The sequence below is a fragment of the Myotis daubentonii genome, chromosome 1, assembly GCF_963259705.1.
Source record: "Myotis daubentonii chromosome 1, mMyoDau2.1, whole genome shotgun sequence".
NCBI classification, from domain to species: domain Eukaryota; kingdom Metazoa; phylum Chordata; class Mammalia; order Chiroptera; family Vespertilionidae; genus Myotis; species Myotis daubentonii.
Genome location: NC_081840.1, coordinates 144,566,081 through 144,710,259, shown reverse-complemented (window position 1 = coordinate 144,710,259; position 144,179 = coordinate 144,566,081). Strand labels below are relative to the sequence as shown.

At 39.6% G+C, this 144,179-nt stretch overlaps 1 protein-coding gene and 1 long non-coding RNA gene across 2 annotated transcripts; one reads left to right on the top strand and one right to left on the bottom strand.

Moving 5' to 3' along the window:
- Positions 1-37,634: 37,634 nt before the first annotated feature.
- On the bottom strand, positions 37,635-61,554 carry LOC132214368 (uncharacterized). Its single transcript, XR_009448269.1, has 3 exons — positions 61,472-61,554; positions 42,245-42,315; positions 37,635-38,407 (listed from the first exon to the last, which is right to left on the bottom strand). It is a non-coding gene; the product is annotated as an uncharacterized LOC132214368 (long non-coding RNA).
- On the top strand, positions 57,381-85,609 carry CXXC4 (CXXC finger protein 4). Its single transcript, XM_059661518.1, has 4 exons — positions 57,381-57,741; positions 57,863-57,937; positions 60,443-61,788; positions 81,456-85,609. Exons 3-4 carry the CDS (start codon positions 60,700-60,702, stop codon positions 81,498-81,500), a joined length of 1,134 nt encoding a protein of 377 aa, XP_059517501.1. The 5' UTR covers positions 57,381-57,741; positions 57,863-57,937; positions 60,443-60,699; the 3' UTR covers positions 81,501-85,609.
- Positions 85,610-144,179: the final 58,570 nt, after the last annotated feature.

Sequence of the window (144,179 nt, the reverse complement as noted above, 5' to 3'; positions counted from 1 at the left end):
CCACATGTTATATACACCTGTTTCCTGTGTCTAGTAGAGTGCCTACATACCTAGTAACTATTTGCTAAATGAATAAAGGAAAGAAGTAAGTGGTAAAAATGAATAAAAATCAACATAAGAAGAAATATTTTTATTCTCCATAAGCTTAACATAGGCTGTTGAAATAGATCAGCTGTAATCAACTGATACAGTATGGATGAGGGACTTTCTCACACAAAAATAAACCTTGAAACATTTTATGTATAGCAAGTAATGTATTCTTTTTTTATGAAGACAGAAACTTTTCAGGATATAAAAGTTTCTTATCCTGAAAATTACAATATCTTTCCTTGAAGCAGGGGATCCCTCGGGGGTGAGTACGTCAGAGCCCCAATGCGCTAGGGCGTCTGCATGCACGACTCCAGAGACCAGGTTCATTGACACAAATCCGTTTCATTGAGGAACCACAGGGGTATATATAGCATGAGGGGACCAATCAGAGGGAGACACGTTGCTATAGGCAACCAATGGCTGAAAGGCTGGGGTACTGTGCAGGTGGCTCTAGGAGTTCATTCAGGCGGGCGTTGCTACTTCCTGGTGTGCCGAGGAAGCATGTCATGGTGGAGTGTGCTCACACCATTGCATCAGCCGCAGCGCTGAGACATACTTCCCGAGCTCTACGTACATTTCCTTTCTCTCTTTCTTTTACCCTCTTTTATGTCTCCTTTCTCTCTTCCTTCCAGGAATGAAAAATTTACTATATGCCAGAAACTTCTTTAGGACATGGTCTTAAAGGGTCTATTAAATTTTATTTATAGTTACCCAACTCTCTTTCTCTTGTAATAGTATAAATGAGATTTTGAAGTGTAAAGATGAGAACACCAAAATATTTTTCCACATAGACTTCCATAAAAAATAACTGGCCTCTATTATTATAAATCCTTATTTTCTTGACTCATTTGTGATTCTCTGAGTGATGTTCCTAAAGATTATACTGGCTTTTTAAATTTCTTTATAACTTACCAAAAAAACCTTATTTTCACAAAGGGAATTATTTGCAATCCAATAAAAATAAACTATTTAAAAATAAGTGGTTCCACTTATTAAGCAAAGATTTAATTCATAAAACTAAAAATTGTAATCTGTCAACTATCATCACACTAGATTAGAAAATGTTATAAATTATCTTGTGGTCTATTTATTTTGTGGTCAATGCATGCAAATACTATGTTGTTGCCATTAATCCAATTTTGAATTTTATCACAGGCTAAAAGATTTTGCAGAAAGAAAAACAAACTTGAGGGTTGTCCATTCATCAAAAAGACTATGTACCACTAGAGGCCTGGTGCACAAAATTCATGCATGGGTAGGGTCCCTCAGACTGGCCAGCGATCAAGGCCAATCAGTGGGGTGACCAGTGGAGCAATCGGGGGGTCCCCACTGACACCTGCGTTGGCTGGCCTGGCTGTGCTTGCTTGCCAGCCCCACATCCCGCCACTGCTGCCACCGCAACCGCCACTGCCATCAGTTGCCTCCTTCCATGGAGCAACATGTGGGGTGATCTGGGGGTCCCTGCTGGGACCTGCCTTGGCCAGCCTGGCACCACCCGTTTGCTGGCCCCACCCCTCGCTGCTGGTTGCCTTCCTCTGTGGGGGGCCCCTCTGGCACCTGCCTTGGCTGGCCTGGGGCCTGCAGGCTATGGGAAGATCCTGAGTTAAGCATCTGCCCCCTGGTGGTCAGTGCATGTCATAGCGATCGGTCATTCCACTGTTCAGTTGACTTGCATATTAGACTTTTATTTTTTTTTATTTTTTTTAAATATATTTTTATATTTTACAGAGAGGAAGGGAGAGAGATAGAGAGTCAGAAACATCGATGAGAGAGAAACATCGATCAGCCGCCTGCTGCACATCCCCCACTGGGGATGTGCCCGCAACCCAGGTACATGCCCTTGACCGGAATCGAACCTGGGACCTTTCAGTCTGCAGGCCGACGCTCTATCCACTGAGCTAAACCGATTTCGGCATAGACTTTTATTATACTAGATGTCCAGTGTACAAAAATTTGTGCACTCGAGGGGTCCCTCAGCCCGGCCTCTGCCCTCTCACAGTCTGGGACTCCTTGGGGGATGACCACCTGCTGGCATAGGCCCGCTCCCCGGAGGATAGGGCCTAAGCTGGCAGTCAGACATCCCTCTGACAGCACGGGAGCCCTTGGGGGATGTCCACTTGCCAGCGGGGAGCAGGCCTAAGCTGCAGTTGGACATCCATAGAGCTGCTAAGGAGGCAGGAGAGGCTCCCACCACCACCACTGTACTGGCAGCCATCAGCCTGGCTTGTGGCTGAGCAGAGCTTCCCTTGCGGGGGCTCACTGACCACCATGGGGCAGCTCCTGCATTGAGCGCCTGTCCCCTGGTGGTCAGTGTGTGTCACAGTGATCAGTCATTCCCAGTCATTCTGCTATTTGGGTCAATTTTCATACTACCCTTTTATTATATAGGATAGAGGCCTGGGGCACAGGTGGGGGCTGGCTGGTTTTCCCTGAAGGGTGTCCCAGATCAGGGTGGGGGTCCTGCTGTGGTGCCTGGCCAGCCTGGGTGAGGGGCTTGCCGGGGTCCAACCCCAGCGGGTCCAGGGGTCCCCAAAGGTGTGGACGGAGTCGGCGAAGAAGGAATGACACGGAGACTTCTCCAGCCAGGTTCTGTCTGAGATCTCCAGCCAGGTTCGGTCTTCAGGTTCTAGTCAGGTTCTCTTGCCATATTTCTGTAGTTAGGTTCAGTCCAGGATCCCTTGCCATGTTCTCCCGCTAGGCTCTGTCTCTAGGCTCCGAGGCCAGTCCCTCTCCAGGATCCTCCGGCATGCTCTCTCCAGCAAAGTTCTTCTGTCTCTAGGCTCCGTGTAGATTCTGTCTTCTTGATTCTGTTCTAAGTTCTGAGTGTTTCTGTCTTGTTACAATTGTATTTATACCAGTTGATTCAATCCTATCAATCTCTATTACAAAGGTTAGGGCGTTTCTTATCTCCATTCCAGGGAGAAAAGATTATGTAGTTTAAGCATGATTGTTCGTAGTTAAAGGGATTAATTACCCGCCTGGCACTTAGTTGAGGGGTTTTATTCCCTCCCTAACTTCAGGGGAAAATCCCTACCTGGGGATTCAACCTTTCTCGGAGAGGTGACTTTGGTTAAAACACAGTGCCAAGAAGGTGAGCAAACATATTAAGAACCGTATGCCATATATGCCAGGTCCCTTGAAACAGCAAGGATGGACCGGCTCCCGGCAAATTCCCCCTTTTTTATTTTTTAAAAGCAAGCATTAAAAAGAAAAACCTGAAACGCTCTCTTGTATCCATTTTAAGAGTAGGATTGGCGCTTTCTGCTATTACCTGAGTCCTGATCTATCACCCCAGGGAGAGCTTGCCAATCCTGCACTTTCCCGGGGTGGAAAGGCTGCAGTGGGGTAAAGGATAAGGCTCCTTGGGCCTACCTTCTCCCATGCCTCTACATTTACCTTTCCGGCACCTTTCCTTCCTCAGAAAAGCATGGACGTATTTCTTGTATAAAATGTTCTGTCTGACTGGGAGTAACCTTAATTCCTCTGCTAACAAGCATATATGTTAAAAGATCAATACGGAGTCTTTTTTCTTTAGACTCAGTATGGCACATCTTCTTAATCTAAAGATCAATACAGAGTCTTCTTTCTTTGGACTCAGTATGGCACATCTTCTCAATCTAAGTTCTGTACTATCCACCTTCTTACCCTACTTATCTTCTATAGGGGGGTCTGTAGCACCCTGGTGGAGTCCTATCCGTCCCGAGTGTGGGGTTCTCAATGGGGGGGGGGGAGCTTACCTAAGGGAATCCTGTTCCAGGGGTTCCCAAAGGTGTGGACGGAGTCGGCGAAGACTATCCACCCTCTTCCTACGGTGGAGTCCTATCCGTCCCGAGTGCGGGGCGCTTACCTAGGGGTCCCTGTTCGGGCGCCAGATGCCGGGGTCCAACCCCAGCAGGTCCAGGGGTCCCCAAAGGTGTGGACGGAGTCGGCGAAGAAGGAATGACACGGAGACAGCGTTCAGTTGATCAGCAGCCTAGCCAGGATCTCCAGCCAAGTTCTGGTCTTGATCTCCAGAGAGGCTCTGCTTCGGATCTCCAGCGAGGTTCTGTAGCCATGTTCCCTCGCTAGGTTCTCCAGCCAGGTTCTGTCCAGGCTCTCCAGTCAGGTTCAGTGTCCAGGTTCCAGTCAGGTTCTCCTGCCAATCTCTGTAGTCAGGTTCAGTCCAGGATCCCTTGCCATGTTCTCTCGCCAGGCTCCGCCTCCAGGCTCCGAGGCCAGTCCCTGTCCAGGATCCTCCGGCATGCTCTCTCCAGCGAAGTTCTTCTGTCTCTAGGCTCCGTGTAGATTCTGTCTTCTTGATTCTGTTCTAAGTTCTGAGTGTTTCTGTCTTGTTACAACTGTATTTATACCAGTTGATTCAATCCTATCAATCTCTATTACAAAGGTTAGGGCGTTTCTTATCTCCATTCCAGGGAGAAAAGATTATGTAGTTTAAGCATGATTGTTCGTAGTTAAAGGGATTAATTACCCGCCTGGCACTTAGTTGAGGGGTTTTATTCCCTCCCTAACTTCAGGGGAAAATCCCTACCTGGGGATTCAACCTTTCTCGGAGAGGTGACCTTGGTTAAAACACAGCGCCAAGAAGGTGAGCAAACATATTAAGAACCGTATGCCATATATGCCAGGTCCCTTGAAACAGCAAGGATGGACCGGCTCCCGGCAAATTCCCCCTTTTTTATTTTTTAAAAGCAAGCATTAAAAAGAAAAACCTGAAATGCTCTCTTATATCCATTTTAAGAGTAGGATTGGCGCTTTCCGCTATTACCTGAGTCCTGATCTATCATCCCAGGGAGAGCTTGCCAATCCTGTACTTTCCCAGGGTAGAAAGGCTGCAGTGTGGTTAAGGCTCCTTGGGCCTACCTTCTCCCATGCCATTACATTTACCTTTCCTTCCTCAGAAAAGCATGGACGTATTTCTTGTATAAAATGTTCTGTCTGACTGGGAGTAACCTTAATTCCTCTGCTAACAAGCATATATGTTAAAAGATCAATACGGAGTCTTTTTTCTTTAGACTCAGTATGGCACATCTTCTTAATCTAAAGATCAATACAGAGTCTTCTTTCTTTGGACTCAGTATGGCACATCTTCTCAATCTAAGAATCAATACAGAGTCTTCTTTCTTTGGACTCAGTATGGCACATCTTCTCAATCTAAGTTCTGTACTATCCACCTTCTTACCCTACTTATCCTCTATAGGGGGGTCTGTAGCACCCTGGTGGAGTCCTATCCGTCCCGAGTGTGGGGTTCTCAATGGGGGGGGGGGAGCTTACCTAAGGGAATCCTGTTCCAGGGGTTCCCAAAGGTGTGGACGGAGTCGGTGAAGACTATCCACCCTCTTCCTACGGTGGAGTCCTATCCGTCCCAAGTGCGGGGCGCTTACCTAGGGGTCCCTGTTCGGGCGCCATATGCCGGGGTCCAACCCCAGCGGGTCCAGGGGTCCCCAAAGGTGTGGACGGAGTCGGCGAAGAAGGAATGACACGGAGACTTCTCCAGCCAGGTTCTGTCTGAGATCTCCAGCCAGGTTCGGTCTTCAGGTTCTAGTCAGGTTCTCTTGCCATATTTCTGTAGTCAGGTTCAGTCCAGGATCCCTTGCCATGTTCTCCCGCTAGGCTCTGTCTCTAGGCTCCGAGGCCAGTCCCTCTCCAGGATCCTCCGGCATGCTCTCTCCAGCAAAGTTCTTCTGTCTCTAGGCTCCGTGTAGATTCTGTCTTCTTGATTCTGTTCTAAGTTCTGAGTGTTTCTGTCTTGTTACAATTGTATTTATACCAGTTGATTCAATCCTATCAATCTCTATTACAAAGGTTAGGGCATTTCTTATCTCCATTCCAGGGAGAAAAGATTATGTAGTTTAAGCATGATTGTTCGTAGTTAAAGGGATTAATTACCCGCCTGGCACTTAGTTGAGGGGTTTTATTCCCTCCCTAACTTCAGGGGAAAATCCCTACCTGGGGATTCAACCTTTCTCGGAGAGGTGACTTTGGTTAAAACACATAGTGCCAAGAAGGTGAGCAAACATATTAAGAACCGTATGCCATATATGCCAGGTCCCTTGAAACAGCAAGGATGGACCGGCTCCCGGCAGGGGCTTATGGGTGTTTGCAGTTGGTCACAACCCCTTCAGGGTGGGGGTCCCCACTGGGATGCCTGGCCAGCCTGGGTGAGGGGCTGATGGCTGTTTGCATTCTGGTAAAGCACCCCCAAGTGGGGACCCTCACCCCATGGAGGTTTGGCCAGCCTGGGTGAGGGGCTGATTGCTGTTTTCAGGCTGGCCACACTCCCTTTAGTGTGGAGGGTCTCCATTGGGGTGCCTGGCCAGCCTGGGTGAGGGGCTGAGGGCCATTTTCAGGCTGGCCACACACCCCCAGCAATGGAAGCTCCCAGCCTCTCCTTTTTTTTTTCTTTTTTTTTAAATTCTGGGATTTCTTTACCTTCTATAATTGAAACTTTGTAGCCTTGAGAGGAGCAGGGAGCCAGCCAGAGTGGGTGGGAGGGAAGCTTGGCTTCCTCCATCACCAGGGGCAACCCAAGACTCCAGCTCCGTGGCCATGGCTGACTGAAAGCAGGTACCTGGGGGTTATTTACCTTCTATAATTGAAACTTTGTTGCTTTGAGTGGAGCTCAGAGCTGCTGCAGCAGGCAGGAAGCTTGGCTTCCTCCATCGCCAGGGCAACCAAGCCTCCTGCTTGCTCCAGCTCCATGGCTGCCTGCTGTCATCTTGGTTGGGTTAATTTGCATATAGTCACTCTGATTGGCTGGTGGGCATGGCTTAAGGCATAGCAAAGGTACGGTCAATTTGCATGTTTGTCTTTTATTAGTGTAGATAGGATTCTCACGAAACATAAAATATTGACATGGTAAAAGAAAGGGAAGGTCATATATCCCAATAAATCTAAGGTGAATATGTGATTCAGTATTTATTTTATGGTCAGAAATTATCTCTAAGTACTAAACATATTTCAAATGATTGTTGGTGAAAATTCTCCAAGGGTATCTTGCCTTTCTGCACATCTTGGGAGAGAGGTACCAACTGCCTTTTGTTCTAGACTGCATTTTAAGGCTTTTTTTTTTTTTTAGCAAACACTATTGGGAGATAGAGACAGTGTCATTCTTCAGAGTAGAGGGCAGACATACCTGCCCATTATAAAGAATTCAAGATCTTGAAGTTCAGAGCTCTATAATAAAACCTAGCAGGTGTGAAATTGTCACCTAGCCCCTTTAGCATTACTCTGTGAGAAATGGACCTTGGGGAACCAGCAGGAGAAAATGCTACTCCTCCTGCTAATGCTACTGCTGTGAGTAATTAAGTCTTTTTATCTCTGATCAGGAACCTCAGGAATCTGGGACAGTATTCATTAAAATATGGCAAACTAGCTTATTAGTCGAAGAGTAGGGTAGAATCTCAGATCCTTCAAAGTCCTGACAGAGACATTAGGAAAAGAGTGCAAGTAAAGTACCCTGAGAGTAAAGACACCCTTCAGACTACTAATCATAATATGTACCTTACAGTAGTCAAAGAGCCTGTGTATCCACTATCATGTAATACAAAAATTACATATTTGTTACAATATAATGTTCCTATTTTTAATAATTAAAAAGTTCTAAAATGTGTATATATATTATATATATATATATATATATATATATATATATATATATATATATATATTCTAATTTTTAGCAAAGCTAAAAAAATAAATATACAAATATGTTGAAAGCATAATTTAGGGGGTTATATTAAAATACTAGAGGCCCAATGCATGAAAATTCATGCAAGAGTAGGCCTTCCTTCCCCCAGCTGCCGGCACCAGCTTCCCTCCAGCACCCAGGACCTGGGCTTCCCTCCTCCGGCCACCCACAGGCACACGGACCAGGGCTGTCTTCCCTCCTGGCTTTGTTGGGAAGGATGTCCGGAACGATGTCCGGAAGACATCCAGTCTAATAAGTATATTACCCCCCTTTTTTTTTTGTTTTGGTATAGCAAAGGTGGAAATTTATTAAAGAACAAGTACAGACTCCCGCATAAGGAGGGGGAAGTGTCCCCTAGTATATTACCCTTTTATTATTATTGACTAGAGGCCCAGTGCATGACATTCATGCACTGGGGGAGGGGAGCCCTCAGCCCAGCCTGCACCCTCTTGCAGTCCAGGACCCCTCAGGGGATGTCCGCCTGCCTGCCATGGAGGCAGGAGAGGCTGCTGCCACTGTTGCTGTGCTTGCCAGCCATGAGCCCAGCTTCTGGCTGAGCAGACCTCCCTATGGGAGCGCACTGATCACTAGGGGGCAGCTCTTGCATTGAGCATCTTCCCCCTGGTGGTCAGTGCATGTCATAGTGACTGGTCATCCAATGTTCATATTGGGGTTTTATTATATAGGATAATATTTAAAACATATTGTATTAAAAAGATGAAGGACCTACCCCATATCAGTGGACAATTCAAAACAACATGTGAGTTATTATTTAGAATATTATAGCACTTTCAAAAAGAAGTGATACCAAATTACCTAATGAAATAGAGTATGTTAGCCTACTCTCTTTCAATTAACACCTCTTCCCTTTATTTCCTAGGTCATTGTTCATTTCTCACACTAATTGTTTGTTTTTCTTCTTCCATACTTATCAATACATGCTCAAGTGTTGTTGTTTTTTTCCTTAAGGAAAAAAATATGTGGGTGTTTTTTGTTTTTGGAAATTTTATATTTTAAATGGGTCTTCTGAAGAAATAATAATAATAAAAAAATCCTTAAAGGCCTGTTTAATGAAACCAGGATGGTGGAATTCCAGGTGGATAAAATAAAACTTTTCAGCATATATTGGGACTGACACCAATCCTTACTTCAGTCTACAGAGGATGTTCCTCTGTCTGTTGGGTTCATAATGTCATAAATTATGTAAAATATTAACATAGGTATAAACATCAGTGTGTGGAATCAGAAGACCCAGTTACAAACCTTACTCCAAGACTTGGTAATTGTTTAAACCGGCACAGTAACTGAATTGTTCAGAGCTTCATTTTCCTGATTTCATAAAATAGGGAAACATAACCCAACTCCCCTCTCACAGTTGTGATGAGGATTAAATTACATGATATGCTTGAATAGTCTTATAAATCATTGTTAGTTGCATATATATTATCACTGAAAACATAAAATTGAGCAAATAACTCAGGGAAGAATTGAATGATGTGTATATCTTAATACTTGCCAAGTCTCTATCTAATCTAATAAAAGAGAAGCATGCAAATTCACCACACCTCTGCTATACCCCAAGCCATGCCCACTGGCCAATCAGAGCGACTATATGCAAATTAACCCAAACAAGATGGTGGCTGGCAGCCACAGAGCTGGAGCAAGCAGGAGGCTTGGTTGCCCTGGCGATGGAGGAAGCCAAGCTTCCTGCCTGCCCTGGCCAGCAGTGGCTTCTGCTCAAGGCAACAAAGTTTCAATTATAGAAGATAAATAAATTCCAGATACTTGCTTCCATCCAGCCTCCACTGGGAGCTTGGGTGGCTGGGGGCTGTGGCTAGCCTGCAAACAGCCATCAGCTCCTCACCCAGGATGACCACACCCTCATGGGGTGAGGGTCCCCACTGGGGGGCTTGGCCAGCCTGAAAACAGCCATCAGCCCCTCACCTAGACTGGCCAGGCACCCCAGCAGGACCCCCCACCCTGAAGGGGATGTGGCCAGCCTGAAAATAGCCCTCAGCCCCTCACCCAGGTTGGCCAGGCACCCCAGCGGGACCCCCACCCTGATCCAGGACACCCTTCAGGGCAAACCAGACGGCCCCCACCCATGCACCAGGCCTCTATCCTATATAATGAAAGGGTAATATGCAAATTGACCCTAACAGCAGAACAACTGGGAATGACTGGTCATTATGACACACACTGAACACCAGGGGGCAGTCGCTCAATGCAGGAGCTGTCCCCTGGTGGTCAGTGCGCTCCCACAGCGGGGCTCTGCTCAGTCACAAGACAGGCTGACGGCTGCCAGTATAGCGGTGGAGGTGGGAGCCTCTCCCACCTCCTCAGCAGCGCTAAGGATGTCCAACTGCAGCTTAGGCCTGCTCCCCGCTGGCAAGTGGACATCCCCCAAGGGCTCCCGGGCTGCCAGAAGGATGTCTGACTGCCAGCTTAGGCCCAATCCCCCATGGAGCAGGCCTAAGCCAGCAGGTGGTCATCCCCCTAGGGGTCCCAGACTGCGAGGGGGCACAGGCAGGGCAGAGGGACCCCCCTAGTGCACAAATTTTTGTGCACCAGGCCTGTAGTAAGTTTATATCTCTACATAAGTCAGAATGTTCATCAGCATCACAATTTAATACTACTATTATTTGATATTCAGTCAGTTCTGCACTAACAGCATATTGAAAATCCTTGTTTTATGACTTAAGAGAAAGATGCTAATGTCTGATTTCTCTTTATTGCTGGCCCTTGATGAAGTTGCTACAAGTTCCTAGACATAGCCTAAGTAAAATTGTTTAAGTATGTGGATGGAGACAAATCCTTATAAACAAACACACAGGGGAAAAGAAGTCACCTGTGAAAAATAAAACATGGTGGGTGAATAGTTCTGCTTCACAATTCTGAATATCAGAACCTAAATCTGAAATATTTGATTTTCGAAGAAGGAGAAGAAGAAGAAGAAGGAGGAGGAGGAGGAGGAGGAGGAGGAGGAGGAGGAGGAGGAGGAGGAGAAGAAGAAGAAGAAGAAGAAGAAGAAGAAGAAGAAGAAGAAGAAGAAGAAGAAGGAGAAGGAGAAGGAGAAGGAGAAGGAGAAGGAGAAGGAGAAGGAGAAGGAGAAGGAGAAGGAGAAGGAGAAGGAGAAGGAGAAGGAGAAGGAGAAGGAGAAGGAGAAGGAGAAGGAGAAGGAGAAGGAGAAGGAGAAGGAGAAGGAGAAGGAGAAGAGAAGAAAGGGAGAGAGAGAGAGAGAGAGGTGAGAGAGAAACATCTCTTGGTTGCCTCATGTAAGCACCCCAACAGAGGTTGGAACCCTCAAATCTAGGTATAAGCCCTGACTGGGAATCAAACCCGCAACCTTTTGGTATACAGGTGACAATCCAACAACATGAGCCTCCTGGCCAGGGCAACACATTTTTAAATATGTAAGTGCTTGGAAAAAGCACCTTCTTAGCTTTACTAAAAAAAAAAAATAAAAAAGGAAATGTTAGTTACAACAATAAAAGTGAATAAATTCAACTCTACAGTTAAAAATCTAAAATTCTTTATTTTGAGTTAAAAAGATATTTATATACAGAAGCAAGTTAAATGTCAAGAAGAGAGAAGGCAGAATGCTTGAATAAACCAGTACAAATCTATATACTTTAACGTTATCCAGCTATAAAAATCACATTTTCAAAAATATTTAATAAAACTGGCTGGAAAATTATAAAATAATACTTAATGAAAAAAGTAGAAAACTGAAGTAAATATGGGTATTATTTAATTTCTGTTACATATATTAGATGTAAAGAAGGCAGGGAAAATATCAGGGTGATGGCAGTAGTAATCGCTAGGTGCTATGATTATACATGATTGTAAATTCTATGTTACTTTCCAGGTAATGTTTAATACCTAGTATTCTATAATGGCCATTTTTTTTTGCTCTTATAACCACAAATTAAAGAAACACGGGAGAGTTATTGACAAATCCTGCAAAAAAATAAGCATATGAAGAGTGGAACTACAAAGGGATTGAAAAAAAAAAAAAAAACAGATGGAAGAGGAATTGCCAAGAAAGGAATTGATTTGAAGATGAATGAAGCAATTTCAAATGCCATGGTGAGATAAAATAAAATGAGGATGAAAAGCATCTATTGGGAAAGTCTAAGTGAAAGAAGCATAGGTGGACTTTTCAAGAGGAATCAGGCTTTTGCCAGGGTTGTTTGCCACAGTCTTGGCTGCTGTAGTTTGAAAAGTGAATGAACGAAAAAAAGCATAGTCTTTTTGTTGTTGTTGTTGGAACTTGGCTTTGAAAAGGAGAAAAATTGGCTTTGGGCTAGAGGGTTATATAAAGGTTTTTGTTTTTATTCTAAGACTAGGGGCCCGGTGCACGAAATTCGTGCACTGGGTGTGTGTGTGTGTGTGTGTGTGTGTGTGTGTGTGTGTGTGTGTGTGAGAGAGAGAGAGAGAGAGAGGAGTGTCCCTCAGCCCAGCCAGCCCCCTCTCACATACTGGGAGCCCTCAGGCGTTGACCCCCATCACCCTCCAATCGCAGGATCGGCCCCTTGCCTGGGCAGGGGACCCTCATTTCCCCCCATCACTGGTTCTGCCCCCAGCCCAGGCCTGATGCCTCGGCCAGAGGCGTAGACCCCCATCACCCTCCGATCGCCTGATCGGCCTCTTGCCTAGGCCTGACGCCTCTGCCAGAGGTGTCAGGCTTGGACAGGGGACCCCCATCTCCCCCCCATCACTGACTCTGGCCCCTGCCCAGGCCTGAGGCCTCTGGCCCAGGAATCATGCCTAAGCAGGGGACCCCCATCTCCCTCTGATCGCTGGCTCCACCCCCCGCCCAAGCCTGACGCCTCTGACCCAGGCTTCAGGCCTGGGCAAGGGGACCATCATATCCCCCCAATCCCCGGCTCCGCCCCCCACCCAGGCCTGATGCCTAGGCCAGAGGAGTTGACCCTCATCACCCTCCAATCACCAATCACCGGATCGGCCCCTTGACCAGGCCTGAGGCCTCTGGCAGAGGTGTCAGGCCTGGGCAGGGGACCCCCAGCTCCCCGTGTTGCAGGCTCCGCCCCTGCCCAGGCCTAACGCCTCTGGCTGAGGTGTCCGGCTCGGGCAGCGGGGACCCGCAGCTGCAGCGGCCCTGCGATCGTGGGCTTCGCTTTAGGCCCAGGTAAGGGACCCCTAGCTCCCGGGACTGCCAGCTTCGACCGTGCCCAGCTCCCATCGCTGGCTCCACCCCTACTTCCTGCTATCACTGGCCAGGGCAGCAAAGGCACCTGATTCTCTGATCATGGCTGGGGGGCAGGGCCAAGGCGGCCCCAGGGCCGCCTTGGCCCTGCCCCCCAGTTCTTAGCTCCCCCCTGGGTTTCCGATCACTGTCAGTGGCAGGGGGCTTCTTCCTGCTTTCCCTTTCGCCTCCCTGCATTGTGCCTACATATGCAAATTAACCGCCATCTTGTTGGCAGTTAACTGCCAATCTTAGTTGGCAGTTAATTTGCATATAGCCCTGATTAGCCAATGAAAAGGGTATCATCGTACGCCAATTACCATTTTTCTCTTTTATTAGATAGGATATGAAAAAGTTAGACAAGTATTAAATGATATCATCTTGGTGTTTAAAAGCAAAGGATTTGGGCCATAGCCAGTTTAGCTCAGTGGATAGAGTGTCGGCCTGCAGACTGAAGGGTCTTGGGTTCGATTCCGGTCAAGGGCATGTACCTTGGTTGCGGGCACATCCCCAGTGGTGGGTGTGCAGTGCAGGAGGCAGCTGATCGATGTTTCTCTCTCATCGATCTTTCTAGCTCTCTACCCCTCTTCCTTCCTCTCTGTAAAAAAATCAATAAAATATATTTTTTTAAACAAAAAAAAGCAAAGGATTTGGAATCAGATGAACCAGATTTGAATTTGGGGAACATACACTAGATGCTATCCAATGTTATTAGGAGAAATTTTTTTCAGAGGATTGTCTCAGTCAGCTACCTTCGGAGAAATGTTAAAAACTGGCTCTTTTGTGGAATATAATGAACAACAAACATAAACTGATGAACAAAAACAGATTCAGAAACAGAGAAGCATTGATCAGACCATCAAACCTCAGAGGGAAGGTAGGGGAGGGTGAGGGTAAGGGGGAGAGACCAACCAAAGGACTTGTATGCATGCATATAAGCCTAACCAATGGACAGACACCAGGGAGATGAGGGCATGAGTGGGGTGGTGTGGGGGCAGTGGGGAGATAAGAACACATACGTAATACCTTAATCAATAAAGAAAAAAAAGATAATAAAAAAAACCTGGCTCTATCCTACTTGCACGTTTTAAGAAAAAATCAAACTCTACATATAGGTCTAAGGCTTTAATTAGTTCTTCAATGTCTTTTTGGAATAAATTACATTTATGATACATCATTTATAATTAACCATTGTAAATTCTTTAAAGTAGAGTTAAAATTGAAAGCCTTTAGGGAACAAAAGCTTCCTCAAACTCTTACCAATTGTTTCTGTCCACATATAATTCAACTACAATTTATAATTTAAATTTTTAAAATTTTTTAGTTTAAAGTATTGCATATGCCTCCTCCCCCCCCATTCAAAACTTTTCAAAGCATTCAATTTAATTTCCATGAAAACAAATTGTTTTTTAAAAAGTGTCTTTCACATATACTTAAATGGCTTACATAATCTTTATTTAAATTTAAAATGACAAGTGACACTAAAAAATAACTTTGGAGGGCAAACTCAACAGACTCTTGGTAGATTAAATCTGCAACTCAATTGGCGGGAACAGGAGTGCTTGATGCTACAGGAGGGTGTCTGACCAGCTGAGAGCACTGGGTGTTGTTTTAAGGAAGATTAGAATGTTGGTTATCAGTGCTTTGGGTAAGTGCAGTTGGGATAACAGTTTGCTGTACAGAAACTAAAGTGAACAAATAATGGAGCAAAGTCCTGATCCTAAAAAAAAAAAATCTATGTATTGATGTGTATGTGATCAGAACGTATCCTTCTTATCAGAAGTTCAGTAGTGCCCTAGCCAGCGTGGCTCAGTTGGTTGGAGCATTGTCCCAGATACCGAAAGGTTGTGGATTCAACATCCCCAGTTGGGACACATTTGGAAAGCAACCAATTGATGATGTTCTCTCTCACATCGATGTTTCTCTCTCCCTCTCTCTAAAATCAATAAGTATATCCTCAAGTGAGGATTAAAATAAAGAGTCCAGTAGTAAACTAATAAGATTAAAAGTAATTTTAAATCATATACCTTAGTGATATATTATGTGAAACTTTCCAAAGTATAAAATGATCTAAACAAAAAAACACTAGAACCACATTAACCATATATTGAAATATTATTTTCAATAAATATCTATTTCACAAGAAATTAAATTTTGAATGCATTCTTTGGCTGGAAGTTGAAGGGATATCATTTGGCAGCAGTCTTTAAAGAGATAAATTGAGAAGTGTGGTCTTTGGCGATTTTTATTTTTGAAAAATTGTTGCAGAAATTTAATTTTTTTGCTATTTTTAATTCTCATCGTAAATTTCCATGAAGCAAAATGGACAGTAGATCAAATTATATAACTCTCTACTGTGAGAGAAATCAATAGCATTTTGTTAAAATTGGTCCATTAGTGTGCTTTCTTGCTATGTGAGTAGGCAAAGAAGGGAGATGTACATCCCAGGATTCCTGTGAACACCTCACAGGACTGACTGCTGAGGCATGTACACAAAGCAGGTCTCTGAGCCAAGACTAAGAGGTCCAGGACCAGAATAATTTCCAACACAAGTGGTAGGCCAGAGGGGAAACTAAGCCATCATTGGGGAATGAAGAGAAGCAATAGAGAGAGAGTGCAACTGAAGTATTGGTTGCCAAACTGGGAATCTAGAGCAGGCAGCAGATTGCTGAGACAAGAGAGGGAGAGAGAGAGAGAGAGAGAGAGAGAGAGAGAGAGAGAGAGAGATGGAGGTAGGGAGCTCTCAAGGGCCAGTTTTCAGTCTTATGAATGTTGAGTTTCATTACTATATTTCTATTTTTTGTGGTCTGTATTTTCTTCTTTCTTTCTTTCTTTCTTTCTTTCTTTCTTTCTTTCTTTCTTTCTTTCTTTCTTTCTTTCTTTCTTTCTTTCTTTCTTTCTTTCTTTCTTTCCTTTTAAATCCTCACCTGAGGATATTTTTTCCATTGATTTTCAGAGAGAATGGAAGAGTGAGGGAAAGACAGAGAGAAATATTGATGTGAGAGAAACACATCAATTGGTTGCCTCCTACACGTGCCCTGACCAGTCCCAGGATGGGGAAGATCTTGCAACCGAGGTACTTGCCCTTGATTGGAATCAAACCCAGGACCCTTCGGTCCCCAGGCCTATGTTCTATCCACTGAGACAAACCGGCTAGGGTGGTCTGTATTTTCTTTTTCTGGGCTCATCCAACTGGGTCTGAAGATGGAGTTCAAGCTTCTTGTTGCTTTCAGGCAAAACTCACTTTCCTTTTCCTGATGTAGCATGTGTTAGCACATCATATTCTCTCTCTCTCTCTCTCTCTCTCTCTCTCTCTCTCTCTCTCTCTCTCTTTCTCTCTCGAAAGCAGACTGCTACATACAGTGCCTCATTTAGATGTGTCTGGAATCTTGACTAACCTACTTGTCCCACAAATGGACCTTGAGAAGTTCTATCAGGAGAGCACAGCTACTCGTATACCCTTGACCGAAGAAAGGTCCTCTCTTCTACCAGGGAAGGTCATCAGCCTCTTCCACTGAGATGCAGCTTCCACAGGGACCCACATGGAGTGGTGAGGGAGGAAGGAGACACCCACCTACCAGCCAGATCAGCTGAATCAACCTCGACGATCAATGGGGTGACAGGTGTCGCAGCCAGATGGCTCTTACATCCCGCACATCATTTTATACCCCTCCTTTTTACTGTTATTTGAGATTCCTCAGGGCATTTATCCTCAGCTTTCAGCAGTTTATCTCTTAGCTTGTTATTTTTTCTATCCAATGATATGGTCTTCCTACTTTAGAACATTTTAATATTTTAGTAAGGATGAGATTAGGGTGAGGCAAGTACCAAAATTAAGAAGACATTCATTCTCAGGGTCATGCCATTTTCTTGTTAAAACCAGTTAACTTCAACTCATTGATAACCTCAGTGTCCTATCTTTCAACCCAAATTTTCTAGTATCTCTATTCCAATAATTTTTCAAAACACATCAATTGACTGTTTCTACTAACTTAATTGTCACCTATGCCCTTAATCTCTTAACTCTCTTCGCTACCCTCTTTAATTCCATGCATCAGCATCAGCATCACTCCCTTCTACATACATCCTCAACTCCCTTCCATTTTCTGACTTTCTTGCACTTGAAGAAAAACCACAAACCCAAGCCCTGGCCAGGTAGCTCAGTTGGTTGGAGCTTCATTCAGATAAGCCAAGGTTTCTGGTTTGATCTCACCTCAGGGCACATACAGGAAGGAACCATGATTGCCTGGGTAGATGGAACAACAAACTGGATGTTTCTCTCTCTCTCTCTCTCCCCCCTCCCACCTCCTCCCTCTCCCCCCTCACCAATAAAATAAAATAAAATAATTCATTAAAAAAACAGAGACCCAATTACATTCAACCCCCTGCCTATTTTACACTTGCACCCATGTAGCTAATCATAGTTGGAGAAAAGCATACAATCATGCTGAATACTTTGTGTTAATGATTACTAAGCTGGAGTAGGATCTCCAGGATGTTAGGAAATCATAGTGTACTATCCCAGTTTCTTTACACTGTCGCCCTCCTACATGACAATTTCCTACATTCTTCCGTCTCCTCAAACACTCAGCCCATCTTTTCCCGCCTAATACTACTTGTTGATTTTGCTTCCTACCACATTGAGAACATTAAACATTGAGAGGGAAAAATATATTATGTGTCATATAATGTATTTTTAATGCCATAATGATTTTTAGTTTTACAGAGGTAAATCTTTTTTTAAATTAAGCTACTGAAACCTATAAAAATATAAGTGCATATGTTTCGACTATGGGTCCAGGAGGTGATGACTTTATAAAATCAAAATTTCTACATTTAAAACAATGGGGGGTTGGAGACCTGACTAAAAACCGTGAAGAGATTGAGGAGTTCAGGCTGGTAGTTACAAAATAGTCATAGGGATGTAAAGTACAACACAGGGAACATAGTCAGTGATATTGTAATAACTAAGTATGGTGCCTGCTGGGTAATGGAAATACAGGGAGGGACACTCTGTAAAGTACACGATTATTTAACTGCTATGCTGTATACCTGAAACTAATACTAAATAATATTGAATATAAACTGTAATTGAAAAAAAAAGCATTGGAGAAAAATCAGAAAAAAAAACACAGAGAATAAATCACATAAACATTTAAAATTTTAAATGGCATAAAATATTACAAATACACTTTAAAAACACCCAGGGTAAATATCATTTATCATGAGTAAAGCTGCAAGAAATTAATGTCCTCACTCTGTAATCATAAAATAAACTGAACAGCCCTAGCTGGTTTGGATAACTGAACAGCCCTATCTGGTTTGGCTCGGTGGAAAGAGCGTCGGCCTATGGACTGCAGGGTTCTAGTTTTGAATTTGGTCCTATAGGCTCCTCCCTGGCCCAGACCCTGGTCAGGGCTTGTACAGGAGGCAACCAATCTATGTGTTTCTTGCACATTGATATTTCTCTCTGTCTTTCCCTCTCTCTTCCACTCTCCGTAAAAATCAATGGAAAAAATATCAGGTGAGGATTAAATGAAATAACAATGCACAAAAAACAAAAATATTTATAAACAGAAAAAATGTTAAATTCTATTAATTTAAGAAATAAAGATTTATACATTAGAACCTTCTTTCAAATTATCAAAGTAAAATAATAGTAAATTTAAAATTTAAAGAATACTTACATTAAATTTAATAATACATATTAAACTTTTTTTTAATATGTTTTATTGATTTTTTACAGAGAAGAAGGGAGAGAGATAGAGAGTTAGAAACATCGATGAGAGGGAAACATCGATCAGCTGCCTCCTGCACATCTCCTACTGGGGATATGCCCGCAACCCAGGTACATGCCCTTGACCAGAATCGAACCTGGGACCTTTCAGTCCGCAGGCCGACGTGCTATCCACTGAGCCAAACCGGTTTCGGCTACATATTAAACTTTTACTAGATTAAATACAATTGAATTTAGAATAATAATAATTTTTAAACTAAGGCTGTAGTGAACTAGAAATTCATTTTTCTCCCAATGCAATTTGAAAATATATGCTAAATTTTAAAGAAGCATTCCTATCTTTTTGAAATAATAATTTAATATCTGGGATTCATTTGGATTTCAAAAGAAAGTAGCGGTTCAAAAAGTATATATATATGTATATGTGTATAACATGTATATGTATGTGTGTATAGATATGTATAATACTTTTAGAATAATAATTTTTCTAAAACCAAATTTTACAAAAGTAGAAGGGGAAAAAAAGACAAATTTTGTGTATCCATAGCATGGAGAATCATGCAACCATTAAACATGCTATTTTTATATAGATGATTTAATAACATGATAAATTACTTATGTAATGATTATTTTTAAAAAGAATATAAACTTATGAGTATTTCTTCAATTCAGAACAAAATGTGTAGAGAAAAAGGAAGAAATATAGCAAAATGTATAAAACAGTTATATCTGAATAGTATCACAGGATTTTGATTTTTTAAAAAGTGTTTATGTATTTTTAAAAGTTTCTTTAATGAGAATATTTCACTTTTAATCAGAAAAAGATTCTACCTTTTTAAATAAGGAAAATAACATAAATATATTTAGCAGAACATCATGAGCAAATTACTATATGTAGGGCATGTCCTATAAAGAGTTGAGTAACATTATATATAATTTTTTTTCAGTTTTCACAATTCTGTTGACCTAGGTTTATTAAATATATTCCAGACTGTCCCTGTGTTATTTCTCTTTCCTCCTAATTTACTTTACTTCTATTTCTAGACCCAGTCCCATCTTCCCTTCTTCCCTTTTCATAGGTACACCCTCATCTCTGGGAAGTGTTCCTTTACAATAACATTTACACAGATCACAAAAACATCAGACTTTAATTACAGTTCAATTTTGCTTTTCCTTAAACCAGAGCATAACTTCTGAGATTTTGAGGCAGGGAAGAATTAGTTTGGGGGAATTTCTATATTAACACTGCATTTGTATGTTAACATGAAATATGTAATAATCAAGAATTTAAAGATCATTGAGGAAAAGTGGTAACAGGATCTTTGTTACTGTTTCTGTTGTTGTTATATATGAATCTCTGACTCTCTGATAAACACTCACCTTCATATGTCTAACAAGTTGCAATCATTAATTACATGAATATGATCTATCACTGATATTAGTGTCCTGTATATATGAACAGAAATACCAATTTCTGAATTCATGTCATGGCCAATGAAACCCCAGTTTCCTGGATATGTAGAACTTAATCATCAGAAACATAAATAGCTTTACTATATTTTCCTCAAATTTTATATTTGTTGCCAGGCTAGCATGGCTCAGCAGTTGAGTGTCAACCTATGAATGAGGAGGTCAGGGTTCAATTCCTGGTCAGGGCACATGCAGGAGGCAACCGATCAATATTTCTCTCTCATCATTGATGTTTCTATTTCTCTCTCCCTCTCTTTTCCTCTCTGAAATCAATAAAAATACATTTTAACAAAACTTTGCATTTGTTTTATTCCTTTTCCAGTCCCATATACTTATATGCATTCTATATGCTAATCTTTGAGATAGTTCTGCATAACAAAACAGCAACATCAATGGGTCTACACTTTATTGAGTTTAACCAACAGAAGAATATACTAACAACAATATGCTGGTTGTCATAAAAATTCTGCCAACATGGAATATAGCTAATAGTTCAACAATTCTAAATGTGTGCATATATAATAATTAATGCACTTTTTATACCAGTTATTAATTAGGAAGCAACCCTACAACCTTAGTGAAATCATCAAAAGTTCACCAGTACTTTTTAAATAAAATATAAGCAACAATAGTTCCTATCATCCAATTATAGATTTTAAAAGCTAACTTGTATTTTACTAAAGTAGCTTCCCCTTATCTGTGACTGCACTTTCTGCAGCTTCAGTTACCCATAGTCAGCTGCGATCTGAAAGTATTAAATAGAAAAATTCCAGAAGTAAACAATTTATAAGTTATAAAATGCATAAGCAGAGTGATGAAATGGCACACTTTCCCAGTCCATCCCACCCAGGACGTCAGTCATCATTTTTGTCCATGATGTCCACACTGTATATGCTCCCCTCCCATTAGTCAATTAGTAGCCATCTGTCAGTTTTGCGGTGCTGGTGTCCACGTAACCCTTATAGTAGCCTATTGATACATCACGATATCTACGTCGTTCATTCACCTCACTTGATCTCATCACGGAGGCATTGTATCATCTCACAGCATCAGAGAAAGGAGGGGGAGTACAGTACCAGAAGGTATTTTGAAAGAGTCTACATTTATGTAGCTTTCCTTACAGTGTATTGTTATTATTGTTCTATTTTATTATTAGTTATTGTTGTTAATCTCTTCCTGTGCCTAATTTGCAAATTACATTTTATTATACATGTGTATGTATAAGATACATACACATTTAGAATGAGAATAAACATAGCATATATAGGTGCAGTACTATTCAAGCATCCACTGGGGGTCCTGGAACATATCCCCCACAAATAAGGGCGGGGCTACTGTGCTTTAACTGTGCTTTCTCTCATTTATCATTTCAAACAACCTATCCTGAATTGGCAGTCTCACTCTGACAACAACTCTTCGATCATCCATGATGTGGGAACAGGGCAGAAGCAGAAGCAGAGGAAACATAGAAAGAGATGCACAATTTATGACACAAGAAGGAGCCTAGAGATAAGGCAGCAAAAGAGGCTTCTAGGAGCCTTTTTAAAAACAATCCCTTGTACCAGGTGTTACACGAGAAAACCAAGATCAGAGGCTGTAGAAGAAGATTATTATCGGTAGATAGGGTTCAACATATTATTCTTCCCACCCTAGCACATTTTTCATATTCCACAGCATTTTTTTTCTATGCATTTTTAAAGACATCATTCTGCTTCTGAGACCATGACTTCTCTCTCCCGACCATCAGGAGGTAGTGCTGGAAATAAATGTTGAGGCAGGGATGGTGACCAGACTCAACCATGTTCCTGGTCTGATTATTAGATAAGTATACCCCATGGTTCATTAGATTTTAGAAGATTCTGCCTCAGCATTGGCTGCATAAACAATAGTACCTAGGTGTGTTAACTCTTGTCAAATTCTTTCTGAAAAAAGATGGAAAATATTTTCCATTTAGGATACTCTATCCAAGTAACATTTGATGCTCAAAGTTGTTTGGCAATGGGCTTCTCATGAGGTATAAGAATCTTGCCTGGTCCTCCTTAGAACATTAGGAAAAAATTCTTTCCAGATGGCAGGAGTTGTAAGTGAAATCCACAAAATTAATAATTTTTTCTGTCATCAGGTTTTCTAATATGGCTGAGTAAGCTAGAGGAGATACAAGACAATTTTTTGTTAAGAAGAACTTCCCGAATTTCGACTGACATCCATAGTGGCTTTAAAATAATCTTTGGTGTTTCCGGCCAGCATGGCTCAGTGATTGAGTGTTGACTTATGAATCAGGAGGTCATGGTTTGATTCCCGGTCAGGGCTCATGTCCGGGTTGCTCCATCCCCAGTGTGGGGCATGCAGGAGGCAGCCGATCGATGATGATTCTCTTGTCATTGATGTTTCTATCTCTCCCTCTCCCTTCCTCTCTGAAATCAATAAAAATATATTACGAAATAGTCTTTGGTGTGATCTTACAGTTGATCTGAACCATGTTCCTATAGCTAATTATTTACAGTAAAATTGCAGACGTGGGTAAATTACATGGCCTGAAAACTATAGAGACAACAGAATGAGATATTTTGAGATGAGGTCAAGACTATGTTGATAAAATAAAAACATTGCCGTTGTCAGAATAGCCTACCCATATTGTTGTTATGAAATATACATCATAGGATCTGCTCTCACATGCTATTTATGCAATAAAGCTGGCCTTTAGATTAGGGTTGCTATTCAAACAGAAGTACCTTGATAGGAGGATTGTTAAAAAATAGAGATCACTAGAGGTCCAAGGTCCAGGATATTTGGCCTTGTTAGCTATAGTGGTGGTGGGGGAGGGGAGGGCAATTTTTAAAATCATTTTCTTCTGTGGTACCCAGAGTTCCTTTTAACAGCCCTTCCCTGTTTTTCCTTATTCCCCTCCCCAGCTCTGTCCTGTAATGGGTATTGTCTTCTTGATAGGTTCATCCCAAAGCTCACCTCCACCCTTTCCTCTTTATCTTAGTCCTCAAACCATCAATCTTCGATTCCTACTAAATCTCTGCCTTGTCTTGCAAATTCACTGAACACTTTTGCCTTCCATTTTCAGGCTATGTTTTATAGAATACATTTCTTTTCCCCAAATGAAGGACCAAAGTAGCTTCATAGTGATAGGAAAAAAGCACTGGTGTGAAAAGATGGATCAGCTCCGTTGCACTGCTACACTGAGAGGTAAGAGCTTTGTTAGGAGCTTTGAGCGCACTAGTAGTATGGAAAACAAAGGTAATGAATGAGAGTGTGAATAAGAACTCTGGACTGGTTCAAAATTTATATCCATCTATGTATCTATACATCTATATCAATTTTGAACCAGTTCAGAGTGTCTTCTTACTCTCTTACTCCCTAATTTATTTTCTATATCACTAGACAGCTATACATACAGATACACATATATTATAGATGTAGATATAGATTAGAGATAGAGATAGGAATAGAGATAGAGATAGCGGTATACTCTACTATCTACTATACTGGGTTGAATATTTAAGAATCAAAATTAGTTCAATAAGTGAAAACTGCCTAGTTTGTTTTATGATGTGCAAATGATAAAAATTTTCCAAAATATAAATTCTTCTACTGGGATTCCTCCACCACAAAAAAGTTTTTACATTTCAATAAGCGCTTTACACATTCGTTTTCATACCATTCATTTGAGTTTTGTCACCATTGTGCGGAATTGTGGGAGTATTTCAATTGAAGTCAATTTGGAAAAATCTGAGCACTTTGGTGATTAGTACCAGAGATAGACATTCATCTCAGTGTGCACTTGCCAGAAATGATTTTTTTCTTAGTTCAGACTCAGATTAATCTAAGGAACATAAAGTTGGCGAAGTAATTCAATTTATTTGGACTCAAAATCATTCTTCTTGTCTATTAGAGTGTTTGCTTATTTTTAACTTAAAACTAACACATGTCTATAATAATATTTAATAAATCTAGAATAACAGTTACCTATAATTTAGGAATGATAAAAGAAGAGCATCCTTTTAAAACAGTAAGATCTGATGCCAAAATCATATTGTTTCAGTGTTTCCTACAGCATGAAAGATGAGTGTGCATGAGCACGGCCTCCAAAAAGTAGCAGGATAAAAACATCACCTCTAAAACAGGTTAGATAAAAATGAGGTCATTTCACACAAAGTCCAGAATGATTAAAAACTCACTACTAGCACCTTTTGACCCCACACTCAGCATCGTGGTCTGGCCTGTGAACCGTGAGCATCAGGCCATGGTGAGAAATGTCAAAGATTTGCTGGAAGCACAGCTTTCTGAGAGATGTCTGAGACTCAAGCACGGAATCCTTGCTCCACTAGAGAGCACTAATGACCAAACTCTTGTTACTGAAGCTTTGGCAGAGACAATTTACTTTTTATAAATCTGAATATACTTTAACCATTACAACTAACTTCCCTAGAGAAGCAGTTCTAATATGGTGAATATAATAACTTTAAGCATCTTTTAATAGAGAAGAGCTTGTGTGCTCTGTTTCATGATAGTATCTGACAAATATATACATATGTAGAAGTAGATTACAAAATCATTCATATTACTCCTCTTTCTTTTTATTTTTAAACTAGAGGCCTGATGCACAAAATTCATGCAAGAGTAGGCCTTCCTTCCCCTGGCTCTGGCACCAGTGGGTATCATAGCATTGCCCTGGATGGTCATCTGGATGGTTGTCCAGAAGGTTGTCTGGATGGTCACTCTGCTATTCAGCCATCCAGTCTAATTAGCGTATTATGCTTTTATTATTATAGATTCTAACATAGCACTATAGGACTTCAAATTTTCAAATAATGTCAACACCAGCAAAGAAAAAGTGATGAATATGACTGTGTGGAATATAGTGTCATTTCACTGCCCAAAATGCTGATATGATATCATGCCAGAGTTATGTTATGCTTTCTCTTTTACCAAAAACCAACTGTGTGTTCCCTGAGGTTCACGTTCAATCTTAAAGAACTCTCCTAGTTTTTAGATACAAATAAAATCCAGAAAGCAATACTTAAATCATTATGTCATTATCTATATCTACACTAATAACAGACAAAGATGCTAATTGACCATACCTTCGCTACATCCACCATCCAATCAGAAGAGTATGCAAATTAACCCAAAAAAGATGGCCGTTAAATTTGCATACTGCAGGTGGGGGGGGGGCGGCAGTGCCAGAGCCACCTGTGGGATCTGGGCCGCAGATCGGGGACAGGGGAGGCGGGGCAGGCAGTGCCAGACACCACCCAGGGAGACAGAGCCAGTGATCACTCCAGTCAGAAGCCTGAGGCCTGGGTAGGGGTGGAGCCAGCAATTGCCTGGGGCTGGGGATCCCCTACCCAGGCCTCACACCCTGCCAGAAGCCTGAGGCCTGGGAAGGGGCAGAGCCTGCGATTGGAGTGGGCTGGGGGTCCCTTGCCCAGGCCTAAGGCCCCGGCCAGAGGCCTGAGGCCTGGGTAGGTGATCGGAGCAGGCTGGGGGTCCCCTGCCCAGGTCTAATGCCTGGCCAGAGGCCTGAGGCCTGAGGCCTGGGTAGGTGATCGGAGAAGGCTGGGGGTCCCCTGCCCAGGCCTAATGCCCGGCCAGAGGCCTGAGGCCTAGGCAGGGGCAGAGCCTGCGATTGCATGAGGCTGAGGGTCCCCTGCCCAGGCCTAATGCCCCACCTAAGGCCTTAGGACTGGGAAGGGGCTGAGCCGAGGATCAGTGTGAACTACAGAGGAAACACCTTTTCTGACCAGTCATTGGCTAAGCTCCCTGTATGCCACTGGTAGTATTCTTAGTAACTTGGGTAATAAGAATCCAAAAAGTTGATGTAGGGTTTTTCCACCTCACTCCTGGAGAAAAAAATGAAGGTCTGCTGCTGGAGGGGCTAAGAAATATATCCTGCCCTAGCCAGTTTGGCTCAGTAGATAATGCCTCGGCCTGCCTACCACAGGATCTGGGTTCAATTTTGACCAAGGGCAGGTACCTAGGTTGCAGGCTCTTCCCTGGCTGGGGCCCAGGTCAGGGCTCATGCAGGAGACAATCAAGCAAAGTTTTCCTCTCACTTTGATGTTTCTCTCTGTCTTTCCCTTTCTCTTGCACATTCTCTAAAAATCAATGGAAACATATCCTCAGGTGAGGATAAAAAACAAATAAAGAAAGAAATGTCATATTCTATGAAAGACACATCTTGAAAATGCCTAAAGAAAGATGTCATTTTTTCATGGTGAAGGGACTGGAGTCCATGTTGATGAAAACACCTTGGTGGCTGCAGTGACTGGCAGTGGCTGCAGCAGCAAGGTGATGAGGCTGGTGCCTTCCCCTGATCAGCCTGGTCACCTCCCACAAAGGGAGGCCAGACTGTGGCTTAAGCCCACTCCCCAAGGGGAGCAGGGAGCAGGCCTAAGCCATCAGTAGGACATCCCCTGAGGGCTCCCAGTATGTGAGAGGGGGCAGGTTGGGCTGAGGGACCACCCCCCCCAGGGCATGAATTTCGTGCACTGGGCCCCTAGTCTACACTAATAAAAGACAAACAAGCAAATTGACCGTACCTTCACTATGCCTTAAGCCATGCCCATCAGCCAATCAGAGCGACTATATGCAAATTAACTCAACCAAGATGGCAGCCAGCAGCCATGGAGCTGGAGCAAGCAGGAGGCTTGGTTGCCCCAATGATGGAGGAAGCCAAGCTTCCCGCTTGCCACGGCCTGGCTCTGAACTCCACTCAAAGCAACAAAGTTTCAATTATAGAAGCTAAATAAACCCCAGATGCCTGCTTTCAGCTGGCCCTGGCCACGGAGCTGGAGAGAGCAGGAGGCTTTCCTCCTGCCCGCCCTGGCTGGCTCTGAGCTCCTCTCAAGGCTACAAAGTTTCAATTATAGAGGTAAATAAATCCCAGAATAAAAAGAAAAAAAGAAAAAAAGGAGAGGCTGGGAGCTTCCATCGCTGGGGGCCTTGGCCAGCCTGAAAACGGCCCTCAGCCCCTCACCCAGACTGGCCAGGCACCCCAGTTGGGACCCCCACTGTGAAGGGGGTGTGACCAACCTACAAACAACCATCAGCCCCTCATCCAGATTGGCCAGGCACCCAAGCGGGACCCCCACCCTGATCCAGGACACCCTTCAGGGCAAACCAGACGGCCCCCACCCATGCACCAGGCCTCTATCCTATATAATAAAAGGGTAATATGCAAACTGACCCTAACAGCAGAACGACTGGGAATGATTGGTCACTATGACACACACTGACCACTAGGGGGCAGTCGCTCAATGCAGGAGCTGCCCCCTGGTGGTCAGTGCGCTCCACAGGGGTAGCTCTGCTCATCCACAAGCCAGGCTGATGGCTCCCAGTACAGCGGTGGTGGTGGGAGCCTCTCCCACCTCTTCAGGAGCGCTAAGGATGTCCAACTGAAGCTTAGGCCTGCTCCCCGCTGGCAAGTGGACATCCCCCGAGGGCTGCTGAGCTGCCAGAGAGATGTCTGACTGCCAGCTTGGGCCCGATCCCCCAGGGAGCAGGCCTATGCCCGCAGGTGGACATCTTCTGAGGAGTCTCAGACTGTAAGAGGGCATAGGCTGGACTGAGGGACCCCTCCCGAGCGTGCACTGGGCCTCTAGCATACATATAAAAGGCTAATTGTCTTTCCGTGCGTCTGGTAGCTATAACACACACTGACCACTAGGGGGCAGATGCTCAATGCAGGAGCTGCCATGACATGCACTGGCCATTTAAAAATAAATGGCACTGCCCTAGCCAGTTTGGCTCAGCAGATAGAACATCGGCCTGCAGACTGAAAGGTCCCTGTTCAATTCCAGTCAAGGGCACATGCCAAGGTTGCAGGCTCAATTTGCAGTAGGGTCATGCAGGAGGCAGCAGATCAATGATTTTCTCTATCGATGATGTTTCTATCTCTCTCTCCCACTCCCTTCCTCTCTATCAATAAAAATATATTTTTTAAAATAAAAAATAAATAAATGACACCACAGACCTGGCCCCCACAAACCAACACTCAGCTTCCCCCAAGTGGGACATAGGCCCCGCCACCACCCCAGAGCATCACCCCACCAAATCACAACCAATGCTGCCAAGACCCCATGGTGCAAAATGCTGCCAACAATCCAGCCCGGCCCAGAAACAGTCACTATGAGTGATGGGTAATGACATCACGCAGCAACACCCCGCTTCCTCTCCCTAACAACTAGCCTTCTTGGAGTTTCTTCAGCCCAGGAACCTGACTTGCTTTATAGCCAGGCGCAAACATTTCACACTTTAACCAAATGTCTGTGAAGCGTTTTCCCACCCCTCATCTCATTTGATCCTCACAGAAGTCCTGGAGTAGGTAAATAGGAGACTCGGTAGAATCCTATTTTCTTTTCATTAGCCAGAAAATGGAGATTTAGAAAGTTTAGAAACTTGACCAGACTGAAAAGAAGTAAGAAATGGTGGACCTTGAAAATGACTTCAGGTTTTTTTCACTGCGCAGAATATAGTCAAACACTGCTGCAGTTAAATATGTTACCCTTTGTTCTCCCTGCATTATCTACAGTAATAATATGCTTTGTGTTGATATTTACTGCTGTATTGATGACAATTACCTGAAAGAGAAGTTGGGGTGTTTCACTGGGCTGGAAAAAGCTTAGCTAAATCAGGAAGCAGGTCTAATTAAGCAAGTTTATTCTATATATATATAAGGCTAAGTTGACTCATGCACGCGCAATACATATGATGCTCTCGCTGGTGCCAATTGCATGCATGTGTTTTGATCTGTCATTGTCGATCGTGAATTTGATTGACACTTCTATTTTAGAGAAAGGGTGAAGAGCGACATTAAAGTATTCTAATTAATTTTCTTTCAATGTGCATGAATCCATGCACCAGGACACTAGTAGAACTATAACACCATTGGGTAGACATGATGCTGGTGGGTATGAAATACATACCATTTCTGTAACTAAAATAAAATAGCTATTTAAATTTTTTAACTAAAATAAATTTTTAAACTTTATTTGCATTTATTTCATGCTGAATTTATTCCCAGAACAGAAATGTTTGTTTATTTAGTTTCTTGGGGGATATCTTCCTCTGTGCAGCCTCTTCTTGTGACTTGGAATAATTTGTTTTTCTATAAGATCATCTTAATGTGGCAGAGCAAGCTCATGTATGCGTTGAATTGCTTGTACATTCTGTGAGTAGACAGACTATCTTGGGGGCTTTATTCACATGAATGTGCTCAATCTATATCTAAACCGTTAAGTTCAGCATTATTTTGCATTCTTAAGCATATGTAGCAAAAATTCAGCATTTTGGGGGGGCCATGGAACCTGTGTCCAATTCCACTGTTTGGTCTGGGCACACCTATCAACTTAGCCATTGGAACAATGGAATGGCTATAAAGTGACATCTTTCAGATGCACAGTGGTTTTTGGATATACGTGTCCTCTATGGCCGGGCAGTTTCGCCAGTGATCTTAGAGTAAACACAAAGATTTGAACCTCTTGAGGTGCATGATTTTGTGGGGTTGTCCGGTCAAGTGAATAGCAGACCATTTTCAGAGATCATCTGGAGCTGTTTACAGGAAGAGCAAAATAAAATATTTTTGAAAAATATATTTTTATTTTGTCATGGAAAACTGAGAAACAGTGTTTAGTTGAGAAGTTTTTTAAAGATAGTGGTTTGATTGCCAGCTTCTTCAGAGTCAAAATCCACAAAAAATAATTAGGAATTAAAACTTCTTATAGATCAAATGAGGTTTTGATATAGACTTTCTTAGATTCAGTTATAAGCATACTGACTCAGGATCTCTATATCATGGTCTCTCTCCCTCTCTTCCATGTCTCACACATATTTCATAGTTGGCTCCACACTTCCTCCTCAAATCTGTTCTCTCTCCTGTTTCCCATTCCATTGAAGTACATCAATCCATTCATCTAAAAAACTGTGTAGTCATTCTCATCCAATTGGCCAAGTCCTCGTGATTCTGTTTCTTAAACCGCTCAAAATTCTGTCCTCTCATTTTTAACCTTTCTCTGATACTTTTACTTAGGCTCTCGTTTCTCTCACTTGGATTTAGATAGCATTAGTTTATCTCTCTGCTTCCAGTCTCTTTCTTTCGATTCACTCTCCCTATTAGCATAAGTCTTTTCTCTCTCCACTGTCTAAATGATATATCACTCCCTACTTAAATACTCAAATACTCGCATGGCTCCTTGTTGCCTGTGAGAGTACTCTTTATATTTTAATGCTACAATACGTTATAATAAGTGCCAGAGTTGACATACACAAGATATATCCATGTTACAAAGGCGGGTAAGATCAACACTAACCTGTTATAATGCAAAATCTCCTGTGACTGCCCTCTGCTAATGGAGGGATCTGCCAAAGGAGTGGATGCTTAATACAGTTAAAGCATAGGCTTGGGAGTCAAACAACCATACATTCAAATTTCTGACCTCTAAGTCCAGTTTTTCACCTGTATAATTGGGATAATCATGCCTATAGTACAGAATTTCTGTGATGGTTCATTGAGACAATTGATTTAATGCCCTGACAATGCTTAATGCATAGTAGGTATCCATATATATTAGTACTTGTCCCTGTAGAGATATGAAGAAATACAAGAGAATGCCTTAGCATGAAAAGTTACTTCAAACAGATAGGACACACAAAATGGTTGCCCAAGTGAAATAGTATGACCCATTTGAGGAACTCCAAGTAACTAAGAGGTATGAAAGGCAGAAGAAGTGGAAGATGAGAATTAAGAAGAAAGTAATGGACATATTTACTTGAGTACTTACTGGGTGCAGGAGGAAAGGGGAGAAGAAATTGAAATTATAAAAGTCTAGAAATATGGGGGATTGGAAATGAAATAGTTGATGGACAGTCTAGTATATTTATTCCCAAGTTTATTAGCCATATAAGTTTTGAGTTTTATGACTCAGTTTTAAGTTGTATGCTTAGTTTTTTAAATGTGATTCTGATAATTTTCTTTTGAATTTGTCTGAGTTTTTTCTCATATGAAGATAACTATGCTTTAGTATGCTCCTACTAAATCTTTTTTCCACTATTCTCTTGTTCAGAAATTTTTAGAATATTTTATTTTATTTATATGATACTAGAGGCCCGGTGCACAAAAATTTGTGCACTCGGCGGGGGGGGGGGGGTGTCCCTCCGCCCGGCCTGTGCCCTCTCGCAGTCTGGAACCCCTTGGGAGATAACGACCTGCTGGCTTAGGCCTGCTCCCGGGTGGCAGAAAGCAGGCCCAATCCCTAGGTGCAGCCCCACGTTGGGCTCAGAGCAGGGTCAATTGGGGAGTTGGGGCGCCGGCCCCTGTCATGCACAGAGCAGGGCGGATTGGGAGGTTGCGATGCCACCCTCAGTCACGCTCAGGGTAGGGCTGATTGGGGGGTTGGGGCACCGCCCCCTGTCACTCTCAAGGCAGAGTCGATGGGGAGGTTGTGGCGCCACCCCCTGTCACGCACAGAGCAGGGCCAATCAGGGGGTTGGGGCACTGCCCCCTGTCATGCACAGAGCAGGGCCCATCAGGGGGTTGAGGAGCTCCCCCTGTCACTCACAGAGTAGGGCCGATAGGGGAGTTGGCATACCGTCCCCTGTCACACACAGAGCAGGGCCGATCAGGGGGTTGGGGCACCACCACTGTCAAACTCAGGGCAGGACCGATGGGGAGGTTATGGCTCTACCCCATCACACACAGAGCAGGGCCCATGGCGGGGGGGTGTTGGGGCGCCGCCCTCTATCACCCACAGAACAGGGCCAATCAGGGGGTTGGGGCGCCTTCCCCTGTCACGAACAGAGCAGGGCGGATAGGGAGGTTGTGGCCCCACCCCCTGTCACACACAGAGCTGCAGGGCGATCAGGGGGTTTGGGCGCTACCCCCTGTCATGCTGATCCCGGTGCTGGGAGGCATATTACCCTTTTACTATATAGAATAGAGGCCTGGTGCATGGGTGGGGCCGGCTGATTTGCCCTGAAAGGTGTCCCGGATCAGGGTGGGGATCCCCACTGGGGTGCCTGGCCAGTCTGGGTGAGGGGCTGAGGGCTGTTTTCAGGCTGGGACTGAAGCTCCCAACTGCTCCTTTTTTTCTTTTTTATTCTGGGCCAGCTTTAGCTCTGAGGCTCCAGCTCTTAGGCCTCCGCTCCTGAAAGCAGGTATCTGGTTTGTTTCAGTTCTCGAAACTCTGTATCAACTCCAGCTCTGAGATCCCAGCCGGCTGAAAGCTGGTTTCTGGAATTTTGTTTAGCATCTGTATTTGTTACAGTGTTTGAAACTGCAGGCAGGCTCAGAGGCCTGCAGTGGCAGGCGGGGAACATTGGAGTCCTCCATCACTGAAGCAAGCAAGCCTCATGTTAGTTTCAAGCTGCCTGGCTGCCGGCCGCCATCTTGGCTGACAGTTAATTTGCATATTGCCCTGATTAGCCAATGGGAAGGGTAGCGGTCGTACGCCAATTAGCATGTTTCCCTTTTATTAGTGTAGATAGAGAATATTTTATTGTTTTTAGGTGGTTAAATCTATCAGCTTCTTCCTTAGTTTTATTTTCCATGTTTTTATTGGACCTTCTAAAGAAAGTTCAGAAAAAAAAAATTTTTTTAGCACTATAGAATTTTAGAGCTAGAAGTCAGCATTTTTAAATGATGAATTTCATGGAGGATGATGAGGTTTCAAGAGGTTAGAAAACTAACAAAGCAAGGGTACAGCCTAGTGTAGAGGGTAGGTCTGTGTAAGTCCAGACAACTTATGATACTAACTGATGGTCCCAATCCCATCTTTTTTGATAATATCTATATTCAAAGCTGGGAGCCTCTTAAATTTCACTTATGGGTCTTATGGCATAGAGATGATGAGAGCAGAAAGATGCCTTTGCATCTATGGATAATCTAGAGGAGTAGGCTGTTTGGCACGGTGCCCCTCACTCACTCCTGCTAGACTGCAATTCCTATCTATGACACATTCCCTTGTTACTTTCTGTGTCTCTACAAAAGTGTCTCGTGGATTCTTTTTAAATTGAGCCTCAAAATGGAACAAAAATATTAGACTTTTTGTTTAAACATGGGAAGAATTCAAATATCAATAAAAGTTTAAAGTATAACAATAGAAGTGGAGTTATCTGCTGTGAACCTGATTTTAATATCTTTGGCTATATTAATGAAATTCTATGCAGATTATACCTTTGGAGAACAACTTCCCTATATCATAGTATTTTCTTTCAGTTCATAGGTCAAAGAGGGAGGGGGGAAAGGAAAGATAATTTTTGAGAATTTTTAGCATGTTAGAAACTAGCACGTACAGGTTAGAACATGGTGCTAGTGAGCCAGGCACTTTTATCTATTTATGTGAATTTCAAAATAAGAATAGCCCCTCAAAATCTTTCCTTGATAAAAATTATTCAGCTATTAAGTAAAATTTCTTATTAACTAGTCAGTTTGCAATAAGATCTTAAGTAGAACTATTATATAAGATGTTATAAAGAAAAAAAATTTACTCTATTTTAAACACACACATAAAAGGGGGGATCATTTTAATGTTCCTCAGTTGTTAAACTCCACAAATCCACCCAACATTAGTCAGAAAAATTATATTACAACTGTTAACCCAGGCAGGGGGAACTTTGCCCACAGGATGATGTGAATGTCTAAAGCTTTGTCCCACCAACAAGAGCACAGTTCTGCTGTTGGCATAGGTAGCTAGATCTTAATAAAAGAGAAGGGAGCAACTGGCTAGGCTTAATTAGGTCAGAAGCGACAGCTTCACACAGGGTAGGAGATGGCCATATTGCAGGCCAAGGGGATTAACAACCTTCCCATCCCCCTCCCCCACCTAGGGAAGATGAATCTTCCCAGGGAGCATCGGCCCTCTGGTTCCAGGATTATAAGGGAAGGAAGGGGGATTCCTCTACTGGGCACATGCCCAGTGGAAGCCAAGATAGTGCAGGGGAAGGTCCTGCTGGGATATGCACAGTAGGAGCCAAGATGAGGACCATAAAGGGGAGGTGTCTAATCTGTGAAGAAGACCAGATTGGTTAGGGTGAGGCCCAGCACAAGCCCACAAAGGGTTGGGGAAGAGATTGCTCAGTTTGAAAGCTCTAAATAATATAATCAAAGTTTAACAAAAACTCTCTCTTGGTAACAAGCATTGCCCATTGATTCACTTGTTCTTGCTCCATAGCAGCCATGTGGGCCTAGCATGGCTCATGCGCAGCTCCAAGCCTGCACCTGGATATGGCGGCACAGCACTGGCAAGAGAGCAGCGGAGAATGGAGACTAAGTCAGCTGGACAGGGACAGACTGAACTGGACTAAGCTTTGGCATGGACTGAACCAATGGCACAGAATTTCTGGGCCCTGGCTCCTCTTCTGGGCTTGGTGTAGACACAGCTGGACTTCTTCCACAGTGGGACAGACGGAGATGATGCACTGGGAAGCTGGGAGCAGTCTTTTTCTACTTCAATAAATCTTGCCACCGCACCTCATCCTCCCATGTGGGTCCCCGATTTTCTTTAGACTCAGTGAAAGAAACCCATTTCCACCAGCAACACTGCTGTTTACATTGAGATAATGATTATTCATGTCTTAGCCATCAGTATCTATAATATCTTGAAGATGCCCAATATCATTATCATCTACGTTTTCATTAAAATTCGCCTTGGAGAATTTTTTTTTCTGTTGGTAACGTTGACTGTCTTAGTCACTGCTACTTTGCATAATGGGTTGTGTATGTCTATCTATATATTTGTATACACGTGTATATCCCTGTGTATTTAAAAGCCTTTTATCTAGGTGGGCTTCGTTCCCTAAGTCTAAGAAGTTTATTTCCTTAGTTGTGTATATTTTCTTGAAAACAAGAGTCTTCAGCTGATGAGGTGTATATCTTAGAAGCCTATCTGCTAGACTTGTTAATTTTTAAAAAGTTTTTCCATAGCAAGGGCCTATTTGACTTTCTATCCCTGATATTGACTAGACCAGCTTGAATACTATACATTGTATTGATGTAGCAAGGTTAGAAGTGATGGGTGCAGAAGTAACTGCTATGTTATAGATTGAGTCCTACTAGGTAACATGCAAAACAGTTAGGTTATGACTAGCTTGTCAGCATATCTATATCTGTTATTGCATTTCTCAGTTCAAGTATCAGTGACATTATTTATAAACCAATTCTTTTTTAAAATATGTTTCTATTGATTTAAGAGAGATGAAGGGACAGGGAAAGAGAGATAGAAACATTGATGAGAGAGAAACATCGATTGGCTGACTCCTGCATGCCCCCTACTGGGGATCGGATCTGCAACCCTGGCATGTGCCCTGACCATAATCGAACCTGGCGATCTCCTGTGCATGGGTTGACACTGAACCAGCTGAGCTACACCAGCCAGGCTGTAAACTAATTATTAATTGAATTTCAGGAATCCCCACAGGATGTTTACATCCTTGGTTACTACCAATAATATGCAAGTTAATACCCTTCAGTCATTTTGTTGTTGTTGTTAATCTTCACCCAAGGATATTTTCCCCCCTATTGATTTTTAGAGAGAGTGGAAGGGAGGGAAAGAAACAGAGAGAGACAAACATCGATGTGTGCGAGAGAAACATCGATGTGAGAGAGTCACATTGATTGGTTGCCTACCACATTCCCCGATCAGAGCCAGGGATGGGGCTTGCAACCCAGGTACATGCTCTCTACTGGAATCAGACCCATGACCCTTCAGTCTGCAGGCTGACACTCTTATCTACTGAACCTAACTGGCTAGAGCCCCCTCAGTTGTTTTGATGATTCAAAATGTCCCTACATATTTTCAGATGCTTTAAATGGGGACAAATAATACCCCAAATTGTAAACCATTAAAAGACACTTCATAAAGATATTATAGATACAAGTAATAAACTTTTTAAAAATAAATACTTTTCTTATCATTAGATCTTATAATTGGTCATCCTAAAACGTTACTTTGCTATACTACTTAAAGGGTAATAATATATTTTGTATTCTGTAATGTTTCATAAAACACTATGTCAAAATGGGGTTTGGGCCTTTTCTCAGGGCTGGCTCTATCTTGGGTTCTCTCTCTGTTGCCACAAACTGGGTAAAGATTTAGAGAGAATTTCCCTGAAAGAAAATCCTTTGCCCCTCTTGTGTTTTCTCTTGAAGACTCTCTGCTTCATACACTCTATCCACTGCTCTCCAATTTATGGATTCAATACCTATTCTCCAACAGGTAAGGCACTCTGGGTTGAGTTGAAGAGATGAAGATCATAAACAATGTTTTCATACACCTGGATTAGTAGAGTTGCTAGACAGGATGGAAGAAATAATCCAAGAAGAAAACTAGGAGGTGAGAGGGAATAAACACCATGAGTAAAATATCAACAGAGACTATGTCACGAAGTAGGGGAGAAAAGAAAATTTGAACTACTGGTGCTAGACAACAGAGTTGTGCATTTCCTATAAATAAATCAGAGTGGTCTGGGGAGGGCAGCATCTTGTTCTTTGTAGAGCATCTACGAGGGCTCACAGACACACCCAGCTGAGAAAATCCGTTCCAGTGACGGGGAACAGAGTGGAAATGACAATGGTGGATGCCGTGCTGAGGCTGCTGCAATGGCTCTAGTTTAGATATCACGTGGCTCCTGGATCCTGTGGTGTTTTGTTTGTTTGTTTGTTTTCCAGTTTTGAAACTAAAAGGCTGACTCAATTTTAAAGTCCATAAATTTCTTCTATCCGCATGTGCTTTTTTCAAGTGGGCAATGAACTATATTTACTCTTATGACTTGGGAAATACAGTGAATCTGAAATTTTCTAAGGAGGCAAATGCATCTAATCAAATGTCACGAGGCCACACAAGACAGTGTTCTTCAATTTCATTAAGTAGAAATGATGGTGGATTCCTTCAAAAGAAATAGCTTTTTATAAAATAAGTATAGCATTTACACACACACACACACACACACACACACACACACACACACTCACACACATCTCTGCATGGAAATCCAAGAATATGATGAAAATAATTATAATGATTTATAGACCATCTTCTCTATGCCATACACTTTGCCAGACAATGAACCTATAAAATCTTAAGTTCTGTAAAGATTACAGATCACTAAAAGCCAGTAAGATAGGTACATTTTATAAATGAGGAGTTTGAGTAACTTGGATATTGGACATTCAATATTTGTATAGCCAGGATTCCTACCTGGTCTATGATTTCAAAATTTATAGCTTTTAATACTTTTTTTTTCAGTGCATGTGGATTAGATTAAGATAGGAGTAAAGATGGCATTGTTACTTTTATGATAGTGATTTATCCCATGTAAGAAAAAATATTGATAGTACTTGATTTCATTAAATTAAGAAAATAAAAAATGACCAAGAAATTATGGATGACTCTGATTCTATAGATATCAACTATAAATTCCTTGATTGTTGACCTGAATTGATACTGGAACTCTCAGAAAGTAGATGAAGACAAAAGTGGACTATTGTGGACTCATTAAAGAAATAAAGGAGAATTGATTGGTGAAAAAAATAGAAACATTGCAAGTAATCTTGTAATTTTGAGTTTAAATTGGTTTGTGACAGGAACATTTATTTCAGAACTTTCTGTATGGTTAAAAATAAATTTTGGAAACTACTAGAATGTTCCCTCATATGGACAGTTGAACAAATTGTAGCTCATGAAAACCATGGAAAATTACATAGTCATTTAAAAGAAAGCATTAGATCTATGTCAATTGTCTGGGACAGAGTCCATGATTATAGTGAGGAGGAAAAGCAAGATGCAGAGATGAATACATAATATGATCCATTACCCAGGTCAGATTGTACAGAATCTGACATGGAGTTTAGACTTAGATATTTATTAGTGAGTGTTTTATAATCAACAACTTGGGAAGGAAGGGGGGACAGCAAGATTGGGCAGAGGGTGAATAAGGTGTGAAAAGACCCAGTGAGGAGGTCTAGAACCAGAATGGGCCATCAGGATGTCCCTGTATTGGGACAAAATGTCCAATAAGCCATATTCTGACCTCTATCAGTCACTTGATGTGGGCTGTACAGGAAGTGGGATGACCTTGGATGAGCTAGCTCTCTGCAGCTGAGGCAATCTCTGAACAAACCCAGCATTGAAAGCATCTACTGACAGCACTCCCAACTTCTGGTTTCTTCATTGAAGGAGAATCTGGGTGGTACTTCTATCCATCACAATACCTGAAACAAATTATGCCCAAACTCAAAAGGTGCAAACATATTTGTAAATGATTATATGTGCATGGAGAATAGTAGAATATAAACATTGGTTGTGGGAAAAGCAATTGAGCTGTGGGGAGTGCAGGTAATAAAAATAAAATAAAAAGTAAAAATATGAATAACAAAAAAGAAAATATAATATTTTATTTAGGTAAAATAAAAAAATATGTTTAAAATGTGCTTAGATCAAAGTATTACAGGATGGCCATCTAATAGTATTTATCTGGTTGTAACATTACCTTTCCATTGTGCTTCTTTATGCTATTTGAGTAAAAACAAATTATCTAGAAAATTTGAGAAATTATAAAGCTACTTAAAAATTAATAGCAAATTATGTGATGCTAGATATACTTAAAATTAGGCCTCAAGTTTTCAGAAAGTAGATTTCAAAAAGTTTAGGTCACATAGCAAGATACTCTAAAATTGATGGATTTAGTGGATTTGGAGTTTCAAAACCAGTCATAATCTTCAAAAGTAAAGTTAATAACTTAATTTCTTATGCAACATACATTTATTCAAATATTTATTTCTTTTTTAATCACCCAAGTATATATTTTTATTTATTTGAGAGAGAGAGACAGAGAGAGAGACAGAGAGAGAGAGAGAGAGAGAGAGAGAGAGAGAGAGAGAGAGACATTGATGTGTGAGAGAAACACGATCAATTGGTTGCCTCTTGTATGTGCCCCAACTGGGGATGGAACTGCAACCTAGATATGTGCCCTGACCGGGAATGGAATCTGCCACCTTTTGGTGTACAAGACAATTCTCCAACCAATGGAGCCACACAGCCAGGGCTATTCACATATTCCTTTGAGTGCTTCCAGTGAGCCAAGATCTGTTCTCAAATGTTGGGTTCCATATGAAAAGATGTCTGGCCTTGTGGATCTCACATCTTATAGGAAGAAAGAGAAAATAAACATGAAGAACAATAGGTGACTAAATTCTATGGCAAGTTAAAGTTGTTGAAGGTCAGTTTCCAGGGAAACAGGCTGTCATACTGTACGATTAGCATTCAGGAGTGTTTGCTCTTGTGAAGAACAGCTCAAGGGGTGGGGTGGACATTGGTAGAGGTGTGCAGGGGAAGTTGGGGAAAATAGGCACACAAGTAGACCAGAGTTGGCAACCATAGCTTAGAGGTGAAGGGACACTCACTGTGGCTCCTGTTGGAAGCATTCTCCCACTGGAAACATGTCCACTAGGTTAGTAGAATCTGTAGTTGAGGTATCTTGCTTATATTAACCTGAGATCCTATGAGTCCCATGCTGTCAGTGAGCCCAGTTATTAATAGTATCTTCTTCTGTCATCCCTGGCCTCTAGAGGACAGCCTCCATTGAACATGTCCTTAATGTCCATGCTCCTCTGACCAGCATGTTCCTTATTCCTTTGGTAAGTAGAATTTTTCTCTCATGGATCATAGGGGTCTGGCAGGGCTTCTGACCTACTTAATGTATCCACTCAGGCATGTCCACTTCTGTGAGCTTTCTGATTCCTCTACAACTCTAAGTGCAACAGTTCAGCACTTCCCCCTCACAGTGTGATCCATCACTCTCTCTAAGCTTCTGGGAACTATCCCAGCACCTTGCTTGCCCCCCCCCCCCCCGGGGGACTTTGCATGGATTTTTAAAGCCTATAACCTGGGACAATGCTATCGCAACAATGAACTCTCATTCATCCAGCATCCTCAGAACACCAGCCCATGTGTACTCTCCTGGATCCAGCCAATGTATATATTGGCAAGCTTTTCTTTAGATTACAATCCCTTTTCCACTCTAGCAGACTCAGCACTTCAGAGGGTTGGGTTGTAACTGAGACCTACTTATTGGCTTAGTAATGGGGTGAAGGGAGGGAGGAAAGTGGGGAGATATCCTGAGAAGAGTGTATTTGGTCTTGTAGGGAAGACACCTCGACCTAAGCTAGGCTAGCTGGATAATTAACAAGGAAGAGTGTGTTACTTTGACAGTCTCAAAGGGTTCGGGAGTATCTGGAGATTCAACATTTGGAAATTCTGCAACCCAAATATCCACATCCCGACCTTGGTGTAGCAGACTTTCAGGAGCAGAGGATTTCACTTTCTAAAGAACTCTACTCCTCTTTAATTAAATACTAAATCTTCACCTTTTGCTCTACAGTGGCCACAGGAGGCCCTCTGAGTTTCATACTTTACTTATATCGTGACTAATCACCCTTAGACTTTCCATGCCTCCAAGGTATCAATGCTCCTCAGAAATAGCCATCAAATTCCAAAGCCCTTAAAATGAGTTACTATTTCTGAAATTCTCAAACTTGTGAGAAGTTTTACCATCCAGTGGATTTCTTTTAATGGCTATCTGTTCTCAGTTTTGCTTCATTGAACATTTTAACAATTTCACCACAACCAGATGCCTGGACCTAACAATGTTTCATCTACCGTCACTGAGAAAATTTTTATTGCCATCTGGCTGGCAGGTGATCCGGCTCCAAACATCTCATCTTAGACTGCTTCCTAGAATCAATTCCAGTACAATTGTCATGGGACAAATTTTATGAGACTCTCATATTTATGTATAGAGGAATATTGGGTAGAGGTCCCAGGAACAAGAACTGTGAGTGATGAAAGAGGAAGAATTGGGCAGACGGAGAACTTGAACTGTGATGTAATTACTGCAAGGCACTCAGTTGATCCATAGGGAGTTCAGGAGTTTAGCTGGCCCTTCACAGTTGTCTCAACTTGAGCCATGGGGGACAGACCGTTCAGTAGGCCTCTTGAATTGACTAGGTGTTGTATGTGGGCTACACTCTCAGAAGAGACATCACCCTGAGTAAAGTTTCCCTTTTAATTGAGGTCAGTTGTTGGAGAGAAATTCAGCTTACGATCATAGTCACCAGGCCAAAAGAAAAAAGGGACTCCCTGAGGGGGTGAGGGTAAAATTTAGACAGTGCAGCATCTATAATAATAAAAGTGTAATGTGCTAATTAGATCGGACACCGTTTGGACGATCTTCCTGACAAAGCTGGGGCTGCCAGGGAAGCCCATCCCCAGTGCCAGAGGGGAGCCAGTGCCGGCAGCTGGGGGAAGGAAGGCCTGCTTTTGCACGAATTTCGTGCATCGGGCCTCTAGCATTTTAATAAAAAGATTGATGGATGTTATAGGGGAAAACAGAGAAATTATGTGAAGAAGATTAAAGTGCCTAAATTAATAACAAAAAGATAAGTGTAAAATACCAAAATACATGGAGATTAGACAACACACTTGTAAATAACAAATCAGTCAAAGAAGAAATTTCAAGAAAAAATGAAAATCATTCTGAACTAAATAAAAAGTAAAATGTAATTTGTCAACATGTGTAGTGTTCAGTGAAAGTAGTGCTTAGAGGGAAATTTATAGCATTAAATGCATATGTAAGAAAAGAAGAAATGTCTAAAATTTATAACCTAAGTTTCCACCTTAGAAAATGGATAATGTAAAGCAACTTAAACCCAAAGTAAATAGAAGAAAATAAATAATAAGAATTAGTATGAAATTCAAATAAATTGTAAACAAGTCAATAGACAATATAAAAAAAAAAAAAGTTTTTTTTAGAATGGTCAATAAAATGGATAAGGCTCTAGCCAGACTAACAACAACAACAAAAAAAGACACAAATTACTAATATTAGAAATGAAAGAAGAACATTATTACAGAGCCTATGGATATTGAAAGGATAATAAAAGAATACTATGAACAACTCTGCTTATCTTAAAATGTTTTTCACAAAGCAAAAACAGCATTCTTTGTAAGACTTTTAATTATATCATCTTCATTAATTTTACCACACTTACCATGCCAATCATTCACTCTTCATCAATCCAAGAACACATTTCCTCTCTTCTCCTCAGCAACTAAAAATCCACTGCAAAGGTATAAATTTATTCCATTTATGTTGAAGTATCAATATTGCTATCCACCACTTTAGCCTTCTCTAGCTTATTTAATTAAATTCATGTCAACACATATTCATTATTTAAAGTATTCCATATAGTCTGTTAAATCCTGGACTGCCCTCCTTATTTTCCTGAGTGAACATTTCAAATATTTACCACTGATTTTATATACTACATTTGCCCTCACTTTTACCAAATGATCCTCACCTCCTGCCTCAATGAAATAAAAGAAATAGTCAGAATTGAAATCTCTTTTTAATTCCAACTACACTATTTCAGAATTTGCCATTATATGCCTCCATTTCATCTCTTTACTTTTACTTATTATTCTTCCCTCTTCGCTCTTTTTTTTTTTTTATCAAGAGAAGATTGTTTTTATTCATTTCCAAGGCTAGTTCTATCATTTGGACTTCTGGTTTAATTCTTAAATTTCCATTGTTAACTTTATAATTATTCTTATTTATATATTCTATTTTGCTCACATTTATTCATGCATTTTTTTATGAATTTACTACTATATACCCTGCATTTAAATAGCTTTGAACAAAAGTGCCCTGATTCTTGTATAGCTTACCTTCTGTAAAGAGGAACAACTTTTAAAATATGTTCTTTATATACTGCTGGGTGTGAGAAATCCTATCAGGGAAAATTAAGCAGTGCATTAGTCAGAATTCTCTAGAGAAACAGATCAATAGGACAGGCACATATAGAAATAAGGAAGTGACTCATGCCATTATGGATGCTGAGAAGCCCCAAAATCTGCCACCTGCAAGCTGGAGACCCAGGAGAGCTGGTGGTGTACTGCCAGCCTCAGTCTGAAGGCCTGAGTACCAGAAAAATCCATGGTGTAAGAACCAGTCTAAGTCTGAAGGTTGATGTTCCAATTTGAAAACAATCATGAAGAGAGACTCGGTTCTCCCTTCCTCTGTCTTCTTGCTCTATTTGGGACCTCATCAGATTGGACAACGCTCACCCACTGAGGAGGCCAATCTGTTTTTACTCAGTGTAAAGATTCAAATGCTAATCTCATTCAGAAACACCCTCACAGACACAACCAGGGATGATCTTTAGCCACACGTCTGGGCACTCTGGCCCAGTCAGGCTGACACAAAAGTAAACATCCCAGTAGGAAAGGGAAATAGGCTTGCCAGTTGGTAAGGCAACATTTTAAAAAGTGGACAGGTAAGTCCTCACTGAGAACGACCTCTTGGTTTGAGTAAAAACTTGAAGGAAGGAAGTGAATAATACACGTGGATGTGGGGGAGGAAAGAGCAAGCCAGGCAGAGGGAACAGCACTGCCTAATCCTGAGGCAGAGCAAGCCTTAACTATTCCAGGAATAGCAAGGAGACTGGAGTGGCTGGGCATGGAGGAAATTACGTAGAAAGGTGAAAGGGAGCCAGATTACGTTGGCCTTTTCAGCCACGATAGATATTGGGCTTTCACACTGAGGGAAGCAGGGAACCACTGGGATTATCACACAGTGACATGAAAAACCTGATGTTTGTTTTAACAAGGTCACTGTAGCTACAGTGCTAATAGCCTGTAGGAGAGAAGGGGGAAGGAGGGGGTCAGTCATGAGGGACTGGAGGTGAGAGATGCTGGTGGTATCAACCAGAGTATTAGCAGCTGAGGTGGTAAAAAGCAGTCCTATTCTTGCTATGTTTTTATTGTAGAGCAAACAGGAATTACTAATAAATTAGATGTGGATTGTGAGATAAAAAAGAGTAAAGAATGACACTATAATTCCTAATCTGTGTAACTGGAGTTGTAGTTGCCATGAACTCAGGGTCAGTTTCAGTGGTGTTAGGAAGAGAGGTGTTCAATCTCGGATAATTTATGTAAAGTTTTCAAATATTTAGATGTAAAAGTCCTGATTGAAGTTTTGCATACTGGAGTCTTACGTATATAGATGCAATTTAAAGCCAGGAGATTGGATGAGTTTAGGAAGGGAGTGAGTATAGACAGATAAGTAAAAGAATTCTGAAGTCTAAACCTTAGGTCACATCAGTGGTTAGCAGGGCAGGTGGTAAATCAGGAGAGTGGTTTCCTAAAACGCATGTGAAGAGAATGTCAAATGCTGCAGATGGGTCAAATGAGGGGAAGACTGAAATTGATCTTTGGACATAACAAGGTACAAGTCATTGGAAATCTTGACAAGAACCTGATTGGAGTTAGTTCAATAAATAAAGGGGGGAGGGGAATGTGACATTGCATATACACTGTTCTTTCAAGAAATTTTGCTGTCAATGGAGTGGATGAGCTCTAGATAGAGGGGAGGAATGAGCTGAAATCGCAGAATCAAGAAAAGACGGTGGAGTAAGCAAGGAGCTTAAGTTGAATTTGCCAAAGATTAAAGAGAACTCCGAAGTCCTTTAGATAGATGATTTCAGAACAGAAGCAGATAACGCAGTGTGATGACATCAATATTAAAGCAGGGAAGGGGAGTGTTTGGGAGCACGAACTAATCTCTACGTGGCAGTGAAGAACAAGGATGAAGCTTTCCTATCATGGACAGGTGAGAGAGCTACAGGGCATTCAGTGCCTCTAAAGGAGCCACATTTCAGCAAGAAGCAAGAAGACAAAGGGAATTTTCAGAGCAGTTGCTGAGGACCTAAGGGCTTTGCTACTGATAAACAGTTTCAGGAACCAGGGAGATAGACACTGAAAGATAGATGTGCAGAGCTGTATGTACATGAGAGCATGGAATATGAGCTATGCCCTGGGAACCCAGGGATTCTGGTTGCAACCTCCGACAGTAGTGATGAAGTACATAAAGAGATGAGTCTTGACAATCTTGATGACCCTGGTGAGGAGGTGAGTGTTAGGAATTATGCAAAGATTAGAATCTATGGACCTCTCTACATCATCTTGATGGAGGTGTGGAGATCACAAAGGCGATGGTCTTAACTGAATAATTATCCACAATAACCATAAATCCTTTAACCTCTTTCTGAATGGCAGAGAATCCTTATTGCCATATGTGTTGGCTCCATTTGAGGGAAGCTCAAATATATAACAGACACCTCTAGTTTCTGAGTATTTTTTCAAATATCTATAATAATAAAAGTGTAATATACTAATTAGACCAGATAGCTGAACCCTTCCAGACGTCATTCCAGGATGAAGCTGTGGAGGTGGGGGTGTGGGCAGCGGTGGTTAGGGGTGATCAGGCAGGCAGGCGAGTGGTTAGGGGTGATCAAGCAGGCAGGTAAGAGGTTAGGGGTGATCAGGCAGGCAGGCAGAGTGGTTAGGGGCGATCAGGCAGGCAAGCAAGTGGTTAGGGGTGATCAGGCAGGTATGCAAATGGTTAGGGGCGATCAGGCAGGCAAGCGAGTGGTTAGGGGCGACCAGGCAGGCAGAGTGGTTAGGGACGATCAGGCAGGTATGCAAATGGCTAGGGGCGATCAGGCAGGCAGGTGAGCAGTTAGGGGTGATCAGGCAGGCAGGTGAGAGGTTAGGGGCATCAGGCAGGAAGTCAGAGTGGTTAGGAGCGATCAGGCAGGCAGGCAGGCAGGTGAGAGGTTAGGGGCGATCAGGCAGGCAGGTGAGTGGTTAGGGGCTATCAGGCAGGCCTGTGGGATCAGGCCTAAACCAGCAGTCGGACATCCACCAAGGTGTCCCGAATTGCAAGAGGGTGCAGGCCAGGCTGAGGGCCCCCCACCCCTGTGCACAAATTTCATGCACTGGGCCTCTAGTAAATAATAGTTTTCTATAAAATAAATAATAAAAATAACTTCAATTTTGGCATATGAATGAGCAGAATCTAATTGTGGGGTTGCACTCAGAGCAGTAATAGTAAAGGGAGTCTCCCATCTCTTCCTAAACCTATTAGTGGTGAAAATAAAACTACTCTGAATACAACCCTAAGATTGTCCCAAGCAGCGTCTTTGAGGCCTTTCTGAAACTTACAGCATTACTATTTCTGTAGAAAACTCAGCAGTTTAGGAATACTCTTTCTTTCAGGATTTCATGTCACTATCTCCTTTTCTGGTGGCTCTTTCTGACATACCTTCCTTGTCTTCTGAAGCTCATCTGTCCCCTAAGTAAAATGTAGGCATAACTAAAATTTTCTATTTGGTCTCCTTCCTCTTCCATTTTTCAGTAAAGATTTGAGACCTAAAAATGCTCTTAAGGTACAAAATCTCCTCCCTCCAAATCATCTCTAAGGTAAGTCAAAGGCACCTTTAAAAGAAAAAAACAAACAAACAAAAAACACCTGATAGTAAACATCCTGTGCTCAGAACATTTACTGCCTTTTTACTACTGAGCAAGACATTTTCCTCAACATAACGTTAAAGGTTACATGCATTTTGACTCAGTTCTTCTTCATGGGTCTCATTTCCCATCATTTTTTCTCTTCTTGGAGGTCCTCTATTGTAGCCACATTTAACACCCCATGGGGTCTGCTATACACTTCACTTGTGTTCCCTCAGCTTCTGCGTACACTAATTTCTTTTCACTCAATATTAATTCTGCTCTTCTCCATTTGTTAGTCTTTCTAGTACAGAGCGGACTTCTTTTGTGAGGTCTTTCTGAGGAGCATTCCAACCCTCTCACATGTCTAGTCCTTCCTGTTTTCTATCAGTACACTCTATTTACACTTCCAATATAGAAGTTTACAGAATCTGTGTTTTGTTACACTTTACCTATTCATATAAATTCTTGTTCAAAGAGAAGTGAGATAATTGTATTTAGATCTCCCCCCCCCCCTCTCTTGTTTTCTCCTTATCTGAGTACTCTTCAGATTATTAGTTTATCCAGGGCAGTTTGTCATTCCCTCAGTACTTCACACTGTGCTGTGCAGTAACTGGTATTTAGGAAACGTTTATTCATTTAAAATATTACAGGGAATAATCAGCCTGGAAAAGAAGAGTGCATGGCCACAGATGAATAGGAGATGGCAGTAGAATGTGAGTTCCACAAGGGTAAGGATTTTAAACTATTTTGTCTTTTGGGGGTGCTGTAAAAATTCATTGAATGAAAAATACTAACATAGGAAATTTCACACATATTCCAGCACTTAACCTTGAGCAATAGACAGGTGTTGTATGAAGGGTGGAGTTTGTCACATCCCAATTCAAATGCATTTTTGAGAAACGGTGGCTATTTTCTCACAGTCAACCTTTAAAAAATCTGAACAGATATAAAGGAGAAAAATGTTTACCCAAGTAAAATGTTACAAAAAATTAGTCATTCTTCCTTTTACCAAAAGTTTTGATTTAAGGAATGCTTATACTCCTTAATTCCATTCCATTTTTAAAATCAATCACTTTTGTACTGAATATTTTTAAATGAATATGACACTTTGCATGAATTCCATAAATAAACAAAACGTGCACAGCTTTGTTTATGTTAGGAACCTTCTGCTAAGTGTAGCTTCTATTTATTTACTTTAAAATTATGCCAGATTTCTGCAAATTTGAGTCAGTTTGAGGGTCAATTGAAATTTTAAAGACTGGCTATTTACTTTGCTTCTGATACTTTGCAAATACGTTAAAGTAATAGTTTTAAGGGCCAACAGAAGGTCTGAGGAAATTATTCATGATGGATTTAATTATGGAAATAGAGGTGCCATATTATAAAATTTTTTACCATTTCTTGTAATTTAATTTGGCTTAACTTCCTCATTCTCTTTGCTTTCTTTTCATAGCCACAGTTTTTAGTTCCATCCCATGTATCTCCAGCTTAGATATTTCTTGATTTGTGTATCACAGCACAGAAGTTCTTAGATTACTAACTAAGAGGATTCATTAAAGAAAGGTTGATAAATCAAAACTTTGCCCAGAAAGTCATATTACTATAAACAAGCTATACTTAAAGATATTCCTAACAGATTATAAATCACTAATTCATTCATGATAAAGCGCTGGCATCCATAAACTGGCTTCCTTTTATCATGCATAATCTGGCAAAATCCATGAGATTTCGGGCTGGTTAGCTTTTCTGAGAGAGGAGAAATGAGGTAATGAAGTTATACATAAGGACAACAGACACTGATGCTAGTCTGACCAACATCCATCCGACCCCACTACCTCCTCTTTCTCTTTCTCAATCAAACTATGATTATGTTCAGATATTTCTCATCTTCCACCCTGTCATGTGCTTCAGGATGATCTCATCTGTAGCTCCAGGAACAGCAGAAACTTATAAGACCAAGTCAATCTCATTCTCTTTGAGAGTGGTGGGTTTCGGTGTGGCATGTGACCTAATTTTGGCTAATGAGGTCTCAGTGGAAGTGAGCCTCAGTGCTTGTGGGAGATTTTATGACTCTAAAGATAAAGACACAAAACGACAGCCCTTTTTTCTTCTTGAATGCGTTTTATGCCTGGATGTGATGACTGGAACAGTAACTTCGAGAGAAACCTGCCTGAGGGGAGAGCCAAAAATGATGGGGGTAAGTGAGAGGAGAGATGGGAAGAACCTGCACCACACTTGACATACTGAACCACAGATTGCTCCCTGCCTGGAGCCTACCCGAACTGGGACTCATCATTTAAGCCAGCTTCAGTAACTTTCTCTTACATGTAGTCAGTACAAATCTCATGTTCTTCCTTCTCCCTACAGTTGAAGAATAAAGTTATATTATGTTTTGCATAAGGAACACATATACATATCTGGATTTCTTTGGTAAATCAATTAGTGGTCAGTAAAATATCTAGATATTAGCTCTCGTTGGACATAGTTCAAATTTTGGACTTTTGGTAAAAAAAAAAAAAAAGGTGTAAACCAATTAGTGCTGTCACTGGGTAACAAAATTGTTTCTTTTTTTACTAATATAAGGTAGCCAAAATTACATGAATAGAATGGCTTTAAAAATAGAAATGCTGGAAAGGCTATCAAATCATCATGTATTTTGAAAGAGCCAAGTTACAAATAGGCAAAAACAACGGCTCTTTCAAGCAAGGCTACCATTATAAAATTTTAGCAGTTAACAGAAAAAGACTAGTGTGTGAACAATGGCTCCTTCTTTCAAAGAGCAGGTGTCCCCAAAGAAAGAAATATAATATTATTATAATTATCCAATATACATTACTCTTTCAGTCATTTTGTTCATTTTCAACTAAAAGTAGTCTGTTTCAGCTGTACTGAGTTAGCACAATTAAAATCCTCATATTATTTACACCTTATTTGAAAAGTAGTTTGTATTGTAATGTGTTTTAATAAAAAAAAAAGGGTCTACAAGAAAAGGGTAAAGATAAAATTGAAAATGATTTTTAAGCTTAATCTAGATATAGTCTAAAGGGATATCATTCCAGAGATGGGATGCTAATTTCTTAATTCTAATTAAGGTGGCTGTGACATTCAGTGCTCTAATTAATTGACTTATCGTTGGTTGGAATACCAACCAGGCCATTTCTGGTCCCTAGAATGCTTTGTGCAAATTAGACCCAACAGAACATGTCTTGGCAAGCAGAGCAATGGGCTGGATTCCAGCCCCTACTTGTCCATTTGGCCAGGCATTGTTGTGCAGTGAAGAGCTAACACAAATGTACTCAGAGGCCCTGAGTTGCAAATTGCAATGCTTAGGTGGATAAAGGTAAGATAATAGGGAGCGCTAGGAATGCTGGCAAATGAAAGACCTCCATTGCTAATGTAGCTCTAGCTACTATATCCAGGAGGGAAGATAGTGAGTTAAATCTCCCAATTTTTGAAAGAGGTTAGAAGTCAAATGCACTATGTTTAATACCATGGACCCAGACAAAAGATGTTTGAGGCCCAATGTCAAATGTGGACTGCAGTTTGTTGACTCGGACTTAAAGAGAAATGCAAAGCCACAGCTGCTTGCTTGCATACTGAAGTTAATCCTGATCTTGTTGAATTCAGGAATGCTTGAGACCCTGGGGGTGATGGTGAAACTGAGAGAGGTGAGGTAGAGGTCATATTTTTCATCCAAGGTGAGTCTCAAGAAGGAAATCCATAGATACAGACATGGAAGGAAGTGAAAAAAGCAATACATGTGATATTAACTCTGGAGAAGAAAGGAGTGTGTAAAACTAAGTACCATGTGGGGAGGAGGGAGTTTTGATTTTCAGGTAGTTTGCCTTTTATAGTACTGTTCTACTAAATAGCTCCAACACTTTGCTAACATTAATTAAACCTCGCAAACCCTGTGAGGTAGGTAATTACTATAATTAAACTGATATTCCAGATCAGTAAAATGAGACTTAAAATGCCCAAGGTCATAGTGAGATTGTGTGGCCCAGTTTGGCCGACAATCTACATGTTCTTACTCCCTTAGAAAAGGCTTTTCTAGCTCTCTTCCAATCAGGATAAATAAACTTGATCATTGAGAAAAACTACAAAATTGATTAAGGAAGCTTAAAATAAAATAAAAAACACTAAATGAATAATCCCTATTCCAAAAACATATATAATATGCAGATTCAATTAATTGCATTTATTTAAAATATTTTTATTTAAATTGCTGTTTTAGGTAAATGCACCGGTAAATCAAGAAATCAAAGCACGTAAAGCATTCTCCATATTACACAACAGCATAGAAAAGACTGACATTGGTTTGGAAAAAGAACACAACAGACAGACAGAAGGAACTCTTCTTGTTGCTATAACTACGGCATAACAAAGGTCAGCACGGGGAGGAAAAAAAAAAGCAAAAACTCTCCCTAGATTGAACGTTAACAACTCAGGGATATTATCCTCAATTCTTCCTCTTAACAAAGAAAGATAATAATCCTTTATTTTTAAAAGGGTTAATTGAAGATAAACAATGGAAACATGCCTTTTAAAAAATCATGCACAAAGTGGGTTTGATTTGGAATAGAATATTGTGTGAGTTAATACCAGAAACTCATGCTTTCTTAAAGGCAGAGATCCAGATGACATTGGAAGTCAAATCTCAAGTTCAGAAGAAAAATCACAGACATTTTATAAAAACTTTCTTTATTGTATTTTAAAATAATGAATTCAAAATGATGATTTCAATGAGCATTTTTAATAGAAAATAGTTTAAATTTAAAGTTTTACAGAGCTTAAAATGAATGACTTTTATAAGCCTAGATTTATGTCTTTAAAGGGGGGATTTTAGAAATAACTGCATTGTTAAGTTCTTGGAGATGTGTTGTTTCTTTGTTTTGAATAATTGGGCAAATTTCTGTCTGGTAATTTGAAGACCCAGAAGCATATTTACAAAATGTCCAGTTTCCGCTTACAAGTTAATTTTAACTGAAGTCCACCTCTCTCCTTTGAGCTAAGGAAAACTTTAGTTAGCTGAGTTATTGGTGTTGAGGTTTTGACTGCAAATAAGGAGAGGGATTGCAAGAGGGGACTCCGTTACTTGCTTTCCAGTGTTCAGTCAATCCCATCAGATAAGACTTTGTGCAGAGAGAATGGCTGAAAGCAGAAGGGTCCGAAGCTGGCACATTCTGGGCTGCGATCCGGTAATGGTTGTGACACTGGGTACTTATGGACAGAGCTGCAAGAAGTGTTTTCTGGTCAGCTCATAATTGCCAATGTTTCACAAAGTTTCCAAACTCCATATTACTGCATCACTTATCTCTCTTAAGAGAGACACTTTCAGGGAAGCACACAGGTAGCTCCACGCCTAAGGCATATTTTCCTGGGATAAAGGTCAATGACTGATGCCCTCATACTGCCATGCAGAGGAAATGAAAGACCCTAAAGAGCAACTTGGGGTTTAAATGGCAAATATGTGTTTAGATCTGTTAGTGCCTGGAAGCTATTTGCTATGACTTGGTGTTTTATACCAAAATTGATGCATTATTTCCTCCATGAGGAAATACTTTGAAAAAAGCCAGAATGTTATTGCTTGAGCTTTCTAATAATCCAATGAACAAAGCATACCAAGTATATATGGTAATATGCAAGGAAGCCCATAGTTCATCAAAGCCTAACTAAGTTCGGGACCCTGTGGAAGAAGTGTTCTTCTGGAGCCTTACCTTTCTTACTTTCTTCCATTGTTACTTCCCTGTATGGGTTTCTGTGTATGGAGATAATTGCCAGGGAATACCACAGATATAATTTTATAGAAATGAGAATTTATATAATGAGGAGAAATGCCATGAAGCAATAAGAGTGGGCCTTGACCAAATTAGGTCTTGTGAAGAACAATTCTAAAATTAATACCCAAGATAGTATTTGGTACTTATCTGTCTAGTGTCCAAAGTGTATGTAAAAACAAGGGAATATGTATACTTGATGAATATAGTTAATTTGAATATGGTGCTAATGAGGCCCAGGTAATGGGTTTAACCCTGTGAACCCATTCATTATCATTATCCTCAATAGTCGCAGATTTTATACTTAGCAGTGGCTAGCCATTCCATAAATACATCTTGTTAGTCATTTGAAAAACAAGGTGAGAGACTGTAGATAGCTTAAGACAAATTTATTATTGCTGGGGGAAAAAAACTCAAAGCACATGACCTGATGTTGGCAGGTTAAGAGTGGCAGCTTCGAATATGAAGGTCAGCATTATAATAATGATGTATCAATATTTAATTAAAAGTGGAAGAAAATAACAGGTGTGCAGAATATTGATTTTAAGAACTAATTTCATCAAATTCCTCCTAAGTCACCAAGGGAACTCTGAAAGTGTTTTTTTTTTTTAAATGCTCAGTTAAAGAATTTGAAAATATTATTTCATTATAACATAATAATTCATTATAAGCAAGAGTTTTATGTAAATAACAGTACCTTCATCTTAGCTTATGGTTATTATTAAAAATACATTTCTCATCTGGTTATGGTAAGATGAATGATGTTTTCTGGAAGAAGTGGACCTGCTGAAATAGAGAATTCTTTCAAGGTATAATAGGAGATGAGATTCAAAAGATGCGGCCAATTGGAGAAGGGCTCTGAATGCCCTTTTATGAATTTTGCATTTTTATCTTACAAACAAAGAGAAACTTACTTCCACATGTTATGTATTGTGTGCTGCAGTCTTGGGAACCTGTCATGTGCTAGGCAATGTATGGGGAAGGACACAGCTGAATAAAACACAATCCCTGATGTCAAGGATCTCACATTCTGGTAAAGAAGACAGATAAATAAAAATCCCGGGAAGCTACAGTTAAAGAAGAGTTAAAAAAATTACTCCCTATTTGTCTTAGTGGCATATTCCTTCTATGAATGGTTTGCTTATTATATTTTTACCAGTGTGAATTACTGTGGAAAGAGGCAGTCTTCGGACTATAAACATGATATAATATCACATATGTAATTTTATAGAAATGAGGTGGTTTCTAGGATGCTAGGTGAGAGGGCTCCACAAACCTTTCCTAACCTGTATGTTTTTCTTAAAAAAAAAAAAATGTGACTAATAGGGAATACCTTATTGGTGGGGAAGGGACAGTTAAAGATAACCTCTGCTAATGCCTAAGATTTATCTCTAAGTCCACTTATTTTAGACTTATGGTATTTTCTCTGCTTCTGTTATTTCTGCCGTCTTTATTCTTTAGCAAATTCTTGTTTGAATATTCTAACCGTAGCTTGGCTCTCCTATAGGTATTTAAGAAAGCATAATTTGTTCATCGTTGCCAAACTTTCCCCAAAGTCATTAAGACTGCTATTAGTGGTAATCTCTAAGGGTGGTAATCAGCAAACATGCACCCATGGGAAGAGGAATCTCCAGGTAGGTTCCGGGCTGTGTGGTCTACTTAACCTCTTCAGCAGGTTCTTCTTCTTCCACTATTACTCTGTGGGGGGCGGTGCCAGCTGTTCTCCAAAATGATTCCTCTACTCCACAGGCATAGAGTTTCAACTAGGAAGTGTCTGCCCAGCGATCTCTGCAACTAGCTGTGGCACATGACTCTTTTTGACAATTGCATGTGAGCTGCCGGGCTGTGGGTCACTTCAAGACCATGCTCTTTAGGAAGGGATCTTGCCTCCTTCTTGCCCTTCTGCTTCCCAGATGGAGTTGATAAGCACTCCCTTGGGGATAATAAAGTCCCAAGATGGAAGGAAACTAGATCCATGAATCACTGGTAGAGAATAGCCACCCTTTGATCTGAAATTCCCACCCTGGGTTGTTACATGGAAAAAATATACTTCTCTAGCTTTTGCAGTGATACTTTTTCCAATCTATTTGTAACAATAAGTAAGCTACCTTTTTACAGAATCTAGGATACTGACAATGATATTGATCGTGGCCATTATGGAAAGCAGCAGTGCATTAAAAACAGCACCACACAATATTTCTGCAAAGTATGGGATACTTTTTCAGGCGCTACTCCATTTGGAATTTTTTATTCCCACATGAAGATATCAATGAAGCTCCTGTACTGCTATTTCAGATCTCAAAACACATAAATGAGGGGAACAGCGCAAACCACTTCCAGGCATTAGAAGCTGTAGCAGGCATTTTGCAGAGGGAACAAACCTTAACTTTTAGTACTTTATAGAACTGTGGATTCTGAAGGAGAGTTGGTGGAGGACTAAGTGTTCTCAGCAATTGTTATAAAAACCTTGACACTCAACCTGGAGAAGACAACATAGGCCATGGAGTAATGTGAGACATAGCAGATATGCAAGTGGCAAAATTAGTATTAAAATTAAAAAGAAAGGTATGAGGCAGACTAGAAAATTGATGTTTCCCTTTATCACACTGGCTAAGGATCAATTCCTCAGAGGCAAGGCAATGGATGTTATAGCAGAGCTATGATGTATTGTTTATATAATATGTTCTCTATGTTCAATTAATATATTAATGAGGGGGTCTGTGATCATAATTAAAAGTATGGCTCTAGGATGCTGAGAGGTTTTTTGATTAATTAATTATTGATAGTGAGACTAGGGTAGAGGTTATAAGCATAAGGCTTTGGAGATACATGGGATTGAGTACAAATTTTAGCCTTATTACATACTAACTTTATGACCCAATCTAGGTTATCTAATTTTTATGGGTCTCAATTTTCCATAATTTTCCATCTAATTTCTATAGGCCTATTGTTTCCAATGAAAATTGTAACTACCTCATAGGGTTATTGCAAAGATACAATAAAACATCAGATTACTCAGTACAGTGTCTGACACATATGGATTACGAATAGTTGTTCTAATTATTAAGTCTAAATGTTCTGTAGTATTTCCTTTATAAGCTGGAAAATACAATTCTTTGGAATTAAGACCTTATTTTCTCTCATTTGTTTAAGGTTTCATTTTGAAAGTAAGCTTGAAACATTCTGAAAAAGGCAAGCAAATATGGCATGAGAAAGCATGATGTCTTTATTTGCTTCAAACACTGTTTTATTTATAAACTTCAAAACTTCTACCATTGGACTGACATTTTATTTTCAAAAGATGTTTAAGACTCTATCATCTTCCTCGTATGTTTTCACTCATTAAAAATTGCTTATATTTTGCTGGCAAATTTTCTGTGATGCTTAGCTCAAAAAAATTTCAAATGGGAAATTTATTTCCTTGCTTTTACAAGGCATTAACAAAGTATAAAAAGTTATTAATGAACTTAATTACGAAGCACCAGTTATTTTTGTCTATAAATGCCAAATATGCGGTTTGATTGATTTTATAACCAAACTTATTCTATGTTTAAAAAGTGACAACACATGCATCTTAATCATTGAGCCACAAACAATATGTCCCCTATTACCATAGTGGCCCACTCTTGAAATAGCACCTGCATTGCTGCACACCACAGTTCTGAACATCTTATCAATAATCAATCCTCTATAGTTGGCAGAATCTTGACATGGTCAAGGTCAACCTTTGGATAATTCAAATACAAAATGGTATAAAATGTCTTTTCAGCATTTTGTTATTATACAAGAAACAACTTATTATGAAATTTGCTTTCTTCTCTGAAACTATACTACTGCATTATTTTAGAATATAGAGCTTTAATTTTAATACAAAACTTTTACTCTGCTTTATAATGCCATTTCTAACAATCTGAACTTTTTCCTTTCCTACGTCTGTAGCTTATCATTAGCTAAAAAACGTATCATTAACATTTGATATTATCAAAATGTATGAAAAATTCATATTTTTATATCTTACTGCATAAGGATTTCCACAAGAAGCATGCTTTATTTCAATAGCAGAATAGCATGCATCCAGAATATCTTTTTCTTTAAGTCGGCAGTGAAGAAGTTAATGCATAGCTGCATTTATGAGTTTTATTTATAGTTGACCTGTGGTAAAAAGATTTATCTTTCAATTAATAAACTACGTTTCTCAAGTGTCAAGAAGTCATACTAGTATAAAGTAGATTAATGTAGAAGTAGTTTTTGTTTAAGTAAAGTTTGGAATTTTAAAAAAGGGGCAGTAAGTTAAAAATCATATTTAATCATATGGAATAGCAAAAGAAGAGGGCTGGAAGGGAGAGTGGAAAGGGGTGGGAGGGGGGAGAGAGAGGGGAGGGAGGGAGAGAGAGAGAGAGAGAGAGAGAGAGAGAGAGAGAGAGAGAGAGGCGGTGTGGAAAGGGAGAGAGAAGAAAGATTGAGATTGATTTTGAGACGGTCAAGCATCACATCACCATTTTTTTTTTTCTGGATTCTGGTACAATAATATTCAAAAAAGACCTTCTAGAACACCGGTCCGTTTTCCCTTACTTTAAAATCCTGAATGATACTCTTTTGTAAAAGTCTTCTGGGTGCACCAGAAAATTACTTAAAAGCCACGGGCTAAGGTGCTAAGAGCATTCTTCAAACACGACCTCCCCTCTGTTTCTCGCACCTCTCCACCCCCCGCAGCCAGCAAAGCCCGGCAAGTTTATTTACACACACACCCCCGCACCCGCACCCGCACACACGCTCCCCACGCCCGAGGGGGCGGGAGCGCCCTCCCCCATCCCCTCCGCACAATTATCTCCGACAGCAAAGGAAAATAATCAACAGCCCTGTGTGCTGGCGGCGGGGCCCGAGCCGGCGCGGAGGGAGGGCGGGCGGCGGGAGCGGCGGGCGAGCCAGGAAACGTGGCGGGGCGGCCGCGGAGAGGATTTGTGCGGGGAGCGCGGCCGCGTGCGCTCTTGTTCCCCGTGTAATTCGCAGCCAATCATCGGGGGGTGTCCGCGTCCCCGCGCCTCCTCACCTCCGCGCCCAGCGCCCCCGCCCCTGCCCCCGCCTCCTCTCCGCGCTCCCCTCCCCCAGCAACCACACAGGCACACGCACACACACACAAACAGAGAGAGAAGGGGGGGCAGGGTGAGAGAGAGAGAGGAGAGAGAGAGAGCGAGGAGAGACTCCCCGGCTCCCTCCCTCCCTCGCACACAGCGACTGGAGACGGACGGAGAGCAACGCGCTGGGAGAGACCACCGAGAACAGCCCCGCGCTCTCACACATACACGCACACTCCGCTCTTTCCTCTCCCCCCACCTCCTCCTCCTTCCACCCCCACCACTAACACCATCTCCTCCTCCTGCTCTCTGCAACAAGAAAAAAAAAAAAGCCATTTACAGGTATTTTTTTTTTTGATCCGCATATTTATTTATCCCCCCTCCCCAACAGTTTGTTTACAAGTATTAAAGTTGTAATTGGGAGCTGCCAAGACACATCTGGATTTGTGTTTCTTTGTGTTAGGGGTGATGTGCAACTAATTAAAGGCAGACTGGCAGCGTCTGCAAATTCTAAGGCTCCCCAAATAAAAAGAGACTGGTAAGTGATTGTTCTTTCTCTTTCTCTGGCTTTTTTTTTTTTTTTTTTCCCTCTCTCTCTCTCCTCTCTCTCTTAAATGTGTGCTGTCCGTTGGGATTGTAAAAGTAGATTATTAATGCTGGACTCCAGCTATAAAAGGCGTCGCTGTATTAATTTATTAATTAATCTGCACCCGCCCCTCCTCCTGAATGTTAAATATGACCTTTGATCTCTATGTCTCTGCTAGACCAGACCTACAATATTAGACATGTACAGTCACATTGTTTGAAGGCAAAACAGGCTCATGAAGTGTGGATGTCTAATGTAGCTTTGGAATAGGACTAGAGTTATCTGTGTGTTTTATTTTGCTTTTTTAAAGAAAATCCAAACAATAGCTGCGGTTTAGGTACCTTGTTCATGCTCCAGCGAGGCATTGATTAAACAATAATGACCTGGATCCTGGGCACAGTCCTTTTCTACAGTTTCTGGTGGCATTAAACCTTGAGGGAGGAAGGGGGAGGTGATGGCAATAAGAAAAGCAAGGGAAGCTTCTGTTTGGAAACACCACTCTAATACTCTGGAAAATAAAGGCTATTAAATTATGTCTTTATGTGGAACAAGGTCGAAAAGACTAAAAGGTTGAAAATTTTCCCTCCACTCAATGCGATGCTATCTAATGCATGGTTGGCATAACTAGTTTTTACTGAGTAGCAGTTATTATGGTCTTGGAGTTATAATGTGATTCGCAGGAACTGAAGCTATATGCATATTCTTGCTGTGTCTTCCCCCACCCCCTTCCAGGCATCAAGAATATTTAGCCAGGAGCATTTTGGGGTACCCTTTGTATTGCCATGAGAGCTCTGAAGGGAACAATTTTTCCTAATGCGAAACCACAGAGGTGGTTCCTGAGTGATTAGGGACTTGCTGTGATTGAAAGATGCCTGCTATCTTCTAATCCAGCCTGGGGTGAGGTTCCTTATCTTGATTTACTTTGCCTAATAGGGATTTGTTTACATAAACCCCTCTTTTTAGGGCACCTCATCAGCAGGTCTTGAAGTTTTTGCACTTGGAGTTTGGGCAGAAATGGTTCATTAATCTAATTATAAGCATAATTACTATAATTGATATGCATTTTGAACTGAATGTATGAGCCTGAGACTACTGGGCCCCATTTAGAATTCCCTAAACTCCACATTCTAGACCAATATGTGGGCTTCAAAAGATGTCACAAAAAGATATTCTGGCCTAAAAAAATTATAATCTGGAAACAAAGAAACTGTATTTTTAGGTTAATATACACTTTTTGTCTTTGCTTTTCTTCTTAAAAGGCTGTGGTGTACCTCTCCCTTTGGAATAAACAACTAAAATACCTCTTCCTAAAGCAAAATAATGGTTTGTAAGCAAAGAGATGAATGCAAATATCCAGTTAACATTAAACTTTCCCCTTAAAAGGAGCAAAAGAAAAACATAATTTTGATGGTTATTTCTTCAGGTAAACAACACCTTAAGAGACACCCCTCTTCCCCAATTTACTTAATGTAAAAACCAGTGACTGTGAGAGATTTAAAAACATTTTTTTTTTAAGTCCCATGCTTTCTTCTTGGGAAGAGATAGGAACCTCCATTAGGAATTATTGGAAATATTCTTATGGAGGCTGCAGGCACTTGGTAAAAACCTGTGACATTATTTGTGTTACTTAAAAAAAAAAATTTTTTTAATCGAGTCCATCTTTCTTTTCTTTCTTTGAAACAAGTAGAACACCACCCTCTTACCCCCACCAAGCCCCACCACCAAATGGCTTGTACAATTGAGACCTGTCCTTGGTCCTTTGAATTAAGACCCTAACAGAGCCAGCTGTGCTGGGATTCAAACTAATGACCGCAGACACAGAAGGACACTGTGGCAGCTGGTAGTGCTTTCCCCCCTGCCTCTTTAGTTCAGATTGTATGTGGGCAGCCTCCTAGCTCTCAGTTGTATTGTGTTTGCTTACAGTTTATACTCGGCTGTATTGTAGACTTTCTCCGTACTTCATTTGCTAATTTCCTGTTCGTTTTCCTCGTAGAGCCATTGCTGTTTTCTACTTTACAGCATTTGCATGCCCAGGCAGCACTTGTTCACACATTTCATAATGTTTAAATGCCCTCTGCTTCTAGGTAGTATCGCCCTCCCACCCCTGATTTGCATGTCTTTAGCACTCCAATTGCCCTTTTCCCTCGGCATTTGTCACCCCCGTCTCTCCCCTTTCCTTGGGTATCTAGGCTATTAATACATTTTCTCAGGAGGGTTATAAGAATAGCGGGGAGGAGCTGTGGTGTGCTGGAGGGAGGGAGGGAGAGAGGGAGAGAGCGCGGTTGGGAAGCGGGGGTGGGGGGGTGGGGGGGTCATGTCTTGATGATTGTTATGCAAACGACCTGACGGAGAATGTGGGAGCTTTCGGTGTCTGTGGCGGAATAGTGAGGGAGGCTGTTTATTTATTTTTAATCTTTTTCCTCGTGCAGCTCGTTGGAATGACTTTCTTTATTTTAGTTGTAACAGTTGGAGGATAATGCAAAGGAAGACGCTGCCTGGGAATTCACCGTCTGTGGAAATGCGCCCCAGAGAGGAATAAAGCAGTCCTCACCTTGCTCTCCCCACCCGGACCCGCCTTCCCCTCCCGCCTCGACCCCCACCCCGACACCACCATCACCCCCTTCCCTCCCCCTCACCTCTCCCCCTTTCCCACCCCGGTGTCGGACCAGGCGGTCCCCACTTCCACCCTGCACCCCTTCTTCCCCCCCTGCACCATGAACACCAATGTCTGCGTGGAGCCCGGGCCGAGCCCGGAGGCCCCGGGCTTGCCCAAGGAGAGCCACCTGCCCGAGGGGGCCCTGAACAGCCTTGTGGATTACAACTCGGAGATGGAGCGCTACCGCTCCTTCGCCACCTCCTTCTACAAGACCAACGGGGGCGCCTTCCCGCAGGCGGCCAAGATCGCGCGCATCACCACCCCCATCTTCCCCAGCAGCGCCGCCGCCGCCGCGGCCGCCGCGCGCATCGGCATGTCCCCCTGGAACTGCGACAACGCGGCCACCGCCGCCGCCGCCACCGCCATGCTCTGGGGCAGCGGCGGGGGCGGGGGCGGCGGCGGGGGCGGGGGCGGCGGGGGCGGCGGCGGGGGAGGCGGGGGCGGCAGGAAATCCTCCTCCGCCGCCGCCTCCTCCTCCGCCTCCTCCTCGGCGATCCTCCCCGCCGGCGGCGGCGGCGGCGGTGGTGGCGGCGGCGGCGGCGGCGGCGGCGGCGGAGGCGGCGGCGGCGGCGGCGGCGGCGGCAGCAGGACCAGCATGCACCACCGAAACGACTCCCAGAGGCTGGGGAAAGCTGGCTGCCCGCCAGAGCCGTCGTTGCAAATGGCAAATACTAATTTCCTCTCCACCTTATCCCCCGAACACTGCAGACCTTTGGCGGGGGAATGCATGAACAAGCTCAAATGCGGCGCTGCTGAAGCAGAGATAATGAATCTCCCCGAGCGCGTGGGGACTTTTTCCGCTATCCCGGCTTTAGGGGGCATCTCATTACCTCCAGGGGTCATCGTCATGACAGCCCTTCACTCCCCCGCAGCAGCCTCAGCAGCCGTCACAGACAGTGCGTTTCAAATTGCCAATCTGGCAGACTGCCCGCAGAATCACTCCTCCTCCTCCTCGTCCTCCTCGGGGGGAGCTGGCGGAGCCAACCCGGCCAAGAAGAAGAGGAAAAGGTGTGGGGTCTGCGTGCCCTGCAAGAGGCTCATCAACTGTGGCGTCTGCAGCAGTTGCAGGAACCGCAAAACGGGACACCAGATCTGCAAATTTAGAAAATGTGAAGAGCTAAAGAAAAAACCTGGCACTTCGCTAGAGGTCAGAGGAGATGATTTCTTGTTTCCCAGTCTACCCCCCTCTCTCCTTTCTCCCCTCTCCTCTCCCCTTCAGGGCTTCTTGTCTGGCTTCAAGATGCAGTACCCCTTTCCCGAAGCTTCATTCAGGCTGTGAGATGCCATTGTAGGTGGTGTGCGGAGGGCACAGCGTCTCCCACCGCCTCCCCAGCTGCACTTCCTGTGGAACCGCCCTCCAGATGGGAAGGGCGTCCCTCCTTTTTATCTCTGGGGGAAACCTAATGTAATTGGTTTGAAAAATCAGAAGTTTCACATTCAGGATGGTAAAACATTTTCCTTGGTGGTTAAAATGCCCCCTCCCCTTCTAATTATTTTTGAAAGCATCTCAGCCCAAAGGATTGGACACATCACATTCCATATACTTTTATTGGCTAAGAGAGGCTTACTAGTGGCCCAATTATAACAGTGAGGACCCAGTTTGTGGCACACAAGCCTATGTGCCCATTGAAACACACACACACACACACACACACACACACACACACACACGCGCGCGCGCACAGGAATCATGGAAGCTGAAATACTTGGATTCTAAAGGGGATTTTCTACCAGCTTCCAGAATAGTTTTTTTCTTCAACATGTTTCCCATTTTATTTTCTGCAGATCTAGTATTTTTTTTTTTTTTGAGAAATCAGAAATAGTATGGAAAGCTGAATGCCACCTGCAGTTTTTAAAGAGATGTTAATTTAGAATAAAGGAACACAATTAGTTCATTAATACAAGTGATCCTAATTTTATTTAAGAATTGTTTTACATAGTTTCAGAAAGAACTCAGTTACCAAAAGATACATGCTTTGGGCTCTGCATTGGACAAAGTAACCATTTTGTGGTCACAGAATTGTTCTATACACAAGCACAGTTTTGGTTGATACCTTATGTGGTCTATAACAGTTTCCTTTTCCTATATGTCCTTACAAGAGACAATGAACTGATGATCACTAAAAATGTTAAATTAGACTTTTAATTATGTTAAATACAAAGATTGATGTGTTTGGTGGAAACATATCAATGGTAACTTGACCAAACAAAAAGAGCAGAAATGGAAAACCACAGGTAAATGGTTTTGGTAGTGTTTTTAGCAAAGAAATGTGGGCAAATAATCATAATTGGATTCTTGATAAATTTCACAGAGTAGATGGCTAGATGATCATATGAATATGAGACCACAGGTGGTAGATTTAGCATTTGGGAGTATTCTGTGGGCTGGTTTGTAGGGTGACAGTGGCTCTCACAAGTTATCATCAGAAGGGCACCTACATGTTCTTTTAAAAAATTGTGAACACTGCTTAAAGGAGTTTTATCCACAAAGGACTGGTCTTTAAGAGAATAAAAGATAAAATTTGGAGATCTTTGTTGCAGTTTGAGCACAAATAAGGTACAGATTTTTCAACAAAATTTATTAATATAAAGTAAAGCAAAAAAATACTTTGGGATTCCAAAAATAATCAGTATATATTGATAGCATTATTGATTGTGATCGGTTCCATCAAAATGTTGTATATATTCCTCTTTATATGAGTACTCATCTCTTTGTTGAAAGTTTGACTTTACTCCAGAGCAGTTTATTACATGTTATTTGGCAACTCTGCTAGCAAAGATAATTACAATGATTAAAATGCAGCTCCATGTCTTTTCTTAGGCCGCAAAAATTAGTTTTTAGCTTTTTAGTTCTCTTTTCTAGATCAATTTATTGTAACTTCTCTAGGTTTCCAAGGCCCATGGGAAATGAAAATTCAGTTCGTCCTGAAATTTCCTGTGAATACCTGGTTGATAACTATGACCTGCCTTTTATTTTTCCTTTTGAATTGTGATAGTGTCTAGAATTATAGATTTGGTGTTGCTAGTAGGCCTTGTCTTTAGCTAGACCCTACATGGTGCTGCCTACATACCGATTTAGGGTATGTAATTCATAGGACCAATGAATAATTCTGGTTCAATTAGTAAATAACCACTCTGAAGGAGCTTAATGTGAGTTCCAGTAGGTTTTCTGTACTAGTTTCTATGCTGATGTATCCGTCTAAACACATTTCATAAATTTCCTTTTGATAGTTTTCCCACAATCTTGTGATACCTTAGGCATTTCAAACACATATTATTCGATAGTATTGCTTTTTCTTATTTTTTAAAATCCAAGTGCTTAAAAGTTCTGTTGCTCTTCAGAAGGTGGGGTGCGAGTGGGAGGGGAAACACATTTCTCTCTTTGTAGAACTCTGAAGAAGTTCTCCTAACTATATACTACTCCTCCCACCAGAGGATGGGTCATGGCTCAAGGCTAAGATTATTAATGAAATGTTCTTTGTCAAAAAGAAAGAAAAAGAAGTTGTGAGGTTTTGGGTGTGTTTGTTTACTTGACTAAGATTCTATCTAGGTCATTAATAAAAAGCAATGGTGGCATGAGTGCCTTAAACACATGTGTAACCACAGAGTTAGGGTTCGAGGAAACCAGCTGGCCACATGTCAGAGCGGCAGGGCTCACATGGCTGAACCAAAGCTGCAGCAGTGGTTGTGGGTTGGTCCAGAGTCCTCCGACTGGCCTGCTTCCCTCTTTCATTTGCGCCCTGTAAGTTCTCATCGTCTGTGGAGATGGTTCAGAGATTGGATAGACACCCTAGCTGAGAATGGTGATTTGGGCATTTATTATGGATGCTACCTGTGGATTTCAGGAGTAAGTTCAGTAGTTACTATTTGTTGGCTTTAAATTACGGACTCCAATAAATATGTGGATCTAATCATTACTTATATTCTTATTTATCCCTTCAAACCTCCTGTGCAATTCTTATATTTGACTTACTCTCATCCCAAAGACTGGAGACCTACTCAGATTTTCTGGGTGAGTAAACTGAAATGAAGATACACTCACATGGTTGTTTTAGGACTCTTGCCCACATTTTTTCAAGCCTCCTACCTAGCATTCTTTTCAAAACTGCTTTATTTATTTCCACATTTTCTGCCTAGTCTCATGTTAAGAGCATCCTAATGCCTCAGAAATAGGCCTATTAAATCACCCCCTTAATATATTTCATATGGTAACAATTTTTCTATGATATTGTGCACTATATATTTGCACATAACACCATTCATTTAGTCAGCTACTATATTTAAAAATCATCCATCATTAATTATTTAAAGCAGTTATTACAAATGCTGTATCCCCCTTATGTGACAAAACGTGTTAAAAACTTGGATCCTAAATGATCCATAGTCCCAGATACTTTAAGAAACGTGATTTTATATTATGATAAGTTGCATAATAGCACTTTGTGTCATACAAGGGTAATCTTTCAGTTTTTGTATTCACAGCAGTTCTGTTTCTGACACTAACTTTTTAAAAATATCCCAACCTGATATGTATAGCTCAAGGGATAAAGTTGTCCCATGGGCAGCCCCAGCCTCCTAGGCCCTGAACATTGTTCAGGTGACATGATTGATCTCTGCGGGACAGCATTAGAGACCACACAGATCTGGTTTCTCTCCCATTAGCTGATTTATGGAATTACATTAGTAAGCAGGGCCTCAGGAGATTTCCCTGCCCCCACTCCTGCCTCTGCTGTGAGTTACACACACATTCACTACCCAGGCTTCCTTCTGTTGGTGGAGGGACTTGAAAGGGACACATTAGAATGAAGAGACTGGGGAACTGGACAGTCAGAAAAAAGGACAATCCCATTCTCCTTCTTTTTTCTCTTTAAAATGTATCTGCTGAATGTACAGGCCAACAATAACTTTCCATAAGTTAGGTTGAACTTCTAAGGGGTTTGGTGGAAAACATCCAGATATCGCCCCCAACTTGATAACTGAGAGTGTTTTTTTTTGTGTGTGTGTGTGGGGGGGGTAGGACACATTTCGTATGTAGGCTATGTTTTAAGAGCCCCAACCACATAAATGGCAATTGGAAAATTCTGGACCAAGCATTGTCTGCAGTTTGAACAGGAAGATGGCACTTACCTCCTGGAGAAATTCATCTGATGATCATAGTAAAAGAAGTGTGTCACTCACACTCAGAGTCTGTGTAGTTAAATAATAAAAGAGTTGGTAATTGAGCAGGCCATAAGTTTTTGAAGTTTCGTGACTTAAACATTTTTATAGGTAAAATACAAATGTTTTATATCTTAAGTTGAAACATCTAGTCATTTGTCATTTAGATCATAATTTAAAAAGGAGGTTTCACTGTTCAGTTTAAAGAATCAAAAACATACCTGTATGAAAATATAAATTTGTGCTTTAATCTCAAAATGCAAATATATAACTATCAAAGGGAAAGGAAAGCTTTTCAATATATTTAAACAAAATAATAGTATAGTAACACTAGAATGTAATACAGAAATAAGACACCGAATTTCATATAGGATAAGAAAAAAAGCACAGAAAAGGTTAGTTTGGACTAAAGTAACAAAATAAATATAGTTGTAGCCAAGGTATGACTGTAATACAACTTCAATGAAATTCTCTTCCCATCACCAGGTTTAATATAAGGTAGTCAACGTTGTTTTTAAAGAACCATACATTTTTGATAATTGCTAAATGAAAATACCTCCACCTATCCAAATATCATGTAAATTATAAGCAATATTTTGAATGTTAATTAAGAATAGTAAAATAAAAGCACTTAAAATTCATTTTTAAATGATCCTTTAAGAACGTTTGAAATTTAGTCATCACCAGACAAAATACAATCAGAAAGCCAATCAGAACAATAAACAACAACAAACTGTAGACTTTAATCAGATAAAAACATTTGGATGTTTTAAATAAGAATGGAAATTGTAGCTTAAGATGAGGGAAATAAAAGTTTCTTGATTTTTATGAGTAGATTACTGTATTGCTGCATATTTTGCTTAGTCTTAGCCAACTGTTTTCCAGGGTGAAAAGTTAAAAGTTCTGTATAGCCAGACTTACAGACTGGACGATTAATAAAAATAGTCTGTAAGACTAAATATTGAGAAGTGTCCAAAAGAACGGGCATTTCATCCATGTTTGCTGTGGTTTACCAGTTTGGAGATGCATGTTGGGGTGACCCTGGAAACACTGGTACAATATTCGTTATGGTTACAGAAGTAAAACATAAAACCATTTGAGTATTCCCCAGAAGCAAGTCGCAATGTTTCATAAACTGTTCTGAAATAATTGGTCCTCTTAGAACTTTACAGTTCAACCTCAATAGGTCAGATAGTCTGAATATGTAGTTCACTTTTATCAGAAGACAATTCATATTTTAAGAATACAAAATGTCCTGCTATTCAATAAATTTCACAAGAGTAGATCTGCTTCCATTTCTGACATTTATTTTTACTCAGATTATACAAAATGCTAAATCTCATTATATGTCATACAGCAGATAAAATGATTGAATTAAATTAATAAGTTAAATTCATGGTTTGTTAAAAGTCCCATGGAGAAAGGATGACTTTTCTTTTAGCTTTCCTCTTATTTTTAGATTGGCTTTTAAAAGGCAAAATTTGACCCAAAAGAATGGCAAAATCTTCCATTGTTACAAGTGTGATGTTCAGTCACTCATTAGAATATGAGATGACCGGCTGGGGAAGCACAGCATTCCAGAAAATATCATTTTTTACCAAAAAAACCCCCCTTGTTTTCAGAAGTTTTTTTTTTTTTTGTAATCAGGGGAAATTTTGAGGATGAGCGCATGTGTAGTATGGTTCCTTCAGTTGTGCAGTGGCGGTTCTGCTCATCCTTAACATCCTTTTTTCATCTAACATTATGCTATGATCCTTAGGCGGTTCAAAATCTTGGGGGAGGGGCACACGAGTGGTTTTATCCTTCAGTCATATCTTGTTCCATCACATGCAAACACCTGTCCTGAAATTGAATTATTCTGCAGGGTAATCGAAAAGCCTCCCTGCATTCGGCATCATATGTTTTCTGTTGTTTATTGAGTTATGTTGCACCATACTTCAGAGGCGACAGCCATTTAATAATGTTGAAGACTTAGCTCTGCAGGGGCTAAAAGGATCCCAGCAGGCTTGTTAACTTCTACTCTAAAACATTATGAGAAATATTTTTTCCTCTGTGAAACTTCAGGGCTTTCTCTTAATTTATTTTAAGAGCATAAGATTCATAGCCAGTTATGAGAAGGAGCCTTAAGATTTTGGGGGTTTTTCTATTTCTTAATATCTAACCCACCGATTTCACATTACATTTTTTCACTTAAAAGAATACGGCAAAGCAAACAATTACTTATTAAAAAACTAATACTACAGATGTATTTCTTTGGCTGATATATACAAAATATAAATTATAATCATAAAATATTCTACTGGTGTCTTGGATTTTTATTTATTTACTAGAGGCCCGATGCATGAAATTCGTGCAAGGGGCTCGGCCCTCGCAGCCCTGGCTTTGTCTGGAAGGTCATCTGGACAGTCGTTCTGCTATTTGGTCTAATTAGCATATTAGCTCTTTATTATATAGGATAATTAAAAAGTATATTTTTATTTACTTTTGACCACATTTATGATAGGTTGTGGGAAGAGCCACTAGTATAAAGTAAATTACCACTTGAACAATGTTATATACATGAGCAAACTTCTCTGACTTTATTTACTCACCTGTAAAATGGGGCTAATAATATCAGTGTACCTTATATCTTTTTAATATTGCATATAGGTTGTGATCTTTGCATACTGAAAGAAGCTATGCAATTTATTATTCCTATTTTAAAGTCATCAGCAAAAATAGAGTATAAAACAATTATATTTAGAAATAAATCAGTGCAATGACATGTTACTTAGAGCAGGTAGACATTAAAACTCAGGTAGAGTATTGCATTTTCTGAACCTTTGTCTTATTCAGTTTACCAAAGATCTGACTGGATTTCACTTGGAAAGAGATAAACTCAGTAAACAAGTTTTCCTGTTCTTATGTCTGTCAAATGCCCAGGAAAACTTCAAATTACCCAAGGTAGTCAGTAGACATGGTGAGCCAATTTAGACAAGTTAGTGCCTCCTCTTTCTCTACCAAAGGCACACCACCACCATTAATTAGTAGATTATCTGTGTGTGTGTCACTTTATTAACTCAGTACCTTCATTTGGCTATTATTTTCTCTATCTGGACAAACACAAAGGATTATTCTAAATGTGAATCAGTGAGTTTAAGAAAATCATTGTAAGGAAAAAATGGTTAAATGCTTATCATGAGTTCTAGTTGGAGAACATATTTAACAAATACTGGAATAGTGTAGAGTTACTTTTGTTTTGGAAGATAAGTATGTAAGTAGGGGGAATAGAACAGGTAGACATACATTTTGAGATAAGTGAATGAAGTGACTATGTAGAGCTTTCTTTTTTCTTTTTAATAAGAGAATAGTTATAAAATGAAGTAAGTTAGTGGGCAATAATAAAAAAGGCTGGTGGTTTTCTAGGAGAAATTTGTGATAAGCCCTAAAAAGATTTGGAATACCAACCAAGACAGCATTAAAAACAAAAGAGAAAGGAATATTCAAGCCAGGAAGCAATGCGGTACATATTTAGAAGGAACGCTGTCGAGATAAGATACAGAAGTTTTGCTGAAAATGGAAACTGCAAAAACAAGGAAGATTTCCATGACTTTATCAGTTCATTTGGTTTAGGAGTCAGAGCCGAGGTTCATGTTCAGTGGCATGGCAGCTGAGTTAGAGACAAGGAAAACAGTTTGTGCTATGGCTGACATTATTTTCACTTATGCCTTTAAAACATTTAGTAGAATAGTTCTAAAGTGTAGCTAAAGCAGAATACGTCCAATATGGGTGAAAAAATTGGATCTCTTTTAGATCTCATCTGCATCTAAGTATCTAAATTAATATTTCCAAAGACATTTTTGAGAAAGTGAAGAAAGTGCCATACTATGGGGAAAACTGTGCTGAAAGTGCTGTTTCTTGCTCAAGGACTTAAAAACAACCTGGATGATTGATAATGTCAAAAGAACAGAGATCAAGTAGGATGACAAGAGAAAGGCCTGTGTATTTATAGATCAGGAAGAGTCATGGGCATTTCTGTGTATTTCAGCAAATCTGGCAAGTTCCAAAGAAGATATATTTTCTCCAAAACTTTACATAGTGAAAAGAGATGAAATACATTTCTAAAAGAATAGACTATGTACATTTAATTGTGTGGAAATGCTGGTTCTGAGTGATGGTAAATCAGTGGCAGAAGAATGCCTATTGGGGAAAGGCCTATCTATGGGAAATGTTCTTGTTTATAATAAGGTTAAATGAGATCAGTGATGGTTTTAATGGAGTCAAGAATAAGGAAAAGAGCTGAAACCAGTTTGGCTCAGTGGATAGAGCGTCGGTCTGTGGACTGAAAGGTCCCAGGTTCGATTCCGGTCAAGGGCATGTACCTGGGTTGCGGGCACATCCCCAGTGGGAGATGTGCAGGAGGCAGCTGATCGATGTTTCTCTCTCATCGATGTTTCTAACTCTCTATCTCTCTCCCTTCCTCTCTGTAAAAAATCAATAAAATAAAAAAAAAGAATAAGGAAAAGAGGTAAAATTCTCAGTTGTCTGTAGATGGATGAGAAGTGAGGAGATGTGGAAACTCCTAGTAAACATTAAATACTTCGTTTGCTCTAATTTTTATTCATGGAAAAAAAAATAGAGAACACTGGCCTTTCCATCGCAATGGAAATGTATATTGGATATTTTAAATAAGGCTGCTATATAGAGAGTTAAATTCATTATGAAGTGGAGTGGTTTTGGATTTTCCTCACGGTGATTCTTTTCACATAAGTATGTTATTTATATGGCATGAAGCTATGTTTTTCAAATTACAGGTGACAGCACATTAGTGGTCCATGAAACCAGTGTGTGTTGTTTACCACCAGGATTTTTGTAAAGTAGACTAGAATAGAGCAGGACAGAAAATATGAGTGTGTCACATATAGTAAGAGTACATATTGCTAAACTTCTGTTTCAGTTATGTATGTATCCGTAAATGTGTGTGCATGCATGTGCTAGGCTGCTATGTCAAATGTATTTCTAACTGTTGGTTGCAGTCAAAAGCGTTTGGAAAACACTAGTTTAGTGACAGCAACAACACTATCAAACAAGTCTGTAGTGAGGAGAGAAATTATATTTGTGAATGGAACAATGTTCACAAGATAAAGAGTAACATTTAAATGTGTTTCTATAAATAGTGTGTCTTTACTGTGCCTAAGCAGGTCTGTACCTTTTCTGTATATTTATGAGTACACTAGAGGCCTGATGCATGAAATTTGTGCAAGGGGCTCCGCCCTCACAGCCCCAGGCCTGGCCCCCCGCCCACTGGTCATTCCAGAAGGTTGTTCCAGAAGACCTGCCTTCAGGTCTAATTAGCATATTAGCTCTTCTTTATATAGGATGGCATGTTACTAAGCATGTGGTAAGCCATTGATCAATTCAATTTAACAAATCCTTAGGTAGGGACTGTTAATTTCTAAAAGATGTAAGTATTGTGGATAAAAACACACAAACGCATGTACTGTTTTTTATCAATAACCATGTAAATTTCCTAACTCTGTATCTTATTTCATCCAAGATATTTACGATCTTAATTCTCAGTCCAAGATATGGACACACTAAAAATGATAAAATTGAATTTTAAAAAAATTGGCAGCGTCTCACACCTATTTAAAAAATCTTGGGATTTCTTGATTCATCCCTGGCTTAGTTCTTCCCCAGACTCAGATAAGAAATACAAACTGCTACCTATGATCTCTACTTGGCTGCATCATGTGGGTATGTAGTATTCCAGATTTTTTTTAGGAATAAGAAAAAAAGAATACTTGCCTTAAACATTTGAACATACTGAGAATCTACAGAATGACTTGTTATTTCAAACGTATTTTACAGAATACTGGAAACCCTTGTTTGACTTGAATAAGAGAAAGAGCCATATTGAAAGAGAGCAGTAAAGGAATAAAGGGGAAAAAAGAGAGGGAGGGAGGATGGAGAAATGGTGGGTGGGTAGGCAGACCATAGTGTTACTGATTAAAGGGAAATCAGTAAGAACCTGTGGCAGGAGGGATTATTATGGTTCAGTTCATTTTCTTGTGTCTGATTTAAATAAAAAATTAGTGGAAATGGTTAATGTATCACAATATTTGGAAAGATGCCATGAGTCTGGGTATAGACCCACTAGCATCATTTAGCATTGTTTTTATTTACCAAAGTGTGTGTGTGTGTGGGGGGGGGGGGAATAGTTTCAGAGAAACTAGTGCTTTTTTCTTTGAAATTTTATTTTAAGAGTAATTCTTTCAAGCCTGCAATTAGAAACATAGAATGGCCAAGATGGGAAACTCAAAATTAATGATGGCATTTAGGGAGACTAAGGCTACCCAAGCATCCATCAGCAACTAATTGTTCAAAAGTAGTATAACTTTTAAATGATTGTAAGGAGAAGTTCCTGAAAAATACAGAATTGCACCTATAGAAAAGACTCCAGAAAAGAATGACAAAAGAATAGTAATCACGATATCTTATAAATCCCAGGCTCAAAACAAAGTTAGGCTTATTCATTTACTTTCCTGGTTTATGTGGAAGTGACTGTGTCTGCACAAAGATGGAGAACATGATACTTACAGAAAAAGTAGTTCATGCCAATTCCCTGAGGAGAAATTTGAATCTAAGTACTTGAGTCTTGCTGATGTCATGGTAGTGGACGATGCTTAAGAGTGCACATCCTCTTAAGGGGGCAGATTACCCAAAATATGTTTCTAAAGAGCTAAGTAATGCATGATAACGATAAAATTAAATTCTAGTAATTGTTGACTGTATACGTTTTACTTTTATTATTTCAGAAGAATATTAAGGAGAGAGACCAAAAAGTCAGAGTGGTTGTAAATTTGACCAGTTTATTCAGATAGCAATTGCAGTTATTAAAAAAAAAAACCTAAAGAAGAAATACTTCAAAAGCTACATATTATTTTCAGAAGTATAGTCATAACCGCATACATTATTTTCTGAAATGTTTGAAATTTTCTCAGAGTCTTCTAATTCACGGACATGAAACATGCTTTGGTGTCTAGGCTGGGTCTATCTCAGTATTTGGGTTTCTGTCATAAAAGATTCTGGACCAAATGAAGTTCAGTGGCTGTGTCCGAATGTTACAGAGCTTACCTGAAGGGAACATTTCAATTAAACCTATGTCCACTTGTTAGACAATATAGAAAAATGAATATTTAAAAAATGCTCAGATCTATAATAATCAAAGTGAAGCACCATAATCTGAATGGTTCTTATAGAGGCTAGGTCTAACTACTGTGTTTTACTTGAATATGTTAGAGGTTGTCCAAATCATAGTTTTTAAAAATCACTTCTTAATATTTTAATTGATTTTTTGAGAGAGAGAGAGAGAGAGAGAGAGAGAGAGAGAGAGAGAAAGAGAAGAGAGAGAAACATCTATTGGTTGTCTCCCACACAAGCCCAGACCTGGGATCAAACCTGTAACCTGAGTATGTGCCCTGACCAGGATCGAACTGGCCCAACTTTTGGTGTAGGGGACAGCACTCCAACAAACTGAGCCACACTGGTTAGGGCACTTAAAATTTTTTAAGTCCCCTCCTATTTCCTCACTTTTTTTTTATTACTTTATTTTTTTTTATTTTTATTTTTTTTTGCTTAAAGTATTACAAAGGGTATTACATATATGTCCATTTTTCGCCCCCCGCCCTAGACAGTCCCCTAGCCTCCCCTATCCCCCAGTGTCTTATGTCCATTGGTCATGCTTATATGCATGCATACAAGTCCTTTGGTTGATCTCTTACCCCCCTACCTCCTGCCCCCCAACCCTCCCCGGCCTTCCCGCTGCAGTTTGACCATCTGTTTGAGGCAGCTCTGCCTCTGTATCTATTATTATTCAAAAGTTTATAATGGTCTCTATTATCCATGAGTGAGTGAGAGCATGTGGTATTTTTCCTTCATTGACTGGCTTATTTCACTTAGCATAATGCTCTCCACTTCCATCCATGACATTGCAAATGGTAAGAGTTCCTTCCTTTTTAGAGCAGCATAGTATTCCATCGTGTAGATGTACCACAGTTTTCTAATCCATTCATCTACTGATGGGCACTTAGGCTGTTTCCAGATCTTAGCTATGGTGAATTGTGCTGCTATGAACATAGGGGTGCATATATCCTTTCTGATTGGTGTTTCTGGTTTCTTGGGATATATTCCTAGAAGTGGGATCACAGGGTCAAATGGGAGTTCCATTTTCAGTTTTTTGAGGAAACTCCATACTGTCTTCCATAGTGGCTGCACCAGTCTGCATTCCCACCAGCAGTGCACAAGTGTTCCTTTTTCTCCACATCCTCTCCAGCACTTGTCGTTTGTTGATTTGTTGATGATAGCCAGTCTGACAGGTGTGAGATGGTACCTCATTGTTGTTTTGATTTGCATCTCTCAGATGATTAGTGACTTTGAGCTTGTTTTCATATGTCTCTTGGCTTTCTGAATGTCCTCTTTTGAAAAGTGTCTATTTAGGTCCTTTGCCCATTTTTTGATTGGATTGTTTATCTTCCTTTTGTTAAGTTGTATGAGTTCCCTATAAATTTTGAAGATTAGGCCCTTATCAGATATGACATTGGCAAATATGTTTTCCCACACAGTGGGTTTTCTTGTTGTTTTTTAAATGGTTTCTTTTGCTGTGCAGAAGCTTTTTATTTTGATGTAGTCCCATTTGTTCATTTTCTCTTTAGTTTCAAGTGTCCTAGGAGCTGTATCAGTGAAGAGATTGCTTCGGCATATGTCTGAGATTTTGTTGCCTTTGGATTCTTCAAGAATTTTTATGGTTTCCTGTCGTACATTTAAGTCCTTTATCCATTTTGAGTTTATTTTTGTGTATGGTGTAAGTTGGTGGTCTAGTTTCATTTTCTTGCATATATCTGTCCAATTTTCCCAACACCATTTATTGAAGAGACTATCTTGGCTCCATTGTATGTTCTTGATTCCTTTGTCAAATATTAACTGAGCATATTGGTTCGGGCCAATATTTCCTCACATTTTATAGGAATCTTTCTTTTTCTCTTCAATACAAAACAGGAAAGTTCACTGCCTGCTTCAGAATTAACCAAAATATTTCAAAATTATTCAACAACGTGCTCATGAAAAGAATGTTTTTGTTTTTCAATAGCTGATTTTCAGTGATCTCACCTAAATGTATTGTTGTATTAAACAGGAATTAATAGGGAGACTTTAAGAGGTTATATATTTATTTAACTTGTGTCTCAGCAGTGTGTGTGTGTGTGTATGTGTGTGTGTGTGTATTAAGATGTATTTATTTATTTAATACATTTTATTGATTTCAGAGAGGAAAGGAGAGGGAGAGAGAGATAGAAACATCAACAATGAGAGAGAATTCTTGGTCGGCTGCCTCCTGCACGATCCCCACTGAGGGTCGAGCCCACAACCCAGACATGTGCCCTTGACTGGAATCAAACATGGGACCCGTCAGTCCGCAGGCTCTATCCACTGAGTCAAACCAGTGAGGGCCTGATTTATTTATAATATAACCATCTATGTTTATGTATATTCATAAATGACATATAAACAGATACAGATGAAATTAACTTTAGATATTTTTAATCATCCTTGAGAGTATAGTATGGATTTCATTAGCCTAAATTTTGCTCTTTAAATCTCAATTTTACTTTTAATTTCCTTTCACACTCCCTCTTATACATAAGGTTAAAAATTTTTTAAATAATTTTTCAGAAACGCCTTTTTAATTTGTGGGTCATTGAAATAAATTCCTTTTTTGCAGGTACCATTCCATTATATTTTTGTTTTTATAAGTCCAAGAACATTTTAATCACTAAACTACCTACTTTAATACAGTAAATGTACTTATTACTTGGAATGATGTGGTTTGGAGTGTTTTTACCAAAATTAATTGAAATATAATTATATTTGCAGTAATCAAGAGACTTGCCTAAATAAAGTAGTTACGTTTGATACTAGGGCCAAAAGTAAATGCCTTTCCTGGTCACTTCTTGATGAGTATGAATCATGATGTTAATTAAGCTGTTACTTTCCTTTCTGCTGACTCACTCCTACCCCATCCACAAATTCCCTTTGGGCAGTTGTTTCCCTAACCAGCTCTCCTGTCACATTGACTTGACTTAGTACCTGTACAACGTAATGTATAAACTCATCTTTCCATTTATCAAAGTTAGCCTGGCTCACCTTCTAAAGTCCTGCTACCTTAGTCTAAAGTCATGCCATCGCCGTGACAGGGTGGCAGTGTTCCTCAAGGATGGGGAGGAAGAGCCCTCTTAGTCCCAAGGCAGGAGGGGTAGCAGGAGCCACAGCCCACAGAGAATTGATGCTAATGGAAAAGCCATCTCCAGTTTTCCACCATGAATCAGAGGAACCCTGGCCACAGCTGTCAATTTGGAAATCAATCATATTTAAGGCCCCCTATAATTGGGTCATAAAATTATCCAGTTACTTATTTGGTGCTTTCCTCCTTTTAAAGAGGGGTCTAACATTCCCATTACAGTACTGGTAATATTGATAGGTGTTTTTTTAGTTTACATATGGAAAATGGCCAAAATAAGCTGTGAGTATACCAGTCTTATACAGCTTATATGAGAAATGAATCTTAATTATGAGAAAAGTTGAACTGATATATATATATATATATATATGTATATATATAATATATGTATATTACATATATATTACAGCAGAAAGGAAGGAGGAAGTAAGTTAGATATAATTTTAAAAGTGAAAACAGTGTATACATACATCAACCCACATATTTTTAAATTAAGGTATTATTAAAATATAAAGTTGCTTTTGAATATAATAGTAAATTACTGCACTGTGAGTTTATCATCTATCATAAATTGTCTCTCATACTTACCTATGCTCTATCTGTGCTTGCTAATTATTCTGTTATAGTTGCTGGATTATGATTTTTAAATATGCTATTTATAAATAGGATCTGGGAAAATATTTCTGCTAAAACCATTTTGGGGCATCTCTAACATTTGCTAGGTATCATTTTAGACCAATTAATTATCCAAAGATTTGTATTCATATGCATGTGTGTGTGTATTCACATTCATTTTATATATATATAGTTTTCCATTTAGCCAGGTAGGTTTTGAAATTTTGTCAGTAAAATGGTTAACCTAAATAACTTGATATTTTAGCATCATTGTGAATTAAATAATGAAAAAAGTATTTTTTTTCCCTACCACCCGGGATTCTTTTCTTTTTGTTCATCTAAAAACTCCAAAAGTTTGAAGCAAATATAATCAAATATCTAAAAGCAAGCAATAGGACTTACTATTATCTTTTGTCATATTGATTCAGATACGTTTTATTGCCACATTCAGTGGTTCGTTAAGATTTTCAAATTCTAGCATGAAGAGGCAAATCAAATGCAGCGGGTGTTTCCAATTCCAAGGCCTTGGATGTCCAAGAGTTTAAAAACTTATAGTGGAACTTCTCATAGTGAGAACAATATTTCAAAATAGTTTACAAGAGGCTGCATTGGCTAAGTACAGTTTCAAATGTCTTTGCTTTTGGTTAGATAAGCATCATTATTTATGGGAATCAGAAAATTATTGATTGACATATTTCTTTTATTAATAAAAATGGGATTGGAGGAAATTATTCTTTAATTAGTGTAAGAATATTGGTACTTTAAAATACTGACTTCCATGTGGAAATCACTGCATTAGAGTCATTCTGTTTCACAGTAGAATTCTGAAGGCATAGGCAAATCATTGAGACTTTTGGATTTCTAAGTGTATGAGTAAATATAAAGATATATTTAACTTTAGTTACAGAATTTGCTAATGTCATAATTATTATCTCAACTTATAACATGCATTCTGAAGTAAATTTTAACATTGAGCTGCTTTTTGAAAACTCATGTCTAGCTCTATTAAAAAATAATGCATTTTATTGTGTCCAGAATACTGCTACATTTTACATATTGTATCTAGATAGGAATAGTCAATCCAATAAAGTTCATATATACAAAGTTGTAGATACTCCAAATTCACTTTTTAGGAGGTAAGTTTTTATTAAGCTTGATATATTTTTAACAAGAGAATGTAAAGCCCTGATCAGCCGGAAGATACCATAGTCCCCGTGACTGCTTAGCAGACACCAATAAAAAAAGAAACATGCTTAATCCTTAAAGTTCCAGCTTTTGGGAATCTTATTTATTTTATGTCATTTAATTATTTCTTCATTGCTGACTTGATGAAAATCAAGCCGAATTACATTTCTTCCAGGGACATGGATATGTATTCTCTTTTTTAAAAAATATAAAAGTAAATGTAAAATGTGCTTGGATTTGGATTATATCTTTCTTCTATTCAAAGAAATGTGCTGGCTTTTTAAGGTAATTTAGGAGGGAAACAGAAGGCATTCACTTAAGCTTGAAGGTCATTTCATATCTGGCTCATATAGGGATGAATTCTCTGGAACACGATGCTTTACAGCAGAACCGGAAAGAGAAAGGGGGGCTGCAGACTGCTCCCCAGGCCTCCTGGGAGCAAGACTGCTGTTCGTCAGTGTTTGCACCTGCATGAGCAGTGAAGGCTGCCTTGAACAATGCCCATCAACTCAATTCTATTCTTTACCTCCCGCCCCCTTCTCTTCCTGGGGAATCTGGCTTTCCTGTCACTCAGGATAACGATTTCCTGCAAGCATCACTGAGATCCAGAAAGTCACTGTAATCTCATCAAGAGTGTGATTCCCCAGCTGGAACTCTTGAATTTATATAACCCAAAGGTAGCTAGCTGGTCGGGGTGCATAATCCCCCACGTTGGTCCCCAGAGCTCCCACCCATTTAAAATGGAAGCCCTCTGATAAAGACGACCTCATCCGCTGACAAAATTAGAGAAGATATATCCCCAAATTAGTACAATCAGAAACCTGTAAGTTAACCCAAGATGTTGCCTGATGTTAATCTAATATATTACAGTGTTGCTTCACCTATCCTGAAAAGAGCTTAGTCCAGGCCTAACATAAATTTCCAATGAGCCCAATAAAATTTGGGCAGGAGATTGGCTCTGCAGCCTGTGTTTTGTGGCCTATGGGACACCAAGGAGTTTTGTTACTTTTCATTAGTAAAACTGTTAGAGAAATATCACTTCAAGTTTCTGGTGAATGCCTTGAAAATTTGTTCTAAATGGTGCCCACCCAATCATTTTTTAGGCTTTATGACCTCAATCAAAGATATTAATATAAGAGAGAAATATTTTTTAAGAGATGTTTCCCTGCTTACTTTCTTCCTTTCCCTGGGGCAGTGGGTTGTCCATATCCTTATGTAGAGATAGATGCTGGTTTCAACGTATACCCAGTAATATGCCCACATCACAGAGCTGTTTTGTGACAGATCTTGTTAGTATAGAAAACCAGCTTCTCTCATTGCATTATCTAATTTTTGTGCCAACAAGCATTGAGAAGTGCTTATCTTTTTTCTCACAACATTGACCTTTCAGCCCAAGTGGCATTTCATAAAGCTGTCTTTTTAAAAATATTATAAATAACAGTGAGTAGTGGAAAGGGTCACAGGCAGAGCAAAGAGCTGGAAAAGAAAGTTTAAAATATCTAAGACATAAGGAGTTCATCTCATTAAAAAATGTATTCCATGTATTTTTTTGTTTATCTTCATAAACATATGTTTATCAAGATACAAAATTATATAACCATATATTTACAATCTTGTTTCCAGTTGGCATCTGAGAGTAAATTTGGCATCTCTATGTCATATACTATACATGTAAATGTGAATATATGTGAATATAAATGCACATGTTTTATTTTTCATATGTGAATCTGTAATTGCATGGATATGCTTGGATCTAACTTGTTAAAAATGACTAGATTTATATAAGTATGCATACATAAATAAAATTTATTCTTAGTTGGCATCAGTCAGCAAGTTAGCATCTGTTACAAACTAAGTTTGCATTTACTCTGTGTGTGTGTGTGAAGCATAAATATTAGAATGAATATATTGTTTCTTATTCATAGTTCCTTTAATAATGATTAAGTGCATGTAGGAGCATTTATCATTATTACATTTATCATTCAAAAGTTAAGCGTAGAAAGCAGTAAACAGGTTTTTTTCTCAAAAACCAAGCAACGAATAGGGCTCCAGGTACGCACAGTGACCTGAAGAGAAGGAAACAGATGAAACCATAAGGAGTGGGGAGTAAAAGATCAGTAAAATAAGTAGCATTTTTGTGGGAGCAACGACCTTTTAGTTTGTGCTTGCAGAAAATACTTCACAAGTTAAATATTTGGTATATATATATATATATATGCAAATTGAAATTAGATACTATTAGTTTGTTCTTACCACATTCATGTTGAACTTTATTGTGTTGGCTATGAGGACAGTTTATAAAAAAATATTTTAAGTACAGGTAGTGAAAACAGTTTTACTTTCCAAAATGATTATTTTATATATTTAAATTTCAGTTAACATCTTGATCAATTATTAATTTTATTTTTAGATGACATTACTACAGGACTGTATCAATCGAATAAGGCATGTGTGAGAAAGTAAATAAAAGCTAACCAGTTATCAAAAAGTATTTGTGGTAGGACTTTTTATGTATTTTCTGAAATACGAAATTCAAATATTATTAACACTGTATGTTAACACTCTATAAGGTGTGTGTGCGTGTGTGTGTGTACATGTTCTTCTATACTAACTCAATATTTTTGTAACAGTCAACATACAATTAATTTACTTATTTGTCCTCAGCAGCCATCTTATAGTCTACACAGGCTGGTTGGACTAGTTTAACAAGGAATAAAATTAACTCTCATTTGCCCTTATGAGAAAATTTACTCTTAGCTTGTTTCTTATGTACCTTCAATATGTACCTATGGGATTCTCTTTTATAAAAAAGAGTGTGGCATGATGGATTGCTATAATGTTAATATATAGAGGAAAATTCAACAGTTTACGATTGAATAAAAAAACCCATTGTAAGTATTAGCTTTTTGTTGAAACAGTTGCTCAAACTTTTGGTGTTAGTTTATTATTCCTTTGGAATATGGTAGTATTTTTATGGTACAAAAGGGTAGTTATAGTCCATTGGCAATCATTGTTAGTATAAGTTTGTTTCATATAGATGATATTAATTTATTGAATATGCAGACTTACTTTAAAATAGTGATATATTTTGTCAGTCTAGTTCTGATTAGATTATCTGCAGGAATATTTAGCATTAATAGTTGTTAAGTGATAGAAGTAATATTTATGTACTGTTTATTGTGGTCTTGTCATAAAAGAAGTTCTCCAGAACAAAAAATAAATTACTTCACTGAGTTCTAAACATTGGTCTTACAGAGGGTGCAGGTGTATGTAGCAGGTACAGATTTTAAGGACACTTGCTAGCTGGTCCTCCTATTGTTAATGGCATGAACCATCCCATTCGTTCTATTTTTAGACCAATGAGTTTTAATCATTATATTTAGTAAGTTAGCATTAAATTCAATATTCTGATTTTTGTAGTGTTCTAAGATTGACCATCTATTTTTTATTAAATGTTGAAATATACAAGTCATTATGTTGTACCTTACTGACTAAAACCGTTGCTGAAGAATAAAGGAGAAAATTCTAATTTTATATTGGCATAGAAAGTAAGCTTAACTTGTCTTCTTGCTCTTTTTTTATAGAGAACACCTGTTCCCAGCGCCGAAGCATTCCGATGGTTCTTTTAAAGCAGTAGTCTATCTTATTTTCAAGGCATTTGGAAGTGAAGGGCAAACTAATGTCTTGTTTTAAGGAACTGCTTAGTCCACCACTGAAGAAAATATCCAGATATTATTTTCATTTTATGTATAGGGGTTTCTTCAAAAAAAAAAAAAAAGAGGAAAAGAAAAGAAAAAAAAAGACATATCAAAATAATCTGGGAGCTCGGGGTATTGGCCAGTCTATTTACTTTGGATACACTGATTCTTTGATGTAATTTAGCTATACTAGTGAAGTTGTTGTCTATTTTGAAAGTGGCTGTAAAAAAAAATAAGTTTGGGTAAACCCCTGCTGTAAAATCATGTATCTTTGCAAAGTACATATCTATACTTCATTTTCAAATATATGTGTTTCAGTACTGTAAACTGTACAGATAGCAGCTTGTATTTTGTGTGTCTAGACACAAGGAGACAATCACGTCTGAGCATCTATGGAGATTAACAGTTTGTACACAACAGTATGGTTCTGCGAGTTAAATCTGGAGCAATAAATTTTAGCTTTAAATATTTTTTGCCAGTTGTTTCTAGAAGCAGCAACAGCGGTGGCATGTTTTGCCATGCATCTTTCAGTAGAGACTCGATGCCAAGTTTCACAAGAAGAAAAGATTATGATGCATCCGGCAATTACCTGCAGTTGTATTGTTATAGGAGGGAAGATGTGATGAAAGTTTCAATTAATCTTTTGAGCACTATATTAGAGTAGTGGTTATGCACTTGCATTGCTTACAAACGAGCTGTACAGAAGGGTATACCTCCCAAATACTTAGTGTAGTTGACTTGTCTTGGGTTGCACTGTAAGGCGGAGTACTCTGAGTAGTTGGAACATGCAGAATCAGTTGTATAAATTTTTTTAAAGCAGTGTTTTCTAGGATACAGAATAAAGTATCATATCGTAGGGGGAGAAATCCATGACTGAGTTTTTTACTAGCGCAGCAGGGGCTGTATTTTTTGTTTGTTTATTTTTTGCCTTATTTTTATTTTTTTATTTTTTGGTAGGAAAAATAAACACTTAATAAAATGTATCCACATGTTTTAACTCCATGTATGATATTAAATGGGTAGTTTTGTTTTACATTTTGAACATATCAAAGCTTCTGCCTTGAGACATGGCTAGGTATATTTTTAAGTAAAAAAGAATTAAACACATTCATAAAACTGAGGTGTTTTTTTTAATCTTTTGTTATCTTCCTTTCTCATAGCCTCCTATTTGGACCAGTGGCCTTCCCCTAGGCCCTCAGTGGAATGTTCCATTGCTCCCATTCCCATTCTTGTCATCAAGGGTGCTGTGGTTCCAGAGAATTCCATAAATGTAAACAACCCCTAAACACAAAGGAGTATGTTTCGTAGGACCCGGGCTACCTTTTCATGTAGAATTTGGTTTGCTTATGGCAGTTGGGGCTCCTAAGCCTGTCCCAGTAGGACAATTATTATTTGTGATGACATAATACCTAAGAAGTTCCTTCCTTCCTTCCTTCCTTCCTTCCTTCCTTCCTTCCTTCCTTCCTTCCTCCCTCCCTCCCTCCCTCCCTCCCTCCCTCCCTCCCTCCCTCTTTCTTTCTTTCTTTCTTTCTTTCTTTCTTTCTTTCTTTCTTTCTTTCTTTCTTTCTTTCTTTCTTTCTTTCTTTCTTTCGTCAGAGACTGTTCAACTTCAGCAATAAAATAGAGTTTAGCAAAAACAAATAGAGAATCAAAGTTGCCATGTTACTGTCATTTTTTGTTTTTTTTTTATCCACTTATTTCAGCCTACACATCCATTAGCCTTTTGAAAAATGTTAGCAAAATGTATCATGTGAAAAAAAAAATAACTTGGGAAGAGAAAGGGTGATGAAAAAGACTGCAAAACTTTAGAAAGCCTAGCAGATGAATAATTTTAAAAGGCTAGTTCTAGTTTTGAATTGGAAGTAATAGAACAGAGGAGATTTTTAAAAACATGGAAGGAGCATTCACCATAAGAATTCTGGAGGGAGGGATGGATAAGGTGCTGACAAATGCCAGTGTTAAAGTGTGCTTTAACTTGCCTGGAATATGAATGCACGGTCCACAATTATGGTCCAAAAGCCTTGTAGAGGAAAATTCATTATCGATTACACCTATCCATGTTTAGAGAAGAGAATTAAATAATCACAAACTAAAACATGCTGTATATTAGTTTTGAGATCACTTTCCACTTGCTATATATTCCTTTGACGATTTCTAGATAGAATTTCTATTCCAGCTGTGGGAGAAGAGAGCTATGAATTATTTCTAGTTCTTTTTTATTTTACTTATTTTTTAAATCAATTTGATAATTTTTACAAGTAAGTGAAAACTAACTTTCACACTTGAATGGGAAGCTTGCCTTGCTTTTTGGAAAACGATGATTGTTATTACAGCAGTGAAGCAAACTTCTTCCCCTTCAGACTGCATTAGGCATACAGTAACATATAAAGATCTCATAGCAATGTACCAAGAGTCTAAAATACATGCTAGTGTTGCATGTCTTGATGTGTTTTTGTTTGTTCGTTTTCTTAAAGAACTTATGAATCTGTATATTGTAAAATGTGGTGTTTTACATGTCAATTCAACTTTTTAATGAAAGAAAATCTGTTGATTATTAAAATTGAAATGTATAGCTTTTCTTTAATTCTCTTATATGTTCTTATTCTTGACATTGTTCTTTTACACTTACCCATTTCTTTGGTTTTGCTAAAACTCTATTTATATAATGTAGAGTGCATATAAAGTTCTCGTTGATGATGTTGAAGAAGGATATTACTCTTCCGGCCTCACTCTAATTCCTTTCTCTAAGTCTATGTACCAAGAGCTGTAAAGCATATCATTATAACCCTAAGGGAATGATTTAAAGGTTTACATTTTCATGATTTTTAAAATACCAATGAAAGACAACTTTTAAAATTCCTCGCTGTATGTTTTATATTCAGCACCAAGAAAATTTAAAATATAAAAATGGAATATAGATCGGGTGGACTATCAATACACCTTAAAAATTTCCTATCAGCTAAGTCAAATAAAATAGTTTGTAAGAGCCATCTACATACACAGAAGTCTTGCTTTGTCTCGGTGTAGATGTGGAAATGCTATATTCTGTTAGCATTTTTGGGGGAGCATGGAAAATCTCTGGGTGTCAATTTCCTTGTCATCTGTCACTTAGCACCCTCGCATCACAAGAACATCATAATGTGAACCTTTTCTTCCAGGCCTTCAGACTAAAGTGGCTTTGTGATGAATTCTATCTGTCTGTGTACAAGGGGAGGCATATGTATAAAGTAGAAATGTATCCATGCTTGGGAGAAGAAAAAATGTCTTCCTCCATTGTAAGAGTGTATAAAGACATCTCCTGGTTGCTTAATTCCAAATACACAACTTCCTTCTTCTAAACATTTATAAGGAGCAAGAGATGGTGGGCTGACTAGGAATTAATATTAACTAATCACTAAAAGAAAAGGATATCCCCTTCCTTTTATTCAGAACCCCTGACATGTAAATTGTACAATTAATCCTAAAGCATAGAAAGTGTTTAAGCTGATAGTATCTGTAATCAAATAATGAAAACAGGAAAGCCGTTAAAAGAACACACCATTTAGGGTCAAATATGTTCAGCAAAAACCGTAGTGGGTCTTTGATCACAGGGATATCAAACAGTTGGTTTTCATGTAATAGCTAAATGTTTCAGATTTTGTTTTTATTAAATTTGGCAGTTTCACACTGAGATCTGTATTCCTGGTGAATGGAAGACAGCTACTATGTTAGAAGGGGTTCAATTTTCACAATTGCAAGGAAGTCAGAGAAGTTTCAGGAATGGACCACAAAATGTACTCATTTCACAGTGCTCTCCTATTCTGAACTGTGCAGTTATCTATTAAATTTTCTAACAGATATTTGTGTAAGGTGTATGTATGCTTGTGCAATTATTAAAAAAGCAGTTTTGGAAAACAGTGTATTTATTAAAGAAAATTACTTATAGGGCATGTACAAAACTGTAAAAAAAAAACTTTAAAAAACACATTCAATTTGCCCAGTAAAGTTGTTTTTTGTGAAATTTATGTGTTGTTGAATAAAGGACTTTAGTATTCAAAGTATCTCTATTTTTCCATGAACAAATTTTTATTTGTGGGATTTTTCAGTAATGAGCATGTGATCCTGAAAATCTAATTTTGTTTATGATATAAAAGCTTATAATTCTACGTTTGCCCTTATGTTAGCAAAATGAATACTGTATATAAATCTTTCATAAACTATGCCAGTTTGTTCATTCTGTTTTTCCTCATATATTTTGCCTTTCTCATACACTTAAAGAAGGGGAAAAAAGAAGAACATGATTGTTTTCACATTTCCAAAGGATATATTTTTGTTGAAAGCTTTAATAGGCCATCGAAGTAAAAAATAAATATATCCAAACTTTTTTCCCTTCCTGTCCATCATATGCCAGGAGAAAGCAGCCCATGAATTCCTTGTGAATGAAAAATGCTGTTCATAGTACCTGGAAGCAGAAACGTGCGACGCCGGAATTCGTCCGCCCCTCCCAGCACTTCTCTGAGGTTACATTGCTATTGCTAGCGTTTTTGCTACGGAGTATGGTGCCCACCAACGCCGCTTACTCGGTGGTGAATGTGCTTAGCCCTTACTTCACTGCTTCTCGGAACAAAGGTCTTTTCTTTTTCTTCAATTTCTCCTCTAACCAGAAGAAATGTAGGATTCCTTTTTATATCTTGGAAATCTTTAATATTGTTGCAAACATGGGACTTCAAACGATTCAGTTTATGTCCACAGAAAATACCACATTAGAAGATTTTTGTAAATTTATGAATCTCAAGATGTGTCCTATTAGTATAATATCACAAGTATAAAATATCTTGGCCATGGCCATAGAGTTGGATTACATAGGTTACATAGGGTGATAAAGAAGAATTAGGTAACTTGAATTATGAAAGACCCTGGATTCTCAGCATTTTTTCAGGTGAGTCACTATGCTTTTTATTATATCTTGGTGTAAACAACAATATTGCAATAATATGAAACTGGATTTTCATACATAATGCTTTCTTACCTGAAAATTTCAAGGATATAAATAGTTGGAGGCTCATATGTAATTCTTCAGAATACATTAAATTAACCAAAAAGGGAAAGGGCAGTTCTATAACTTATTTAGACATTGAGCCAGATAATTTTGTATGGTTTTCTGCAGCGTCATATATTTTGTCAAGGTGTTCATTGGTTGAAGCTGGTTTTGTTTGCATGTTTTATGCAGAAGCTATTCTCCATCTCGTTTCCACTCTTTGTCTTTTCTAATAGAGAGAAAATGTGATTTTAGGTAAACGTAATGCACACAAATTTAAGATTTTAATTGTCTACACTAAAAAAGTAGCATAGCAATATGGGAGATTTTTGCTTATTTGGAAATTTAGTTTCTAATCCTTTATTCTAATATCTTGGCTTAAGATCTATCTTCGTGTCCTTTGCAACTCAGATTTTTTGGCCAATATTTAAATCAATATTTCTTATTTCCAGTGTATTTATATAAAATGAAATATCAACCAAATTATTTTTTAGTCTAAGTCTGCGCTTTGTTTACAACATGTTATTTATGACAAAAATCATTTTGGTTAGCGGTGGTGTCAGTTCACAAATTGGAAGCACAGATCTCTTTTTCAAAATAGTATTTTTAAAAACTGCTTTTATCATATATAAACTACATGCAAAGCATTTAAATTTTTTTGCTTTATTGATTAAGGTATTACATATGTGTCCTTATTGCCCCATTGCCCCCCGCCCCCCACTCATGTCCTCACCCCCTAACCAATGGACACATACAAAGCATTTCTAACAAAAGACTGAATTACATAACTTCTTTAATAGTAAGATGCTAGAAGACTGCTCGGTTTGAATTATGATCTGATTATTATTTTTCTGAAAAAATATCTTCTAATTAAAATTATATGGCTTCAGAAAAACTGAAGGGGTGTTAAAAATAATATTTAAATGGTACTATTTAATCTTTGAATTATCATAAAACATATGGAGCTGGAAATTCTTATTCATTGTATTGTTCAGGAACTTTTCTCACCATTTCATAAATTACCTTGTAAATTTACTTATAACTTTATTTATAAATATAATTTTATCTGTGAATATTGAATTACTATGTGTGGGGTGGAGATAGTTCAATCTGTGTACTTGTGTGCTTTTTCCTAGTCAACAGAGTTGAAGTCATGTCCCACAATAGCAAAAGAACCGTGTGCTATTAAACATCTTCCGGAGAAAAGATTATGTCACTGTTGTACAGTTGCAGTTGAATTTGATGACTCAGCATCTTATAATACTTACTCTCTGAGAATAAGAGAATTTGGAAAAGCTTCATGCAATCTCTTGGGCTTTTTATGAGCTTTTTAATGTGTTCTCTATGCCCTAACTTTCAGACATTGAAGCAACTGTGTTGAAAATTATAAGTACTGTTTGCTCCCCAAATGCACTCTTTATCTTCATGTAATTTGAACATTTTAGGTATATTTGTATACTACTGAGCTGTCTATTTATATGTATGTATATTTGAACTTCAAGTACACATCCAACTACTAATAGATGGCAATACACTTTAACCATTATGGAATAGGTCTTTATCCCACAAACGCCCAATTTCATGATGTCTACAGAGCATCAGTGTGAATATTTTTGTGTGTTGGCAAACCAGAAATTGATTTAATTTCTTATTTATTCAACTAGTAGTATTGTGTATCTTCAATATTTCAGACACTGGGGATATCAAGTTGAATAAAACATGGTCCCTGACACATTTACCCTCATGATGGAACTCAATTAAGTGGTCAAATTAAATACACAAATAAATAAAAATAGTGGAGGAGTGGCAAGAGATGTAATTCCTTCCTCTTGGCATTCCAACCACTTAGACTTTCTTCCAATCCTTACACTTGTAAAATGAGTTTTCCCTCGCACCTCAGGAAAGTTTGTTTATGTTGTTTTTAATACCTAGAATTTTATTGTCTTATCTCTCCTCCTGGGTAATGGCTACTCATTGTTCAGAATTTAACACTTCATTTTTTAAAAGGAAAAATTCCCTAAATTTTGTGACTATGTCAAATTCACCTATAATAGGCTCTCAAAGTAACTTATAGCTCTTCATAACAATTACTAATGAATTAATTCAATATATATTATACATTTTTCATGTGCTCTTCACCAATCTAGGCAACTAGAATCCTATATAATAAAGAGCTAATATGCAAATGGTCATCAGGCCCTCACGCTGTCATGCCATAACGGCTCAGACACTCAACACTGGGGAGAGAGGAATGGGGACCAGCCAGGCACAAATGAGCTCACAAGAGAGGAATGGGGACCAGTCAGGCTGCAGCCTAGGAGAGGGAAAAGCCACTTGCTCCACGGTCCCAGGCAACAGCAGCTGCGCCTGCACCCCAGAAGATGGACAAGCCACCCACCCTGCAGTCCTGGGCGCCAGCAGCTGTGCCTGTGCCTGCAACCTGGGAGAGGGAAAATCTGCATGCTCCATGGTCCCCATGGTCCCCATGGTCCCAGGTGTCAGTGGCTGCATCTACACCTGTGCACCTGTGGCCTCGGAGAAGGACAAACTACCTGCTCCACAGTCCCAGGCACCAGCACCTGTGGCTGTGGCCTGGGTGAAGCCGCCCGCCCACAGTCCTCTGTGGCTGCAGCCAGCCTGGGTGAAGCCGATCTGGGTCCTGGGTGCCTGTGGCAAGCCAGAGGGAGGGAAGCCCGGGTCCTGGGTGCCTTTGGCCAGAGGAGGAAATCCTGGGTCCCAGGTGTGGGGTGAGGCAGAGGCGGTTAAGGGCAATCAGACCAGCAGAGGAGCAGTTAGGAGTGATTGGGCTGGTAGGGGAACAGTTAGGGGCTAATCAGGAAGACCGACAAAGGTGGTTAGGGGTGAACAGGCAGGCAGAGGTGGTTCGGGGCAATCAGGCAGGCAAGCAAGCAGTTAGGAGCCAGTTGTCCCCGATTGCGAGAGGCAGTCAGACATCCCCCGAGGAGTCCTGGATTGGAGAGGATGCAGGCTGGGCTGAGGGACCACCCCCCTGTGCAATAATTTTGTGCACTGGGCCTCTAGTATATTCATATACAAGTAAGACACAAATCTCTGCCTCCATAGAGTTTGTTGTGTTCTAGTGGAAAGAGTTCAGAAGCAAGTAAAGAAAGACATACAAACATCCCATGGTAATATATGCTATTATGCTAATACTAGAGGCCTGGTGCATAAAAATTCATGCACTGGGGGGCGGTCCTTTAGCCTGGTCTGCCCCTCTCACAGTTTGGGATCCCTCAGGGGATGTCCTACTGATGGCTTAGGCCAACTCCTCCCTTTGTGGGAGGTGACTGGGCCAATCAACAGAAAGCTGCTGCTGCTGTCATTGCTGGCTGCCGCAGCCTCCTGTCCCCAGCCCTCGCCGTTGCCGTGGCTTTGTCTAGAAGGATGTCCTGAAGATGTCCAGTCTATCTGGTCTAATTAGCATATTACCTTTTTATTAATATAGATAAGGAGGGAAAAGAAGATTAGGAATACTAATGGGGTGAGAGGATGATGAAGAGAATTGGAATTTTAAATGGGTAGTTTAGGGAAAGCCTAACTGAGATGGTAACAATTGAAGTAAGACCCCAAGAAGGCAAGGAAGTAAGTAAGCCATATGGATATCTTGGGAACAGCCTACTAGTCAAAGAGAATAGCAAGTACAAGGACCTTGAGGCAAGAATGAGCCTGGAATTTGTAAGGACCAGCATGAAGCCCATTATGTCTGCAGTGCAACTGGTAAGAGAGAATAGTAGGAAACATAGTTAAAGAAGTAAGAGAGACAAGATTATGTAGTGTCCTGTTAAGGACTTTGACTTTTACTCAAAGTGAGAAAGAAAGTCTTTGTAGAGTTCAATTAGAGGGAGACATGAACCAATATATATTACAAAAAGACTGCGTTGGCTACTTTGTGGAGAATAGACTATTGAAGGTCAAGAATGGAGGAAGGGGGACCAGTTTGGGGAGGCCGTTGCCATGATCCAAGTGAAAAAAAGATGGTGGAAGCAGAGTGGTAGCAGTGAAAGGTTGCAAGAAGAGATTAAATTCAGCATATAGTTTAAAACAAAAAAAAAATAGAATTTGTAGACAGGCAGGAATCTCCAGTGTTTTTAATGTGAATAAGTGGAAAGTAAAGTTGCCAATTAATGAGATGGAAAAGACTGAATTTTGGTTTTGAACATATCAAATTTAAGCTTCTTCTCAGATCTTCAAGTAAAGATGACAAGCAGCCCTAACCGGTTTGGCTCAGTGGATAGAGCGTCGGCCTGCGGACTCAAGAGTCCTGGGTTCGATTCCGGTCAAGGGCATGTACCTTGGTTGTGGACACATCCCCATGTAGGGGGTGTGCAGGAGGCAGCTAATCAATGCTTCTCTCTCATTGATGTTTCTCTCTATCCCTCTCCCTTCCTCTCTGTAAAAAATCAAATATATATATATAAAAAATTTTTTTAAATAAATAAAGATGACAAGCATACAATTAGATATACGGGCTTGGAATTCAAGGTAGACTTTTAACCTGGGGATATAGATGATATTTAAAAATAATGAGCCTGAATGAGATTATCAAAAGAGTGAGTGTGGATAGATAGGGAGAGAAAAGGCAAGGACAGATTTGGGAGTCACCTATAGCAGTTGTACTTTTACCTTCAGTCTAATCATTATTTGATTACTGTCCACCTCCCACACTGACCACAATATAGAAGAAATGAAAACCCAGGAAAAATTCTGCAGGTAAATTCTTCTATTTCCCTTTCTTCCCAGTGGCTTATAATCTTTTGGCCTTTAGTTATCCCAATCCTTACCCTTCAAACACAGGTGACTATTCATCCCTCCCAATTTATTTCATCTCCATTGCACACAAAAGCTTACACTTACTTATAAGTTTATTCAAAAATATTCCAATAGTTATATATAACAATCTTTTCTGCTAACACAAATATAAATACATCAAATTAAAAGTTTAATTCTGATCAGAATTATTGCATTAAAATTTAAGCATAATTATACTGTATTTAGTATAACATATTTTATTCTTCTGTTCATATATATTTTGTTGGCAATTCTATTAAAGAAGATGAAACCATTATCTCTTATCTAACATCTCCAGTGACTAAAATGTTTGAGCAGACAGTGAATAGATGTCAAAACTACAAATTGGGATTAAGTTTAGTTGACTCAGTCACAGAAAAAAATTGTGAGATTTCAGATTTCCCCACTCTTTTGCTCACAAAGGAAAACGCTGGCTAATGATTATGAAGATATTATAGTGCAAACCTCTTAGTACTTTTTGTTCCTTTACCCTTGATTCTTTATAGAGTAGTCATACACATTTTCATTAATAGCCTAAGTGGATTACAAGGAGCACGTTTAGAAGTGTTTCTTTATATTTTGTATGGAAAAGAAATAATTTTGTGCCAGAATTTCTTTATACCAAAATTTCAGTTTCAAGCCTACCATTTGACAGAAATCTCTACAGACCATAAGTTCACCACTGAGTCTTCACCACCAGAGTGCTGAGGACTAGACAAAGAGTAGCTACAAAACTGAAAGAACTGAATGTTAATGATTCCAGCCCATTAAAATCCCAAGGACCCTCAATATATTCAGAACAACAACAACAACAACAAAATACAAACATAACAGAGCTGCTTGATTTTAGAGTTTGGTAGAAAATGGTGAGAATCTTGGGAAATGTCAAGGCTAAAAGAAACTGGGTTGGAAAGAATTTAGCAATAAAGCTACAATATTCTTTGGGAGCTTGGTCAACATTGTCACCTTGGATGGCTGTAGAACTTCTGAAGTTTATCAACAGATTTCACCATCACATAAGTATCCACAGCACTGTACCTGTTGCATCATGTAAGAGTTAATTTACGTGCTGCATTATTACATGTATTCCCATACCAGAAAAAAATTGTGAATCTGAGAAGATGTAGTACTTTCCAATTTATAAAGTCTGTCAGAGAACAAGTTCTACATGGCTAATTTAAAGGAAGCTGGCACAAAATTTAAAGATGTAATTTGAGTCATGGCTGATGATATACTTTTACTTATTTAGCCTCTTATGCAGCTTGTTTGCATTACTTGAACAGATTTGCTGTTTCTAATCTAACTGCATTGTGTATGACTTGAGGAATGCTGATTAATTCTTGTCGGTAATTATCACACACACTGCCAATGTTGTACATTTGGATCCTGCATTACACAATCTCTGTGTGCATCCCTTATGTTATTAGTGGAAGTTGCATGCAATAGGTAAATAAACCTGTTCTTGGTTTAGATTAAAAATTATTGTTGATCCTTTTCTGTCTTTAATAGATAGAAACTGCATGAGATGGAAGAATCTGGTATAGGTTTTATTTGCTTCAAATAGCTTTAATTAGAATTCTTAAATTGTCCCTACAACTGCCACCAATAGTAAGCTCTAAAATATCATTTGTAATTGGAAGATAAATTTGCATTTTATTCCTGACATGAAGTTAATATGTCTTACTTTGTGAACTTTCAGACAGTGAAGCTTTTCAGTATCATTGGAGCATTCCTGAATAACTCTTTTTGATCATTTTGATACTTGTAGGCAACTGTCTCATCTGCTTACATTTAAAAAGAAAAGTACTAAACAAATTACTTCTAGGTTAGCCTAATTTAGCAGTCTATTCACTGGTTTATTCAGTAGTGAGTACATAGGATTTTAAATGATGGGTTATAATGTGAAAAGGGCATTTCACTAGAAGTCCTAGAACATTCAAAAAGGAAGTGTGTGACTCCTTACTTTATGCTCATAGTTAAATTACAATTTACAGCAGAGTTGTATAGGGAAAGGATAAAAAAATAAACATAAGGTCCCATTAAAAAACTAATGTACCCTTATTCTTATTCTGATGTATTCATAACCTTATTCCTAACTTTCTCACTCTTTTCTTGAGCTGTTATGTTGGAACCATCAAATAAGATCGCTTGATTTCATATAATTAGCCTTCCTGTTTCCTAGAAGAGTAAATGAAGTCCTGATTTCTATGAGAATGGATGGCACTGTTCAGAATCTTTTATTTCATAGTTAGTCATTTAGTCCTAAAAAAGGGTAGAAAATGTAACTATGTGCAATGGCTTAAACAAAAGAGAAATTTATCTCAGATTATTGAAAAGTCCTGAGGAAAAAGTAAAACAATGATTACACGATTTTCTCTTATTCTATCACTATGGTAGTTTCCGTTGGCTTTATCTGGGGCCTTATCTTTTTATGTTGAGGCTTCTAGCACCTGTAAACATTTATTTTCCACTGCTAGGAATTCTATAGGGGACAATTTTTTCCCTCATGAGTCCAGCAAGAATTCCACAATTAATTCTTCATGGATTCAATCATCCAAAATTAGATTATATGCCCAATACTTAGGCAGTCACCCACTATAAAGAGGAAAGTTTTGGTTAATCTTACATTCTGGGTGGAAATAAGCTTCTCCCAATCACATTTACTGAGAATGAAAGAAAAGTAGTTCTCCAGGGAAAAATCAGGGTATGATTATCAGAAACAAAAAGGGATATTGGTATTGGGCAGGAAAAAAATGGATTTGAGGAAGGCAAAGAATCAAGGAAGGCCTTAAGGAAAAGGGAGTAAGGAAAAAGGGGAGAAAGGAAGAAGGAAGTGGGATGGGGAAATGATGACAAATATTATGAAAAGGATCAACAGTAATTTTTTAATATATATATATATATATATATATATATATATATATAGAGAGAGAGAGAGAGAGAGAGAGAGAGAGAGAGAGAGAGAGAGAGAGAGAGAGAGAGAGAAAGGAGCATTGCTGCCGCCCTGACTCTGGATAAGGAATTGAACTGGCAACCTTTGGGTACAGAGGACAATGCTCAACCAACTGAGCCACACTGGCCAGGGCTCAACAGTCATTTTTGTTTGTTTTTGTTTTGTTCACCAGAGGATATTTTTTTCCATTGAGATTTCAGAGAGAGTGAAAGGGAGGGCGGAAGGGGGAGAGAGAGAAACATTGATGTGAGAGAGACACATAGATTGATTGCCTCCCGTACACACCAGGACCTGGGCAGGGGAACAAATCTGCAACCCAAGTACATGCCCTTTGGTCCTCAGGCCAATGTGTAACCATTAAGCTACATTGGCCAGGGCTCAACAGTCATTATTAATTTAAGTCAAAACTGATTTATTTACCTATTATATGTAACTTCCACTAACACATAAGAAATGCATACATTCCTTATGGAAAATGTACATAAAATGTTATGATGTTATGTTTTATTAAAGGGTTAATGCGCAAGGAAGCAGCAGGAGAGAGAAAAAAGAGAAACTGAGTTCTTCACTGGAATTCTAATAGGATAATTAATTTCCGTATAATTATGTGATAACTCTGTTTAACTTGAAAGATCCATTTTTATTAATTAGTCATGTTTATGCATAAACACACACACGATGCGCAGCACACACAGGGCCATCATGTCTCTGATTGGGTCTACATGAGCACAGCACCACTTCTGGGAGAGAGAAGACACTTTACAATGAGTTTGACAGACTTTCCAGCAAAATTCTATTCCTTGTTGCTCCACTGCTTCACAGAAATGTGTACAAATGTTGACGGTGTAGAAGATTGGCTACAGGTTTCCTAGTGTATATAAGAAGATTTGTTTCAGAGAATTAAGACAAGATCACAAAATCTCAAAATACAATCAGTTTTTAGCCACCAATTTTAACATGCATTTCACACAGATTTCTTAATTACCCGATTAGAATAAATGTCACAAATAGCTCACAAACTTAGGTAATGATATAAAATGTCATATTCCTCTAGAGCTCCCACTGAAAAAAAGTATACAACTAAAGTAGACTCCAAACAAATATACATTTTAATAAGCCTCACTTATATTAGATGTTTTCTGTATCAGCATGACATTTATTTTAGTTCATTTTGCTTTTTTAAAGGAATGATTAATATTCTTATGCATTATTTTCTATTTTGTAAGAAATAAAATATTTCAAGAAATCAAAAATACTGGGAAAACAAAAATAAAACAAACTTTAACAACTTTGAAAGAAGTGAACTCCGTTGTGGTCACCCTCCTACCCTGCCTCAGCCCCATAAAAGCTCTTTCACCTAGTGACTAATTGTTCTTTCTTAGCTATTATCTAATGATCTTTATTAATATTTTTTATTGATTTCAGAGAGGAAGAGTGAGGGAGAGAGAGAGATAGAAACATCAATGATGAGAGAGAATCATTGATAGACTGCCTCCTGCACACCCCGCACTGGGGATCAAGCCCGCAACCTGGGCATGTGCCCTTGACTGGAATGAAACCTGGGACCCTTCAGTCCGCAGGCCAATACACTGTCCACTGAGCCAAACCAGCTAGGGCTACCTAATGATTTTTAATCAGATATCAACAAGTTTGTGTTGATTCATTTGAAAATGAAATACATTTGTTTGTAAATGTAATCATTTTTCAAGTATATAGTCAAGTGACAATTTCTTAACTTAAATAGACCCTTGTTCCATCTCTTATTTCACCATAACACTGCTAAAGGTGAATGACAGAGCCTCCTACTTGGGCTTCGGGTTTCTGGGACTGCTTCCAGGAGAAATAAAAAAGGGACTTACCAACCTATTATTTGCCATTGGCTTAGTTAAGCATTTGAATATAACTATCTCACCTATTAACACTAAGAATGTATGAATTGTTACCTCAAGTTTTAAAAAAATTAAATAATTTTCAAATGTTGGATTCTCAGTCCTTTCGTCTTTCCCTACCCTGATGCCCAACTTATTATATGCATAGCAACCTTTATTTATGCTTCATGCTTACTATAAATCTTCATTAGTTTTCTCACTATAACACCTCAGTTGGGAGTGAAAACATGATTTCTCACCTGGCTTTTAAGGCACATGATTAGATCCAGACCTTAGTTTTTGTCCTCATTTCCTAATTTTACACCTATAAAAACCAGCTGTGTTTACTTTTTGTGTTAGTATAGGTCCACCTAGAAGCAGACAATATGACAGGATTAGAGGTACCAGAACTTTACTATGAAAAGGAGTAGAAGAAGGTGGGGAGAACCTTCGAAAAAACAATGGATGTGTAACACTTGGGTAAAGAGCGTGCAGGATTGCACATCTGTAGGATGAATGGTGAATTGTAGCCCTGTTCCACAATGGATCTGCTTAGGCTGATCCATGCAAGCAGCTGATCTTCCCCTTCCCTGAGGGCCTTTGTCAGTGTGCACAATCTGGAGACAGTTAAGTCTCAAAGAAAGTGCCCCTTTCCACCCGCCCCCCCTTGCCCCAAATCAATGAATTATTTTTTACCCAGTCTTACATTTTGACCCTCTTGATTAAGTACTTTCTAAATGCAATCCCAGGGCTACTTTCCTGGCTCTTGCTGGCACATGCTAGCTAAATCTTACAAGTGCATTCTGCTATAGCCTTTTTCCTCCCTTATCAACACCCAGCTGTGTAATTCGGGCATTTAACTTTAGTCACAGTCCTGGGAGCCAGAAAAGCAGGTGGGGATAGGTCCTTAGGGAGACACCTGCTGCTTTGCAGGAGAGTGGTCTCTGCCGCATATTCTAGGCCGGAGGGGGGAAGGGGAGGGCATTTAAACTACTTCTGTAAACTCAGAGGGATCAGGGGAAAGCCACCATCCTCAGGGACATCTTGTGTGTCCCTATCCCTTATTTTAAGATCCCAGGTTTTCCCAACCAGAGCCTTGAGTTTAATGTAACAGGTATTCCATTTTGAGTATTTTAAGGTCTCTGGAACTCGTGACTCTATCAGATATTTGGTCTGCTATTTAACGGCTCTGCTTTTCCATTCTAGGAGACAAGGGCTTATTGTAGGCTACAGGAATTCTTCCAGCTGTCAATATCAATACAACTGAGCAGTAAGCAGCCAACTCCACCTTCTTCCTAATGCCTGAGCCATTATCACCCCCTTGAAGTCTTTAGCAATTGGGCCTTGTGCCAGGGACTTTCTGTGGCCCACCTTCCACTCAGCATGGGTGGTTCGTGAGCCCTAACCAAATGCCTATCTTACCACTTGTTTTCTCAAACCACTGTCAGTACCACTTGTGCTATTTGGGGTCCCTAGAGAAGCACATGCCAAAAGAGGGTTAGACATGCAAGAGATTCAATGGGTAAAGAAGCAGCAGAATGTGAGGGAAAGTTTCAGACCAGGATATAGACTTCACAGCTGTGGTAGGAGAGAGGCAAGGAAGGGGAATTAGGTAGGAAGAGACTCAGACCGCAGCATAGTTCCAAGAAAGATTTGGTATGGCCAATGGGAGTCCTTGAGCAACCCACATTGGAGGAGGCCCACCTGGAAGCATCTGGAAGAAGGTGTGGCATTAGAATGAATGAGTGGTAGACCTGTCCTCGACGGACAATAGTTGGGGCCATCAGTCAATTCTGTTCCCCATAGCAGGAGATGTAGGCAGTGCATTTTCATGGACACCACAGTTGCCATTTCCTGAACAAATAGATGACATAGTCATTGAGACCGTGCATTTGGGAGTCAGATTGAGCTCAAATACTTCAGGGCCACCAACTAACTACGTTGTCTTGGACAAGTTAATATATCTGATCTTCCCCTTTGCCTATTTCAATTTATAATAATGTGTGTGTGTTTTTCACAGGGCCATTGGAGGGATTAAAAGGGATCATTCACGTAAAGCCTGTCATTATCATTATAATGCCCACAGTTCAGTCATTCAAAAAAATGCAGCTTTCTTCCTTTTTCTATGACTGGACTTGGTTTCATGTTGATCTGTACTCCAAGCTGGTGTTAGAAACTAGGTCAGGTAACTTTGTGTCTTCATTAGAAAGCACAATGCTTATGAGCACTATTAAGGATCAGACTATCAGGATTCAGATACCACCTCTGCTATTTCTAATTGAATGACCTAGGACACCTTACTTCACCTCTCTGTACTCACGGTCTGTTACCTAAAATGGCGGCACCATTACAGTAAATCCCTTATAATCCAGTTACGACAACCATCGGTAAGGATAATGTCTGGTCCTATTAAGTACTTGATCAAGGCTGGCTCTTACTGTCCTTATACTTGGGTTGGAATAGTCCCATCCTGTTTGGGGTATCTTCACCCCAAAGGTTTAATTATACCTTCCAAAGTCAAGGTAGGACGGAATACGACGGTTCCTCCTTAGGAACCTAATAGCATCTAAGCCCCAGCTTCCTCCTGGGTTACCTCCCATTTTTTCCTCTGTCTGTGGAATCTTTATTTAGTCTGAGTCAGGAGGTCTGGTCCTTTATTCCTTGTTTATGGCATAAACTTTATGCCTTGAATGGTTCAGGGCTTAGTTTCTTTCACTGCAAAAGCCTTGCCTTTTGAGATTTAAAATCTTTAGTTTTTGAAAATCAAAGGTTTTTCTTTATGTTTTGTGATAGCCTATCTCTCCCCTAATGTGTGAGGAGGAATAAGGAAGGGGGCAAAGAGTTAAAAAGGAAGTACATTACCAGAGGCAAACCTCAGTTAATATCTCAAAATATTTTCCCTCTGCAATGTTTCTGTTTAGGCTCCTCTCTGTTCCTGAAATTTCTCTTGGCTCCCAATTGGGCTCCTATATATCCAAGTTGAAATTTGGATGGCTCTTTTCACTGGAAGCATACTTTAATTATTCTAGTTCAAAGTGCTTCCTTCTGGCTTTATTAATGTAGATGTTGCTACTTTCATTTTAAATGGCCTGGAACATATACTATTGTTCTCACTAGACTACCTGCTCCTTGTGAGCTGGGAATAAACCTTACTCATTTTTGATGCCTATATTCTCTTAGTACTTAACATGGGGCTTGACACATAGAAGTACTTAAAAATATTTGAAGGTATTCATTAAAGAAATTACTGGAAATTGGTTATAGCAAAGGATTACAGATCTGTCTGAATCTCTCCCTACGGTTTCTTGGTCTCCTTAACAGGCCTGATCTGTTGCTAGGAATCACTAATATTGATGTAAGTAGGCACAACATATTAATCTTTATTTCAGTTAAAAAATGTTAAGCACACCATGTACTAGCTATTTTACCAGAGTTGGGAGATGCAAAATGGAAGAAGGCTTGCCATCAAAGACAGATTCTTAAAACAAGCAATTTAGATGACACAGATACCTAGCCGAGAGCCTGACCATGGCAACCAGGAGAACTTGGTTGGAGAAGGAAGGACTAAACAGTGTCATTGGAGTTATGAATGTGCTACTTGGGAGCACATGGCTAATGCCTTTTGTTTAGCCAGGGAAGTCTTGAAGGAGGCTGTGACCAAGCTGAAGCTCAGAGGATGAACAGCAGCCAGGCAAGGAAAGCACCGTAGAGTGACAGGTTTGACAGTGTAAGCAAGAACATAGCGGGTAAAGCAAAAAATAAAAAAGTACTTTATGTCATTTTAAAAAATCATGTTTGTTTATATTTTAGCCAAAATACAATTTCTGTGCAATAGGATCATGGTTCTATGATCTCACTTAATTATTTTATCCTCTGTGTGCCCAGGCACTGCCCTTGTAAAACTGAAAATCATACCCCTTAATGTTGTTATGAACTTCAACTGAAGCAATACATTTAAAGTGTTCAAAAGTGTCCAACAGAGTAAGTGCTCAATAAATTTTAGATTATGCAGATTAAATATCATTTTCTCTTTTTTTTGCAACTTTTCACAAGAAGTACTTCCCATTTAACATCATGAGATTTTTGTTTGTATTCCAGAGATTCTCAGTAGTGAGAATTGGTAGAAGGAGGGGTCCATTACTCTAGGAAACTTAGTAGAAACCCTTGAGTTTTCTTATAAAATTGCATATTCTTTTGGCTTTCCTTTTACTCCCCAATTTCGGAAGCCCTGTTACTGTTTCAGTGAGCCACCGTTAGTGGGGGAGAGTGTAGTGTGGCATTTTATTCAGGGATGTTGAAACAGAAGAACGTCTTTGAATTTAGCATTAGAGACATTCCAGGTACAGCACAGATACAGCTCTGTTTTAGATTAAAACACCTGAACTATCTGACCTCTGGTCTCTTCAGTCTCGCCAGGCTATGTGTGGCAAAGACCAGGAAAACACCAAGAAGGTGCTCTGGTTCTGAGTGCACTGCAGACTCAATGGCTTCTAATAAGAGCTCCATAATCAATCTATTCCTTTGTTGTTGCTTCTTTTTCTGATTGAAAAGGTGACATATTTTTTTAATATTTGTCTACAATGAATCAAGAGTAAATAGAAATGTGCAGTAAAATATCCAACATTTTGACTCAAAAATCAAAATTTTTAATTTATGGCAAATAAATTCCACAATGATAAACGTTACTTTATGCAAGAATGGATTTTGGACTTGCCTGTAATTTCATCTTGTTGGAGGAAATGGTTGGGAAGTGTGGTGTGGGAATTTGGAATGTATTACAATGTTTTCTGTGGCTCACACTGGTTAATTCAATGTTTAAAACCTGTTCATTTTACAGCTATATGCATCAGTTATATTTACAAAGACTTTCATTTAGCCAAAAGTGATTAATTTTTAAGATTTTATTTCCATGTTTTCTATTTCTGGACTTATACCATACTTTTTATAAAAACAAGTGTCATCTATTTAGTCAGAAAATGTCAATATTAACTACCCATTATGCACACAGGAAGTTTATTTGTAAAGTGGAATAACTCTCAAAACTAAAATGTAGATAATACAAATACGATATTCTACACTCTATTTTATTTGTTAAAAACCATATAACTCAAGGAAAATAGGCTTCAAAAAACTGGATATTTGATGACATTATAATTTAGGACTAACATATAGTTGATTCATAAAATAATATTGTGAGTTAATCTACCACTATAATTATAATGCTACATGATGACCCAACAATCCAATATAGATGTGGCATGGTGATGTGTTATAAATTGCTACAATAAAACTACTTTATAGATGAATTTTCCTATACCATAAATAATTATATCTAATAATATCTTAACTTGTGTAATATTATGCAAACTTCAAATTGTAACAATTTTTACAGTTTCCTTCAACCTCCCGCAAAATGAGTGAAATGTAGGCTCCATTAGAAGTGATAATAGTTTAGTATTTCAACACATTGTGTTAACATTCACTAACTATGTACAAGTTAAAATATCTGAACTCTTCTAATCCTCATAGGAAACCTCTGAAGGAGGGACTGCATTATCCTCATTTTACAGAAGAAGAAAGCAAGGTAACTAAGTGCTCATTGGTAGAGCCAGAATTGACATAAAGATGTGTCTGACGTGGCATCCAGGTTCTTAAGCACTATGTCACGCTGCTTTATATAATCTTTTCTTCTTAGCACTGATGAAGTTATGCATTTATCTCATAGATAATGCCTAGTTAGGATATTTTTACACCACCTGATTAGAATCTTAAATCAACTATTTGATTTATTTGAAACTAGTTCCCTATTTACAGAACATAAAAATGATAATCAGGTTAGCAAACAATTAATTTGTACATGTACAGTTAATAAAAACTATCTGTTACCAATTATTGGGAATGCCTTTGTTAATATATGGAAAGCCAGGGTCCACATCTTCTCAGTTTTGCTCTTATTTCCTTGTCTTCCTTTAAGAGCCTACATTGTCCTTGCAGATCCTGTGGGCTGAGCAGGCTGTCATTTCTTGGACAATCTTCCGAGCTGGCAGACATGCTATTCCAAGGCTCTCACAGTTGTTATGAGTTTTGTGGGAGATTTACAGATTCCTTCTGCAGATATCTCATTTTCCTGCTGATACGACTGCCTGCTTTTCCTGCAGTAAATCCTTATTATCTCACCTTATTTCTCCATCTTCTCCTTCCTTTCTAGTCATGCTGCTGCTGCTTCTGCCCACCTATCACTAAAACTCACTTCTCTTTATCTTTGTGCTGTTGGCATTCTCATTTAGACATCATTCTCGTTAGATCTACTTGTTTATTTGTGGACATATGCAGGCCTTCCTAATTTTTTTCATTTATCCCCCGTGAACATCACCGTTTTGTCAGAAATACCACCTTCTGGGTAAAACCACCAGGAATACATTTCTCCCCCAGGAAATATGACAAAACCTTTCTCTCCGATGCCGCCTGTTCTTTCCCTTTAAAGCATTTCTCTGCTGAAGCAGCTAAGTGGCTGCACAACATAATCCTGTATAAAGCTGGCAGAAATGCTATTTCAGAGCATTTGTGTTTAACTCCTTACTGTCCATGTTGTACAAGCTGCAGAAAGCACTTGAATACTCATGCAATACATTTCCACTCAGCATACACTCTTTAAGCTTTGAGGCTCCGTCAGCCCTTTGAGACCCTGCATTATATTTTTTCCTTTGCTGTTCCAGTGTGACCTACCCCATCCCCCCTCCTCTACCCCCACCGAAGGCTAACCATATGGATTACATCAATGGGCTGCATTTCCCCTGGCTTCTGGTATGAGTTCAGAATACAGGGAGGGAGGACACTAAAGCAGGAGTATTTGTACCTTAAGTCTCTCCCTGTGGGCTTGCTTTGGGGTGGTGTCCTCTCTGTTGAAAAGGCCACCACGCTTGTGCCATAGGAGGTCCTCCTCCTGTAACTTCTCTCTCTGGGTTCTGTAATCACTCCCTCCTCTTATCCTGCAGTGTGGCTATCCTCTATGCTAGCTTCCAAGTTCTGACTTGTCCATTATTGTTCTCCCACATTCCTGCCACATCTCTTAATGTAAGTTTCATGGTTAAGCACTCCTTAAATCACAAGCTTTGTGTGTAGCATCTGTCTCCTGAACTGCCTGATACAGGCTTTGAGTATACCATGTGGAGGGATTAGATCCAGGTGTTGCCTTTAAGGAACGTCCACTGTAGAAATGGAGCCAACCATGTAAACACAGAAATGATGAACATGGGATGGGAACAGACATAAGATACAGAGAGGTCACGCGATAAAACAGGGATCGGTTCTATCTGGGAAGAGGGAACAGAGAGGTCTTCCTGGTAATGTTTGAGTGGTGCCTAGAAAGGTGAACTGGTTTGTCACTAGGTCAATGGAAGGATGGGGCTGGGAGTGGGGTAGAAAGGTAATTCTCTGATGAGAGAATAGAACTGGTGAAGCAAGAAAGCCTGGGGTATTATTGTGAATGTGTTTAACTACAAACTCACAATAGCCAGCGCTTACCATGGGATAAGGAACATGTAAGTCCAGAAAAGTCTGCAGATCTTAGAGGGTCTAATATGTCATGCTAAGGAATTTGGACCTCATTCTGTATGTCATGGGGAGAGAAGTTGGTATGCTAAATAGTGGAAAATTGAGTTTGTCTTTAGACAGAGAACTCTGGTGACATTTGAAGGAGAACAAGAATGAAGACACAAAGAACAAAGAAACAGGGGAAGAGGAAAGAGACTGATTAAATAAATAATAACACAAAAAGATGGTAAAAGGGTAGAACTCATAAAAGTTGGAAATGGAAGTGGAGAAAATGAGAGCCCTAGGATGATGCCAGGTTTCTGGCTTGGTGTTTGGTAGCACAGTTTCATTAGGCTTTCAATGTGAGGGAAGGATACGATTTGCCATAAAATAATAAGAATACACAGTTCACATTGAGGTTGAGCTTTTTGGGCAACACTCACATGCAGAAACTGAGGCTCAGAAGAGCTCTGGACCAATGGTATAGGTTTGAGCATCACCGCAAAATAAATGTAGCTGCTGCTATGAAAATGGATGAAGTTGCTTAGGAATGTTGTCTCACCCAATAAGAGAGGAGCAAGGATAATACAACCAAAGTTATGCAATTATTTAAAAAATAAAGTTATTTAATATTCAGAGTATGCTAAGCATTTTGATAATTAATTTCTCACATATCTTAGATCTGTACCACAAAGCTAGCTTATAAACATCTTAATTTCCCAATTACACAAATAAAGGAAGTCTGGCTTAGTGAGTTAGCTAAGGTCCCAACACCATAAACTAGTACAAATGAGGCTAGAATTCAAACCTTTTAACTCTTCTCTAGTACTTATACTGCCATCTGATTGCTTTCTTTTAGCAATACTTATAAACATAGAGCAAGAAATAAAAAATCAGAAAAAAATATAGACAAAGGACCCTTGGAATCCATTAAAATGGTTCTAGTGATAGAAAAGTCTGTCTACACAGTGGGGCCTTGACTTACGAGTTTAATTCGTTCTGAGACTGAGCTCGTTAAGGAGCTCATTAAAGAGCTTGTTAATTCAAATTACTCTCTCAACTCAATGCAAAAAATCGGCCGAGAGACAGCTGGTATCTCAGAAAACTCTTTAGTCGGGACACTCGTAAGTCAAGGCCCCACTGTACTTTATAATATGCCATTATTTAAAACATTTTATTTTGAAGAATGCAACCTTATTTATTTCACATGTTTATAAACTGCTTCAAATTTCATTTGGTTAACTTTTTTATTCTTTTATTTTCTTAACCTAAACCTACTTTGTCCTCACGCTGACTGCTACTTAGTATTTGCTCACTGTCATTTGACTATTCCACGTAGTGGCACATTGCAGCTGAGTTTAAGGAACCAGAGTTCCAAAGACTGGCATATTTGTCTTTCAGAACTGTCACAATTTTCACTTACAGTTCAGTATTACACAGGAGTATAGATCTTGAAGCTAATTTGGAAACAGAACAGGGCATTTGTACCAGGTTCCTGCTTCACACTTCCATAGTAGTTTTCTGAATTGTAATCTAAGTCAATGAATTGGAAATGCCTTGTGAAGGAAAATGCAAAGGTAAGAGTTCTTAGATTAATGTTAATGCTATGCATTATGCAACATGACCCATAAGCTAGAACATTCTTACTAGATAGATGATACCATGATATAATAATTTATGGCTGACTTTCACAGGAACAGTTGGAGGCATTCATAGATTTTTCTAAAAAAAAAAACCACAAAGTTAATCAGAAAAGTCCTTTACATTCCTAATCCCAATTTCTGAGTATTTTGCTGAAGCCTTAAAGTTAGCTTTCAGGAAAGAACTTGAATAAAAGTAGACCCATCATGGGGGCCTGCTTCACTCTGTAGATGAGAAGAAATGAATCTGACAGAATGCCACCATCATCAAATTATATGCAAATCTGGTGGCAAGAAGATAAGAAAGCTCTTTTCCAGTTGCTTCTATTTACTTAGTGAAATAAGAAAAAAATCATCATCTGAGAGTGTGGTGTTGGTGACTGGAAGAGAAAGGAGGGGAAAATGCAGATAGGGAGAGGTATAGGAGAATAGGAAAGTAAATTTTGGAAATGTAAAGGTTTAAGGGCTGGGACAAAGCTCACTTGAAGCTTGTGATCATTGATTAAAAGTAAAACATACTTTCGCTTCATCCATGTTCACCAGAGGAGTGTAACCTAAGGTAAATAGAGAGTTAGATTTAGCAGGAAATACTGTGAAGAGATAGAAGGGGATAGGGAGCTACATTCATGTAATATGATGATTATAATGATGTAACATTAGTAAGTTAAGGATAAAGAGAATATGAGGGATCATGAATAGTAAAAATTAGGATATTAGATTAAATTGGTGGATATTTCAAATAAATATTGTAATGGGTCTACCTTAGGAAATGAGATGGATTAAAATAATAAATACCTTAAATTTTAAAATTATTGAATTATATAAAATAAAAAATAAAAGAATAGCAAATGCACTAGATCCTAAGATTTTATCTTAGACTATTGCAGCAAAAGGGTATGAAGACAGATATAAGGGACATTTCTTCTTTTTGCTAGACATCTGGTAACCTAGTTTAAAATACATATTTGCACAGTATTCTCTTGATTAACTGCTAAACAAAGTGAGTATGTTTCATGCATATAAATGTATGAACATCTCACAGTTAGATTTTAATTGATTTTTACATAGTAAACCTATCATATAAAGTGGGACCAAGCCATGCTCAATGTCTATTTAAAATTCATTCATTTTCGAAGGGCACTAGCTAAAAAAATTATTTTAGCTATATAATTTCATCAATACTAATAATAGCCTAGGTGGTCGTCACACCCTAACATTGTCACTAGATCGCCATCATAAGATGGCTGTCACAAGATGGCCACACGCATAACAAAGGCGGGGCCCGGCGGAGGAGGTAGGTTGCAGCAGGGGAGGGCAGTTGTGGGCAATCAGGCAGGGAAGGGAGCAGTTAGGCGTCAATCAGGCCAGCAGGGGAGTGGTTAGGGGCAATCAGGCAGGCAGGCAGGTGAGCGGTTAGGAGCCAGCGGTCCTGGATTATGAGAGGGATCCCAAAGTGGAGAGGGTGCAGGCCAGGCTGAGGGACACTCCCCCCCCGCATAAATTTCGTGCACTGGGCCTCTAGTATATCATAATTTATTGGCAAGGTTGACTTATATTTAATATTTCCTCCTATTAAAGATGGATTCTGAGAATGCCAATGGTATGAGCTTTCTGGAAACATATTTACTAAGTTAAAAATTTTAAAAAGCAAATCCTCTAATAATATTTGTGACAATGATTTCAAGATAGTGTATACCAATTAAACAAACCATTAGTGTCTCTGTTTAATACATCTTCACCTTAATACTGAGTTTCCTTATTTTATTATTCACTAATTTTATGATATCTCATAGATATTTTAATTGGCATTTATCTGGTTACTGGCATGATTAAAATCTTTCTCTAAGTTTAGTCTCTTATATTTAGTTTTTTAGGTTTCATTCATTATCTTTTGTCTATCTTTATACTGGACTTTCAGTCTATTTCTTAACAGCTTCTAAAACCTTTTAAAATATGATGTTAATTCTTTAAATTTCTTGACAGATATTGGTCCAATTGTTTGCTTTTAATCTTATTACTCAGGAGTTTTGACATATGCATTTTAATTTATAAGTAGTCACTCAACTATCATAACAATTGTGCACAATACACATTATTATTCCCATTTTGCATATCAGAAAATAGAAATTCAGAGAGGTGGAATAATCTGCTCTATGTCCTACAGACTAAAATTTTGATGCAGATCTGTCTGGCCCTAGAACTCATTCATTTTCCAGTGTCACACTGTAACTGGATCCACAAAGCCTGATAATGAGAGGATTTAATATGAAACATGTAAGAATGGGATAACGTGAAACCATAGTGAAGAGGGACCTTATTTGGGAAGTATAAGTACAATTATGGCAAGAGTTAAAGAAAATGGATCCACAGAACAAAGGACAGTGATGAGTTGACAATGACTCCAAAATTTCCTGTGTAGCTGGCTGCTGATATAGTGGCATTAGCCAGTGTGACAAAGACACCAGGCACAGAGCTCTGTCACTGCAAGATGATAAGCTGAATTGTCTTCTCCACATTTCATTTCTGTTAGTGACAGTAGATACAGTTTGAAATGCCTCGTACAGAAAAGTCTCTCCAAGTTGGGTGGAAAGGCCACATTCACAGCTAGACAAGTAGATTTGGACAGATTTTCTGTATGCAGATGGAACCAAATGACATGCCTGATGTTTGGTGTATGGCAACAGCAGGGCACCTATTAATTTCCAGAGGAAACTCCATGGAATCAATTTAAGAAGGAAGAAGAAGCTAGGGCATAGAAAGGGGGTTTCTGCTAAAACACAATATACAGGTTCCTGAAAAACCCTGTGTTCCGTAACATTTACAGAAGAACGGCAGGGCATACGAGAGGATAGGTTTCAGGGTAGACCACTTGAAACTTTCATAGTTTTGTAACAATTCTTATAAAAATACTAACACACTTTAAAAGATGTGTTAAGCTCCTTACAAGTGAAGAACTACTTGAGTAAATACAGGAAGTTTACCCTTCTAAAAAAAGGTGAAGGTAGATTTATGGAAGAATTTTAACAAAAGGCTGAGGTCACTAAGATAAGGGGAAAATGCACAATTATCAAAGACAGTGCAATACATTTCCAAGACAGAGTTTGGGATGAATAACCATTGTTCCCAGGATGATATCCCGGTACACATTTGCTGGGTTTAGCTGTGTGAGAACTTAGAGAAACAAAATAATAATACACCGCAGAAAAAACTGTGCATGAACCAATGCAACTTCCACGTTATACTGATATTGTCCTCTTATTTACAATTCATGATTGAGGGAATTTGCCCATCGAATTAGAGCAAACCATATTTCAGAATTCAAGTCCACACAAATTAGTCCTCCCATCCTTGGTGCTCTTTTACTTGCTATGTAACTTTCCTTTTTGGCCTTTATCATAACTTATATAATTTTCCCCACTATATACTAAGCTCTATAAAGGCAGGGACTTTATTTTTTTACTGTTATACCCACTTTGTCTAGCACAGTGCCTGGCATATAAAATATCAATAAATATTTGTGAATAAGTGCAAGAATATATTCAATAAATATATAACAATGAACACGTTTGAGAAGATAGCTAGCTAGATCTAGTAGAATTGACCAATAAATAAGCAATTATAATACAGTGTATGTGACAAATGCTTAAATAAGATAGGCACAAGGTGCTATGAAATCTCATGAGAGGAGTACATATTAGGTCTTGGGGGAGGGTGGCTTTTAGAAGAAATGAAGTTTAGTTTAAAATCTGACGGGTGGTCAGAAGTGAGGGAAATTAAAGGAACAGGAGGGCAGGGGATGTGTCAAACATGGAATGGCATGAACAATTGAAACATTCCAAGAAAAATAAGGTAATTAGTGTCAGGCTGTAAACTCCTGTAGAAACTAAGGGGATGCTAAGTGCTATTAAAGATAAACCACAAATTCTAACCCACTGACAGTGTTCCTGGTGGGGCAGTCTCCCATGTAATAATTCAGGGATCTATGCTTTTTTTGGTCTTATATATTTATCCTTTGTAAACACCCAAAGTCCCCTTTATTTAGCAGGCAGAGGGGAAAAGGTACCAGGGGAAAGACAAACTCATGTCTTAACACTCTGTTTCAGGAAAGACATTGTTCCTGCTCACATTCCATTGGTTAGATTTTCGTCATATGGTACAGCTAATGGCAAAGGATGCTGGGAAATGTAGTCTAGCTACGAACAGTTGAAAAATAAATGGGTTTTAATGAGTATACAGCAGCCTTTGCCATGCATGGAGGTAGTAGAATTAAACATAAGGTCAGAGAGTGGAAATAGGACTATTTTATAAAAGACATTTTATGTTATGTTTGAACTTTATCCTAAAGAAAATGCAGTGCTAGAGAAACTTTTTTTGTTTGTTTTTAATTTAAATTCTTTATTGTTTAAAATATTAAATGAGTCTCTATTTTCCCCCATTGACCTCTCCCCAGCCAATCCCACCCCCACTCCCACCCATCATATGCCCTCACCCCCCTACTTTCTGTGTCCATTGGTTATGCTCCTATCCAAGCACACAAGTCCTTTGGTTGACCTCTTATCCCTTCACTCTCTGCTTTCCCTCATAGGTTGGACAGTCTGTTTGATGTTTCTATGTATTTGGTTCTATTTTTGTTCATCAGTTTATGTTGTTCATCATATTCCACAAATGAGTGAGATCATATGATATTGATCTTTATCTGACTGGCTTATTTCGCTTAGCATAATGCTCTCCAGTTCCATCCATGCTGTTGCAAATGGTAAGAATTCCCCCTTTTTTACAGCAGCATAGTAGTCCATCATGTAGATATACCATGGTTTTTTAATCCACTCATCTACTGATAGGCACTTAGGCTGTTTCCAAATCTTAGCTATTATAAATTGTGCTGTTATGAACATATGAGTGCATATATCCTTTCTGATTGGTGATTCTGTTTTCTTGAATATATTCCTAAAAATGGGATTACTGGGTGAAATGGAGGTTTCATGTTTAATTTTTTGAAGAAACACCATACTGTTCTCCACAGTGGCTGCACCAGTATGCATTCCCACCAGCAGTGCACAAGGCTTCCTTTTTCTCCACATCCTCTCCAGCACTTGTGGTTTGTTGATTTGTTGATGATAGCCATTCTGATAGGTGCGAGATGGTACCTCATTGTTGTTTTGATTTGCATCTCTCTGATGGTTAGTGACTTTAAACATGTTTTTATATGTTTCTTGGACTCTGTATGTCCTCTTTCAAAAAATGTCTATTTAGGTCCTTTGTCCATTTTTTTTATTGGATTGTTTACCTTTTGTTAAGTTGTATGAGTTCTCTATAAATTTTGGAGGTTAAACCCTTATCAGAGATAACATTGGCAAATATGTTCTCCCATGCAGTGGGTTTTCTTGTTGTTTTATTGATGGCTTCTTTTGCTGTGCAGAAGCTTTTTATTTTGACGTAGTCCCATTTGTTTATTTTCTCCTTAGTTTCCATTGTCCTAGGAGATATATCGGTATAGATATTGCTATGACTTATGTCTGATATTTTGGTGCCTATGGGTTCTTCTAAGATATTTAGGGTTTTCCATCTTACTTTAAGTCCATTTTGAGTTTATTTTTATGTATAGTGTAATTTGGTGGTCTAGTTTCATTTTTTTTGCATGTATCTGTCCAATTTTCCCAACACCATTTATTGAAGAGACTGTCTTAACTCCATTGTATACTTTCACATCCTTTGTGAAATATTAATTGAGCATAATGGCTTGGCTTGATTTCTGGGTTCTCTGTTCTGTTCCATTGATTTATATGTCTGTTCTTTTGCCTGTACCAGGCAGTTTTGAGGACAGTGGCTTTATAATATAGTTTGATATCTGGTATTGTGATCCCTCCAACTTAGTTCTTCTTTCTCAGGATTGCTGCGGCTATTATGGGTCTGTTTTTAGTTCACATGAATTTTTGGAGAGTTTGTTCTAGGTCTTTGAAGTATGCCGTTGGAATTTTAATGGGGAATGCATTGAATCTATAGATTGCTTTGGGTAGTATGGACATTTTAATGATGTTGATTCTACCAATACATGAACATGGTATAGTCTTTCATTTCTTTATGTCTTCCTCTTTTTTCAGTGTCCTGTAATTTTCTGAGTGCAGGTCCTTTATCTCCTTGGTTAAGTTTATTCATAGGTATCTTAATTTTTTTGCTTCAGTGGAAAATGGGATTGCTTTTTTAGTTTCTATTTCTGTGAATTCATTATTGGTGTATAAAAAGCCATAGATTTCTGGGTGTTAATTTTTTATCCTGCTTCATTGCCGAATTCATTTATTAAATCTAATAGTTTTTTGATGGAGTCTTTAGGGTTTTTCTATGTACAATATCATGTCATCTGCAAATAATGACAGTTTTAGTCCTTCTTTTCCATTTTGGATGCCTTTCATTTTTTTCTTCTTGTCTGATAGCTATGGCTAGCATTCCCAGTACACTCTTTAACAAGAGTGGTGAAATTGGGAATCCCTGTCTTGTTCCTATTCTTAGGGGAAATGATTGTTTTTTGCCCACTGAGTATGATGTTGGCTGTAGGTTTGTCATATAAGGCTTTTATTATGTTGAGGTATGATCCCTCTATTCCCACTTTGCTGAAAGTTTTTATCAAGAAAGTATATTGGATTTTGTCAAATGCCTTTTCTGCATCAATTGATATGATTATGTGATTTTTGTCTCTCAGTTTGTTTCTGTAATGTATCATGTTTATTGATTTGCAGATATTGTACAAGCCTTGCATTTCTAGAATAAATCCCACTTGGTCATGGTGTATAATCTTTCTAATGTAATGCTGAATCCAATTTGCTAGAATTTTGTTGAGGATTTTAGCATCTGTGTTCATCAGAGATATTGGCCTGTAATTCTCTTTCTTTGTAGTGTCTTTATCTCGTTTTTGGATTAGGGTAAGGCTGGCTTCATAGAAAGAGCTGAGAAGTATGCCTTCCTCTTGAATTTTTTGGAATAGTCTGAGAAGGATTGGTTTTAGTTCTTCTTTGAATGTTTGGTAAAACTCCCCTGTGAAGCCATCCAGTCCAAGGCTTTTGTTTGCTGGAAGTTTTTTTTATTACTGTTTCAATTTCATCAGTACTTTTTGGTCTATTCAGGGTTTTTTTATTCTTCCTGATTGAGTTGTAGAAACTTGTATTTTTCAAGGAATATGTCCATTTTGTCAAGGTTGTCCAGTTTGTTGCAGTAGAATTGTTCATAATAATGTTTTGCAATCCTTAGTATGTCTGTAGGGTCGGTTGTTACTTCACTTTTTTCACTTCTGATTTTTTTTTTTTTACTTGGATACTCTCTCTTTTTTTCTTGGTGAGCCTGACTAGAGGTTCTTTAATCTTGTTTATCCTTTCACAGAAACAGCTCTTGGTTTTATTAATCTTTTGTATTGTTTTTTTGGTCTCTGTCATATATTCCCAGTCTGATCTTTATTATTCCCTTCCTTCTGGTTACTCTGGGCTTTTCTTGTTTCTCTCTTTCTAATTCTTTAAGTTGCATTGTTAGATAATTTATTACCATTTTTTTCTTGTTGTTATTTGTTTGTTTGTTTGTTTTTTGAGGTAGGCCACAGTGCTGTGAACTTTCCTCTCAGGACTGCTTTCACTGTGTCCCATAGATTTTGGATTGCTGTGTTCTCATTATCATTTGTTTCCAGGATGCTTTTTATTTCTTCTTTGATATCTTTGGTAACCCAGTCATTGTTTAATAGCATGCTATTTAGCCTCCAAGTGTTTGATTTTTTTCATTGTTTTTAGTGTAGTTGGTTACTAATTTTATGCCATTCTTATCTGAGAAGATGTTTGATATGATTTCTATGTTCTTGAATTTGAAGACTTTGCCTGTGTCCTAATTGTGGTCTATCTTTGAAAATATCCTATGTGCACTTGAGAAGAATGTATATTCTGTAGCTTTGGGGTGAAATGTTTTGAAGATGTCAATTAATTCCATCTGATCTAGTGAGTCATTTAGGATTTCTGTTTCTTTGCTGATTTTTTTTTAGAGGATTTATCCAGTGATGTCAGTGGGGTATTAAAGTCCCCTACTATGATTGTATTGCTGTCAATCTCAACCTTGATATTTTTCAGAAGTTGTTTTTGTTTGTTTGTTTGTTTTTGGTTTATTTTGGGTTTTTTTGTTTGTTTGTTTTTTATGTATTTGGGTGTTCCTCTATTGGGTGCATATATGTTTAGCAGAATTATATCCTCTTTTTGAATTGTTCCCTTTAGTATTATGAAGTGGCCTTCCTTATTTCTTGTTATGGCCTTCACTTTGAGGTCTATTTTGTCAGATATAAATTTTGCTACACAGCTTTTTTCTCATTTTCATTTGCCTGACAATTATTTTTTCCATTTCTTCACTATCAGTCTGTGTTAGTCCTTTGTTCTGAGATGGGTCTCCAGTAGACAGCAGATATATGGGTAATGTTTTCTTATCCATTCAGCTACTCTATGTCTTTTGATTGGGGCATTTAATCCATTTACATTTAAAATTATTATTGACTAGAGGCCTGGTACACAAAAATTTATGCACAATGGGAGGTCCCTCAGCCCAGCCTGTGCTCTCTCGCAGTCTGGGACCCCTCTGGGGATGTCCACCTGCTGGCTTAGGCCCACTTCCTGGGGAATCGGGCCTAAGCTGGCAGTCAGACATCCCTCTGGCAGCCCGGCAGCCCTTGGGGGATGTCCACTTGCCAGCGGGGAGCAGGCCTAAGTTGCAGCCGTACATATGTAGTGATGCTGAGGAGGCGGGAGAGGCTTCTGCTACCACCTCTGTGCTGGCAGCCATCAGCCTGGCTTGTGGCTGAGCAGAGCTCCCCCTGTGGGAGTTCACTGACCACCAGGGGGCAGCTCCTGCATTGAGCATCTGCCCCCTGGTGGTCAGTGTGTGTCATAGTGGCCAGTCATTCTGCTGTTAGGGTCAATTTGCATATTACCCTTTTATTATATAGGATAGAGGCCTGGTGCATGGGTGGGGGCTGGTTGGTTTTCCCTGAAGGGTGTCCCAGATAAGGGTGGGGGTCCCGCTGGGGTGCCTGGCCAGCCTGGGTGATGGGCTGAGGGCCATTTTCAGGCTGGCCACACCCCCTTCAGAGTGGGGTTCCCAATGGGGTGCCTGGCCAGCCTTGGTGAGGGGCTGATGGCTGTTTTTAGGCTGGCAACATCCCTGGTGACCCAAGCTCCCAGCCTCTCTTTTTGGGCTGGAAGCAGGTATCTGGGATTTATTTATCTTCTATAATTGAAACTTCATAGCCTTGAGCAGAGCCCAGATCTGGCCAGGACAGGTAGGAACCTTGGCTGCCTCCGTCGCCAGGGGCAACCCAAGCCTCCTGCTTGCTCCAGCTCCGTGGCCCCGCCATCATAGTTGGGTTAATTTGCATACTCGCTCCTGATTGGCTGGTGGGTGTGGCTTATGGGTGTAGTGGAGTGGCAGAGTGATGGTTAATTTGCATGTTTCTCTTTTATTAGTGTAAATAGGCACTTGTTTGTCACCATTTTTATTCTTTATGCCTGGGTTCCTTCTTCCCTTCCTATTTCTTCTTTTTACAGCAGACACTTTAGTATTTCTTGTATTACTGGTTTGGTGGTAATAAACTCCCTTAGCCTTTTTTTGTCTCTGAAGCGCCTGATTTCCCCTTCAATTTTGAATGGTAGCCTTGCCGGGTATAGTATTCTTGGATTCAGTCCCTTGCTTTGCATGACTTTGTATATTTCATTCCATTCCCTTCTGGTCTGATGTGTTTCTGTTGATAAATCAGTTGGTATTCTAATGGGAGATCCCTTGTAGGTAACTTTCTGTTTCTCTCTGGCAGCCTTTAAGATTCTTACTTTGTCATTGATGTATGCCAATTGAATTAAATTGGTCAGTCTTTTTGGATTCATCTTGTTTAAGATTCTGTGTGCTTCTTGGACTTGTCTGACATTTTTCTTCCCAATATCAGGGAAGTTTTCTGTCATTATTTCTTCAAACAGGTTTTCTATTCCTTGCTCTGCTTCTTCTCCTTCTGGCACCCCTAGTATGCAGGTGTTGTTTCATTTTTTGTTGTCCCAAAGCTCCCTTAGGCTCTCTTCCTGCTTTTTAAATTTTATTTCCAATTGCTGCTGTGCTTGGGTGGTTTTTTCTACCCTGTTTTCTAACTCACTGATGTGATCCTCAGCTTCTTCTTGTCTACTGTGAAAACTTTGCATTGTGTTCTTTGTTGTGGCTATGTCATTCTTCATTTCCCCTTGATTTTTCTTTATTTCCTAATGATTATTACACATGTTGTTGAATTTGTCTTCCATCCTTTTCACTGTCCTTATAACCATTGCTCTGAATGCTTTCTCTAACAAAAAGCTTGCCTCCAATTCTTTTTTTCCCCCTTTTCTGGTGATTCATTCTTTTCTTTTGAATGGAGTACGTTTTCATTGTCTCCCCATTTTTGCTAGTCCTTTTCCATTGTTTCTACATATCAGATTAAACTGCTATGCCACCAAGATTTTTTGATTATGTCTTATATAGTGGGACCCAGTGGCGCAATCTCTCCAGTTTCTGGGCTGGGCAACCTAGGGATGCCTCCTACTTGGGCTATTTGGGTTCTCTTGGTGTAGTTAGGTCCTGAGTGTTATTGTCCCATTCATGTATAGAGTCACCTCTCAGGGTGTTTGATTATGTAGCTCGCTCTCTACCACATTGACCAAACAGCACAGAATACAACTCAATAAGACATGACAATAAGGGGACAAAACACTAATGTACTCATGACACCAGTAACCCCAATATAAGTGACCACCAGAGAAAAGAGAATTAGGGGAGAGAAAAGAGTACAAAAATAATATTGAGGAAAGAAAAAAATGGTGAGAGAAAAGAAAAAGAAGTAAAAGGAAGAATAAGAAAAAAAGAATATATATATATTCTTTTTGGAGAAAATACCACAGAACAAACAGATAAACCAAATAATGCAAACAACAAAAAACCAGAAAAGACAGTGGGAGCAGAATCAGTAGAGGCAGAGCTTATTTATAGAAAGCAAAGTTAAGGAATTCAATGAATATGGGGAGAACCTCAGTTTAGTATAGAGGAGGTAGAAACAGGATGAGTGGATAAGAAGAAAAGAAAGAGATAGGAGAAAAAATATTAAAAATTAAAAAAATAAGATAAAATAACAATATAAAGATAGAATGAAGAAAAATAATGCAAAAAGAATAAAAAATAAAGAAACAAATAACAAACAAAGAAAATAAATTTAAATAAAAGATAAAATAATAAAAATAAAAAAGTGAAGTGTCATTCATTTCAGCCCCATGGGGGTTGGTTTAAGTTCCCACTCTTCTATACTGTCTGCCACTTCTCAGTTTCCTGTTTGGTAGTCAGCACTGTGTTGAAGTTCCAAGCCATCCACTGCTCCTCTCTTTGTGTCTATTTCCACCACCTTGACTGCCAGCAGGCAGGACCAATATGCCCACTTAGCCTGTCTGCCCAATGTTAATCTCTCAAGCGGCTGTTTCTCACAGGGCCATAGTTAGGGAGGTTGCTGTATTGCTTTCCAGGACCAAATGGCCTCTCTTCAACCCAGTCCCTGGAGGCTCATAGGGGCTATTCAGATTTTTTGCATCCTTTGTACCACTCAGGGTGTAGTCTGGGTATGGCTGTATTGGTTGCCTGGAGACTGCTGGGAGGGGCTAGCTCTTCGGGAGAAAATGGCTGCTTAGAGGGTCAGGAATATCCCAGTGCCGGACTCTCACTCACCTCTCCCCCACCTGCTCTTCTCCATATCCTCTCCCCACCTCCACCTGCACCTCAGCCACGGATGAGTGCTTGTATTTGAAAGGCCCTATGAACTGGGTTTAGCGAATAAAAGCAAAGTCCACAGAGAGGGGAAATAACTGTGCCACTGTGAGTTTCTCTCCCGCTGGCACCACATGACTCGGGCAGTCTTCAGGCTGTCCCCTCTGAGCTAAGCCCCTTGTGGCTGTGTACTTAAATCTAGAATTCCCTGCTGCCAGCACCTGTGGACTTCCTTTCCACAGTCAGATGCTATGTCTGTCCCCAAGGGACACAGACTTGGTGCCATGAGGCTTCTTTCTGACCCTCTCAGCTCAGAGGTCTTGCCATTCTTTCCAGCCCAGATTCCAGATCCGACCATTCTCCAGGCATCCTCTGCCCTTCTTGACTGTGTATTGTCTCACCAGCTGTGTCCACTTCTCCAATTCCAGGTGGATGTTATTCAAGTTACATGCTCCTTGACACGTCTGCCTCTTTGGCCACCATTTTGTGTCTCCTCTAGAGAAAATTTTTGAGTTGAAGTGAGGCAATATTATATTTAAACTTTGAGTAGACAGATTTGTATGAAACTGTTAAAAATGGTTCCGAGAGAAGCAGCATAAAGCTGGTAAATAATTCAGATTCTAGTCTAGACAATGATGGCCTGGACATGGGTAATGACAGTGAGTTTGATTCCCAAACTGATAAAGACGTATTATAAATAGGACTTTTCCAGGTGTGTGGGAGACTAAGAGAGGAGTCAACTGCTATAACTTGAGCCAACTTGATAGATTATGATAAAGGTATTTTTTGAGACAGGGAGCAAATAAGGATAGGTTGAAAAGTGGAGATATAAGTGATTAATTCAAGGAGAATTAAACTCTTTGATGATTGTAATACATTGCATTCCTTAATTTATAGTCCCTATGTTGTACTTATTACAGAATTCAAATGATATACATTTATTATTAATACAAGTGGAGTGATTCACTTACTCAGATCTGATTGGTTATATGGAATTAAAATTTCAATGAAGTTGAAAGAATAAAAAGTATATTAGAGAGTATCTAGAAAATACTTTGTCACAAGGAAGTTAATACACATGCTGCAGAAATTTGGTTAAAGCTATTTTATAGTTGTGTTATATCCAATATTCTAATAACATGGTTAATAACCTCAGAAAAGAAGCTCAGAAACTCCATTTTTTTGGAGATGTGCTTGGGATTTTTTTCATACAATATGTTTTTACTGTTTTCCATAATTACATACCTCATTTTATTTGGTACAAAGTTAGTCCAGAGTAGCTAGTTAATTAAAATTATTTTTGCTGAAATTATTGTGGATATATACCAAAGATCATTCCTAGAGAATTAATCCATTTATTTGTTGTTTGTCTACAATACATATACAAAGCCTTATGAACTCTCAAACAGATGTAAGAGAAAAAGAAACAATGGGAAATCTTGGTTTATGAACTCAGTTGCATAAGGGGCACATGTGCATCGCTTGACACTTGGCAACCGGTTCCCAGGCTTGTATTGGCTTACTTGCCTTCTCCCCTGCTCACACAGCCCTCTGTGAAGTTAATGAGGTAAAGCTCTGTGAGGCAAAAGGAGAAAGGGATTATCTAGCTACAAGGAGATATGATAGAGAAGCCACGCATGATGAATGAGAGTTTGCTAGAGGGATCCTGGCTGGACTCCTCTTGAAACTTTAACCACTATCAAACTCATTATTTTTATGAAGGAAAAAAAAATATAGAAGAAAAAGTCTGTCCCAAACTTCGCAAGTCAACCACTTTCCTCCAGGTTTTTTTTTTTTTTTTTTTTTTTTTTTTTTTTTTAGAGGCACACTGGAAAGATGATTAAAAAGAAGGATTTTTTTTATAAGAGAGCTGTGCCATTTTCAAACACAGGAAAAGAGTTCTTCATTCCTAGTGCAGATGCTGTCATCTTGTTGCTCCTGGAAAAATAAGGACCTCCTAGCTACAAAGTCAAGTGATAGTGTTTTGCTTAGTGACAATGTGATTATGTTTGGAACACTCACCCCTAAGCCTTCCTCTGGCTTTTGTTAATAAGTGTCAGTGAAAATACATATCACTCTCCTTTGTCCTGCTAATTACATTAATATTTAGTTACAGCTTCATTCAATGAAGGCTTGTTTTTATAGGGCATTTAAAGGAGAGCTGATCACACTGTCATTTGTAAGACTGGACAAAGCATGTGTGACTTTAACATACAAAAAAAATTGTTGTAACTGTTTTTTCTCTGCTATATTTTAAGAGCATGGAAAGAAAACTCAAATTGTAGAATAATACAGAAGTAAAGGCAGAGGGGCAGCAGGAGACTATATGACCATTACAAATGAGCTTATATTTGACCGTGAGCCTCAAGAAATTGTTAAGAATTTCAACTGAGCATGCTCTATAGAAGCATAACATCCAGCAACAAGAACACATTTTACTGTCATTTTTTTAGCATCTTCTAAGCACACTTTTTGATATGATTACATTGTAGAAATAAATCAGAACACCCTGAAACTACAGCTTTCTGCTTCTGTGTGGATTTCATAATTTTAAACAAATATTTATTTATTCCCTAGTATGTGTAGATCCCTGCATAATCTGGGGAGATAGATTTTGTCCATTTCTTCACAAGAATTATAGTCCAGTTGGTGAGCAAAGTGTTAAACTCACATTAAATGTTAAATGAAAATATTAATTATCATATTCTAAAGACCAGGTGAATGATTTGAAATCAATAGATAACAAATAAATATCTCCTTTCACATTCTGATGAATAATGGCTGCTTCCAGCACTGTGTTGAGAAGGATTATGAAAGTAATCCCAAATTCAGTTAATAAAAGGACCTTGATTTGTTTTTTATGTCTATCCATGGTGAGGAGAAAGAGGTAGAGGTCTGATCACACGTAGAAATTATATTACAAATTTTAGAATGTCTAAAACTTAAGAAATACTATTTTAAAAATTTTTATTAGTTCAAATTCTGAGTACTAAGCTATGTAATAGATGCTTATGTGTAAAATGTACTCAATAGTTGAATTCATGGCTTACTGGGTTTGTCATCTTTAGTGTGTATTTAAAGTTTACTTGAGGCCTGGCTGTTGTGGCTCATTTTGTTGGGCATCAATCATCCTGTGCACCAAAAGGTTGCTGGTTCAATTCCCTGTCAGGGCACATGCCCAGGTTGCTGGCTCGATCCTCGGTAGGGGGTGTGCAGGAGGCAGCCCATAGATGTTCCACTCTTCCATACACATTTCTCTCTCTCTTCCCTCTCCCTTCCTCTCTTTCTAAAAATATCAATAAAAATATTTTTTTAAAAAAATAATAAAGTTGAATTTTGGTAAAAGGTGGTCTGAAATTCAATTAAACATTTTCAAATCACACACACACACACACACCCTCATACCTGGATGAGAAATTGCAGTGAAAGCCATTGCAGTATATCCTATCTAATAATAGACAAACATGGTAATTAACCATACCTCTGACATGCTTCCCATTGGCTAATCAGGGCAATATGCAAATTAACTGCCAACCAAGATGGCGGCCAGCAGCCAGGCATTTGAAGCAAACAGGAGGCTTGCTTGCTCCAGTGATGAAGGAAGCAAAGGTTCCCCGCCTGCTGCTGCCAGCCTCTGAGCTGCACTCTAAGAAACAATGTTGCAATTATAGAAGCTAAACAAACCCCAGAAACCTGCTTTCGGCCAGCCAGGCCTCAGAGCTGGAGCTGCAACAGTGTTTCAATTATAGAAGCCAAACAAACCCAGATACCTGCTTTCAGCAACTGAGGTCTCAGAGCTGGAGCCGAGCCTCAGAGCTAAAGCTGGCTCTCAGTTCCAGTGACAGCCATAGAAGGTAAATAAATCCCAGAATTAAAAAAAAAGAAAAAAAGGAGAGGTTGGGAGCTTCAGTCACCTGCCAGCCTGAAAATGGCCCTCAGCCCCTCACCCAGACTGGCCAGGCACCCCAGTGGGGACCCCAACCCTGAAGGGGGTGTGACCAGCTGCAAACAACCATTAGCCCCTCATCCAGGCTGGCCAGGCACCCAAGCGGGACCCCCACCCTGATCTGGGACATCCTTCAGGGCAAACCAGCCATCCCCCTCCCATGCACCAGGCCTCTATCCTATATAGTAAAAGGGTAATATGGAAACTGACCCTAACAGCAGAATGACTGGGAATGACTGGTCACTATGACACACACTGACCACCAGGGGGCAGACGCTCAACGCAGGAGCTGCCCTCTTGTGGTCAGTGAGCTCTCACATGGGAGGAGCTCTGCTCAGCCACAAGCCAGGCTGATGGCTGCCAGCACAGTGGTGGTAGTGGGAGCCTCTCCTGCCTCCTCAGCAGTGCTAAGGATGTCCAACTGCAGTTTAGGCCTGCTCCCCGCTGGCAAGTGGACATCCCTTGAGGGCTGCCGGGCTGCCAGAGGGATGTCTGATTGCCATCTTAGGCCCAATCCCCCAGGGAGCAGGCCTAAGCCAGCAGGTGGTCATCCCCTGAGGGGTCCCAGACTGTGAGAGGGCACAGGCTGGGCTGAGGGACCCCCTCTCCCCCCCGAGTGCACAAATTTTTGTGCACCAGGCCTCTAGTCTTATCTAATAAAAGAGAAACATTCAAATTGATAGTACCTCCGCTACACTCACAAACCAAGCCCACAGCCACTCCGACCAGGCAATCAGGAGCGAGTATGCAAATAAACCCAAGCAAGATGGCGGTGGCCATGGAGCTGGAGCAAACAGGAGGCTTGGGTTGTCCCTGGCGGTGGAGAAAGCTAAGCTTCCCACCTGCCCTGGCCGGCTGAGGGCTCCGCTTAAGGCTACAAAGTTTCAATTATAGAAGGTAAATAAATCCCAGAATAAAAAAAAAAGAAAAAAAGGAGAGGCTGGGAGCTTCCGTCGCCAGAGGGCTTGGCCAGCCTGAAAATGGCCCTCAGCCCCTCACCCAGGCTGGCCAGGCAACCCAATGGGGACCCCCCACCCTAAAGGGGGTGTGGCCAGCCTAAAAACAGCCATCCACCCCTCACCCAGGCTGGCCACACCCTCATGGGGTGAGGGTCCCCACTGTGGGGCTTGGCCAGCCTGCAAACAGCCATCAGTTCCTCACCAAGGTTGGTCAGGCACCCCAGCAGGGACCCCTATCCTGAAGGGGGTTTGGCCAGCTTGAAAACAGTCCTTAGCCCCTTACTCACGCTAGCCACTCCCTGCAGTGGGTCCTTCACCCCATGGGGGCATGTCCGGCCTGCAAACCACCACAGGCCCCTTGCCCAGGGTGCCCCACACCCTGATCAGGGACACCCTTCAGGGCAAACCAGCCGGCCCCCACCCTTGCACCAGGCCTCTATCTATACCAGTGATGGCGAACCTTTTGAGCTCAGCATGTCAGCATTTTGAAAAACCCTAACTTAACTCTGGTGCTGTGTCACACATAGAAATTTTTTGATATTTGCAATCATAGTAAAACAAAGACTTATATTTTTGATATTTATTTTATATATTTAAATACCATTTAACAAAGAAAAATCAACTAAAAAAAATGAGTTCGCGTGTCACCTCTGACGCACGTGTCATAAGTTCACCATCACTGATCTATACTAATAAAAGGGTAATATGCTAATTAGACTGGGAGACCTTCCAGGAGACCTTCTGGACATTCTTCTGGACAAAGCCATGGTGTTGGGGCTGAGGTAGAGGCAGTTAGAGGCCAAGAGGGGAAGGCAGTTGTGGGTGATCAGGCTGGTGGGGGGTGGGGCCGTTGGGGGTAAGCAGACCAGCAGGGGGGCCAGTTGCGGGCAAGCAGGCCATCAGTGGGAGTCAGTTGGAGGTGATCAGTACATCAGGGGGGGCAGTTTGGAGTGAGCAGGCCAGCAGGGGGGCAGTTGGGGGCAAGCAGGCCAGTTGGGAGGGAAGGTGGGGGTGAACAGGCCAGCAGGGGGGGGGGCAGTTGGGGGTGATCAGGCTGGTGGGGGGGCATTTGGGGCCAAGCAGGCTGGAGGCGGGGGGCAGTTGGGGGCAAGCAGGCAGACAGGCAGAGTGGTTAGGGGCAATCAGGCAGGCAGGCAGGCAGGTGAGCAGTTAGGAGTCAGCAGTCCTGGATTGCAAGAGGGATGTCCGACTGCCGGTTTAGGCCCGATCCCTGTAAACCAGCAGTAGGACATCATTCGAGGGGTCCCAGATTGGAGAGGGTGCAGGTCGGGCTGAGGAACACCCCCTCCCCGTACACGAATTTTGTGCACCGGGCCACTAGTTTAGGAATATATTGGAGTATAATTAGGAGAACAATTTGATAAAAGAAATGATGGAATAGAAGGTGAAAAGGCAGAAAAATGTGAGTAATCTGCAGGAACCGATGAATTGGAGCAGAGGATTCATGAACATAAATCTTAAAAGATAGGATTGAAATATTAATTACATTTCAGACATTGTAAGTCCTTAAGTTCTAGGCCAGCTAGGTATTTGTTGCTTTATCTTGTGGGATTTGGAGAAATATTGAAATTATTTGAGCAGGGGAGTGATGTAGGCAAAGCCAGACTCTCTTCATCTATCAGATCCTATAAATAAAGATGATGCATACTAAATGTCATAGATAAATATAACTTATTGACTGCCTATTATAAGACATTATATTTCAAAGCTTTTACTGCATGAAGTCATTAAGTTCTGATGAACTAAATATCACCTGGGTATATATACATCTCTGTTATGGTGAATTATATTAAAATTAAGATTCACTGTAGTGAATTCACTGTAGGCTTTTTGATAACTGTTATAATTTGGAAATATCTACCATTTTGATTAGAACAGAAATTTCTAAATGCTCCTTGAAACTAGATTTCTGCATAGGTGCTTCAGGAAATCTCTTGAGTCGATTGGAATTATATGAATCTTGACTGTAAGCATAATCTAGAAACCTTCATATAAAAAGTTTTCATTAGCAAAACAGTTTTATTTATTAACATCTTCTTGGTAGTTATAACTTGCAATATAATACATCTAAACTTATAATTTACTTGCCTGCTTTGGTCATTTAATGTGTATTAGTACTTTTTATTAAAATTTCATTTGAAAAATATTGATTCTGCTGCCAAAAACATTTGGAAATCATTGGTGTTAAACATGAGTCTAGGCTAAATTACCAGTCCTTTATTACATCTGTACACTTTATATACCTCTATTGTTCACTCAACAAATGTTACATGAAAAGCTACTGTGCTGGTTATTTGCCTATTGTCTCTTTGCTTTATTCCCACCCTTCATTGAACTCCTTTGCATTTCAGCAGGCTGAAAGCCTGCAAACTACTTTTCTAGACTCCCTGTCAGCTGGCTCCTAGTTAGGTTCTGCCAATGGGAGGCATTAATAGGAGTTTGGAAGACAAAAGGAGAAAGGAAGCCTGACCCTTCCCATTCACAGCTGCAGTAGATGCCTCCCAGAGTGGCTTGGCAGTGAGCGGGGGAGGAGCTCCTGTTCAGGCAGTGTCCATTCCCACAGCAGAAACGGCAGTACGTCCAATGGGACTGGCACTGGTGTATGCTCCTGGGTCTGTTTCTTCACTGGTGGTACATTTCCAACAGTGTCAGAGCAGTAGTGAGTACAGGCTCAGAAGAGGATTACCGCTTTTGGGGTAATCCTCTTCTCCGTATTGTATTGTTTCAGCAGAACTTTCTTCTTCCTGCATCAATTCTAACTCCCTGGTAATGAGATCCTGACATTAAATTCCCATCTCCCAGAAATGCCATGAGTGGCTTCTCTTTTTCTGATTGGACATTGACTGATGACTAGTTATGTGTCAGAGCAAGACTGTGTATTGGGGTTATTGATAAGTCAAACATTGAAAACCAGACTTCATAGAACCAGAGAATACATTGAACTTCCTACGTAATAATTTGAATATCGTTTTCAGGTCATTCTCCTCTATTGGAATATAAATGCTATTTGGTCACTTCACCCTATTAGTCTTTTGATTTGCCTGTCACATTGACTTGAGACTTAAATATACCAAATAAAAGCTTTCTAGTTGGATTCATGGAGGGATAAAGGAAAACAATGGGTGGTCAATGTTCTTAAGAGTTTATAATTTTATAGGGAGAAGTAACCCATTTACCTTGTACTTCTTGTTCTACTCTTTTATCGTTCCTTGTATTTGTGATCTATTTAGTCAAAAATTATATTCTTATGGGGCAAAATATTGAGGCAAAGGGAAAAGAAATTAACAGAGAAAAGAAAACTAATTAAGATAGAAATAAATAATATTGCATCTTAAATTTTTATATAAGATATTCCTATCATTGGAAGAATGCACGGAACTTGTGGAACAAAGACTTTTCCTGCTAGATATGCACAAAATGTCAAGATATAAAGCTGCCCTTTTATAATATGAGCTCAGACTCTTCCTATATAATAGTTTCATGCTTTGTTTTGAATTACCTCTAATCCCAGTTAGGAGCAGAAATGGTTGAACACATATTATCCTAATTTGGCCTGTTGGTGAAGTTTACATCAATAATGTTGACTGCAAAATACAGATTTGATTATTTTAACTACTATGTTGGACGATCTATTAACAACAACAACAAAAAAAGGTTCTGTTTCCTTGGCTAGATACACAGATTTATGAGAAATTCCAAGTTATTTAGTTATTTCTCATTTAGTTATGGCTATTACAGAGGTAATTGATAATTTAATGAGGATAAGGATGTTATACAATGTAATTCTTAAATGTATCTCTCATGATAGATATAGGGTGAGCAAAAGTAAGTTTACAGTTGTAAGTAAATACAAGAGATTACTCTTATATTATTATTTATTAGGTATTGTATTATTTTCCACATGAACAACTATAAACCTATTTTGCCCCTTCCTGTATAAATGTGGTGACATTGTCAAAAAAGTGCCACAAAATATGGTGCAAATTCATCAACAAGGTATTTTTTTCCAACTATCATGGTAAGAATAATAAACAAAAATATTATCATTTTTCTTCTTGCCATTAAAATTCTTATGTCTATGCTCATTTTTACCACACATTTTTGTTATTGTTGTTTATTATAATATACTAGGGGCCCGGTGCACGAAATTCGTGCACTGGGTGGCGGGGGTGGGGAGTGTCCCTCAGCCCAGCCTGCCCCCTCTCACATACTGGGAGCCCTCAGGTGTTGACCCCCATCACCCTCCAATCGCAGGATCGGTCCCTTGCCCAGGCCTGATGGCTCTGGCCTAGGCGTCCGGCCCGGGCAGCGGAGACCCGCAGCTGCAGCGGCCCCGCGATCGTGGGCTTCGCTTTAGGCCCAGGCAAGGAACCCCTAGCTCCTGGGACTGCCAGCTTCGACCGTGCCCAGCTCCCATCGCTGGCTCCACCCCTACTTCCTGCTATCACTGGCCAGGGCAGCAAAGGCGCCTGATTCTCTGATCATGGCTGGGGGGCAGGGCAAAGGGGGCCCCAGGGCCGCCTTTGCCCTGCCCCCCACCTCTTAGCTTCCCCCTGGGTTTCTGATCACTGTCAGTGGCAGGGGGCTTCTTCCTGCTTTCCCTTTCGCCTCCCTGCATTGTGCCTACATATGCAAATTAACCGCCATCTTGTTGGCAGTTAATTTGCATATAGCCCTGATTAGCCAATGAAAAGGGTAGCTCGTACGCCAATTACCATTTTTCTCTTTTATTAGTGTTGATTTTTTGCTTGGTTTAGACTTAGAAGCCAATATATTGCTAAGTCGCCTTCAGAAACTATTCCTTTTACCCTGACTTTACCTTTAGTAAAATTTCTTAAGAACACTTACTCTTATTCAGCCAGTTTTGAAGTAGGCAGTTCAACACTACTGCCAAGGTCAGCAGTTTTCAACCTGTGGGTCCAGACCCCTTTGGGGGTTGAACGACCCTTTCACGGGGTCGCCTAAGACCATCGGAAAACACATACATAATTACATATTGTTTTTGTGATTAATCACTATGCTTTAATTATGTTCAATTTGTAACAATGAAAATATATCCTGCATATCAGATATTTACATTACGATTCATAACAGTAGCAAAATTACAGTTATGAAGTAGCAACGAAAATAATTTTATGGTTGGGGGTTACCACAACATGAAGAACTGTATTAAAGGGTCGTGGCATTAGGAAGGTTGAGAACCACTGGTCTAGGCGGTTGTTTCTCTCCTCCTTCCCCTCCTTTAAAAAAATTTTCATTCAAAGTCCTCATTTATAAAACTCCACCTTCATTCCCCTTATGTTGCTGAAAGCTTATAACCACTGCTTCACAGCATTATAGCCCCCTGGGAGGTGCAGAAAACACATAGATTGTTTGTTTTCACAAATCTCTAATTGAAGGGCTGAGAGAGGGAGGAACTTGGAGGGGGAGGGACTCTTAATAGATTAAGCTGCAGGGATTTCTCTAGATCATCACTGTTTGTGTTATATGCCCATTTGAAAATTGAGCTGGCTTGTTGTCTCCATACTGGATGAGGGAGGAAAATGACTATGATGGCACAACACTTTATAAACATGTACATCTTATTTATGGGTTCTGGTGATATTTTAACTACAGTTAGTATGTGGAATTCCATTTCCTCAACAAAGAAGTTAAAGAGTGATTTGGTTTCTTGTGCTTTTAGCTCTTCTTTTATTCCCAATAATTCAGAAGCGCTTTTATAGAACACATGAGGATTTATCTGTGGGTCAACATCTCTACAACAAAGTCAGCCTGCAAGGGAACTGCCTCAAAAGGGAGTTGTTTCTATGTTGTCTAGGGACTGTATGCCGATAAATAATATTCACAGCTCAATAAACTTAATACCTATTGTAATCTTTAAATATTCAGTAAATGAGAAAAAAATAATATTTCTTAAAAGGAGTATGTACTTTTCTCCCCTCAAACATTTGCTTGAACATTACCGTAAATAAAGCTTAAGCAGATTGGGATGCTTTTTTTTCTTTATTGATTAAGGTGTTACATATGGAAGCCGCTTCCTAATGACCTGAGTGAGGGTTACCAGCCCACTGCTTCCTTTCTAATGTTTCTGCCCTCCAGCCCCACATCCCTGATTGTACCTTAAAGGCCTCATACACAATCCAGAGAAGGCCAGACAAGCCATCAGGGAGGTTTGGGAGGCTTGTCAGGTGGATTGTGCTGTGCTAAGTGAAGTGTGCAGGAAAGAAGGGAAGAAAAAAAACAACACACACACATAGTTATATGCCAGTTCTTCAACCTTTGGTAGGGTGACAACCTCACAGGGCAACAGATCTGAAGGTGACTCTCTTGGCTGAGGCCTCTCTTCTTGCCACATCTCATAGGGATTTGAACCCTGCTGTGTGAAAAGCCAGATAAATGCATACGTGGGTTACAGGCCACTGCCCTCTCCCCCATTCATGCTAATAATAATGAAGCACCTTTGCCAGGCCAGTTATTTCTGTGCGCGGCACCTCTGTGCACTGAGCTGGAACAGCTTCCTCTGAGCACTAACCTGGAAACAAAGAGGGAAAGGAGAATCAGGAGACCGTCGCCTTGTTCCCAGGACATAGCTGGGACCCGAGCCTGCTGTCCTGCACGGCGCTCAGGCTGCCCAGCTACCGAAGGAGAGAGGATCTTCATCAATGAGGGCGGGTACCATGGAACTTTAATGAACCACTTTCTTGCTCACTTTTATCTCCACATAACTATAGAGACAGCTATAAGTACAAATAATGACATGACATAATTGCACAATGGTGATAAAATTAATTTGTGCAGTTATCCAAAAATAATCACTCATGCAATAATTTAGTGTGCATAAATTATATGAAAAAGGCCCATATACCAATGTGTTCTCATCTATTATGGGAACCATGACTTTGCTTTACATATAATATGACCTTCCCCCCCCCCCTCTTTTAAGCATAGTAATCAAAGAAAATAAACACCATTCAGTTGTAAAACTCTGAGCTTCCTAAATTTCTTTCGAACGGATACCCTTTTTCCCCCCAAATAATATATCATTAGCTTTAAAATATAGTATCTTCCTCCAAAGTCTAAATAGAAGTTAAAGAGCACATTTCACTCCTGAAAGCTTTAAATTCCACCTTGTTTCTAATCAGCCTTCTGGAGTGACTATACAAGGTTACCCAGACCCGACTGATTTATGAATATAATTTCTGTTTTAATTGAAACAGCAACATTTAGGTTCCACCTTAACAGTGCACCTTAAAAGATTATCTCGGTTATTTCACAGGCACCGAGGCGGCACTAATAGTCCAAGGCAGATATTGAAAAGCAGCACAGGGCCAGGCAGATCTATTAGAAATTCCCGTCCACGCGCCTCATACATATTGATTTCTGACACCAAGCAGCAGTGAAAGCCCCCGTGGGAATAATATATTTAGCAGGGTTCGCTGCGAGGAGGTCACAGAGTGCATACAGATTAGCTTCAGAGGACCAAGGCGCTAGTGTTGGAGCCAAATGCTAGATTTTATATCATTTTAATCTGAACTTTTATAATCCTTTTAGTTCTTCTCTCTCTGGATGGCACAGGGAAGGCTCCTTCACATGTATCATGCATCTTTTTCTTTATTCCTCCTATAAATGTGCAAATGCCCTTGTAATGGGGAGGAATGTTCCTTCCGCATAAGCAGCAGAGCCCCAACCAGATTTGCTTTTATAAACGGTGGTCAATTCAGATGAAGACATCTTTATTTAAAGATCTCTGTCCGTGGGGGCGGGGGGATCACAAATGTGCATCTCCAGGTTTATGATATGAGCATCCAGCCTGCCTTTATGAAAAGAACTCTTCCTCCCCTCCCCCGTCCCTGACACTGGGGCTTAATTGAGCAGAAGTTGCCTTTATCCTGTTACGTCTATGAAAACAAAAATCTACATGTTTTTGAAATTACCTTTCTGATGGGTAGGGAATGCCTGCTCATTATGCAAAGGGGTGTTGTGACTGTATCAGATAAAGGTGTCAGATGCGAGTCAAACAGGCGTGGTGGAGGCTGGAGAGACGCCAGCAGTGCAGGAGGAAAGGTTAGGGTGGACACACTTTGACAGAAGGGTGAAATACGCTCAGACAACAAAGGGAAATAGGAGGTTTCACGCAACAGACACAAAGGCTCATTGTCTTCCTTAGACTGCGTTTAAATTTTAGGTGTTCTATACACTGTTCCCATGATTACTAATAATCAGACCAAAAAAATAACTACCTCTGTGGCGTGACTTTTGAACAAGACTATTTTCTCTGTCACCCCAAACAAACATAAAAGACAAAAAAAAAAAAAAAAAAGAAACAGTGTAGGGATATGCAATCAAGACATATCCTTAATGATATAACAAGTAACTAAAAAAAAGGTGAATTTGAGGTTTTTTTTTTTTTTTTTTTAATTAGTGAAGGTTTGTTCTATCAGAGAGGAATAACTAAAATACCCCATTAAGACAGAGAATTTTGGCATCAGAATATCTAACTGAAGTATGCCAAACATTCAGATTAGTTTTTCAGGCCTGTCTCCAGTGATATGTGTTAACTTTTATTTTCTAATATGTTCAAACTAAGCAAAAGCCAATAAAAGAGAGCCATTATGTTTGGAGAAGGATGAAAATAAAACCTCAAACATAATTTAAAAACTTGGGGAATAGTGTGAAGATCTGTTTTGGGAAACGCCCACTGTCAGGAATGCTTGGCTATATTGCTGCCTAACAACCAGACAAAGCACAAACCACTTTCCCTTCCTATATTGACTCCTTTGTGGAATTGCAAGAAAACTCAAAATTAGAAGAAACAATGGTTCTTCTCAGCAACTAGAAAAATGTGGGATTAAGAAGTACCTGGATACTAAGTAATCCAAGAGGTGCTCACTCAGATCACTCTGGTCTGAAGAGACTGCACGAAAACATTCAGATTAAAGGAAGCAGGTGCAGCAAATCCAGAGTGAACTGAATCAGCCAGCTAGCTGACAAAACCAAGGGGATAACTCCATAGAAGTTAGAAGTTCCTTTCATTAGAAAAAAGAGAGAGTGTGTGTATATGTGCCTGTGTTCATTCTCATGAAATTGGTTTAATTTCAAATCGTTGCATGACAAAACAGAATATTTGGTATAATTAGTCATGTTTGCAGGCACTGATCATAGGGTAGTGACGACCAATTAAAGAAAAGCCCAAGGTAGAGTTTGAACAGTATTGGATCATGTCTTTGGTGAAGACTCCCTCTGCCTTGGTGGAGGTGGCTCCTCCCTTATTTGGGGATTCTGCATGCTGTACCAATTTTTATAATAAACGAGTGGGCCTGTGCACGAATTTGTGCACAGGTGGGTTCCCTCAGCCTGGCTGGCAATCGGGGCCTATCGGGGCCTGTCAGCCTGGGGGAGGGACTGCAGTAGGTTGGCTGGATGCGGGAAGTTGGCTATGGGAGAGCACTGACCACCAGGGGGCAGGTCCTGTGTTGAGCATCTGCCCCCAGGTGGTCAGTGTATATCATAGCAAATGGTTGTAACAGTCACTTAGGCATATATATATATACTAGAGGCCCAGTGCATGAATTCGTGCATGGGTGGGGTCCCTCCTGGTGGCCTGCAGGGATCAGGCCAAAACCCGCACGCAGTTCAATGCCTTTTGCAGCTCCTGCCTGCCTCTCCCACTCATTGCAGCCCCACTGTGCCTGCCACAGGCTTGTGCCCAATCAGTCCCGATCAATCGGGAGAGGCTTGTGCTGCCTCAGCAGCACTTACCAGCCATGAGCCCTGTGTCTGGTGCCCTCCCAAGGGGAGTGGCCTGTGGGATCGGGCTGAAACCAGCTCTCCAACATCCCCCGAGGGGTTCCGGATTGCAAGAGGGTACAAGCCATGCTGAGGAACCCCACTGGTGCATGATCGGGCCAGAGAGGTACTGCAAAAGGGCTCCAAGGCATGTCCAGCCCATCTCGCTCAGTCCCAATTGGCCAGACCCCAGCAGCAAGCTAACCTACTGGTCGGAGCATTTGCCCCCTGGTGGTCAGTGCATGTCATAACGAGCAGTTGAGTAGCCTTAGCATATTATGCTTTGATTGGTTGTTTGGTTGTTCTGTGGTTCAGTCTATTTGCATATTACCCTTTTATTATATAGGACTAGAGGCCTGGTGCATGAAATTTATGTATGGGTAGGGTCCCTAGGCCTGGCTGGCAATCAGGGCCAATCGGGGCCTTCCGGCTGCTGCCTGGAAACTTCCTTCCCCAGGTGCCAGCTGCCAGCTGCTGGTCAGGGCCTCCCTTCATTTTGTGCCAGCCCCTGGTGGTCAGTGCACATCATAGCAAGCGATCGGTCTCTCAGTCGAACTCCCACAGGGACAATTTGCATATCAGGCTTTTATATATATAGATAGATGACTATCAGGGTCTGTGTCTGCTCTTTCACTGAGGGAGGTGTCTTCTGGTTTGAAAGGGGGAAGTGGGTGATCCTGAATGTAGGATCTTGGAATAAGCAAGGACACACTCAGGACTGGGTGCAAATCTATCAGAAAAGCTAGAGAACTGTGTGGGAGCAAACACCTTTATCACAGCTCTGGGTACAAACCTTGCACAACAGATGGCAAGGAGACCTTGACGATAACATCACACACCTTTACTGGTTGTCAGCACATTTCTTAATTTCTTTGTGCGTAGATGTTAGTCAATAAATATTAGTGGACTTGAATAAATTTTGTTAGATAAAAGTCCCACCTGGGAGACAGAGACCACAAAATAATTGGGAAAGAACAAAAACAGGAAATCATTCATCCAGCAGTTCTATCTTCAAGGTGCCCAACATTCTGCCTGACGGCTTCTTTCTGAACTGCCCTGTGTCTGTGCTAGGGAGAAGGCCAGAAACTGATGAATCTGTTCATTTTGGCCTGAAGGGGGAGGAGCATGTTTTCCCTCTCAGAAACAAATTGTTAGCACAGGGTAAGGGGAGTGCAAGTATTGATGGTTGATCTCCTGAATTTGACTGGAGTTCCACTGCCCAGGTACCAGTTAACAATTTACTTTGCTTTTTTCACCCTGAGCCCACACCACATATCTCTCTGTCATATAATCCCATCTGGCATCAACCCTACTAGCTATCTGTCCTGATGGAAGTTTAAAAATTGGACATTACATCTCTTCCACGTTCAGCTCAGAGCTTGTTTTAGTAGATGAATTGTGTATGGCGGTTTCTATCTTTTACGTTTCTAGCAGCAACAACAACAACAAAAGAATTACCTAAAAACTAAAACTACAAACCTTTATGCATCCTCCTTCTACCGGATAAGTAAAACTTCCTTCTATTGTAAAGCCATCATTACGCTGTACTTATTTTTATTATAAATGTTGGTAAAACTGCCAGTAGGGGAGAGGCCAAGGACTCTAGTGTGAAGCTGGTTCAGTGTCTTATCTTTTTACCCCTGGTCAGATCAGGGGCCTCACCCTGCTGGCCATCCTTTATAGTGCCTGTTTGCTGACTCAGAAGCTGTCCTTGGGCTTAGTAACAGCAAAAGTGAGGGTTTGGACAGCAATTTCTCCTGGGAAGAAAATTCAGAGTTTTTATTCACTGACTATGCTATATAATCTTGGAAATCCTGGAGCAACAAGCACCCTCATTTTAATTAGTTACGTGGAATCTACAGCTAAGTCAAAGAAGCTAGGGGTTAAAGGGGGGGGGTAGAAGTTTTTTGAATGACTTTTTTGAAAATGTCATACTTGATCTCTACATAGTTAAGAGAATAAAAAAATAAAATAGAAAATAAGTGACAGAATTATTTCTAAAATGAATTTGGGCTTCCAGTCTTTCTAGCTGGGTTAAAGATTTCCTTTATCTCCATCAAGAGCTTAAAAAATAATGTGTATTTGTGTGTGAGGAAATGAAATGTGAAGGTATTATAAACCAAGACCATAAACTATGTGTGTGTGGTCTACAATTCCAAATGCTGACAGTGTCCACAGTGTAAGAGTAAGATGCTGAGAGAATATACAGATGCCTTTGTGAGCAGGAAACAGGGAAAAAGTCCTTTTTAGTTGGGGGCAAAAACATGCATTTACTTTCAGCAGAAGTAGACACACTTAAATCCCTGCTGAGCGCTGGGGAGGGGTTGGATGAGCTGTCTAGAAAGCATTTTCTCTCTCTTTATAATGTTAGAAATCCTCGGACTGCATTGTGCATTGCAATGCAAGGATTCTGCAGTGTAAGAGCACATCAGGGCATTGAGAAAGGCTTAATGTGTTCTCATTAGAGGAGGATGGGGGAGGGGGCGGGGAGGCGCCTTGGGGGATGGCGCAGAGCGAGACCACTCTGGGAAGCATTACGATTTTGTGCCTTCTCACTTCAACTCCCTCAATCCCCTAGCTTTACATAGCTCTTTCTCAGACAGTTCAGCAAAATGCCTCCCAAGCCTCGTGTAAAGAGAGCAGTGTTGTATATCGCTGCTTCCAGTTTAACGGTTTGTTTGCTTGGGCTTTTTTAAAAAAAAAAAAAAAAAGAAAAAAAAAATATATATATATATATATATTTTTTTTTTTCCTTTATGGGCTGCCTCAACAAACCTTTTTTACATTCAAATTCACATTTAAGCAGATGAAAGCTAACAAGGAAAAGAGGGCAATCTGATCAATGAAAAAACATCTAGATGTTTCTGGAGTTATTGAATCTCCACACAGCCTCCAGTATGCACCAGTATGGAAAGTGTAGAGGAGCAGGCTTTATAATCCAGAGTGTTCACAGCTGGTTTGATAACTGCATTCTTCCAGACTAATTTACTTCGCTTTTTTTTAAACCTTCTTTTCTAGGATAAATCAAAAGTAGGCTTTTTTTTTTTTTGAACATTTTATATGTAATTTGGGGATTTTAACTTGGAAATGAAGCCATTCAGGTGGGAAGACTGCCCCTCAGGAGCAGCTGGTCTTGTGATGAGCAAGATCACACATCCCAAAGCTAAGGAACAAGCTGAGGAAAAGGTCCCTGAGGTTTAAAATGATGAAAATAATTGGTGACCCCTGGTGTTCATTCCCTGCTGTGCCTTCTGGATGGACAATTCGGTGCTACAGGAACACAACTAACCTATTCACTCTTATGACATGGGTTTCCCCAAAAGACTAATATCCCAAGGTCAGTGTAAAGTCCACTCTAAGCTGCGTTCTCATTCAGTTTTAAAATCTTAGCTTACTCTAAAAACGTCCTGATTGGAAATAATGATAGAAAAACAGATAATATAGGGTGTCTCCAAAAATGTATGCACACACTTTGAATAATTATAAAGGCAGTGTTTATTAACATACATTTCATTTTCATTTAACAGCTATCAGCTATTAAAGTGTGTGTACATTTTTGAGGACACCCTGTATGTATTCTAATAGAGAAAGCCACCAAACTACCTATCACACACCCTTGGTGATTCCAGTGAAATTGGGGTCTTTGCTATCTGACTTGGATATTTTGCTTCGATGAGTTTCCTAAGTGCGATCTCATTAGAATTGCACTTATTATTATTGCCTATACTGAAAAAAGAATATTTCCAGCATTTATTTATTTTTTAAATATTTTCTATTGATTTCAGAGAGGAAGGGAGAGGGAGAGAGAGATAGAAACATCAATGATGAGAATCATTGATCTGCTGTTTCCTGTACTCTTACTGGGGATCAAGCCTGCAACTCTTCAGTCCTCAGGCTGATGCTCTATCCATTGAACCAAACTGACTAGGGCTCCACCATTTATTTATTATAAAAATGTCTGGCAAAAACTATAAATCAATCAATACATATATCATGTTTGATACCCTGAGATTTTCTTCTTAACTTGTAATCCCTCTAAGATTCTAGTTTGAGGAGAAGTTAACTAAGAAATGCTATTTTGAGGGAGGGGGGGGGGTTGCTGCAGGAAAGAAGCAATTGAGCCCAATCTAAAAGAGATTATTGAAAATTGTCAGCCAAAATTCTATCCTTATTATAATTCAAATAGTATAACTTGACAAATGACCAATGAGGTATTTCTGGGATAGGGAAATAATACAAACATTTGGTAGGATTCATTTAATAGGATGGATTTCATAGTTTTTGTCTAAATAAAGTGTTGGCTAATTTTCACATGTTTACTCAAGTGAATATAAAAAAAATATTTAAGCTCTTTCTTTTTAAATCATTTTAAAATTGTCCAAAATAATATAATGAGGTTGGATTCTAATCATGATTTGTTGAATGTAAGCAGTTATTTTCTTATTCTCACATTTTCAGATAAGTATCAAGTGATACCAGTGTAGCAAAAACACTTTTTACCCAGTTATCCTAACCCAACCAATTCTAAAACAATTGATAATGTGGCAAAATATTTTTGATCCTGTTAAGTTAACCAAAATAATAAGTAAATAATGTTTTGGACTCATATATTATTTATCTTTATTTTAAAATTATATATATGTAATGATTTTATTTAGTTTGCACATGGTTCCATGTGCTAATACTATAACTATTCTAATTTTAAATTTAAGCATACTATGGCATAACTAGATTAGATAGTTATTCAAATTCATAAAGATTGTAATTAAAGATGTCAAGATTCAAAGCAATCTGCTTGACTTCAAAGTTTTGAGAATTATGTTATATTGATCCTCTAAAGGTTAGGAAATTTCATAAATCATTTATTTTATGCTAGTCATTAAAGTGACTCTTCCTCAGAAGGTAAACAGACTTCTATGATTGATTGAATGAAAGCTTTTAGTGAATCTATTTCTTCGATAATCCATTCATTTAATTCATTTATTTATTTAAAAAGTAAAAAGCACCATCTGTGTGGGTAGTGTCAACTATTTTAGATATTAGCATGCTTCAAATCTCAGTGAACAGCATGGAAATTGCCTGCCTTCATTGTGTTAATATTCTACTATGGACATAGGAAACAAATAATAGAAGAATACACAAAATTAAATTGTTTTGGAGACTGATAAATAGTTTAGAGGCAATAAAATAAGATGACATTATATAAACCCTGGGAAGGACTTAGCTAATTTTGTGTGGTCAGCAAAAGCATAGAGGAATAGACTGCATATTGAGGAGCAAACCACCAAAGAGTCTGGAGAAGAAAGAAAACAAGAAAATTGGAGTGTTTGAGTGATAAAGTGAGTGGGTAATGACCCTGGGAGGTGGAGGTTGGAAAAGATTGATTGTAAACCATGGTAGAAACTGCTGCAGGTTTTGTTTTAAGAGAAATGAGAAACCTCTGAAAGATTTCATGCAAGGTAATGAATGATGGGTATTATCATTATTATTGTTATTATTTTAAGAAGTGTTCTCTATTGCCACGTGGAAAATGAATTGTTGGGATCAAAAAGACGGAAGCAACACCAGAAAACAAAAGCTATATAGATGTTATACACCTAAGCATATGTGTATCAAGTTATATAAAATGTATTATGTTTTGATATGTTACAATAACAAAATGTCAGTGGAGTTCTATGAGACAGTAGAGCATAGTTATTAAAGTCACAGATTATGGAGTCAAACAAATGGGTGAATCTTGACTCTAATGCTTTAAAGCAAGGTGATCTTGAAACTTTAACATTTCTGAATCCCAATTTCTGCCTTTGTATAATCAGTATAATTTTAGACTCTATTGATTCTATCTCATTGGGTTGTAATGAGGTGTGTCAGCAAATGTCCCCAATCTGAGGTGTAGAAAGAGAAGTTTTATTCACGTGAGTAGTTTGCAAACTGGGGAAACTGAAAGCGTTCTTCTCCAAACAAACAAAACAATGGGAGGCTGCCTTTTATAGAGAAAGTTCTCACACTGGTTCCCAATTGGTCTATTTTTATGCCAATAGGAAATCCAAATACACAGTTCTGATTGGTTCAAATAGCATGGTTCTGATTAATCCAGATCTTGCGTTCCAATTGGCTACTATGGAGCCACACCTATTGGTTGGTAAAGGTGGTAAATAAGGATATAGTTCCTAGTTCCAATTGGACTGGGCAGTTTAAAGGATAATTCCAGGAACTCCTTTTTAAGGGTCAGCTCAGCAAAAGGAACGCAGTGCAGGAGGCTTGGTAGCTCAGTCTATGACTTGTCCCTGAAACACAGTGTGTGGGAGAGGCCTCTGTCAGCAATGGCTGCTAGACTCCGGTTATGAATTTGGGCCCCATTAACCATGAGGAGTCCTTCTTGGCAGATATATTCCTTCTCAAGGTCCATAAGTGTAAGTAAATATGTGGGGGAAAAAACAAAAAAACTTAGAGCAGCTCTTGAAACCTTGCAAATGTTTGTTTGTTAGCTAAGATTAAATACAATATAAATGCACATTCCGCACCACCACAGAACTGGAGAAAACCCTTTGAGAGTTCTCCTTTGAGAGAAACTTTGGGTTTCTCCTTTTCTTGAGCTCTCTGAACCATACCTGGCCTTTTCCGAGTGCACCATGCCCATCTGTGCTGGGATGCTCTTCGTTAGTTCCAGCTCCTCATTCTTAGCGCTGCAGAAACATTTGTTCAACGTTCCCATTAAATACCCAGTTTTTATCCGAGGCATTGCCATGGACGCTTTTCTTCCTGCCAATGTGTTCTGTAGGATTCTGGCTGTCAGCTCCCCTCATTACCTCGGAGATGGCAGTGTGGCCTCGCAGCCCTGTGAAGCCAACCTGACGACTGCGTGCTCAGCCAGCCTTTGTGTGCCCCTGCTCTGTCTTCTCTCCTGCAACAGTGAGGAATGTAGTCCTCTGCTAACAGGCAACTACCTCTCTGAGCAGGCTGATCCCATCAACACAAATTTGCCTCTTGGCAGGAACTATTTAAGGCCTACCTTTACCTCGGAGAGATTCCTAACTTTTTCATGTCACTGTGTTATAGGAAATGATCATATTTTTAAAGTACAGGGAGAGGTACAGGGAGAGAAATGGACACAACAGTAAGGTGTGTGGCTACTCATATTGGTGATCTGGCTAATTCTGGGCCCACCCAGAAACTGAAAGGATTCCTGGTGTATCCCATTCAGAGAGAGAGAGAGAGAGAGAGAGAGAGAGAGAGAGAGAGAGAGAGAGAGAGAGGGAGAGAGAGAGAGAGAGACCCAGCAAAAGAGGTGGAGAGTTCTGACCTACAAGATAAAATCCAAGTCCCCTGGAATTTGATCTGTCTACCCTTCCAGGTTAATTTTGCACTGTTCACTCTTTAGGCACTTAAAACCCTAGCATTTCAATAAACCTGCTTGGGCTTTTGCTTTTTTAATTCTCTTTATTAGAATTTACCCCCCCCCCCGCCCACCTGCCCCCACCGGTTTGGCTCAGTGGATAGAGCATTGGCCTGTGGACTGAAGGGTCCTGGGTGCGATTCTGGTCAAGGGCATGTACCTTGGTTGCAGGCACATCCCCAGTAGGGGGTGTGCAGGAGGCAGCGGATCGATGTTTCTCTCTCATCGATGTTTCTAACTCTCTATCCCACTCCCTTCTTCTCTGTAAAAAATCAATAAAATATATTTTTTTTAAAAAGAATTCACTCCACCCCCCCACCCCCACCTCTGCAACCTCCTTTCTTTCCAGTTGGCTCTAATCGTCTTTTATGCCTCCAGTTGGGTGCCATCCTTTCCAGGAAGTGTCCTGGAAGTCTTCTTTTCACTCCCAGATGACCTAGCTGGTGAGGTGCCTTTATTTTATACTCTCCAATACCCTAACCTTTATTTGTCATAGCTCTTAACACGGGGTCTTAAAATAACTAAATCCCCTCATAAGTGAATCCTATTCAGGAGTGAGGGAATCTTATTCATTTTTGAACCTCTTGAAAAAGTAACACAATAGTTAGTATGCAGTAAGTGCTCAAATTATGTTTGTTGAATGAAAATGTGAATGCCTTGATCCTGTCTTTTGGGTTTTACTAATTATCTACCTCAGGAAAGCACAGGGATTTCCCATAGAACTACTCCTTGCTGATATAGATTAAAGTTTATCTTTATTATTATTTTACAACTCTGGACCCCAGAAATTATGCTCTCAAATATAGCAAAACTGAAAATCTTCAAAATCTTAATTATAATGGTTTTGAACACACACACACACACACACACACACGCACACATGCTCACGTTATTCAAGTGTTATTTCAAATCAGATTAAAGTACACTTTTATAGTGGGTGATAAAAGGAAAAAAACAGAAATAAGAAATATTTTAATATATATTTTATCTTTTGTTGGTCTGTTATTTCACTTTTAACATATTAATTAATGTAACTTTAATAATTACTTTAAAATGGTGATTATCCATTGAGAGCTTATAATTTGATTTGAATATTTTACTTAAACATTAAGAGATACATTTGGAATCCTATCAATAATACTTTTTATTTTCAAAATTCATAACCCCAATAGTTTTAAGAAAGCTGTTCTCAAAACTAAAACCATGTGGAAATTGATTTATAAATTCAGAGAGCCAATATTTTTAAAGGATTACCTCCCCCGCCCCCCCACAAAAAAAAAGTGATTAGTAACTCTTAGTTTTCAAGGTTGTTTCCAAATAGTGATGGTCTTAGTCAAGACATGTTCTGTTTAATTTTATTACAATAAAACACTGCTCAAGATTTTTCTCATTCTTTCCTTTCCTCAAACCTACTGATCAAAACAAAAATGATGGGAAAAACCCAAGATGGCGGCATAGGTAAACACCGGAGTTTGCTGCCTCACACAACCACTTCAAAAATACAACTAAAAGACGGAACGGACGTCATCCAGAACCACAGGAAGGCTGGCTGAGTGGAAATTCTACAACTAGAAGGAAAGAGAAAAGCATACTGAGACTCAGAGGAGGCTCAGTGCGGAAGTAAAGTGCAGAGGTACGGAGGTGCATGCGGAGAGGGCTGGCGGCTGAGGGCGCAGTTGTCGTTTTTAGTTGGGAGGGAGTCTCAGGCTCTGAGCTCCAGTTCCAGGTGAGTCTCTGGGGACCCAGACTCATATGGGAGAAGCAGGACTGTCTGACATTGGTCTGAACTCAAGGGCAGCTTACTCTTGGAGGGGCTTGCAGCGATTGCTGAGACACTGAGAAGTGGAGCCTCTGAGAGCAGCCATAACTGCTAACCCCCTCCTGTTGATCCCGTGGGACCTGCCCCTCCCAAGCCCTGCAGGGAGGCTTTTGCTGGATAGCCTCAGGTAGAAGCTGGATTAGCACCTCCCTAGAGATCCAGGAGCCAGTGTACGCAGAGGTCAGAGTGGGACCATCCAGTTTGCAGCTCCATGGAAACATAAAGGGGCAGACTCAGTGAGCACCAAAGCCCCATTGAAGCAAGTCTTGCCCTGGAGGGGTGGCTCCAGCACAGAAGTTCTCCCACTGCAGACACAGCTGATTCTCACAGCCAATTGGCCTGGAGGTCAATTCCTCCCAATGATACCTACAACAATCAAGGCTTAACTATAACAAGACTGTGCACAAAGACCACAAGGGGGGTGAACCAAGAGTGTCCTCCTCAGGTAATTGGGGAGGCTGAACCACTGGGCCCTAGAGGACACTTAGCACAGAAAACCACTTTATCAACACAGGGAAGCATAAAAAATGCAGAGACAAAGAAAAAGGACACAAATGACAGAAATGGAGGAAAGCAAATGACTGGATATAGAGTTCAAAACCACACTTTTAAGGTTTTTCAATTTTCTAGAAACTGCCGATAAACTTAATGAGACCTACAAGAAATCTATTGAGACCCTCGAGGTTGTGATAAAGGACCAAGTAGAAATTAAGCATACAGTGACTGAAATAAAGAATATTATACAGACTCCCAACAGCAGACTAGAGGATCACAAGAATCAAGTCAACAATTTGAAATATGAAGAAGCAAAAAACACCCAATCGGAAAAGCAAAATGAAAAAAGAATCCAAAAATACGAAGATAGTGTAAGGAGCCTCTGGGACAGCTTCAAGCGTACCAACATCTGAATTATAGGGGTGCCAAAGAAAGAGAGAAAGCAAGATATGGAAAACCTACTTGAAGAAATAATGACAAAAAACTTCCCCTACCTGGTGAAAGAAATAGACTCCCAAGTCCAGGAAGCGCAGAGAACCCCAAACAAAAGGAATCCAAAGAGGACCATACCAAGACACATCATAATTAAAATGCCAAGAGCAAAAGACAAAGAGAGAATCTTAAAAGCAGCAAGAGGAAGAAAGTCAGTTACCTACAAGGGAGTACCCATACGACTGTCAGCTGATTTCTCAACAGAAACTTTGCAGGCCAGAAGGGAGTGACAAGAAATATTCAAAGTGATGAATGCCAAGAATCTACAACCAAGATTACTTTATCCAGCAAAGCTATCATTCAGAATTGAAGGTCAGATAAAGAGCTTCACAGATAAGAAAAAGCTAAAGGAGTTCATCACCACCAAACCAGTATTATATGAAATGCTGAAAGGTATCCTTAAAGAAGAGGAAGAAGAAGAAAAAGGTAAAGATACAAATTATGAACAACAAATACACAGCTATCAACAAGTGAATCTAAAAATCAAGTGAATAAATAATCTGATGAACAGAATAAACTGGTGATTATAATAGAATCAGGGACATAGAAAGGGAGTGGACTGACTATTCTTGGCGGGGGAAGGGGTGAGGGTGATGCGGGAAGAGACTGGACAAAAATCGTGCACCTATGGATGAGGACAGTGGGTGGGGAGTGAGGTGGGAACTGGGTGGAGGGGAGTTATGGAGGGAAAAAAGAGGAACAAATGTAATAATATGAACAATAAAGATTTAATTAATAAAAAAAATGATGATTATGGCCTTTTCTGAAGATAAGAAGTTCAGATTTGAAGTCCAGATTTGATATATTCATAGGATTAATTTTTTTCAGACTTAAAAAATGTTTGATTTTTATATTACCTTTCTGGTTCAGGAAGCAATAGTTATATCAATGGAATCTATAATTAGTCTGAAAATAAATTTGTTGTATATGAAAATATCAAATTAGATATCATTATTTTTGGTTTATTTATTCCCCCCCCCCAAAAAAATAAATGGTACTTCTTAAGAAATACTGTATATAATTAATATTAAAATAATTATAATTTCTTAAAGTAAACATTATTCTACTTTAAGTAAATAAATATTAACATAATTCTCTTTCTATGTCTTTTTACTCATATCAATGAGGGCTGGGATCTAATGTTATCTATATTTTTATCCTATTGCTCTTTGAAGTATGTGTTTATATCATAAAATCACAAAACATGAACAAAATTATTTTAATGTTACAATTGTATTTGTTGAATGAATGAGTTCAATGAAAATTCTTTAGAAAAAATGCTTTGTGGAGAATTTCCTATGAATGGTTTCAATAATTCTTAAGTAACAACTATTTTAAAAAACTGATTACTTGAAATGAAAGTTTATTTTTTGCCAATCTTTCCATAAATATGTGTTTGTTATAGATTGGATCAGTTTATCTCAGAAAAATGGAAATATAATTAATGACACCTGAAATTATTTTTTCAGAGCTGTGTAGCTCAGATTCCCTGATCTGCTGCTGGAATTTGCTTTTTCTTGGATCTAGGGCCAAAAGGAACGTGCACAGCTGCCTCCCTGCTGCTGCCATGTTAAGCATGCTCACTTCACAAGCTCCTGCAGATGAAAGTGTAATTGTGTGGAAGGTGAATTGATTGCAATTAACCTCAGGACTTACCCTCAGACTGGGGTGTTCTACCTCCTTTTCTAGGAATGTGCCGCCAGGGTCATAGTACATAGCTGATGAATACATATATCATACAGGGAAACACATATATTATGGGACAAAGTACATAAATCATGTGGAAAAACATGCATTATACTAAGATGATCAAATTATAAATGAAGCACATAAATCATAAGATTACACTGTTGAATTGTATCAGGAAACATAAATTATATAGTGAAATCCCAGGGTCACTGGAGAGTTCACTGAATAATGAAATGAGTTCCTATAACTTAAGGAAAAGTGGAGTAACTCAGGGAAAAACCTATTGTGTATTATGTTAAATAATCCATTTAATCCAATTTTATCTCCTACACCTCTGTACCCAAGGAATCAAGGTTGTACAACATGAGGTAAGGCGGGTAAACAAACAACAAATGCAAGATTGAATGAT

What these genes read in the sequence shown, in the direction of transcription:
- CXXC4 (XM_059661518.1), top strand. Translation starts at nt 60,700, where the DNA reads ATGAACACCAATGTCTGCGTGGAGCCCGGGCCGAGCCCGGAGGCCCCG. An exon ending in AACCTGGCACTTCGCTAGAG is followed by an intron (nt 61,789 to 81,455) that starts GTCAGAGGAGAT and finishes CTTTTTTTATAG; the next exon opens with AGAACACCTGTTCCCAGCGC.